Source organism: Grammomys surdaster, unplaced genomic scaffold, assembly GCF_004785775.1.
Source record: "Grammomys surdaster isolate TR1022 unplaced genomic scaffold, NIH_TR_1.0 364, whole genome shotgun sequence".
NCBI lineage: Eukaryota > Metazoa > Chordata > Mammalia > Rodentia > Muridae > Grammomys > Grammomys surdaster.
The window spans coordinates 3,200,697-3,324,260 of record NW_021604783.1 but is presented as its reverse complement, the minus strand read 5'-3'; the positions used below and the strand labels follow the sequence as shown (position 1 = coordinate 3,324,260).

The 123,564-nt window shown below is 47.7% G+C and overlaps 13 protein-coding genes and 5 non-coding genes across 24 annotated transcripts in view; 13 read left to right on the top strand and 5 right to left on the bottom strand.

The window, feature by feature from the left end:
• The first annotated feature begins 9,130 nt into the window (after positions 1 to 9,130).
• On the top strand, positions 9,131 to 17,923 carry LOC114631739 (tumor necrosis factor ligand superfamily member 12). Its single transcript, XM_028780126.1, has 7 exons — positions 9,131 to 9,630; positions 9,788 to 9,835; positions 10,402 to 10,477; positions 11,526 to 11,579; positions 11,654 to 11,689; positions 16,901 to 17,025; positions 17,187 to 17,923. Exons 1-7 carry the CDS (start codon positions 9,472 to 9,474, stop codon positions 17,436 to 17,438), a joined length of 750 nt encoding a protein of 249 aa, XP_028635959.1. The 5' UTR covers positions 9,131 to 9,471; the 3' UTR covers positions 17,439 to 17,923.
• A 457-nt stretch (positions 17,924 to 18,380) lies between these two features.
• Positions 18,381 to 21,175, top strand: Tnfsf13 (TNF superfamily member 13). 3 transcript variants are annotated; one of them, XM_028780128.1, is made up of 6 exons: positions 18,381 to 19,230; positions 19,500 to 19,578; positions 19,711 to 19,758; positions 19,911 to 20,026; positions 20,248 to 20,386; positions 20,882 to 21,175. In XM_028780128.1, the coding sequence occupies exons 1-6, from the start codon at positions 19,000 to 19,002 to the stop codon at positions 20,989 to 20,991; spliced, it is 723 nt and encodes a 240-aa protein (XP_028635961.1). In that variant the 5' UTR covers positions 18,381 to 18,999; the 3' UTR covers positions 20,992 to 21,175. The 3 variants fall into 3 exon arrangements, with proteins under 3 accessions (XP_028635961.1, XP_028635960.1, XP_028635962.1); XM_028780127.1 differs by having other exon boundaries at positions 19,908 to 20,026; XM_028780129.1 differs by lacking the exon at positions 19,711 to 19,758 and having other exon boundaries at positions 18,384 to 19,230.
• A 1,047-nt stretch (positions 21,176 to 22,222) lies between these two features.
• Senp3 (SUMO specific peptidase 3) lies at positions 22,223 to 31,444 on the top strand. 2 transcript variants are annotated; one of them, XM_028780045.1, is made up of 11 exons: positions 22,223 to 22,528; positions 23,319 to 24,032; positions 25,048 to 25,287; positions 25,377 to 25,488; positions 25,806 to 25,953; positions 26,061 to 26,108; positions 26,953 to 27,030; positions 29,935 to 30,072; positions 30,255 to 30,338; positions 30,443 to 30,493; positions 30,931 to 31,444. In XM_028780045.1, the coding sequence occupies exons 2-11, from the start codon at positions 23,330 to 23,332 to the stop codon at positions 31,039 to 31,041; spliced, it is 1,713 nt and encodes a 570-aa protein (XP_028635878.1). In that variant the 5' UTR covers positions 22,223 to 22,528; positions 23,319 to 23,329; the 3' UTR covers positions 31,042 to 31,444. The 2 variants fall into 2 exon arrangements, with proteins under 2 accessions (XP_028635878.1, XP_028635879.1); XM_028780046.1 differs by lacking the exon at positions 26,953 to 27,030 and having other exon boundaries at positions 22,347 to 22,528.
• A 720-nt stretch (positions 31,445 to 32,164) lies between these two features.
• On the top strand, positions 32,165 to 37,721 carry Eif4a1 (eukaryotic translation initiation factor 4A1). Its single transcript, XM_028780047.1, has 11 exons — positions 32,165 to 32,308; positions 33,595 to 33,643; positions 33,818 to 33,950; positions 34,311 to 34,450; positions 35,392 to 35,560; positions 35,874 to 35,983; positions 36,071 to 36,214; positions 36,290 to 36,427; positions 36,527 to 36,616; positions 36,857 to 36,936; positions 37,024 to 37,721. The coding sequence occupies exons 1-11, from the start codon at positions 32,286 to 32,288 to the stop codon at positions 37,166 to 37,168; spliced, it is 1,221 nt and encodes a 406-aa protein (XP_028635880.1). The 5' UTR covers positions 32,165 to 32,285; the 3' UTR covers positions 37,169 to 37,721.
• Positions 34,822 to 34,965, top strand: LOC114631806. The gene has a single exon (XR_003713008.1). It is a non-coding gene; the product is annotated as a small nucleolar RNA SNORA48 (small nucleolar RNA).
• Positions 35,647 to 35,787, top strand: LOC114631802. The gene has a single exon (XR_003713004.1). It is a non-coding gene; the product is annotated as a small nucleolar RNA SNORD10 (small nucleolar RNA).
• On the top strand, positions 36,659 to 36,799 carry LOC114631805. The gene has a single exon (XR_003713007.1). It is a non-coding gene; the product is annotated as a small nucleolar RNA SNORA67 (small nucleolar RNA).
• Positions 37,722 to 38,353: 632 nt separating the features above from the next.
• Positions 38,354 to 40,326, top strand: Cd68 (CD68 molecule). The gene is made up of 6 exons (XM_028780132.1): positions 38,354 to 38,500; positions 38,584 to 39,005; positions 39,151 to 39,270; positions 39,404 to 39,485; positions 39,594 to 39,764; positions 40,001 to 40,326. Exons 1-6 carry the CDS (start codon positions 38,458 to 38,460, stop codon positions 40,138 to 40,140), a joined length of 978 nt encoding a protein of 325 aa, XP_028635965.1. The 5' UTR covers positions 38,354 to 38,457; the 3' UTR covers positions 40,141 to 40,326.
• A 965-nt stretch (positions 40,327 to 41,291) lies between these two features.
• On the top strand, positions 41,292 to 46,556 carry Mpdu1 (mannose-P-dolichol utilization defect 1). Of its 3 annotated transcripts, XM_028780176.1 has the most exons (7): positions 41,617 to 41,780; positions 44,678 to 44,743; positions 44,850 to 44,982; positions 45,334 to 45,419; positions 45,514 to 45,632; positions 45,763 to 45,873; positions 45,978 to 46,556. In XM_028780176.1, the coding sequence occupies exons 1-7, from the start codon at positions 41,678 to 41,680 to the stop codon at positions 46,101 to 46,103; spliced, it is 744 nt and encodes a 247-aa protein (XP_028636009.1). In that variant the 5' UTR covers positions 41,617 to 41,677; the 3' UTR covers positions 46,104 to 46,556. The 3 variants fall into 3 exon arrangements, with proteins under 3 accessions (XP_028636011.1, XP_028636009.1, XP_028636010.1); XM_028780177.1 differs by lacking the exon at positions 41,617 to 41,780 and having other exon boundaries at positions 43,918 to 44,743; positions 45,298 to 45,419; XM_028780178.1 differs by lacking the exons at positions 45,334 to 45,419; positions 45,514 to 45,632 and having other exon boundaries at positions 41,292 to 41,780.
• Positions 46,541 to 48,776, bottom strand: Sox15 (SRY-box 15). The gene is made up of 2 exons (XM_028780179.1): positions 47,378 to 48,776; positions 46,541 to 46,816 (listed from the first exon to the last, which is right to left on the bottom strand). The coding sequence occupies exons 1-2, from the start codon at positions 47,899 to 47,901 to the stop codon at positions 46,648 to 46,650; spliced, it is 693 nt and encodes a 230-aa protein (XP_028636012.1). The 5' UTR covers positions 47,902 to 48,776; the 3' UTR covers positions 46,541 to 46,647.
• A 1,273-nt stretch (positions 48,777 to 50,049) lies between these two features.
• Positions 50,050 to 69,369, bottom strand: Fxr2 (FMR1 autosomal homolog 2). Its single transcript, XM_028780125.1, has 17 exons — positions 68,924 to 69,369; positions 62,292 to 62,344; positions 61,877 to 61,970; positions 60,756 to 60,827; positions 60,502 to 60,650; positions 59,726 to 59,819; positions 57,780 to 57,896; positions 53,727 to 53,897; positions 53,310 to 53,388; positions 52,880 to 52,989; positions 52,587 to 52,673; positions 52,072 to 52,300; positions 51,710 to 51,907; positions 51,424 to 51,624; positions 51,241 to 51,336; positions 51,018 to 51,118; positions 50,050 to 50,741 (listed from the first exon to the last, which is right to left on the bottom strand). The coding sequence occupies exons 1-17, from the start codon at positions 69,002 to 69,004 to the stop codon at positions 50,646 to 50,648; spliced, it is 2,028 nt and encodes a 675-aa protein (XP_028635958.1). The 5' UTR covers positions 69,005 to 69,369; the 3' UTR covers positions 50,050 to 50,645.
• A 9,196-nt stretch (positions 69,370 to 78,565) lies between these two features.
• On the bottom strand, positions 78,566 to 80,372 carry Sat2 (spermidine/spermine N1-acetyltransferase family member 2). Its single transcript, XM_028780152.1, has 6 exons — positions 80,080 to 80,372; positions 79,876 to 79,927; positions 79,627 to 79,710; positions 79,456 to 79,557; positions 79,265 to 79,305; positions 78,566 to 78,937 (listed from the first exon to the last, which is right to left on the bottom strand). Exons 1-6 carry the CDS (start codon positions 80,143 to 80,145, stop codon positions 78,770 to 78,772), a joined length of 513 nt encoding a protein of 170 aa, XP_028635985.1. The 5' UTR covers positions 80,146 to 80,372; the 3' UTR covers positions 78,566 to 78,769.
• Positions 80,373 to 83,063: 2,691 nt separating this feature from the next.
• Positions 83,064 to 86,298, top strand: Shbg (sex hormone binding globulin). The gene is made up of 8 exons (XM_028780186.1): positions 83,064 to 83,215; positions 83,372 to 83,463; positions 83,622 to 83,811; positions 84,093 to 84,254; positions 84,444 to 84,603; positions 84,729 to 84,865; positions 85,195 to 85,402; positions 85,995 to 86,298. The coding sequence occupies exons 1-8, from the start codon at positions 83,102 to 83,104 to the stop codon at positions 86,141 to 86,143; spliced, it is 1,212 nt and encodes a 403-aa protein (XP_028636019.1). The 5' UTR covers positions 83,064 to 83,101; the 3' UTR covers positions 86,144 to 86,298.
• Positions 86,299 to 88,063: 1,765 nt separating this feature from the next.
• Trnas-aga lies at positions 88,064 to 88,145 on the top strand. The gene has a single exon. It is a non-coding gene; the product is annotated as a tRNA-Ser (tRNA).
• Positions 88,146 to 95,698: 7,553 nt separating this feature from the next.
• Atp1b2 (ATPase Na+/K+ transporting subunit beta 2) lies at positions 95,699 to 101,959 on the top strand. Its single transcript, XM_028780120.1, has 7 exons — positions 95,699 to 96,406; positions 98,138 to 98,266; positions 98,565 to 98,669; positions 98,771 to 98,976; positions 99,184 to 99,240; positions 100,064 to 100,162; positions 100,275 to 101,959. Exons 1-7 carry the CDS (start codon positions 96,295 to 96,297, stop codon positions 100,437 to 100,439), a joined length of 873 nt encoding a protein of 290 aa, XP_028635953.1. The 5' UTR covers positions 95,699 to 96,294; the 3' UTR covers positions 100,440 to 101,959.
• A 1,808-nt stretch (positions 101,960 to 103,767) lies between these two features.
• LOC114631803 lies at positions 103,768 to 103,869 on the bottom strand. Its single transcript, XR_003713005.1, has one exon. It is a non-coding gene; the product is annotated as a U6 spliceosomal RNA (small nuclear RNA).
• Positions 103,870 to 109,045: 5,176 nt separating this feature from the next.
• On the bottom strand, positions 109,046 to 120,005 carry Tp53 (tumor protein p53). 2 transcript variants are annotated; one of them, XM_028780049.1, is made up of 10 exons: positions 119,888 to 120,005; positions 113,683 to 113,768; positions 113,393 to 113,414; positions 113,024 to 113,296; positions 111,967 to 112,150; positions 111,669 to 111,891; positions 111,207 to 111,343; positions 111,048 to 111,121; positions 110,151 to 110,257; positions 109,046 to 109,584 (listed from the first exon to the last, which is right to left on the bottom strand). In XM_028780049.1, exons 2-10 carry the CDS (start codon positions 113,766 to 113,768, stop codon positions 109,503 to 109,505), a joined length of 1,188 nt encoding a protein of 395 aa, XP_028635882.1. In that variant the 5' UTR covers positions 119,888 to 120,005; the 3' UTR covers positions 109,046 to 109,502. The 2 variants fall into 2 exon arrangements, with proteins under 2 accessions (XP_028635882.1, XP_028635883.1); XM_028780050.1 differs by having other exon boundaries at positions 109,466 to 109,679.
• A 1,116-nt stretch (positions 120,006 to 121,121) lies between these two features.
• Positions 121,122 to 123,564, top strand: part of Wrap53 (WD repeat containing antisense to TP53) — a 17,467-nt gene continuing 15,024 nt past the window's right edge. The window contains exons 1-3 of the mRNA XM_028780048.1: positions 121,122 to 121,741; positions 121,866 to 121,964; positions 122,666 to 122,777. Coding sequence (XP_028635881.1) covers positions 121,359 to 121,741; positions 121,866 to 121,964; positions 122,666 to 122,777 — 594 coding nt within the window. The 5' untranslated portion in view covers positions 121,122 to 121,358. The remainder of the gene's footprint in view (positions 121,742 to 121,865; positions 121,965 to 122,665; positions 122,778 to 123,564) is intronic.

Genomic DNA, 123,564 nt, shown 5'->3' with positions numbered 1-123,564 from the left:
AGAGAGAGAGAGAGAGAGAGAGAGAGAGAGAGAGAGAGAGAGAGAGAACATGTTGTATGTCGTATGTCAGTGGTAGAACACCTGCTTAGCATGAACCAGGTTGTTTCCATTTCCAGAAACCAAGACCCACCACAGATTGTGCCAGGTACAAGCTGGGCCAGGAGAGATGTGGACCTTAAGGTAAACAGTCTTAGCAGGCATAGGGCTGCATGAAGTCTGGGAGGCAGACCCCAGACAGCAAACTTGGCCCGGGCAATGATGATAAGGCCCCTTGGGGAAGCACTGAGGCAGCACTTGGTGGGTTGGACCAGATCAGAAGGGACATGAGTTTATTTCGGTGACTCTCAAAGGCCTTAAATCCTAAAACCTCACAGTGGCTATATGAGGATGCTAGACCCACCCAACCCACCGCTCATCTGTCTACATCAGATTTACAGGGTCGGGTGCAGTCATTTCATGGAGAGGAGGGGAGTGACTGGGATCTAGGGCTGGCTGTCACTGCCCAGCTTCCTGACAGACTGCATGTCACTGGATGTGGAAAAATACAACTCAAACTTCTAGAATGTCGGGTACAGAAAGCATATAGCTTTTTACCATTGTGAAGATAAGCACTCTAAATTACAGGGAACGCCTGTTTACTATTTGCATGTCCTATCTCTGTCTGCACACAGTCTAGAAGCAGGCATACATCCAGACACATTCAGTGCTTGGGTCATGGTTTCTAAATACCCTTCTCCCTGAAAGGAAGCAGAGTTCCTCAGAGAGATGGGTTCTGAATGGGATAGGGAGAGAAAAGAGGAATAAAGGGAGGGAGGGAGGGAGGGAGGGAGGGAGGGAGGGAAGGGATGGTAAGGGGATGCAGGTAGGCAAGTTGAAGAGAAGCAGACTTTGTGGTGAATGCTTGTAATCTCAGCATTTGGGAGGCTGAAACAAAGCCAGAAAACAGAGAAATGTCCTAGTAAACAAACTGGAACAATCTAAGTATTAAAATGGATAATGATTTAATACCTCATAATACATTTTAAAATACACTTGAATAATGAGTCTGTATCTACACTCAAAATTACTCCAGGGAGCAAACAGGAGCTTACAACTTGCTGCAGCCTGTCAATAGTAATTGGAGGCTGGTCAGAAATCAGCAACTGCTCAGGCAAGGAAGAAGCTGAAGGAAACTGAGGGCCCAGAAGGCGTGGCCTCAGTGGAGACCAAATGATGTGGTGGTTCCTACCCCTGGGACAGGACCAGCAGGCATGGGTCCACGAGGGTCTATGGCGGCTGTGAGTGTAGGGTTTGTTTGTATAATAATGTACCTGTGTCGGGCGCTCGAGACCTCGCCCTAAGATGGCTCCGGCTGCCCGAGAGCCATGGAGTGAACAAGCCCTTATTTGGCAAGTGGGGCTGCACCCTGAGTGAGGAGATCTCACGTGATCTGACGCGGGCCTATGGAGAGATGATACATGGTACATGCTGATTGGCCCTGAAAGAGATATAAGCCCTGGCCCGGTGGGGAACGGGGTCACTTGTGAAGATTCTGCCTGAGTAAACCGCTCTGAGAAGGAACCTGGGTGTCGTGTGTTTTGTTCTCGCGGGTCGGGAGAAGTGCGCGACATCCCTGGTTTGTATTCCTTCTCCAAGGAATGTCCTCCCTGTTAATAACTTCATGATAACATAATAATTAGTGACTGAAGAAGTCCAGGAGGCGAAGCACACGTGTGGCTAATGTCTCAGCAAAATGCTAAAGGCTAAGACTGTCAGGATGGCCGGGCGGTGGTGGCGCACGCCTTTAATCCCAGCACTTGGGAGGCAGAGGCAGGAGAATTTCTGAGTTCGAGGCCAGCCTGGTCTACAGAGTGAGTTCCAGGACAGCCAGGGCTACACAGAGAAACCCTGTCTCGAAAAACCAAAAAAAAAAAAAAAAAAAAGACTGTCAGGATGGCACTTAAGGCCATGGAAAGGAACTCTCAAAACAGGAGTTCAAAAATATATAACTTCTCAGCTATGGAAAATATAAAGACACAGTAGGAATTATGAGTGGCTTCAGGAATCTAAAGGGACAAAAGTAGATGCGCTGTGAGCCAACTGGTTAGAAAGATGCTAAGGAAGTTGGTTGATTGGTTGGTTGGTTGGTTTATGCTTACAAAGGCAGACAGGTTTTTTTAGTTCAAGGTTGGCCTTGGACAGAGCCAGGTCAGGCCCAGGTGAGGTAGAAATGGTAATTTTAGGACAGGGTCCCACCCAGCGAGCTCAGCATCTGAGATCTCTCTAATTCATTTGCAGTTGTTAAAAGGAAATGTGTACCTGCTGTCTCCTGAGAATTAAGGGGCTGGGTTACAGGATGCTGCTTCATAGGATAGTCAAAAGGAAACCTCGAGTAAATGACTGGATTGATAGGAAAAATAAAAGACTGGGCTTATGATCTGCAAGAGAAGAACTATTCAGTGAATGTTTTCCAATAGGAGGAAAGCCCCTCGGAGAACTGTCTGGAGCAGAATAGCGAGAGAGAGAGAGAGAGAGAGAGAGAGAGAGAGAGAGAGAGAGAGAGAGGGGTGTCCAGAGGTCGCCAGAGAGAACAGAACTTAGAAAAAGCACCTGGAAAGCTGTTTCCAGCAGAACATAGACCACTAGCTTAGACCCACGATTCGACACTCCTTCCTCAGAACCCCTCTCCTAGCTGAGGCTGGTCCTTGGCAGGAAACAACAGTTATAGAGTCTCTGAATGTCCTTCCACAAAATACTGATTCTTTATAAGATGGAAAGGTGACTTCAGGTCAGGGAGCCCAGCAGACACCTCCTTAGCCAGTCCGTTGGTTAACTTAGCAATACGCAATGAGCTAAACCTCAAGCCTCCTGACAGACACACTGAGAACACAACAGTGGTTCACAGCACCCTCTCAAACAACATGGCCTGAGGCTAACCGTGAGAAAACCAATTGGAAAGTGTTCTATAAGACAACAGGCTCTTGAGCCCGGTGGTGGTGGCGCACGCCTTTAATCCCAGCACTTGGGAGGCAGAGGCAAGCGGATTTCTGAGTTCGAGGCCAGCCTGGTCTACAGAGTGAGTTCCAGGACAGTCAGAACGACACAGAGAAACCCTGTCTCGAAAAACCAAAAAAAAAAAAAAAAGAGTGGGACTTTTGGGAACTGATTGGATTAGAACTGAAATCAGTTTAACAAAGTGCAGCTCTGTGACTGAATCCTCGAGCCTTTTAAAGAAAATAGAAAGAAGCTGGAGAGATGGCTCCATGGTTAAGAATGCTTGCTGCAGCCCAGCAAATGATGGCACACCCCTCTAATCCCAGCACTCAGGAGGCAGAGGCAGGCAGATCCCCGAGTTCAAGGTCAGCCTGAGTGAGTTCTACACAGAGAAACCCTGTTTCAAAAAACAATGCTTGCCGCTCTTACAGAGTGTCAGAGTTCCATTCCCAGCATCGACACCAGGAAATTCACAACTGCCTGGAACTCCAGCTCTTGGGCATCTGAAACCTTCTGGCATCTGAGGGTGGGTACCTCGGACACATGACAATGTGTACGCACATGCATACAAACATTCACACACAAAAATAATGAAATGAATCTTAAGGGCACGTGTGTGGACAGCTGGATCAGCAGTTAGGTGCACTTACTCTGCCTTGCTACAGGAAGGGTTTATAAAGGTGGACATCAGCGGTGGACATTACAGTTATCTACGCAATCCATAGCTGGGCAGGAAAATGGTTTTACTCCCCTCCCTTTCTCTTCCCTGCTGTACAGTAATGAAAAGACCAGGTCATCCCAGCCCCACAGCAATAAGAATAAGTGAGTTTATAAAAGATTTTTAAAAAGTGGTTGCATTCCTCACAGCAGGACCACCATTATTCCATTCTTACCTCACCTGCAGGCCTCTAGGCTCTCGAAGGCATTCCTGGGCAAAGGGCAAAGGCCCTTAAGGAATGCATGTTATCATTTAAGTTTTTTTAGCCATCACAGGGGAGTTATGTGTAAATTTTTTACACAGGTCTGAGCACTCTGGGGGAAGTGTCACTGGGACAGAGCAGGCAATCACATAGTGCCATCAGGTTAGGGCTGGTTGTCCCCACACGTGCACTGACCCTCCCTGCCATTGCCTACACTGTGGGCAGCAGGAAGGATCTCTCCAGATGTGACCCCCTTAGTCTTGCATCTCTCCATAACCATGAGACAGAATAGACCTCCTTAGGTAAGACCATCTGTGACACTGCGCTATTAGCAATAGAAAACCACTGGCTCAGAGGCCAGGGAAAGAGGCTTTTAAAAGGAGAATCCCACTGGGCGGTGGTGGCGCACGCCTTTAATCCCAGCACTTGGGAGGCAGAGGCAGGCAGATTTCTGAGTTCGAGGCCAGCCTGGTCTACAGAGTGAGTTCCAGGACAGCCAGGACTACACAGAGAAACCCTGTCTTGAAAAACCAAAAAAAAAAAAAAGGGAGAATCCCATGATGAGTGTTTAGGGACTCATCACAGGTAGATAGATGGTGGTAACGTTTGGGTGTGGACAAGCTAATAGGGGTGAGGAGAGAGCAGCACCTGGGACAGGGCCTTGTGTTGTTCCACAGAATGAGTGAAGGTCACACATTTGGACCAAAAGTACATGGTGGTGCAGGCCTCCCCAGAGTCTGTCCTAACTCATCCCAAACTGTCCTGGCTTTAGCAGTGATAATCCCTCAACCTGGATACCTCTTCACTTCCAGCAAGCTAGGATGATTACTGTGCGCCCCAGGCTGTGGCCAACAGTTAACATTCTTTAGTCACTGCCAGCCCCTGGGAAGGCAGAGTGCTCATGTTCATTTCACAGACTCTAGCTGGGCCTGGGAATAGACTGTTCAGGGAGATGTCACAATGACACACCGAATCACTATGTAAGACACATAAAGGCGACACGAAATTCCCTCTCTGAGTGTGAGGGATATTAACTTAACAAAGCCTAGAAAACGAAAATAGAAAAGCCCCTCTTTCTTCAGTATTGAGAGAGAAAACAAGGAAAAGGGGAGAGGCTGGCAGATTCCCTCTCAGTATTTTTCCTACACTTTCCCAAGTCATTTCCCATCAGCGTCCTAGAAGAATGCAAGTCAATTTTAGCTCTGGCGGCAAACCAAGAACAAAAAGGTTAAGTGTATTAAATTAATTTTTCAAGGCAACGTTATGGGATCTGCAGATGCTCTGGTGTCTCGGAGGGACCAATCCTTGTCTTTTTCCATTAGCAGGTGTGATGGAGGCCTGGCGGAGGTGGCGGCCACTTCCACTCCCCAGCAAAGATTCCTGCCGGATGAAGGTTTTCCTTTTCCTAAATTCACCTGACAGAACATAGCAGTGGAGGTTATGATGGGAAATGTTACCCTGCCCTTCCTATCTCACCTGCCACCTCCAGGAGACCCCTCCAACCTTGCTTTTGCCTCTTCTAGGCATTATTCCAGAAATCCTAATTTAATACAGTCCATACTTCTGTTGTAGACTTGGTGCTTTTGATGTTATTAAAGTATAAAATATCAGGTGTCTGGTCACTCTCTTCCTTTCCTCTTCACAGTAAAGATGCTATTTATAATAATTTTTCTTGCCGGGCGGTGGTGGCGCACGCCTTTAATCCCAGCACTTGGGAGGCAGAGGCAGGTGGATTTCTGAGTTCGAGGCCAGCCTGGTCTACAGAGTGAGTTCCAGGACAGCCAGGGCTACACAGAGAAACCCTGTCTCGAAAAACCAAAAAAAAAACAAAACAAAACAAAAAAAATAATAATAATTTTTCTTCTTTTTATTCTCTCCCAGCAGATCCAGGCATAGATCCAGGGACCCAGTAGGTCCAGGCACTTTTACGTAGACCAGGTGAATTCTCTACCATTGACCTATATTCCCAGCACAGGACTGGTGGTGTTTTTTGGTCTGTCTGAGACAGGCTTTCACTGTGCAGCCCAGCTAATCTCAAAGAATCCACTCTCTGGTTGGGATTATTTAATGATGAAAGTAACTGTCTACCATTTTGCTGCCATCAGTGTGACCCATCAGTGTGAGAGTGTCTGGTTTATAATTCCACCCCTCTCGGCTTCATATACAGTACTCAAGTGGGAGCATTGGAGAGGTTTGCTATGCTGACAACCAAGTCTCTGGATTTTTCTTAGGATGAGTCTAGGTATAAACTGACAACATGGGATAGCTAAGGGGAAGGGTATTATTATTATTATTATTTTCATTATTATAAATATGAAAGGGCGAACAGCCAGAGGCATCTGAAAGAGTCTAGAGGAGAGGGATAGACTGGACATCGCCAGCACATTGGACATGGCCAGGGCTGTCTATGAGAGAGGGGAGACTAGAGGGATAGAGAAGAGAATACCGTGAGAGGAACAGAAGCAGAGAGAGAAAGTGCATAACCAAGATAGCTGGGGAGAGGGAAGTCCATGAGCTGGAGGGAGTTTATGGTTTGGGGGGTCGGGGAGAAGAAGGGCTAACTTGGACTTTAAAATATGTAATGTGTACTTGAGATACCAGCATAAGCTTTGATATGCTGATGGGTGCCACAGGTCACCGTGTGCCTCCTCTGCCAGACATGAGGGAAATGACCTTCTGGTAGATGGGGACCTGCTCCACACATTCCTGAGGAATGCTGGCTTTTATCTAACCACCAGACATCCTCTTCAGTGCTCCAGGGCGAGCTCGTTTCTGGATAATTGGACTGCCTTTTGGGGTTTGGCGAACTGGAGTTTGCTTTGGACCCGACAGACCGAAAGTTACAGCCTTATATACAGACTTACATTACCGTAACCATGTTAACTAGGGCTTAGCTCTAGCAAACAATGGGCTAGTATTTTTCTTTCTTCTTTGTGTTGATAGGACTTTTCATTGCTGCTAAAGAAAACCTAGAAAACAACAGGAGGAGAGATGTATTTGAACTCACATCTCCGAAGTCCCAGTCCATGGTCCCTTTACGCTGCTCCTTTGCCCATGATGAACATCACGGTGGGGAGTCTCTGGCAGAGAAAAGTTCCTTCCCTCATGAGGTACTGGAAGCAGGGAAGGAAAAGAGAAGGCAAGGCACAACAGCAGTGACCTCCTGGCTCCTACAGGGCCTTCCTTTTAGAGCTCCATCACCTTCTGATAGCCTCTCCCAAGTTTCAGTGGAGAGCTGAGGAGATGAGTGCAGGGTGTTCTCCCAGAATCAGACTCCCGCCGGGCGGTGGTGGCGCACGCCTTTAATCCCAGCACTTGGGAGGCAGAGGCAGGCGGATTTCTGAGTTCGAGGCCAGCCTGGTCTACAGAGTGAGTTCCAGGACAGCCAGGGCTACACAGAATCAGGCTCCATTTCTTGCGCCCAATTGGTAGCTTATAAAGGGCTGTAACTCCAGTTCTGATGGATCTGGCCCCCCCTTCTGGCATCCATAGGTACTGCATGTATGTGGTGCACAGACATACATGCAGGCAAACACCCACACATATACAATTTTAAAAAGTTAAAGTTAAAGAAAATCAAAGTTTGAATCCATCAATCATCCATTGATATAATTAAGACCCTCAAGATCCAACCACTTCTCAAAAACCTACCTCTGCACATCTCACTGGGTACTGGTTTTTGGGAGATACTTTACGTCCAAGCCATAACTCTCCATACATCCAAACCCACGTGTCATTCTAAGAATATGGCAAATTTTTTTATACTTTATCAATTAAATACTATTGTCTTATTACAGCTTAATTATTTTCACCTCAGTCATGAATTTATTCTTTAATTCTACTGGGTTTTTTTTTCCTTTTTAGACATTTAACTTATATCATCTTCTATGATCTTATATGGTTTGTCCTTCTGAAACTCATGTTGGAATTTAATCGTCATTAGGAGATAGTGAAAGGCGGGTTGGGACCTGGTTGAGAGGTGACTAGGGCTCTGCCCTCAATAGTAGATTAATCAATCCACCCACGCAATGAATGAATTAGTGGGTTATCTTCAGAACGTGTTGGCTGTAAAGTCAGTTTGGCCACTCTCATGCTCCCTATCTGTCACCATGTGATGTCCTGTGCTACTTAGGACTTTGGCAACAGGAAGGCCATCACTGAGTGTGGCCCTTCAACCTTGGACCAGAACCATGAGTCAAAGCAAGGATAAGAAGGGGAGAGAGAGAGAGAGAGAGAGAGAGAGAGAGAGAGAGAGAGACAGAGAGAGAGAGATCCATCCTTGAATCTTATGTCTTTCTTCTTGTTTCTTCTTACCCCCTATCACTAGATAGGAGAGAAAGGACAGAGGGGAGAGAGAGAGAGATCTCTGAATCTAATTTCTTTCCTTTCTTCTTTGAGCACAATTACTAACAATCTGCAACCAACACCCCCTGAATGACTACCAACCACCAACCCTGCCTCGCTGGGCCATAGCATTTATATACCCTCTGAAAAGTTCCCAGAATTCCAAAAGTCACACCAAGGCAGAAACTATCTGCAGCTGGCAAAACCATGCCTCAGCTAGAGCACGAGGCAAACCATTGTCAGCTACTACGAAGCAGCCTCCTATCCCGACACCTGGGATTAAAACGAAAACATCTTTTTTTTTTTTTTTTTTTGGTTTTTCGAGACAGGGTTTCTCTGTATAGCCCTGGCTGTCCTAGAACTCACTCTGTAGACCAGGCTGGCCTCGAACTCAGAAATCCGCCTGCCTCTGCCTCCCAAGTGCTAGGATTAAAGGCGTGCGCCACCACTGCCCGGCACAAACTATCTTTTTAAAAAAATATTCTTTATTGCCAAGGTGGTGATCCATGCCTCCTGAGTGCATTAATCTCAGCACTCAGGATGTTGAGTCAGGTGGGTCTCTATGAGTTCGAGGCCAGCCTGGTCTACAAAGTGATTTCCAGGACAGCCAGGGATACACAAAGACCCAGTCTCAAAAAAAAGAAAAAAACAAAATCAAACAAAAACAAAGACAAAAAAAAACCCAAAACCCACGATGATCTGAAAAAATAACCTTTGCTGGGAAAGAGGTAGTTAGGTTGCCCAAACAAGTTAGGGAATTTTGGAAAAGGGAATTTCAACTCAGAAATGGCCTCCATCAGATTGGCCTGCAGGCAAGCCCTTTGGGGGCATTTTTATGATTAATGATTGCTGTGGGAGGGGCTCAACATACTGGGGCGGTGTTGAGTTCCTGAGGCCAGAGCCTGAGTCCCATCCCTGGCACACTGGCCTGGGTGGATGCCTGTCCACTTCTGCTTTCACTGGCCCTGAGAGGCCTTGCTCTGGAGTGCCATTGCGGTCGCCTGCTTGCACGCGCCCGGGCGCAGGACGCCTCTCACTTCTTGCACTGCACTCCGGGGAGGCTGGAGTTTAATCACACAAACAGTGTCCGGCTTCCTGTCCTCATCCGCCCCCCTCCGGCCCGCTTCTCTGGTCCCTCCCTCTCCCCTGGCCTGATCCGCCCACCAGCTCCCCCTCCCCATCCCTCGGGTCCCGGGATGGGGGGGCGGTGAGGCAGGCACAGCCCCCCGCCCCCATGGCCGCCCGTCGGAGCCAGAGGCGGAGGGGGCGCCGGCGGGAGCCGGGCACCGCCCTGCTGGCCCCGCTGGTGCTGAGCCTTGGCCTGGCGCTGGCCTGCCTTGGCCTCCTGCTGGTCGTGGTCAGCCTGGGGAGCTGGGCAACGCTGTCTGCCCAGGTGAGGCCCTCAGCATACCCCTTTCTGGGCATACTAGGAGCAGAAAGTGCAGAGAAGCAGATGGGGGCCGCGTGGGCAGAGGGCCAGGGGATCGGAGAAGGGGTGGAGGATGAGATGTCAAGGGAAGGACAGGGTGACGCTGCCTCCTTCCCAGCAGGAGCCTTCTCAGAAGGAGCTGACAGCAGAGGACCACCGGGAGCCCCCTGTGAGTAGGTGTGGATGCTGTGTACAGGATGCCAGCATGGAAAAGTATGCCTGGGCTGAGGCGGTGGCTGGCTGTGACACTCGTGTGTGAGGTGTGTGCATCGAGCTGTGTGTACAAGGAAGCCTTCAGAGTGTGCGGAGTGAACCAGCCCACGTGGGTATGTCGGTGTGTAAACAGGGTGATCTGGATGTAAGGGGGCAACTCTACCAAGGTGAGAGTTGTGCTACCCGAGTTAAAAGTGCTGATTGGCTGTGAGGACTCTGAGCCTGACACCAGAGACAAAGGCTATATGAATGATATGTATCACCTGTGCATACATGCTGTCTCTGCCCCACCTCCCCGAGATCCTGTAGGTGTTGTATGTCAGTAGGGCACAGGTTCTTGATTTGGGCTGTGGGCATTAAAGTCTGTCTGATCTCTGCAAGGGGATGAGGACCCAGCCTCACTCCCAGGTTTGGTCAACCCCTAGGATTTGTGACTGTTACTGGCTGATGGTTCTTCTGACAGGCCCTGTGGTTGTTTGTCTCTGAGAGGTCCTGTTTGAGCCCTGCCCTTAATTCCCCTAGGAACTGAATCCCCAGACAGAGGAAAGCCAAGATGTGGTACCTTTCTTGGAACAACTAATCCGGCCTCGAAGAAGTGGTGAGCATCCATCCCTATGTCCCAGTCTCAGTAACAAGGTTCATTGGTTCATATACTGCTTTGCTCTGCACGACAGTCTTATGAAGTGAGCAGAAGAAAAAAAAAAACTATTATTTTTGTACAGAAACTGAGGCAGGGAGCCTGAAGGAGACCTAGAATCAAACAGCTAAGCAGCTGAGAACGGGATCTAGGAATTTTAGCTCTACCTTCTAAAACTCATTTTGCCACATGGAGCTGAACCTATGAACCCTACTATGACCCCTCCTGTGACCAGGAGTTAAAAAGACTCCAGGAAGCCGGGTGGTGGTGGTGCACGCCTTTAATCCCAGCACTTGGGAGGCAGAGGCAGGTGGATTTCTGAGTTAGAGGCCAGCCTGGTCTACGAGTGAGTTCCAGGACAGCCAGGGCTACAGAGAGAAACCCTGTCTTGAAAAACCAAAAAAAAAAAAAAAAAAAAAAAGAAAAAAAAAAAAAAAAAAAAAAAAGAAAAAGACTCCAGGAGTCCTCCTAAGGATAAGGTGGGAAGTCTGAGGCCTGGGCTTCCCTAAACAGAGACTCCCATGAATCAGTGGTTCATTACTATATATTCAGGTTTGGATGGATGGAATTTCCCTGCTTGGTATGTGTGTCTGTCCCTGGGTATCTGTGTTTGTCTGTGTCTGTGTCTGTGTATCTGTGTGGTGGTGGAGCTAGATTTCAGAGCCTTGTGCGTGCTAGGCAAACACTCTACCACTAAGCTGCACCCCTAGCCCAGTGTGACTGTTAGTTACTAGCTACCTCCTGCTCTCAGGTGTACACCAGTGTGACTGTTAGTTACTAGCTACCTCCTGCTCTCAGGTGTACACCAGTGTGACTGTTAGTTACTAGCTACTTCCTGCTCTCAGATGTACACCAGTTTGGATGATAAATACGTTGTCACTGTTGATGGAGGAGGGTGAGGCTGGAGGTGTGACGCCCAGCAGTCTGGATGACTTCCAGGGCCCTTGAGCAGGGTGAGGCTGGGGGCTAGCTCTTGGGTCCTGCTGATAAATCCTTGCTTTATTTTTAGCTTCTAAAGGTCGGAAGGCACGGCCTCGCCGAGCTATTGCAGCCCATTATGAGGGTAGGTAGCCCACTGTGAAGGGAGGGATGGCTGGAGATGGGCAGGTCTCACGAACCCTTTCCTGTGTCTCACAGTTCATCCGAGGCCAGGACAGGATGGAGCACAGGCAGGTGAGTTCCACCCGACCTCAGCTTTCCCTGGACCTATCATAGCATCTCCCACCCCAGAAAAGGATCCCCCAAGCCTCTCCCTCCCTGAATCCATGCTAGGAACCCCAGAAGCCAGTTTAGGAAAGTCCTCTAAGTTCTGTGATCCTGGCATGGGATCCTAGGAAGACCCCTGTCCTCTGCTGAATCCAAGCCCCTCCCCAAACAAGTGGCCCCCATCTTCCTCCACCAATCCTCGGGCTTTTCCAGGAAACACCTGTGGTCCTGTTTTCTCTGTGTTCCTTGATTTTTCCTACTGCATGATCATTATTCCTCCAAATGTTTCTAGTCTCTGCCCATCTCTGTCTGCCCACCTTGACACCATGACCTTAGGACCTCAGACTCAGCTCTGCCCCTTCCCCATCCTCGATCACCCTGCTAATGCCCCCCTTGTCTGTTGTCTGCTGCCCAGTCCCCCATTCCATTGCTTCTCTGTTTAGCTTCAGTCTCTCTATGCTATGGCCTCAACCTCACTTCCTGGCACTTGTGGTGCTGACACTCCTGTGCCCTAGTGTGCCTCTTCTGGACTTTGTACTCGCTGTTCTGTCACCTGGAACATCTGTCCACTGTGAAGGCCTAGAGGCAGGACGCACGGGTGGCTTGGACTAGGGCATTAGTCGTAGAGAGAGGGAGATTGGAGATTCAACGTGCGGCTTAGAAATGCAGCGGTCGCCAGTGGGTTAGATGGGAAGAGTAAGGGAAACAGAGGGTTAATAAATACCATAGACCTCATTTTCTGTTTTTGAGGTGGGGCCTTGCCATTCTGCCCAGGCTGTTCTAAAACTCCTGGGCTTAAGTGATCCTCCTGCCTCAGCCTCCTTAGCGGCTGGAACTCCAGGTTGATGTCTTCATATCTGGCTTGAATATCTGAGAAAGATAATGCCATTTTCTAAGACTGGATTACCCAGGAGGAAAGGAGGTGTAAGGAGATTACTTAACTTGGAGGTGTTTAATAATGAACAAGTGGGGAGTTGGTAAAGTGAATTCCATCCACGGGTGGCAAGGCTGGCCCAGGCTAGGTGAGAAATGGTCGTGGGGTTGTTATTTAAAGCCACAGGATGAGATGAGACACCAGGGGAGAGAGAGACGCCCCAAGAATGAAGCTGGGCAGAAGGGGAAGCCAGCTGAGATGGGGGGAAAGGAAGAATCTCAGGCAGGGTGGTGCCCTGAGCTCTCAGAAGACAGTTTCAGGCAGCTGAGAGGTCACATGACACAAAGACAGAGCTGTGACTACTGGTTTAGTGACATAAGACCAAGTGATGACCTTAATGGGCGGCTTCAGGATTGTGGTTAGGATAGAAGTGTAGCCTGAGCGCAGAAAGCATGAGAAAGGGAATGAGAGACAGTGGCAAGAATGAGAGAAGTGGGTGGTAAAGAGAGATATAAGCCAAAGAAAACCTTGGTCCTTACCGAAACTGTATTCATCCTGGGGCCTTTGGGGTAAGCAATGGGATTAGCCAGTAGGCATTAAAATTGATCAGATCTCTACAAATGCCATAGCAGGATGTCCTCAATAACCCACACTTAATAAGTGAGGGATATTCAGCTTGCTCAAGGTCATGGCAGACCTAAGTGGTGGATGTGGGATTCAAAGCCAGCTAGGACATGCTTAGATGCTGAACACGAGTCTTCATGAGAGGCTCACTTGGGGCAAGGATAAGGCTACCCATAGGCCAGTCCCCGAGAAGGGGGAAGGGAGGACAAGGACACCCTTCCATCATGAAGACACCAAAGGAACATGAGAAGTGGTGCTTGTAGGTTTTGTGGGAGATGGGGAAATCCCTGGCCTGAGGATGGCTAGGTCCCCATGGGGACTAGGGACATGGCATCAGCAGCTCTGAGGAGAGATGCTATGCTATCAAGACCAGCCCTTAGAGGGCAAGTGAGATGCCAAGCAGCATTAGATACCCTTTGAAGGTTTGTGGTGCTGAGTGACCTAGGAACTGTTCACACTCCCAAGTATATCATGTCCTTTGGGCACAGCTAGCCTAGCCCTAAGCCAGTCTGCACCCAGTATGCCTTCTCCTTTTTCTTCCCTCCCTGTTCGGTAAGGCCAGGCTAGCTCTCTTCACCTTGGGAGAGATTGCTTATTTGGGGATCATTATTGAGGCATTATTTGGAAGCTGATGATTTCCCAAGCATCAGTTCACTGACTCAACATACATGCAATCAGGAGCCTGCTATTTACCAGGGACCAGACCATGGTGAGTCACACTCACATACCTTGGCATAAGGATTCACCACAGAGGAACAGCAGTCTGTAAACATGCAATTACAGTGCTAGATGACAAGAATGAGGTTAAGGTAGCCCAAGATGCATGGCACCATACAGGAAGACAATTTTACAGGGGAGTCAGGGACTCATTCCCCCTGGTAGTAGTATTTAGGCCTTAGTAGGCCTCAAAGCTCAATTGTGTGGTAGAGACAGGCTCAGGAACCATGCAAGGCCATGCTTTTCCAAGAGTCTGATGAGGCTGAAGGTTAAGAGTTTCAGTGAGACGGAGGTGGGAAAGTGCTCTATCGATGTGGGGTATCTGATCTCTTGATACTGTGACCTGATGATGTCCATAGCACCCATGGGGCCCCCGAGGGCTGCAGGTTGGACGTGTAAGAGAAAAGAGAGTAGGGTAGAAAACTACAGCAGACAGATGGCAAGTCACAAAGAGAAAAAGGGGATTGTCCTTCAATGACCCATCCATCAAAGGAATGCAAAGGGCAGGGCTGTTCAGGAGCGGGAACAGTAGGAAACTATTATCATTGAGCAAATTTGCTATTGGTATAGGAGAGACTGGTGTTTCTGTGAGCCATGCATGGTGTGTGGATACTGGAGCGAGTCTTCACCCTTCTGGCTGAAGGGGTCAGGTCAGTTTGGGTAAAGGGAGGCTGGCCTTAAAGGACACATGGCTGTGCTAACTCAGATGGGAATAGAAATGCCCAGAAAGAATCACTCCTCTCCTCCCAGTGAACATGGGGGTGGGTAATGTAGAGATAGGGGAAGGGGAGACAAACCTAGGACCAAGTGCAAGCTAGACAAATGCTCTACCACCGAGCCACACCCTAATCCAAAGAGTTACTGTTTACTTGAGAAAGCTAGGCAGGGTGGTGCATAGTGTGATTCTAGCACTTTGAAGGCTGAGGCAGGAGGTACTGTAACTACCAGGCAGCCAGGGCTACAGAGTGAGACCCTGTCTTCAACCAAACAATAACAAAGGACAAGAACAGAGCTGGGGATGGCAGAGGAGGGTGACTGACTGTCGGGCCTGCAACCCAGGAAGCCTACGGACCCAAAGGATGAGAAGTGTCAGGTGACTCCTCACTAGTGGATTGTAGGCCTCACTTAGGTGAGGCCCAGTTCCAAGTGCTGGGATACAGTCGGGGTGAGTCAGCTGCCCGCCCTTGCCCTTTGCTGACTGCCGGGGAACACGAAGGGAAGTCAGAGATGGGTATGGCCAGTCTGTTTGCTTGTCTTATTTTGCTTTGTTTTGAGACAATGTCTTAGTATGTAACCATGGGCTGGCTTTGAACTCAGGAACTTTTTCTCAGACTCCCAAATGATCAGATTATAGACCTGTTTCATCACACCCGCAGCTCTCGAAGGAGAAACTAGAAGTCATTGTCAGAAGAGAAGAGATCTCAGGAGTGGGGTGGGTGTGGAGGAAGACCATTATAAAGAAGAGAAGAGACTGCAGGGGTGGGGTGGGCGTGAAGGTAGACCATTATAAAGTCCTGTAGGGAGAAAGGGCTTGGAGCATGGTTGGACACAGGAAGAAGGCCAAGATGGTGGTAGGAGTGCAGGGATGTGGTCGGGTGAGTCGGTGAGCTTGCAGAGTTGATAGCCTTGGAGCAGGGTCTGGGAAGTCATGGACTCAAGAGTTCCATGCCTACTACTTCTTTTGAAAGTTTTTTTCTGTCTTCCTCCTCTTCTTCTTCTTCCCCTCCTCTTCCTCCTCCTCCTCCTCTTTTTCCTTCTTCTTTGTTTCGAGACAGGGTGTCTCTGTGTAACTCTGGCTGTCTTAGAACTCACTCTGTAGACCAGGCTGGCCTCGAACTCAAAGATCCACCTGCTTCTGCTTCCCAAGTGCTGGGATTAAAGGCGTATGTCACCATGCCTGGCTCTCTTTCTGGTTTTCAACTGCACTAGTTCTAGGGATTTCTATTTGTTTGTTTTGTGGTGACAGACTTTAGAGTCCTAGGCATGCTAGGTAAGCACTTTTCCACTGAGCTATATCCGCAGCCCTTTGCATGGCATAGCTTTTGGTAACAGCTCTATTAAGATAGATTTCACAGTCCATGTAGTCTGTCCACCTGTTTAATCCCATGCTCTTAGTCTGCTGTGACTAAAGTACACCCTAAGGTGCAAACCGTTAATCACCACAAGCCATGGCTCACACCTGTAATCCCAGCATTAGGAGGCAGAGGCAGGTGCAGGCCAGTCTCTGTGAGTTAAGAGACCAGCTTGGTCAATATAGTGGACAACCAGGACAGCTAGGACTACATAGAGAGATTCTATCACAAACAAACAAAACCCCATGAGGCCAAGCCTGGTAAAGTGGCACACACCCATTATCTCACACTTGGAAGGCAACATGAGGGACCCAAGTTCACCCTCAACTGCATAGCAAGTTCAAGGACAGCCTAAGTTCCCTTTGGGGTTACTTTATTTTTTTTGTTAGTTTTGTGACAGGGTTTCTCTGTGTATCCCTGGCTGTTCTGGAACTTGCTCTATAGAGCCCCTTGCCTCTGTCTCCCAAGTGCTACGATTAAAGGTGTGTGCCACCAATGCTGGGCAAATTCTTCTCGTTTGTTATAGGAAGTTTTAAATCCATAACCCATGAATCTGTGGCCTGTCGCCCATTTTAGTTGACTCAAATAATGCGTGCGTGTATGTGTGTGTGTGTGTTCAGGACATAAACCATGAAGTAATCCCAGCTCTTCTGCTGGTAGCACCACTCTTTAATCTCCCCAGAAGCAATCACCAGTGAAACTTCCTGGAAACAAATGTTAGATCTCATCACACAATACCTTATTATCACTCCTTGCACCATAAGGGCATGGCTCCACCGATACTCTGGGCTAGTTGTACGTCACACATATATATAAACGTAATGGATCCCGGGGAGTGTGGGAGAGTCTTGTAAAGGGGCTTCTACTTTTCCCTAAACATCCCCCATTCAGGTGTGGATGGGACAGTGAGTGGCTGGGAAGAGACCAAAATCAACAGCTCCAGCCCTCTGCGCTATGACCGCCAGATCGGGGAATTTACAGTCATCAGGGCTGGGCTCTACTACCTGTACTGTCAGGTAAGCCCTGCCTGGCTCCATGGCCAGAGCAATGGCTAAGGGGAGAAGGGTTTGGCAAGGAATGGGTGGGAGAGGGAGAATCTGGGTTTCGTGAAGGAAGATTCCTGGATTTTGATGGGGATGGGCAGAGGTCTGGATTTTCTTGTCTCTCTCTGCTCCAGGTGCACTTTGATGAGGGAAAGGCCGTCTACCTGAAGCTGGACTTGCTGGTGAATGGTGTGCTGGCCCTGCGCTGCCTGGAAGAATTCTCAGCCACAGCAGCAAGCTCTCCTGGGCCCCAGCTCCGTCTGTGCCAGGTGTCTGGGCTGTTGCCGCTACGGCCAGGGTCTTCCCTTCGGATCCGTACCCTCCCCTGGGCTCATCTTAAGGCTGCCCCCTTCCTTACCTATTTTGGACTCTTTCAAGTTCACTGAGGGGTCCTGCTTTCCCAGATTCCTTAAACTTTACCGGAGCAGCTCCCAGAGCACCATGACACCCCCCCACCCCCCATCCCCAACTGCTCCTTGCTCCAGTCCTGTCCTCCCCTCAAAGGCAGCCAGGGCTTGTTCACATGTCTTCCCTTCCACAGACGTATTCCTGTTCTTCTTGAACATCCCATCCCACTACAACTATCCACCTCACTAGCTCCCAAAGCCCCCACTCATCCCTGACTCTCCCGGCCCCAACCCCAGGACCCTGTGTTTACTGACTATGTGCATTAGGGACTGAGATGGGCTGGACCTGGTGGCAGGAAGCCAAAGAACCTGGGACTAGGCCAGAAGTTCCCAAATGTGAGGGGAAAGGGCTGGAGACAAGCTCCTCCCTGGATCCCTGTGGATTTTGAAAAGATACTATTTTTATTATTATTGTGACAAAATGTTAAATGGATATTAAAGAGAATAAATCATGATTTCTCTTCTTTGGGGCTCAGAGTAACTGACGGTTGTGGGAAGGGAATTTAGGCTTTGGGGAACATGGACCTGCATGCCTCCAAGCTGCAGTTTTGAAATCACAAAGATACCAGAAAAAAACATGCAACCAACCAACAACACAAACCACCTGGTCCCCTGTTCAAGGTACTACAGAAGCAGCCTCATTTTCCTAGCAGGGACTTCCTCTTGCAGGGGAATCCCTGGCTGGGAGGAGCAGGGCCCTTCCTCTTGGCGGCCTCAGGACATTCAATAGTTGAGCAGGTGCTGGCACAGGCCTGGCTAGGAGAAGGGATGGGAGCTAACCTGGAAAGGGGCTCAGAGCCATAAGAAGGACTCCAGCGGGCCAGCTACATGGGTGTGGGGAGTGCTGCACCGACTGAGGGGCTCGGGGCTTTTGTCTTTTCTCTTTGTCCAGAGAACCTTATGTAAGAACTCTTCTTGGGAAACAGGAAGTCCAGCTTGCCAAGTTCAGCACAGGGAGTAGTGCAGGCCTGGTTCCAACACACCCGGCCCAGCCTTAACCCCAGCACCCTGCCAGTTTCTTATCCCTGGTTCTCCTCCCTGCTGGCCCCTAAACCCCTTTTTTTCATCTCCAGTCACCCCTAACAAACCTCCTCAAAGATCTCATTCATGCCTGAGTCAGAGTCTACCACACTCACCTTCTAAACCTCCTGCGGCCCAGCTTATGCCCATTCCCTGCTCCTGGCACCATGCCCCATAACCAACCGACCTTCCCTCCTCCAACTTAGGGGCCGCCCCCAGGCTCCTGAATGCTGGCCGCTCCTTCTGGGTGTCACGGCTGCCCTGTCCTTCCTAGATAATGGCACAAAATTCTCCTGAGGCTAGGGGGCAAGGGGTGTCAGAGTGACACTAGCTCTACCCTGGGGACCAGGGGTACTAACTGTACCCTAGCTTGATTTCTTCCTATTCTTAAGTTCCTTTTTATTTTTCCCTTGCGTAACTCGCTCTTCCCTTCTGTGCCTTTGCCTGTATTCCCACCCTCCCGGCTACCTCCTGGCCACCTCACTTCTGAGACCACAGCTGTTGGCAGGGTCCCTAGCTCATGCCAGCCTCATCTCCAGGCAACATGGGGGGCTCCGTCAGAGAGCCAGCCCTTTCTGTTGCTCTTTGGTTGAGTTGGGGGGCGGTTCTGGGGGCTGTGACTTGTGCTGTAGCACTACTGATCCAACAAACAGAGCTGCAAAGCCTAAGGCGTGAGGTGAGTCGGCTGCAGCGGAGTGGAGGACATTCCCAGAAGCGGGGAGAGTCTCCATGGCAGAGCCTCTGGGAACAGGTGAGTTAAGGGAGACGGGAATCTAGGGGTCAAGGATGAATGGCAGAGGGGTCTCAGAGCCTCTCAATCTGCAAAATTGTAAGTGAGTGCTAGAGGTGGCCCTAGATTTGGAGGTCAAGGAAACAGCCATCCCAGGAAAATAAACTGTTAAAGATTAATGCCCAGACCAGGGGCCTATGACAGGTACACACATTTCAGCTATTCCTGGCGTTGAGGGCCCAGAAGAAGGTTGTCTGAGACCCTTAACTCTGGCCCTCTTTCATGAGCAGAATCCTGATGTCCTGGAAGCCTGGAAGGATGGGGTGAAGTCTCGGAGAAGGAGAACAGTACTCACCCAGAAGCACAAGAGTGAGTGAGCCCTGGGGTTTCGGCAGGGTTGGAGGTGAGCCAGGAGCATGAGGAATGCCGACCAGAGCTGAGGTGAGGGTGGAGGATGGACTCCGGGGGCAGGTCAACACTGCTATTTCCTCCTTTCCTTAGAGAAGCACTCGGTACTGCATCTTGTTCCAATTAACATTACCTCCAAGGGTAAGCACTATTTTAAATAACGGCACTGTGGGAGGGGCACCAACCAGGAACTGTGGGGCTGGGGCCAAGAGAACCCTAGAAATGCAAAGGGAGAGAGCTCCTGTATCTGAATGTAAGGACATGCTGACCTGCACACTCCTCACCTCTAGCAGACTCTGACGTGACAGAGGTGATGTGGCAACCAGCTCTTAGGCGTGGGAGAGGCCTGGAGGCCCAAGAAGACATTGTCCGAGTCCAGGACACTGGAATTTATCTGCTATATAGCCAGGTAACCCCAGACAAGCCCTGAGCCCATCATGTGGACATGGAGACTGGCTTGTCACTCTTCTATGTACCCTGTCTGTAATGAGGGCTTCCCTGATCCCCCTGCTCATACCAAACTTAGAAGCCCCCTTCCTTATTGCCTGGCTCCACTGCCAGTGCTCCCAAGGCCTCCAAGGATGGAACCATGCCATCCTGGTTTTCTTCAACGTCTCCCTCCTCTGACAGGTCCTGTTTCATGATGTGACTTTCACGATGGGTCAGGTGGTGTCTCGGGAAGGCCGAGGGAGAAGGGAGACTCTATTCCGATGTATCAGAAGTATGCCTTCTGACCCTGACCGTGCCTACGATAGCTGCTACAGTGCAGGTGAGAACTGTGGGGTCAGGAGAGGGTTGATCTGAGGGGGCAGGGCTGACTTGGTGTGGGGAGTCAGACTAGAGAGTTGGGAACTTGGATGTAGAGGCAAATCTGAAGACTGAAGGACAAGATGCCTCGGTCCTTACAGGGACAAAAGGCACAAACCTATGAACAACTATAATCCCGAATATGAAGCTGAAGCGGGAGGTTTGCCTAAAGTCCAAGGTCAGCCTAGGCTACAGAGTGAGGCTGCCTCAAAAATTAAAAAGCAAAGCCAGTGAGATGGCTCAATTAGGAAAGGTACTTCCCCCTCCCTCACATCATACCACCTGAGTATGATTCGGAGAACCTGCAAAGCAGGGGAAGGAACTGATTTTCCTAAGTTGTCTTCTGATCTCCACACATGCACATGTTCTCTAACAAAAAACTGGAAACATAAAATCAAAATGGAGGAGGGGCTGGAGTAGGCAGAATGAAGCATCTGAAATGTTTTTTCCCCCTCAGGTGTCTTTCATTTACATCAAGGGGATATTATCACTGTCAAAATTCCACGGGCAAACGCAAAACTTAGCCTTTCTCCGCATGGAACATTCCTGGGGTTTGTGAAACTATGATTGTGCTATGGGGGGGGGGGAGGGGGAGTACCATTCCAAGATCTGGCTAGACAAAGGACAAGCCCAGCTCTCCTTGGTTTTCACGACTTGACCATGGTTCCCCCCTTTGCCTTTCCCGCTCACACTCTCTGGGCTTTGACTCCATAGATATTAAAAAAGTAGAATATTTTGTGTTTCTCTTCCACACAGCCCCAAATTCTTTTGTTGTGTGTGTTAAGGGGGTTTTGCGCACTGTGCCAAGCCTTGTCCACTGGATTGCATCCAGAACAGCACCGCCATCTAGCGGCAGGTTGAGGAAAGAATACAGTCTCTGCTAGGGAAAACCTATCCCTCGGCCACAACTCTTCAAGTGCCCTCTGCTTCAATTTACAAGAAGCCCAGTTTTCACTATTGCGTCCAAATTCTTTACTATCTAGAAAAAAATGTATTTTAGGTGGATCGATATGCATACCATTCATGCTCCCCATTCCCCTAGTAAACTTCCGAGCTGGGCATTGTGCTCCACGCCTTCAAATCCCAGTACTCGGGAGGTAGATCTCGATGAGTTCGAGGCCAACTTGGTCTAAATAGTGAGTACCAGGCCATCGAGGGGTTACACAGGTTGAGACTCTGTCTCAAACAAACAAACAAACAAACACTCTCCAAGGTTAGACTGGTATTCCGGAAGTTTGTATGTACTGGACGCCCTGGCACACTGGTCGTGTTTCACTCTTTATTTATTCAAGCCCTAAAATCTTTTTGTTTGTTTGTTTTTTTCGAGACAGTGTTTCTCTGTGTAGCCCTGGCTGTCCTGGAACTCACTATGTAGAGCAGGCTGGCCTCGAACTCAGAAATCCACCTGCCTCTGCCTCCCAAGTGCTGGGATTAAAGGCGTGCGCCACCACTGCCCGGCTCAAGACCTAAAATCTTAAAAAAAAACAAAAACCAACCAACCAAACAAAAAATGTCCCGCCTGGATTTCCCTAAGCGCCTAGTCTCAGTCCAGTCTCTGGCCATGCGCTGGGAAGCCCACTAGATCACCCAAAGCTCAGGCCACGGAAGAACAGGCAGTACCGTAAGGCTGCGACGTAGAGCGTGAGGCTGGACGCGACACGCAGGCGTAAAAGAGCGAACAGTGGGACTGCCACACGCGGCAAGCCAGGCGGTTGTGCGCAGGCTCGGCTCAGCGTCGAGCTCGAGGGCGGGACCGGCCGGTGGCCTGGACGCTCTGAGGTAGGCGGGACTGAGCTCTAGCCGGCGCCGCTCGCCGGGTGTGACGCACTAATTGTGCGCCGCCATCGGCGGTGGGCCTGGGGCTCGCGGGAGGGGAAGGAGGAGGAGGGGTGGTGGCGGTGTGGAGGTGGAGGTAGAGGTGGAGGCTAAAGCCGCGCTAGAGGCGGCCGCAGTGGGGCGGCACGAGCATTGGCCTCGTGAATTGAGACGGCTCCGCCTGAGGACAGCAGGAGTGGCGGGGTCGCCGCCGTCCGAAAGATGAGCCGGAAAGCCTGAGGCGGAGACAGCCGCCTTGGGGCCCGTGTGCCCGGCTTCCCCGCTCCTGGTGAGGACGCCCCTTCCCCTCCCCCCGCCCTTGTGGCCTCTTCCATTTCTGGTCTTCGCTCGCACCTAACTGGGCCCAAGAGGCCCTTTAAAGGACTTAAGACCGTTGTGTGCCGAGTCGCCCGAGCTTTCAAACTATATTGGGGCTGGGAAGCATTCAGGTCTCCCAGGAGAAGACTGGAGAGGGGCCGGTCTGCCTGGCCCCCACGGCTCCGTTCTGTCCCATCTCCTTAATTCGGTCGCTAAGCACCGATTCGGTTCGCTTCCAGTTTTCTTCAACATCTTCCTCTCTTATCACTCTTTCCTGAGCCATAACCTTCGCACCACACTCCCCCACACCTGAGGCGTGTGTGTCCCCTACCCCCATATTATTCCAGGGTGAAAGGGAACTTCTCACCCGGGTCCAAAGTTTTTCTGATGAAAGTTGTCTTCCCAGGTACCCGTATCCGGATTCCTGTGGTGAGCCATCTCTCTTAGCAAAGTAGCCCTCAGACTTGTCCTAAGGACACCCATAGTAGCATACTGGGTTTCACCCAAAGAGCTTAAAAATAAAATACCTAAGGCCTACCAGTTAGTCATTTTCTTTTGGTTCTCTATACCTGGACAAGGGATGAAATGATGGCAGACTCAGTTCCTTCTGGACGAGGTTGGCTGGGAAAAGCTGAAGTTAGGAGTTTTTAGATTTTTCTTTACTTGTATCTGAAAGCAGAAGGAAAATGCTGAAGAAAGTTCCAATCTTGGAGGAAAGAGTAGGATGTTCTCAGTTTGATAATCAAACTTTTATTTTACAGAGCACTGAAAGATGAAACAGACTATACAGGAGACCGGGTCTTGGGGGCCTGAGCCTCCGGGACCCGGCACCACTTACTCAAATCCCAGGCGAGAGCGTCTTCGTTGGCCCCTACCCCCTAAGCCCCGGCTCAAGTCCGGTGGTGGCTTTGGGCCAGATCCTGGGTCTGGGACCACAGTGCCAACTAGACGTCTCCCTGCCCCTCGGCCATCTTTTGATGCCTCAGCTAGTGAAGAAGAGGAGGAGGAGGAGGAGGAGGAGGAAGATGAGGAGGAAGTAGCAGCTTGGAGACTACCCCCTAGATGGGGCCAACTGGGGGCCTCCCAGCGTACTCGAGCTCTCCGACCCACTCATAGAAAAACCTGCTCACAGCGCCGGCGCCGAGCCATGAGAGCCTTCCAGATGCTGCTCTACTCGAAAAGCACCTCGCTGACATTCCACTGGAAGCTTTGGGGGCGCCACCGAGGCCGGCGGCGGAACCTCGCACACCCCAAGAACCATCTCTCACCCCAGGAAGGAGGTGCAACGCCACAGGTGCCATCACCCTGCTGTCGTTTTGACTCCCCCCGGGGGCTACCCCCACCCCGGCTGGGTCTGCTAGGTGCTCTCATGGCAGAGGATGGGATGAGAGGGTCTCCACCAGTGCCCTCTGGGCCCCCCGTGGAGGAAGATGGACTAAGGTGGACCCCAAAGTCTCCTCTGGACCCTGACTCGGGTAAGGTGGGAAATGGGAAGGGTGATGAGCCTGAAGCACCAGGAATTTGTTGTCATGGTGAGCCTAGGAAAAGTGGAGCGAAGCTTCTGTGAAATGACCTAAGCCTTAATTTTAAAGGCCCTTGTGAAAAAAAAAAAAAGAAAAAGAAAAAAAAAATAGCTGGGCAGTGGTGGCGCACGCCTTTAATCCCAGCACTTGGGAGGCAGAGGCAGGCAGATTTCTGAGTTCGAGGCCAGCCTGGTCTACAGAGTGAGTTCCAAGACAGCCAGGGCTATACAGAGAAACCCTGTCTCAAAAAAAAAAAAGAAAAGAGAAAGGCCCTTGTAGGCACACACCTGTAATGATTTTAGAGGCTAAGACAGGAGACCAGTGAATCAAGGCCCCACCTGGGCTGCAAAGAAAGCTCCTATCCTGTGGGAGTTGGGCACTCTGATTTTGAGCAGGACTGATGCCTGGGACACAGTGCTGGGAACAAATCCTTACGTAGCTGGTCTTTAGTACAGATGACAAAGGGAGCTGTGGTGTAGGGAAATCAGTGCTGTCCACTCCAAGGCTTTCTTCCTGTCGGGATAAGGCCTGGATATACACATCTCCACAGGGCTCTCACGGCTGATGGACATACCATTTGTAGATTTTAACATTTTTATTTAGGATATTTCCTCTTTGGAGAACTCAAGCTAAGTAACAACATCCTTACTATTACTGAACCGTATGTACTATGCACTGTTAGATGTTAAGCATATATTGGCAGCAGATACTTCTGAAGTCTCCAAATCCTAGTCTTTTGCTTTCCTCCTGCCTATGAAGATGATCTACTCCTTAAATAAATAAATAAATAAATAAATAAATAAATAAACTCTTTGGACATCCAAAGAGTGGGGGGGTTGTGTCTGTATTCCATAAGGTTTCTATTGCTAGATTCTGCTTCAGTCTGTTCTGTGGTCTTATCATTTGTATGCATCTGTTCTTTTCCTTGGCCAGTTTCTCATTCTTGTCATATTTCTGTGCTTTATAGGGCTCCTCTCATGTACTCTGCCCAATGGTTTTGGGGGACTGTCTGGTCCTGAAGGGGAGCGCAACCTGGCACCCCCTGATGCCAGCATACTCATCAGCAATGTGTGCAGCATTGGAGACCATGTGGCTCAGGAACTTTTTCAGAGCTCTGACTTGGGCACTACAGAAGAGGCAGATCGGCCTGGGGAGAAAGCTGGCCAGCATAGCCCCCTGCGGGAGGAACATGTGACCTGTGTGCAGAGTAAGCCTTTAAAGGACTTAGTTTTCTTTTGGCCAGCTCCTAGATCAGAGTCCAAAGGCCCCACCTTACTCTCTCCTACCTCTATTTAGGCATCTTAGATGAATTCCTTCAAACTTACGGTAGCCTCATCCCCCTCAGCACTGACGAAGTTGTAGAGAAGTTGGAGGACATTTTCCAGCAGGAGTTCTCTACACCCTCCAGGTGAGGTCCCCGCTGAAGGAGGAAGTACCCTCTGATGGGGATGCGGAGAGAATGTTGATTCTCCTTTAGTGATGAAGTAAGAGCTACAGCTGCAGCACAGAAAGCCGTGGGAGGATCTTTATGTAGGACACTGTGAGACACTGAGAAGCTTGTCCCTGAGCATTCCCGTGCCTCTTTCTGTGGAGTAGGAGACCATCAAAACCACCTGTGAAAAAGAAAAGTTCGTTTATGTTGTTATTCTAGATACAGTAGTGGGTATTTCTGTCTGCTCCAGCCCCATTAGCTCTTGCATGATTCCAAAACCTTGGCCTATGCAGGAAGAGTCTGGTACTACAGCTGATCCAGTCTTACCAACGGATGCCAGGCAACGCCATGGTAAGGGGTTTCCGGGTATCCTATAAGCGACATGTGCTCACCATGGATGACTTGGGTACCTTATATGGACAGAACTGGCTCAATGACCAGGTAAGAGGATGATAAAAGGGCTTGAAAAGGCCTTTGGAGAGTGGATGTGTAGGGGATCCGTTTACCTATGCCACATCCTCCAGGGCAGATTGCCTTTTTTTCCCCAGGTGATGAACATGTATGGCGACCTGGTCATGGACACAGTCCCTGAAAAGGTAGGTCCAAGCAGATATTTTTTTTGGGGGGTAGGGGGAGATAAGGTCTTTCTGTGTAGCCCTGGTTTTCCTGACCCAACACTAAACAGATTTTTAGTCCCCAGAACTTTTGCAATCCTGAGCAGTTTTTTTTTTTAATATTTATTTTATGTATATGAGTACACTGTAGCTGTCTTCAGACACACAAGAGAGGGGCATCAGATCCTATTACAGATGGTTGTGAGCCCACCATATGGTTGCTGGGAATTGAACTCAGGACCTCTGGAAGAGCAGTCAGTGCTCTTAACCACTGAGACATCTCTCCAGCCCTCTGAGCAGTTTTTCCCCCTTTCCTTTTTTTTTTTTTTTAATTTTTTTTATTTATTTTATTTATGAGTACACTGTAGCTGTCTTCAGACACACCAGAAGAGGCCATCCAATCTCATTATGGATGGTTGTGAGCCACCATGTGGTTGCTGGGATTTTGAACTCAGGACCTCTGGAAGAGCAGTCAGTGCTCTTAACCGCTGAGCCATCTCTCCAGCCCTCCTTTTTTTTTCTTAATCATCCATTCTCATCTCTTCTATTTTATATAACCTAGGGTCTGTGGTTTGGAGGGGGAGATAGTAAGGGCTAATCTATTAATTTTAAATCTTTAAGCCAATCTGTAGTGTTTTCCTGTTTAGTTAAATTCAAACAGGAACTTATCTGTAAAAGGTTAAAAGGAGTATGGTGGTAGTCTTTGGAACCATTTCACTTGAGCTATATGAAATGGCGTGTGGATTGGGGAAGGTGGAAGGGCAACTCTGTGGGAAACTCTGAAGTCTCTTTAATTCTATTCAGCTTTTTTGTGTCTTTGGCACAGGTGCATTTCTTCAACAGTTTCTTCTATGATAAGCTCCGTACCAAGGGTTATGATGGGGTAAAGAGGTGGACCAAAAATGTGAGTTATGAATTTACAACTACTTGTATAGCACCTTGTATCTTTAAAAAAAAAAAGAGTTTTGCTTTCTATGAGTCCTTTCCCCAACCCTGGTCACCATCCTACAAAACATTAAAGGTGTTGTGTTCCAGGCATGGCTGTAGAAACTGAGGCTATAGTATTTAATCAGGAGACTTCTTTCTGTGATGGAATGAGGGTAAATTTCAGCTAGTCCTAGAGTGCTGTGAATCTCCTATAACATGTGATAGCATGGGAATGGGTACTTTGGGTTAGGTGTAGGTCTTTCATCTGTAGTAAGGCCTTCCACATCCGCGTGACAGGAGTCATCCTGTGCAGTCTAGGAAACAGGGCTTAAAGCAGAAGGAACATCAAATACTTCAGACCCAGAGAGGAAAAGAATATTCTTTGACACAGTGACTAAGGTAGTTGAATGACAGGAAATTAGAGGAAATCATGTGAGGTATGTGAGGTGGTTTGAAAGGGATAGAGGTGGTTCCGTGTACGGTTTTCTCGTGTGGATGTGAGCGCATGTGTGGATGTGGAGGTTAGAAGTCAACTTGTAAGAGTCAGGTTTTTCCTTCTGTTGGGTTTGAAAGCCCAAACTCAGGGAGTCAGGCTTGGTGGAAGCACCTTAACCCTACTAGACTAGCAATGCTTCATGTGATGTCCCCATTCAGTGACAGAATAAAAGGAGAAAGTCCAAGTGAAGTACCTGGGCTGGAGTGCCGAGAGGAGAGAGAGAGAGAGAGAGAGAGAGAGAGAGAGAGAGAGAGAGAGAGAAGGTTCATTTAAGGCAGAACTAGTAGACATTTCTGGCAGGTCTCATGTGGGATGAAGAGATCAGTGGAGGATTATAACTGGGTTTTGGGCTTAAGTGATGGTAAAAATTGGGTCAGGAGCAGATGTCAAGAATTTCCATAGGAAAGGCCATGAAATTTCAACAATGACAAAAGACATGTCTTTCTCCTGTTACCTAGCACTGCCTTTCCATGCCCCCACCCCCAACTCCCAGAGAGTAGCCCTATGTTGCTCACCCTTGGACTACAACCTCAGCCTAAGTGTCAGGATTTAACTCAGAGTTACTCAGAGACCTGTTGAGTCTTGTTTCTTCCAGTAGAAGCAAGAGTGAAATACAGTTTAAAAAAAAAAAATGGGGCTGGAGTGATGGCTCAGTGGTTAAGAGCACTGACTGCTCTTCCAGAGGTCCTGAGTTCAGTTCACAGCAACTGCATGGTGGCTTACAACCATCTGTAATGGGATCCAATGCCCTCTTCTGTTGTGTCTGAAGAAAGCCAGAGTGTACTCATATACATAAAAAAATAAATTAAACAACAACAACAACAAAAACCCCTTAGCCTTCTATATATCTGAGATAAATGTAAAGGTGCATGTTACCAAACCCAGTGAGTTAAGTTTGATCCCTGGACTCACATGGTGGAAGGAGAGAATCAGCTTTGTTCTCTGACCTCCACACATGTAACCCTGGCACCTGTACTCACCTCCCTCCTCCCAATAATAAAAATGTAATAAAAATTTTTTTCAGTCTTTGCTGTTGCTTCCTTATGTGACCTTGAGCAATTACTTCCCAATTTGTAGTTTCCTCATATCTTGAGTGGCACAAGAACTTGGTGGACAAGAACAATAAATGAACATTTCTTTCGGGCCATGTGTTCTATGTGGATAGTGAGTAGTTTACTCCCTATTATGAATGAACGCAGGTGCTTTTGCTTTCTCCCTCTTACAGATAAGGAGAGGTTTAGACGGTTAAGTAGCTTGCTCATGGTCATAGACTAGTACATGTAGAAGCTGAGTTTCAACCCTGTCAGTGTGACACCAAAATCATGCGCCTGTTTTTTGTTTGTTTTAAATTATTATATGTATATAGGTGTTTTGCCTGAGTGACCATCTCAGCACCACATGTATACAGGGCCATAGAGGCCAGAAATCGGCATCAGAGTCCTGAAACTCAAGTTACAGATGGTTGTGAGCCACCATATGTGTGCTGGGAATTGAACTTAGTTCTCAGGAAGAACAGCCAGTGCTCTTAACCTATTAGCCATTTCTTCAGCTCCAGGGTCTGGGTACTTACCTAGACTTTTTCCTTTAATGTACCTGGTAGCAGACAGGGTCGCATGTAGTAGAGGCTGGCCCTGAACTCCTAATTCTACCTCCCAAGTGATGAATTAGAAGGCATATGTGTATTCTGATACATCTTATTTCTGTCCTTCTTCACCATCAAATAATCTCAACATCAGTCAGGCTGAGAAGCAGGAGGATCTCTTGTGAGTTTGAAGCCAGCCTGGTCTACATAGTTCAAAACAACCAGTGCTTTGCAAAGAGACCCTGTCTCAAAAAAACTAAAACTGAAATAACATCTGGGCTAGGGAGATATCTCAACTTATATACAGCATACAAGGACTGGAGTTTGATTCCCCACCTAAAAAGCCAGGCCAGAGGCAGTTGTAGTGCCAATGCTACGGAAGTGGAGGTAAGTGGACTCCTTGGAGTTGGTGGCCAGCCCACCAAGGTTACCTGCTGAGTCCTAGGTCAGGGAAGGACACTGTCTGAAGAGTAAGTTATCTTCTGGCCTTTATATCCGTGGAACACACAACACATACACACAGACAGAATATAAACAACAGGGTAGGGACGTGATTCATAAGTAGAGTGCTTGCTTAGCACGCAGTGGACCCTGACTTGTATCCCAAGCACTTCCCCTCCCAACCCCCCCCCCCCCCAAATTAAAACCTCCCAAAAGTATCAGCATCTGAGGCTGAGCCTTGCCTCACAATCTATGATGTGCATTTTGTAACTCTTTTGCTTGTTCCATATTTTCTCTTTAGAATTCTCATGGCAATCAGTAGGATTTTATGTTGTATCTAACTTCCAGCACTCTGTTTTCAGGTGGACATCTTCAATAAGGAACTACTGCTAATCCCCATCCATCTGGAGGTGCACTGGTCCCTTATCTCAGTTGATGTAAGGCGACGTACCATCACCTATTTTGACTCACAGCGAACTCTAAACCGCCGCTGCCCTAAGGTTTGAGGAGGTTGTGGGGAAACAAGTAGTAAAAATGTAGGGAGATCAGGTAGCCAGCCATTTCCAGGAAGAAGTATAAGCTTGACGTTCGAGGAGTGCGTGGGTCTGATGTTTTCCCACAGTATACTCTGTTGCACTGGTAAGTGATTAAGGTATTGCTTTCTCTTTCCTTGCCCACATAGCATATTGCCAAGTACCTACAGGCAGAGGCAGTCAAAAAAGATCGACTGGACTTCCACCAGGGCTGGAAAGGTTACTTCAAAATGGTGAGTTTCCAGAGAGAAATGGAATAATTTGATAGGAGGCAGCAACTGAATTCATAACCTCTGGGAGTATCCAAGTGAACAGATTCTTGCTTTGTATTCCCTAGAATGTGGCCAGGCAGAATAATGACAGTGACTGTGGTGCCTTTGTGTTGCAGGTAAGCAAATAAGGTCTTCTTAGCTCTCACGTCAGTAGCTTAGGGGTTGTTGGTGGCTCTTGCTTCAGTTGGTTCAGCCAGATTGCACAGCAGGGAGTACCTTTATGTGTGAGAGCACAGAAACCCTGGTTTCATTTGTCTTCTTCAGGCCTGCCTTTCCCCATCCTCAGTTGGGGCTGGTTCTCTGGCTTTGGTCCTGATATAGAGGCTTCCCAACATCCTTCTCCCAACTAAATATATTCTCCCATTTAAACACCAGATATATTATGTAGGCTTGTTGAAGCCCCAGGCTTAGACTCTAATGCCAGTCTGTATGAGAAACAGTTTTTTCCTGAAAAATTATTAAGACGTATTTTGTGTGGAATGTGTAGCACAGGTCCTGACTTAGGAGGGATGCTCAGTAAATCCTTCTCATGGCCTGCTTTGTTAACACCCAGTACTGCAAGCACCTGGCCCTGTCTCAGCCGTTCAGCTTCACCCAGCAGGACATGCCCAAACTCCGTCGTCAGATCTACAAGGAACTGTGTCACTGCAAACTCACTGTGTGAGCCTCATACCCCAGACCCTTAGCCCATCAATGGGAAGGGGAACAAGGGAGAACCTTCCCAAGAAACTCCAGTTCCTTTTTGTTTCTCTACCCAATTCCTTTTGGATTTTCATATTTAAATGTTTGATTTCTGTATTTTGTTTTCTTTGCGAGTATGGTGATTTCTGATGGGAAGGGAATGGCCACATAAAAGCCCCTTTCTCCCATTCTAGGGGAATGTTGCCTTGTGACCTAGGTGGAGCATCCATTCCTCCTTCCATGTTCAGAGGGCAGGAAAACTGTGGGGGTGGTGGGCGTGCAAAGGGATTACTGCCTGCCAGATCTTCAAACTTTTTTTTATATATATAAATATATATAAAAATGCCATGGTCCTGCTCTGGTCAATAAAGGATCCTTTGAAGATATGCAAGTGGTGGTCTTCCTTGAGGGGCCTTAAAATAGTGGATGTGCTTTATCTCAGGCTTCTTCCAGCTAATGCTGTTAGCTATCCCCTTTTCAGGTCTTGAAATCTTAGAAACCAGCTTTCTATATATGCCAATCCCGGGGGAGCATATGGCAGTAAGAATATGAATTAAGACTGAAGAATAAGGGAGCCTAGGACAAACTAGGAACAGACAGTGATGGAGTGGGCCAAGATCCCTGACAGCTTATCCCCCTATCCCCTTTAGCCCAATAATGGGGTCCATCCTTTTAATTCTCCAGTCGGGGAAACTTACTATACAATGAGATATCGCTACTGTTTGTCATTCCTGCTAAACAGAACACACCAATCTTTCTTGAACAGAAGAATAAATAAAACTTGTTTCCTGTAAAGGAAACCTGGGTAAAGCAAAGTGGCAGTCCAGACTGCCCGGAAGTCCCCGGAGGCTAAGGCCTCACCCCCGTCACTTGATAGGACCTTCTGAACCACATGACTAAGGCACGATCGCCTCCGCACGTGTAAAGGTGCTGGGTTCCAAGATGGCTGCCCCGCCGCGAGGCCCGACTTAACTATGTCACTTCCGCACCAGCGAGAAAGGCGGGCCCTTCAGCCAATGAGGCTGCAGGGCGGGGCTCGGCCATGATAGGCTTTCAAACTACCCAATAGGGCGTCCGAACTAAAGCGCCTACAAAGTAACGTCACCTCGAGTTGCAGAGCGCCGGCGGGCGGGGCAGAGGCGGCCAAGCCAATGCGATGGCTGGGGCGGGGTCGGACGCTCTATAAGTTGTCGATAGGCGGGCACTCCGCCCTAGATTCTAAGGATCATGTCTGCGAGTCAGGATTCTCGGTAAGAAAGGCATTTGCAAGAGGTTATGACTACTTACCCCTCAGCTCCCTTCCGAAGGTCCCGCCGGGGGGGGGGTGCGGGGGGAACTTGAGAGGCCCATCGCACCAAACCTACCAGGTTGCGGGAGAATCGAGCCGGGAGGAGCGGTCCGGGGACGGGGGTGGGGGGATCCCATGGCCGACGCTGACACCAGTGTGGATATGGGAAAGGACGGCCTGGGTAGGGTGGAGGGCGCGAGGTTCGTCACGAGGCCTCGGCCTGTGGGGGTGCCGTACGCGAAGTTCGGGTAGTGAAAGGCAAGATGAGGTCGCGACATAACGTGGGAAAACGAAGAGGCGGCTGCGGGGCCCGGAGCCGGCTGCTCTGGTTGCCTCCCTATGTCGGGCAGGGCGTGCGCGCGAGGGTTCCGGAGAATTCTGGCGGTACCACTCGCGACAAGCAGGGGTGCCTGGGTCTTCAGCGAGTCCCTTCGTCGCGCTTGGAATGTGGGTCGGGGAAGAAGAAACCGGCCGTTCAGGGTGCTGGTTTTCTTGACGGCCAGGACAGAGCCTAACCCGGAGGAGCGGCCGCGTGAGGCACCAGGAGCCCACCCGGCGCCGGGCGGGCGGGTCCATTTTGCCGCACAAGCCGGGCAATTGGCAAACTGCGGATGGGCAGGTCCACTTTCCTTCGGGGGTGAGCGGCCTGAGGTATGGGAGGGCGACGCCATTTCTCCACGGGGGCGGGCGGGTTGCGGATTGTTCCACGGCTGGGGAGACGCCGCCGAGTGGCGGAGCGAATGAGCACATGGCCGCTTGAGAGGTTCCCCTCCCCCAGTCTGCTTCGCTTGTCTGTTGTGCAATCTCCCCCTTTGCTAGCGCGGCTGGGGCTCATTGTGCGCGAGGCCGCCACCGCCCGCGGCCTCCCACATCCGGGTACTGTGGAGGGGGGCCGGCCGGAGGGAGTGGGGGAGGGCGCGGGCGGCATGACGTGGGGGGAAGGGGACGGCCCACCCACGGAACTTGGAGGTGGAAGGCGGGACTTCCGGTGGCCTTGGTCTTCCGAATGGAGGTGCACGCGCTTTGATCCGACAGGCCCAGAACATGTGGGCCTGGCAGCAAAGGCCGCATCTTGGCGTCGTGTGTGTGTGAATGAACTCCTTTACAGCCCCTTGATCTCAAAGGAGGGTCACTCTAAAGTGCCTCTTGATGGCCCTTTGGGAATAAATGGGAGTTGGATCGGGAATGGGCTGGTGCTTCCATGCTCTAATCAAGGTATGGAACAAAACTAGTGCTTTGAATCAACAGATCCAGAGACAATGGCCCTGATGGGATGGAGCCGGAAGGCGTCATCGAGGTAAGACTAGAATCTGAGGTCGCCATTTTATTATGTCAGAACCGGCACTTCCTTATGGTGACAGTGGTTTTAGATGTCTAGAATGATAGAACAGACCGACCTATAGGGTGGGGTGACTGCAGCTTTAGTGTAAACACGTTACTAAGTTCCTAAGGGTTTTTTTGTAACCTGCAGAGTAACTGGAATGAGATTGTGGATAGCTTCGATGACATGAATCTCTCAGAATCCCTCCTCCGTGGTATTTATGCCTATGGTTTTGAGAAGCCCTCTGCCATCCAGCAGCGAGCTATTCTTCCTTGTATCAAGGGTAAGACTCTTGTACTCGGGCTAGATTTAGGCTGTCCCAACCTGAATAAAGTGGTATAGAGTTGATGGTGGGCATAGAAACCAGGAGGGAACAAATTATCTTTCCTAGCTTCTTGGTTCTTAGTTAGTACATAGGTCATACATTGGATGCAGGGCTCTTTCTACTTCATAAGCTTTGTTTTTATGGCTTTGCCTCTAAGCAGCTGTGTAGTGAGTTCATAATGTTGTGGCAAAAGTTTGAGTCCTACCATTTTGTTTACAACCTTGTTCGGCCGTTACTGGTGTCATGAAGTAGGGTCTCAACTGTTCTTTGAGCCCAGAATGCAGGCCTTGTACACATCTAATTCTTGTTTGGTTGTAGGTTATGATGTGATTGCTCAAGCCCAGTCTGGGACTGGGAAGACAGCTACATTTGCCATATCAATTCTGCAGCAGATTGAATTAGATCTAAAGGCCACTCAGGCTTTGGTTCTGGCACCCACTCGTGAATTGGCTCAACAGGTAAGATTGGCATGCTTCCTATTCTGTAGGCCTGGTTTAAGAGTGAGAGAAGAGTCTGCCAGTGGTGATACAGGCAGGTGGAGCACTGCAAGTTCAAGGCTGGCCTGGTCTACAAAGCTAGTTCCAGGACAGCCAATACTGTGGAAAAAGTTTGTCTTACGACAACTAGAAGGTCAGATACATTCTCTAATGCCACTGGGTCTTCTTGTGACAGTTAAGATTTGTTGGACTAATTACTAACAACTTACCTACCAACAAAAAATACTTTTTTTTTTTTGTTTTTTTTTTGAGTCAAATAGGAAGGGGGAAGAGTCAATTTGAGTCAAATTGGCAGTCTTGGCTGGGCAGGCTTAGCTGTTTTATGACACACATACCCCTGGCAATGGGCAAAGAGGCACCTTGTTGGTGGTGTTGCTCTTATATCAGTCAGGGGCAGAGCAGATGGCAGCCCTTTGTTCATCCTAGCTTGATGCCTGGCTTGGTGGCCAAAGCTGTTTCATGCCTAGGGCACATGAAGCCCTGATACTACTGTTAGTATTAGTCAAGCCTAGTGATTACTGTGAAGCAAGCATCTGGGCACCAATGTAAGCAAGAGGTTCTATTAGATTGACATTTTAGATCCCCGTGGATCTGTCATTATTTTGGGGGATTTTGTTTGCATATGGGCTGGATGTTGGCTCAGTAGTGGAAGACTAAGTCTTGATTCTGTGGCAGGGATGGAATAAATAATCACACGTGGGTATAGGGCTATGTCTATAATCCTAGCCTTTGGAATGTGGTAGGTAGTAGGGTGGAGAATGAGTTCTTAGCTTTTGTAGAACTGGCCTGGTTTTTACAAAGTGGACTCATTTCTCAGTGTAATAATTCCTGTCTCTTAAGGAAAAGACTAAACTAACTCAATGGTACTGCCCAAGTTAATGTAGACATCCTTCTGCATTTAGATACAAAAGGTGGTTATGGCATTAGGAGACTACATGGGTGCGTCTTGTCATGCCTGTATTGGGGGCACCAACGTGCGTGCTGAGGTGCAGAAGCTGCAAATGGAAGCTCCCCATATCATCGTGGGCACCCCTGGCCGGGTGTTCGATATGCTTAACCGGAGATACCTGTGTGAGTACCACATAACAGTTGCTGGGCACTTTCCGACATTTCATTCCCTCCTTGGATGTGAGTTATCCTTTAGTTTTGATTGCGTTGCTCTGTGATGAACCCCATGCGTGTCATCTGAGCCTAACTTCCCTGTTACCTTAGCCCAGGTAGTGTTCTACTTACCAGGGCTTTTGTCTGGCCTATCAGGGAAGCCGTGGGCAAAGGATCAGTCCTTGTATTCTGAGAGCAGACTGGCTGCCCTTTCCCTGCCCTCTTATCAAGAGACTTCAATGTATTTGTCTGATTACTATGTGTTGTTTTTTCTGCCTTCTAGCCCCCAAATACATCAAGATGTTCGTACTGGATGAAGCAGATGAGATGTTAAGCCGTGGGTTTAAGGATCAGATCTATGATATATTCCAAAAGCTCAACAGTAACACACAGGTCAGTGTTGACAGGGACACAGTGGCATGGCTGGGTTGTGATTTGAGGAATGTACAGCACCCACATTGCTGGTCCATTTTTCTCTAGGTAGTTTTGTTGTCTGCTACAATGCCTTCTGATGTCCTTGAGGTGACCAAGAAGTTCATGAGAGACCCTATTCGGATTCTTGTCAAGAAGGAAGAGTTGACCCTGGAGGGTATCCGCCAATTCTACATCAATGTGGAACGAGAGGTAGGGCCCAGTGCAGGGGGCGGACCTGGTAGTGAGTTGTTGGTTATGACCTGACTGATATTTCTGGATCTCCAGGAGTGGAAGCTTGACACATTGTGTGACTTGTATGAAACACTGACCATCACCCAGGCAGTAATCTTCATCAATACCAGAAGGAAGGTGGACTGGCTCACTGAGAAGATGCATGCCCGGGATTTCACTGTTTCCGCCATGGTGAGTTTTTTCAGTCTGTTAATAGCTATACAGCTATGCATGTGTGTGTCTGTGTGTTAGGAGCCTTGTGCCAGCTGCTCCTCTGTGCCTCTTTTCCAGCATGGAGATATGGACCAAAAGGAACGAGATGTAATCATGAGGGAGTTCCGATCTGGCTCTAGCAGAGTATTAATTACCACTGACCTGTTGGTAAGTAGATATGGTCTTTTAGGGAAAGAAAGGGAAAAGTTAGTCCAAGGTGATTCCCTCTCCAAAGGGCTGACTGTGCCCTTTTCAGGAACGTAGCAACTTGGAAGAAAGCCAGGCATGTCCAAGGTCTCTGGTGAACAAGGAATATTTGTTTCCTTTGCCTTCCTTTGGCTGCCTACATGTATGACTACTTAATTAGGATAGATAGTATCCTCTGATGGCTGTTCTTTCTTGACTTAGGCCAGAGGCATTGACGTGCAGCAGGTCTCCTTAGTCATCAATTACGACCTTCCCACCAACAGGGAAAACTACATCCACAGGTAAGTGTAGGTCTGACAAACCAAACACCCCCTGTGCTGAAACCCTAGTGATCCTCTCCCAGTTCACTATCCTTTTACTTCCCTCAGAATCGGTCGAGGTGGTCGATTTGGCCGGAAAGGTGTGGCTATTAACATGGTGACCGAAGAAGACAAGAGGACTCTTCGAGACATTGAGACTTTCTACAACACCTCCATTGAAGAGATGCCCCTCAACGTTGCTGACCTCATTTGAGGGGCTGTACTGCTGCCTGGCCCTAGCCCGGGGTTCAGTCCTGGGGGTGGGCTAAGGAGCAGCTGGAGGGGGGAGGGAAGGGAGCCAAGGGATGGACATCTTGTTTTTGTTTTGTTTTTTTTTTTTTGTTTTGTTTCAGTTTTTTTTTTCTCTCTCTCTCTCTCTTTGAATAAATGTCACTTTTTGAGGCAAAAAGGAGGAACCGTGAACATTTTAGACACCCTTTTCTTTGGGGTAGGCTCTGCCCCAGGCGCCGTCTCCTTCCCCCCTAAACACTAATGCATTTCCCTAACTTAGTCACCTGTTCCTAAAGGCTTTCCTTACTCCCAGCCAAATCTCCAAAAGTGAGTCTCTAGGGGCTAAAACATGGCTGGCCTCATTTGCTGGACCAAATCTACAGGGAAAACCCCTGAATGAGGTTGTCCAGGGAATTGTCCCCAGGTGAGGGGAGCAGGGGAGAGAAAATGGTAGCCATTTTTACATTGTTTTGTATAGTATTTATTGATTCAGGAAACAAACACAAAATTCTGAATAAAATTACTTGGAAACTGCCTGTTTGGGCTTCTTGTTTCTTCCCTCTCCTGCTACTAGTGGGATCAGCTGCCCCTGCACTAGTTCATTACTACTGAATTTGCCATGTTGCTTCTTGAAATACCAGATGACCCACATTACTGAAATTTGCTATTGATGGCATATAATGAGCCTCAGTGTGTTAGACACAAGTGTCACATGCCTCCAGCTTTGAGAAGGCAGTAATGGGTTTAAGGGGTCAGCTGGTTATTTAGGCCTAACCCAGATGTGGGTGCTAATTGTCTGCCCTGTGGCTGCAAGGAGAGATGCTTTTCTGTAGCTCTTTCTGTTCTGGAATTTTATATAGGCAAGGCTGGCCTCAGATCTGCCTACTGCCTCCAGTGCTGGGGTTTAAGTACATGGGTGGGGTTGGATTTCTTAACCAGTGAGGAAAGAGCTTCCCATTGCTTCTCATTGCTTGGTAAACTCCCAAGTAGGGCAAGTTTTGCTTAGGTAAGTTCCTTGTGAGTCAACTGCCTCATTCTCACGTGGTAACTAAGACTGCTGCCCACTGAAAAGGCCACTGCCAATCACAGCCTAATTGTGAAAACCAGTGACTTGAGAGGGTGGCTAGAGCTGAGGTGTCTGAGTCAGATTTGGGGTGGGATTATTTTAGTTGAGGGAAGTAAGACTTCTTTCATTTCCCCTTCCAAGAGAAGGCAGAGGGGATTGTGTTGAAGTAACTGGTATAGCCTAGCTGGACTGTGAGCAGCTCTACCATGAGGCTCCCTGTGTGTCTGATCTTGTTGGGACTGCTTATAGGTAAGGAGAAATGGGAGGTGGGAGTGTGGGAGCTCCTGGGCAGGTACCTGGACCTGGGATGCCAACCAGTTTCTTACTGAAAGCCCAAGGAACAGGGAAAGACTGTCCTCACAAAAAGGCCGCTACTCTCCTGCCATCCTTCACGGTGACACCTACAACCACAGAAAGCACAGCAAGCCCTACGACCAGCCACAGGTCCACCACTACCAGTCACGGAAATGTCACGGTTCATACCAGCTCCGGACCCACACCTGTCACTTATCACCCTGCCACCACCACCAGTCATGGGAATGCCACTGTTTCTCCCACCACAAATGGCACTACTAGTCCAGGATTCTCCACTGTTGGCCCTCACCCTGGACCACTTCCACCCTCGCCAAGTCCTAGTCCAAGCTCCAAGGGGGCTCTTGGAAAATACACATGGACCAACGGTTCCTGGCCTTGTGTTCAGCTCCAAGCCCAAATTCAAATTCGAATCCTGTACCCAACCCAGGGTGGAAGAAAGGTAAAGCTAAGGTAGTGGGGCTTAAAGAGGGCAAGAGGCAAGTCCTGGGCTGATTCAGAAGGAAGGAGGAAGAGCAGAGGAGGGGGGGATAAACTGGATGGCCCATCCATGTGATTTCAGACCAACTATTCTTTCACTTCTGCAGGCCTGGGGCATCTCTGTATTGAATCCTAACAAAACCAAGGTGCAGGGGGGCTGTGGCGGTGCCCACCCCCAGCTGCCTCTATCATTTCCTTATGGACAGCTTACCTTTGGATTCAAACAGGTATATAGCTTGAATGTGCCTTCATTCTTCACTCTTTGATATCCCGTTCCTACACCCCCTAAGCCTCCTTCCTTGCTCTGTGAACATGGATGCTTCTGTCCTTGATGCCTTGAGTCTTTCTGTTCACCTCAAGGCCCTACAGAGTCAGAACCAGAGTACAGTCTACCTCTACTACATGGCAGTGGAATACAATGTGTCCTTCCCACAGGCAACACGTGAGTAATCTCATTACCACACTAAAAGTCTAGGCTGGGAGTACTGGGGTGGTGTTGGGGACTTAGGAGTCAGGACTGGATTTGACTCTTAATTACTAATTACTTCAGAGTGGACATTCTCCGCGCAGAATTCATCTCTTCGAGAGCTCCAAGCTCCCCTGGGCCAAAGCTTCTGTTGCAGAAATACAAGCATCGTTCTTTCTCCAGCTGTCCACCTTGACCTGCTCTACCTGAGGCTACAGGCTGCTCAGCTGCCAGACAAGGAACACTTCGGGCCGTGTAAGCCCTACCTACCTCTTCCTTCTTTTTCGTCTCCCACTGCACTGGAAACCTTTCCCAGAACTCTTTCTAAACCTCAGTCTCCTCTACAAAACTGCCTATTTCCCCTTTCTTTACTGCTCTAAAATGGGGTTGAACTCCTCAACCTTTCTTCACCCCCTGACTCTTGCGTCCCCCTCCCACCGTTAGCCCATCCACCACCGCAGCAATTCTCAATGGCCCCATTATTCTGCCAGGTTTCTCTTGCACCAGTGACCAATCCCTCTTGCTGCCTCTCATCATTGGTCTGGTCCTCCTTGGCCTCCTCACCCTGGTGCTCATTGCCTTCTGCATTACCCGGCGACGACAATCACAATCAACCTATCAGCCCCTTTGAGCATCTGCTCCAATCCACTATGTCAGCCACCAAGAAGCACCCTTGTTTATTCAACATGCAACTGACTCATCAGCGTTATCTTCCTTCTCTGTCTCTAAGAACAAAATAAAGAGATTTTATTATAGATGTAGGGAGTTAATAAACATGAATGGTACCCACTCCCTCATGAAGAGTACAAAAACTTAATGAAATCTTTGCTCTTGGCTTCCTTTGTCCTGCCAGGATTAAAAGCCACGAGTTTCTTGTCATATGCCTTCCTGTGCCTTCCCATGGTTGAGTCAGCAAGAGACAGCTGGCAAGAAGAGACAAAAATACCAGAGAGTGACCAAATGTCTTCACGGGTTTATCCCTCAAGGCCCTGCAGCTGCTGGTGAAGCTGCCAAAACTCCTTCCTCCCTCTGGGGCTGCCTATTCCCTTAACATAATGCATCATTCCATCTTGATACCCTGTTGCTGACCCTCGTGCGCAGTTAGAGGTACAACACAACCAAAATATGAGTAGGTGACTGTATTATTTTGAAAGTGGCTACTGAACAATGAGATTCCATGTCCATTGTAGCCAGGGCTAGTTCACTGAGGAGCCCACTGGTGCAGCAGGTGCTCTTCTATTAAGGTTGTGCTACTAGGAACAGCTTCAGGCCTTGCAAGGGATGCGCTTGATCCCTGAGTACCAGGAGGGGATGGTGCCACTTACAATCTGCCCCTGTCCAGATTCTAAGAAAGGGATTTTCAGATGGCCATCCACTGTGCCAAAATCAAGTATAAATTCTACTGTTTATAGTAGGGCATGGAACAACGGGTGGGAGCCAAAGATGGGTGCCCTTCCAATTAAACAGTCCCATGAGGTTACAGAAATCCTTGGACGAGACCTCCACACAGCAGAGGTACATCTGACAATATACCTTGCCCAGCAACTACCAACCCCACTTCCCCCAAAGAACAAGGAACGGAGAAACAGTTTAGGAGTGCCCTACAGTATGAACCAAGATGTCTCGCCCCTCTTCTGCTTCACTATCACCCCCTTCACATCTGGACAGAGGAAGAAGCAGGGGACTAGGAAGAAGGCCCAGGTCAGAATGGCCCATTTCCACCTCTATTTCTCCTGGAGAAACCAAGAGGAAAAGGTAAGAGAGCTGCAGCGCCTCCACTAACGCCATTTTGAAGACTCGAACTCTTCCTTTCCAACTTCAAACAATATAAAGTTGGCAGAGAAAAGACAAGATGGCGCATATGCAGGAGGGACAGAGAAAGGGGAGGAATAAACCTTGCTTTCAGAAGGGAGAACGTAAACAAAAGTGCGGAAGTTCTAACTGCGCAGGCGTAAAACTCGACACGCTTTAAAATTCGAACGTCAAGGCGCGTAGAAAACCCAGTTTGTGAAGGAGAGACGTCTCCCCTTCCAGAGGGCTAGCAAGCTTTTAGGAAAGGAAAGCGCCGCCTTGGCCTCGGGGAGAACGAGGCGGAGTGTACTCGGCGCGCATGCGCGGCGCAGGTCAATGGCCGGGTTATCCGGCCTGGCGGAAGCTATCTTTCCAACATGGCGGGCGAGGCCGACGGACCGTTCAAAGGGGTGCTGGTGCCAAGTCTTTTACCTGAGAAATGCTACGATCAACTCTTTGTCCAATGGGACTTGCTTCATGGTGAGTTTTATTCAGCCTTCAAAGTCTAGCTCAAGCAGCCTTGGACCGTAAGTTGGCGTGACAATACCGATTAATGTTTCACGCGAAGCCGGGCCGAAGGCGCTTCTGAAGAGGGCGGAAGTGTTTTGGGCCCTGCATAGGAAAAGTGCCATATTTGGGCATGTAGGGGTGTCGCCCGAAAAAAATAGTTAAATTTGTGTTTTTCAATCTGGGAAGTTCTTACCCCACCCTCATCCCTTTCTGGGCCCCACCCTCATCCCTTTCTGGGCTGGGAATCAAACTCAAGGACTGCTAACCAAGCTCTATACCCAGGCTGAAAAACTCTTTTTTTTTTTTTTTTTTTTTTTTAATAAAACAAAATTAAAATCCCAGCCAGGCATATAGACCTCTTTTCATCCCAAGCACTCAACTCACAGAGGTCCACGAATTTTTTTTTGTTTGTTTGTTTGTTTGTTTTTCGAGACAGGGTTCTCTGTATAGCCGGGGCTGTCCTGGAACTCACTCTGTAGACCAGGCTGGCCTTCAACTCAGAAATCCGCCTGCGTCTGCCTCCCAAGTGCTGGGATTAAAGGCGTGCTCTACCACTGCCCGGCTCTCTCTTTTTTTTTTTTTTAACCTCTTTCCAGTACCAACTTCTGGAATTTACTATGTGGCACAGACTGCCCTTGAACTGGCAGCAGTTCTCCTGCCTCAGTCACCAGAGTGCTGGGAGTATAGCACTTTTTCCTTTCCTTTCTTTTTCTTTACAAGGCAAGTTCATGGCCAAGGGTTACATTAGATATCAAAGACTTTGGTAAGCCTTTTCCAAGTCTCTGTTCTAACTGCATTTTGACTTAGAATAGTCAAGACTCCCTGCTGGGCCAAATGCCCACCAGGTCAAAGATTCAGTGCTAGAGAACTTGCCAGGACCAGGGTTTAGGTTTCGTAACCTCCATCGCTGCGATCTATTCAAACTCAGCCCTTGACCCAAGGGTTTGAAAAAAAAAAAAAGGAGAAGAGAAATTGCCAGGAACAGTGTCCCACACCTTTAATCCCAGCATTTCGGATTGCCAGTTCACAGAGGCAGGAGGATCTCTTGAGTTCAAGGACAGCCTAGTCTACAGGGTGAGTTCCAGGACCGTCAGGGCTACACAGAGAAGCCTTATCTGGAAAAAAACAAGATAAGCAAATGATAGAGGTAGTGGAGGAAGAGGGAGGGACAAAAGTCCTGGAAGAGTGGGGATGACCCAGAAGGTTCAGGAATGTGTGATGTGGGGATTGTCTTTGGAAGGAGGAGCATTTAAAGTGGGCCATCCATTACTGAGAAGAAAGAGAAAAGAGTCAGGGAACTCCTAAGCAGTGCCCACATAACTGAAAAGCAAAGGCAGGCAGACCTGGGAGGCTGCGTGCTTATTTGGGGCTGGAGGGGTGGCTTGCGAGGCTGGTGACCTGAGTTCAGTTCCTGGAACCTACAAAAAGGCACGAATGGAGAACTGGCTCCACAAAGTTGTCTCTGACCTCCACACGTGTACCTATGTGCTCACATACAAAATATATTTTTATGTAGATTTTTATTTGTATTTTTAAAATTTTGTGTGTACATGTATACCTACACATGAATGCACGAGCCTGAAGATGCTAGAGGCATAAGATGCCACCGGAGCTAGAGTTACAGGCAGTTGTGAGCCACCTGGCATGGATGCTAAAAGTTGAATTGAAATCTTCTCTGCAAGAGCAAAGACGTGCCGGGTGGTGGTAGCGCATGCCTTTAATCCCAGTACTTGGGAGGCAGAGGCAGGCGAATTTCTGAGTTCGAGGCCAGCCTGGTCTACAGAGTGAGTTCCAGGACAGCCAGAACTACACAGAGAAACCCTGTCTCGAAAAAAAAAAAAAAAGGCGTGCACCACCACCACCCGGCTCTACTAATTTTTTTTAAAGATTTTTGTTTTATGTACATTTCTGTTTTGCCTAAATGTATGTGTGAGAAAGTCAGATGCCCTAGAAATGGAGCTAGAACTGTGAACTCCATGTGGGAGTCGAACCCAGGTCCTCTGGGAGAACAGTCAGTACTCCTAATCACTGAGCTATCTCTCTAGCCTCATTCATTCATTTAGTTTCTCTGTATAGCCCTGGCTGTCCTGAACTTGTAGACCAGGCTGTCTTTGAACTCATAGAGATTTGCCTGCCCTTCTCTCCCTAGTGCTAGGATTAAATGTGTATACCACCTGACAATAGTTTTTAAATATTTGAGATGGGGTCTATGTAATTCTGGTTTGCCTTGAACTCAGAGATTAAATGAGATTAAAGGCCGGTACTATACAACATGCATTCCTAATGACTTTTTTAAAAAGTCATACTTTCTTAGTACATTTTATTAGGGGAGCCATGCATGGAAGGAAGTTCTGGAGTTGTCTCTGTCTATCCTATCATGTGGATCCTGAGTTAAAGAGGGATAAAAGTTAGCTTTTCAGTTACACAGGCATTGCTCAAGAATTCTCCTGACCCTACACTCTACTCAGGGACTGGATGGCCCACTTACAATGGTCCTCCTTCCAAAGACAAATGCCCACACCATACATTTCCGAGCCTTCTTAGTTATTCTGACCCTTCTTCAGGGGACAACCATACTCTTTCATTAGCTGTCTTGTCAGCCCTAAAAAAATAGTTTAGACATGTATCTATAGGAAATAGAAGGGGGTGGGCAGAAAAGCAGTCACAAAGAAGCTGTTTTGACAGCACACCTAGTCTGAATATAAGATGTTTGTAGCAAGAAGGATGTCTGCCCCATCATCCCCCAGAGACTCACTCGTGTGGTGGTCGTGCTAAGGGTGAGGAGAGAGGGGAACATCTCCCAAGAGCACTTCCAACCCTCACCTGGGCTCCAGAGGCCTCTTTGCTTCCTTTTTCTCTCTCCTCAGTTCCCTGCCTCAAGATTCTCCTCAGCAAAGGCCTTGGGCTGGGCATCGTGGCCGGGTCACTTCTTGGTATGTACAGTTCCTTCTGTCAGAGTAAAGGGAAGGGTGTTGAAAGGCTGATGCCTAGGGCTGGGGATAGTATGCTTTTTCCTCAGCCATGCTGCTTTTTCCACAGTAAAGCTGCCCCAGATATTTAAACTCTTGGGAGCCAAGAGTGCAGAAGGACTGAGTCTCCAGTCAGTAATGCTGGAGCTGGTGGCACTGACTGGAACTGTGGTCTACAGCATCACCAACAACTTCCCCTTCAGGTGAGGGTCCATTCTTCACCCTCAAAGCCAAATCCCCACAATTCTTTTAAACTATTTATTTGAGGTGGGAGGGGTCACAGAACAACTTGTACGAGTTGGTTCTCTCCTTCCAGTGTGTGGGTCCTGGGGCTGGAACTTAAGTAATCAGGCTTGGAGGCAAATATCTTTACCCGCTGAGGTATTTCTCCAGCTCCAGTGCACACAAGGAGCATTCTCTGAGTGAGCCAGGCATGGTGGGGGTGGGAGGCTGGAAAGCATAGTAGCCAGGAGAACTGGGCCTGATGGGCGATGGAGGCTTTCCCTGCCTTTTTCCAGGCCTGCCTTTTTCCCTCCCAACTCTTGACTCTGCAGCTCTTGGGGTGAAGCACTGTTCCTGACACTCCAGACAGTTACCATCTGCTTCCTGGTCATGCACTACAGAGGAGAGAGCGTGAAAGGTGCTGGGGATTTGCTGGAGAGCAGGGATTGTCTTGGGAACCATGTTGGAGGCTCAGGAGGCTCAAGGCGGCTCCTTGTCTTTCTGACCCCCAGGAATCGCTTTCCTTGCCTGCTACGCCATGGTCCTGCTGGCGCTGCTCTCCCCACTCACGCCTCTGGCTGTAGTCACCCTGCTCCAGGCCTTTAATGTTCCTGCTGTGGTGGTGGGGAAGGTGGGTACTCAGAAGCAAAGGGACATGTGTGCAGTAGTGTAGAGGGAGGAACAAGGATGGAGGGCTAGTCTGGGGGTGTGAGGAATAGTGACAGGTCAAGGAGAAGGTTAAGTATCAATTTCTCTCCTAGTTGCTCCAGGCAGCCACTAACTACCACAACGGGCACACAGGCCAGCTTTCAGCCATTACAGTCTTTATGCTCTTTGGGGGCTCCCTGGCCCGAATCTTCACTTCTGTTCAGGTGAGTGCCCCTTCTGCCCTCTAGAGGGCACCAGAACCTCATTCTCAGCTGAGTGGTAAGCTGCCTGCCTTAGAACCTTTCTGGATCTGTGCTGTCTTTAACAGGAAACTGGAGACCCCCTCATGGCTGGAATCTTCGTGGTCTCTTCTCTCTGCAATGGCCTCATTGCTGCCCAGGTCCTCTTCTACTGGAATACAAAGGCTCCCCACAAACAGAAAAAGGAGCAATAGAGCTAAACTAGCTTCTAGAATAATTCCATTTCTACTCATCTGCTGGTGCAATTTAATCATCCTCCATTCCTCTAACTGCAGCCTCCTGAGCCAGGGCTGTGGGAATAGCAAAGCTGCATTCCCTCACTCCAGTGGGCTGGGATCCCTCCTCTTAAGCAGCGGTCTTCTTACTGGAGATGATTCTGCCCTGTCCATTTATTTGGACCAAGGACAGAGCCTGGACCAATGTGGTTGGAAGTTAGTGGCTGCTTCCCTCTGCTGCTCTAGTGGGATGATTTATTGGACCCCAGTTCTAGAGGTGGGGGAGGGGAGGAGTGACTCAGATAAGGGCCTCAGGGTTGGGTGGGGAGGTTCCTGCTGTGGCAGGTCCTGGCGGAAGGGTGTGTGGAGAAGGCACTGGTTGCTGCGGTAGGGAGAAAATAAAAGAGACAATAAAAGACTCAGAAACATTGTGTTTACTGTGGTCTTGTGCATTCTGGTTCGCTTGGAAGATTTTTAGGGCTCTGGCTGGGTCTGTGGAGTTGGCCCTGGATGTCCCTGCCAGTTAAAGGTGGGTTACTGGCATGGGGGCACCAGCAAGGGAAGTAGTATATGGAGTGGCAGAGTCTGGGGCTAGGTAGGGGGGGAAAGAGGTTATTAGCTCCCCCTGGAGCCTAGAATCACTCTGAGGGAAGGTACACGGTGAGGGAGCCTCCGGTCTGCAGTGGGAAGAGCTGTAAAGAAAAACATGGGGTTTGGAGGTTACTATTCTTGGTTGAAGTGATTGGGCAGTGTCCCCAACTCGGTAGGGGACTGGTCTGACCAGTTTGCAGCAGACAGGGTTAGAGCTTGCTATTCAGCTAGCCTTGCTGGGTACAGCAGGCATGGAATGAGACCCTAGGGTGGCTTAGAGAGCAAGATAGTTCTGTTGGGGCACGCTCAGCAGCCGGCTTGCGTGCTGCACGCCTGTTTGCCTCTTGGGGCAGCAGGCCAGGAAGGAGCTACAGGATGGGCTTGGCCTCTCCTTGCCCCCAGGGCTGGGAGAGGAAGCTGGGTCACACAAGGGCCAGCAGCAAGGGGGAAACCGCCATCTGAAAGGTAGAACATATTAGTTGAGGTGGATCGGCCCCTATACTGAACTCTCTGGGCCCAACCTCAGCCTGGTGTGGCTTCTTGGGTGGATTTGGGTTCAACTTTAGCACTCTGGCCTCTGCTCCCACTCAGCTTTCAGCAAGGGGGTTGTGGGGGGTGGGGGGAAGCAGGGAACAGACAGACAGACACAGTTGGGGACTCACGTGTAACTACCAGGCAGGTACGCTGTCGAATAGTTGGGGGGTTGGTAACCAAACCCTCTGCTCCCTTGGGTTGTTGTGTACCCTGGCCCCCAGTGTGGGCCGCCACATGCCAGGCCACCTCCTTGGCTGAAGGGGACAGACCCGGTGCCTGAGTTTTTGCTCTTACGCCGGGGTCGGTACTTGTAGTCGGGATAGTCGCGGAGGTGGCGGGCACGAAGACGCTTAGCCTCCTCCACGAAGGGTCGTTTCTCTTCATCGCCCAGCAGCTTCCATTGAGCACCCAAGCGCTTGGAGATCTCAGAGTTGTGCATCTTGGGGTTCTGCTGCGCCATCTGGCGGCGCTGAACAGAGCTCCACACCATGAAGGCGTTCATGGGTCGCTTCACCTTCTCCAGCGGAAGCCCCCCAGACGCTCCAGGGCTCCCGCCAACCTCCTGCTCCTGAGGGCCTAAGGGCAAAGAGGCTGTGGAAGACGGAGAATCCAAGCTCCAAGTCTCTGCTTGAGAGGAGCCGGGCAGCGCCATGGGTTGGAGGTAGAGCCTCTTGGAAAGGGCGTCTTGAATGCCTTTCTCCCAGAGTGAAGATTGGATTCTGAATATTTGGGTACTTAAGTATCTTCCAGAGCGATTAAATCCAAACTTTGCTCCCAGCAATCAATTGTCACCTCTGGGAAGCTGAATGCAGAATCCTCCTTGTCTGGCACCCCTTACCGGAGAGGTATTCTCTGAAATCTACCAGTCGCTCTTTCTACCCTCTGCTTCGGTGGGACAGGAGTCTTTCGTGGGGTCTGCAACTCTGACTCTGTACAGATCTTGCTCTCCACAAAGTCCCCACAGCTGCCAGGAGCTCACCCAGGTGCGACGGAGGACCTTTCCCACCTGTACTCAGCCTCTAAAGAGCCTGACTCCTCCCCCAGTCCCTCCCAGCGGCTGTGCGGTTCTCTCCACCCTGCTTCTTTCAGCAAACCCAGGTGTCCTGTTCTTCTCAGCCCCTACACCTCCCCTGGGGCACCACACCCCCCAGTACTCCACCCAAGGCCTGGTTGTCAGGCCTAACGGCCACAGTGGTTACAACTGTCTCAGTTCTCAAGCACCAGTAATTTAAAGCAACTTCCTTCCCTAGATGGGCACCAAAGACCCTCAGTGTCAACCTAAGAGGGAGAATTTCCGAAGATCTCATCCCCTACTCAGTACCTTTTCCGGTGCCTGTAGCTCCTTAAACCTCTTCTGACCTGCCCCAGGGGAAAGAAATTCAAAGGTCATTTTTGTTTTCTTAGTCATTCCAGCAGGTACCCAGGCAGAAGAAAACATTCAAGCCACTTCCAGTCCTGAGGTTCCCCATTGCCACTCAGTTATGGCAGGTTTCATCTTTAAACCCAAACCACAGACCTCCATGCCTCTGGACCTGCAGATACACTTTTTAAAAATCTTCATATATTTTAAAAGGTTATGGGTAGGTGGGGCACAAGTGTTACCACTTTGTGTACAGAGGTAGGACAACTTTCAGAAATCTATTCTCTCCTTCCCAGGTCAAGGTAAAGAGGCAGTGGCTATCTTGGTGACTGATTACAGAGAATACAGCTAACCTGAGTTTTCTTTTCTTTCCTTTTTTTATTTTTCGAGACAGGGTTTCTCTGTGTAGTCCTGGCTGTCCTGGAACTCACTCTGTAGACCAGGCTGGCCTCGAACCCAGAAATCCATCTGCCTCTGCCTCCCAAGTGTGGGGATTAAAGGCGTACGCCTAACATGAGTTTTCTTTAACCCCTTGATACTTTAAGTGCAATTATTTGAGACAGGGAGTGCAACATATAGCCCTGTTTGCCCTGCAACTCCTTGTGTAGACTAGGTTGGCCTTGATCAAGATCCATCTGCCTCTGCCTGAGTCCCTTATTTTTTTCCTTTTAAATATAAGACAGGGTTTTTCACTTTTAAGCCCCGTCTGTCCCTGAACTCACTCTGTAGATCAGGCTGCCCTTGAACTCGAGAGATCCACCTGCCTTTAGGACTCCCGAGTGAATGCAGGGATTAAAGGCGTGTGCCCACCACCTCATTCCTTAAGAATCCCATTTTAAGGTTATAGCTTCTCAAAGAAAGCATTCAACATACCCTAAGGCTGGCCTTCACCCCTCAATGCACCTAGCTAGCTCTGGAGTTTCCCAATTTGGATAGACACTACCTCTTTACCCTTGAGGCCCCCAAAAGCTGAGGTCACTGATATGGATTCTGGAGCTAGAGCAACACCAGGCCAGAAATACAATCTGACCCTTCTGAGTTCTAGAGGCCATGGTGAGGAAACCCTATTTTCCCCTCTGCTGAAGGCCCAGCCTGTGCCCCAGGCCCCAGATAATCGGATTAAATAGCCTGCTCAGACTCTCAGCTCCTAGCAGGAACAGCTCCAGCTCCAAGGAGCCTATCCTCCTGTGACTCAGGGCTCAGGAGTGGCCCAATCTTATCATCAACCAAGGGAGGGAAGAAACAGCAAGGTCTGAAGCACAGTCCTCTCTGGCCATGGAGAAGAGAATCAAGGATGCAGCAATTCCCAGAATATCATCTTCCTGACACAGAATGAAGAGCCAATAATAAAGGAGACAGAACAAGAGCTAGGGACCAGTGCAGGTCAGCCCTAGAGATTTCAGCCCAGACTGGTGGAAAAGGCAACATAGGAAACACAAGGCCATTTGGATTTTTTTATTCTCTTTTTAAATACTGTACAGTGAAAAATAAATACGCCTTCTCATCCACCAGACAAGGTATTTCCCAACTCCCTGGGAGACCTTGTCACCCCCTTCATACACACCCCTGGTTCTATTCCAAAACCTTCCCCATGCCTCCCACCCACAAATGCCCTCACTATCCCCGTCTTCCACAGTGATGAGGCCCCAGAAATGGGGGGTACAGGATGGGAGGAGGGATAGCAGGGGAGCCCCCCTGAACTGTCAAATCTGGGTGGGTCAAGGAGCACCCCCACCAACAGGCGGAGAATGGGGGTGTTCAGAGGTCGGGGCATTAGAGGATAAAGGCACATCCAGTCTGATAGGGAAGGGGAGGCTCCCCTCACCCTGGGGGTAGGGTGGACAAGAGGGAGGGGGGTATGACCCTGTTACACACCCCTCCACTAGCTCCTGGAGGTTGGGGGGGGACCCAAGCTGCTGTGCCACCCCCCTCCCCCATAGATAAGAGCAGCTCCAGCGCAGGTCAGTTGGACCCATGAGGGCCATGGTGGTGGGCAGCAAGCGAGATGGAGAGAGGAGGGATGTGGACTGGAGGTTTTATGAAACTCCATTCACCAAACTACCCAACTCCAAGGGGGCAGAGAGCTCCCCATTCTCTGAGGGGCCCTTGGGAAGCTTGCTGACAGAGTCACCCTATAGAAGAAGCAGGAGGAAAACAAAAAGAAAGCAGTTCATAAGTATACAAGATGTAGGCATTGCATCTCACTACAGACACACCTGGAGACCAGTTCCCTAATCTCCCTGTGCTCAAGTCACCATTAGCCTTGTCTCCTGTTTGTGCCTGCTCTGCTCTACCCTCAGCTTAACCTGAACTCTGCCAAATACAGTCAATTCAACATAGCAAAGTTTTCTGTGTATCTGCCCCAAACAAACAAACAAAGTGGGCTAAGCTTTATCTTGATTGTCTACCTTCTGTCCTGAAAGAGAATCCTCTGTGGGTTTCATGCGTTCCAGAGGTGGCCGCTGGCGGCTCTGAGACTCTGCCCGTGAGATGTAGTCAGCCACAGTCACTAGGAAAGACACAGGAACTCAGGGACCCCATGGATCCCACCGAATCCAACCCTGGTTTTCCCAGCAAACGAGGCATCTCATTTTAGCTCTAGGAAGGTTCCAATCCTGTATCTCAGCTGACCTGGTTGGCGGTCTCCACTGATGGACCCATCAGTCCGGTTACCGCGATTACGGCGGCGGCGGCTGCGATTACGTCTCTGGGGTCTTGATTCCTCTTCTGTGGAGTAAAGAAAAGTCATACACTCACCCTCTCATTGTTCATTCCTTCTCACACCTCTAAGAATTCTCCAAGCTCGCCCCTCACCCAGGCCATTCTCTGTCATGTTAGGACCATCAGACTCCAGGCCTCCATCCATGACAGTCCTATCCTCATCAGTACGACGGCGGCGGGACCGGCGACGACGGGCACTTGCTGGAGGAGGTTCACCAGGCTCTGAATCAATTGGAGGCTCTGGTTCAGATGTGTCCAATAGGCTGTAAGGATTGCTGTCTGGATCCTTTAGCACTGGTGAAAAAAAGGAAGTGGCTGGGGAGTCAGGTGGCCACTATTTTCTCATTTAAGCCTGCATACATGACCCCAGCTCTCTCACCTGAGCTAATAGATGACGAGCTGTATCTTGAGGTAGGCCGGGGAACAGGTGGGGGTCCCCTTCCCCGGCCCCCAATTGGCCGTCTCCTGCTTTCTTCTCCACGGCTTGGGGGATCTCTGTCACCAGGTCCTGCTCGATTAGACTCCTCTCTCTTTTCTGACTCTGTCTCAGAAGCTGTGGAGGGGTCTGAGCTGGGGCCTGAAGAACACACAAAGGTTTATTCAAGACACTGGCGCTTGCCTTAGGAGTTCAAACACCACATCCAAACTAGAATTCCTCCTGTCACTCCCAAGGACCCAAGCCAGTTGCGTCACTGCTTTCCTCAGGTCCACCCACCTCCACTGCCCACACAGCTGTCTCACCATAGGCAGGACCACCAGTCCTCCGGCCCCGGCCCCGGGCCCCATAGCTGCCCCCATAGGTTCTGGTCGTGTGCAGGGAAGAGGAAGAGCTCTCGTCTGTGGTATAGCCCGCCTTGTCACTGCCACCACCACTGCCACCCCGTCCACTCCCAGGAGGACGGAAGCCCAGCCCGATCTGCCGAAGCTGTTCATCAATTTGCAGTCTCTCCAAGCGAAGCTGTTCAACCTCCTGGTTGGAAAGATGGACGACAACCCAGGAGAATTAAGAGTAGATAGTCCCCTTCCTCCACCCATATCATGGTCCTGTGCTAGTAAGCTTTCAAGACTTAGGCTTAGGAAGACAAAGGCTTAAAAACAACATTTTGGAATACAGTCCAGAGCCGAAATATCCATCAATGGTCCTGGTTCTACAAAAAGACAAACCAGGCACGACAGTCCCAAAGATTATATACTAGCAGTCCATGCCCTCCTTGCTACCCTAGTTTGTCCTTCTCCCAGGCTTCTGATATGGGTACCTGCAGGTAGGAGAGGTGATACTCTAGCAGTGCCTGGGCATTGCTGATATTCTCTCGGGTGCCAACAAATATGAAGGGAACCATTCCCTGGAGAAAAGACCAACAGGAAGATTAGAAGTCAGGTGTGATGGCACTCATGATCTTAGCTCTCGGGAAACAGAGACAGGAACAGCACAACTTAAAGCCTGAAATGTTAAGCCCACCCTCAAAGAGACAGGATCATAGCATACAAGGGCAAACAAAAGGTTCTGTGCTCTGCCCTCCACAAGTCGCCAGCCCCCAGAAAGCAGTACCTCCTCCCTGGGGTTCTTCTTGTCATTATCACCTTCCACACGAACCCTCACCACACCAGACTTATCCACAATCTCCTGAATCACTTTCCCGTTCTTTCCAATCACTTTGCCTAAATGGATATAGAAAGAATTAGGCTTTTAATTTCTGTTGTTATCATTAAGAAAATAAAATTAAAACTCTTCTATAGACTGTTATTTACATATATTGCACATTTCTCCTGCTTCTAGGAATCTCAAACTTTCCACGAGACAAAAATGCTATATATAATCCCTACAGGTTTATTACCCCCTTTCTTATTTGCATGTCAGACTGTTTATTCTGTCCTTATGTCCAGAGTGGCATCAATTCTACTTAGGTGGCCAAAACTGTATTCAAAACTCTACCACCAGGGCTCTAACTTTAATCCTTTATACACACACTCAAACTCACCAACCAAGTTCCTGGGCACTTGTACAGAGTCCTCAGAAAATTCAAGGTAGCTTCGAGCCTGTCTGCATGCTTCTGGCGTCTATAAAAAGAAAGTAAAATAGAATCTGGATCTCTCTGCCATTCTCTGACTTTGGAGAAATAACTTGTCACCAAAGTCAGGCAGGAAGGTCACCATATTTGCTTTCCACCTCAGCCTCAATCCCCTCTGTTACCCAAAGGACCCCAATGGTCAATCTTTTTTTTTTTTTTTTTGGTTTTTCGAGACAGGGTTTCTCTGTATAGCCCGGGCTGTCCTGGAACTCACTCTGTAGACCAGGCTGGCCTCGAACTCAGAAATCCGCCTGCCTCTGCCTCCCGAGTGCTGGGATTAAAGGCGTGCGCCACCACCGCCCGGCTTTGGTCCAATCTTTTACTGACCTCCCCATAGATTCGGAAAGTGCAGGTTTCTTCGCCCAACTCAATAGCAGTCACTCCTGGCACTTTTCGAGCCTGCTGGATGTTGGCACCATGCGTTCCAATTGCCAGACCCATCAGATCCTCTCGAACTGTAAACTCCTCTTGGAATGCTGCTGCCAACTGCTTACTTGTCTGAAAGAAAAAGGCACTGTCAGATCCTGGTGGTGAAATCTCAGAACACATGTTCCAGATGCCTAATCCTTTGTTTAGTTTAAACGTGTGGAGGGAAAAAAATGTGTGAAGAAAACCATAACCACCAGTCTGCTTAGCCACTAACACCTCCATGGAGACCTCAGGCACCTTTAAATACCAGGGCTTATGGACAGTGGGGAATGTAATGAGGGCAGTTTGAGCTAAAAGCCACCAAAGCTCTAGACTTGGCTCCAACACTAACTGGTTGAATTATCCTTAACAAGACAGACAGACACTGTCTGGTTTATCATCTAACAAGTCCTTACAGCTGGCCTACTTAATCTCAAATGAGTAAAAATGGTATTCCTCTCTTGAGCCCTTCCCACTATCAGGAGTTCTCTTTTCATTAATAAATCCATGTTTATTCTGCTTAAAAAATAAAAGAAAAAAAAAAAAAGACTAGCAAGAGGGTTAGACAAGGCTGACATCAAAGTGGTTATGTGCATGCATGTTTTCCTGAATGAGTGTTCATGAGAGCTGCATGTTCCAGGCTCAACAGAGGGACACTAGCCTAGGAAGCAACAGATTCTGTGTTCCATCCTGTGCCCAGAGGGGTGGGGGAAACGACTTGTGGAATGGAAGTGTAGTTCAGCAGATAAGAGTGCTTGCTCAGTATGCAGGAAGCTCTGGGTTAAACCTTCAGCAATACAAAAAACAGATGTAGTGGCCACATCTGCAATTCCAACACCAGGACGATGGAGGAAGGCAATAAGATCAAAAATTAAATGTCACTTTTAGCTACATAAAAAAAACTTGAGTTTTGCCTGGCAGTGGTGACACACATCTTTAACCCTAGCGCTTGGGAGGCAGAGGCAGGATTTCTGAGTTCAAGGCCAGCCTGGTCTACAGAGTAAGTTCCAGTACAGCCAGGGCTATACAGAGAAACCCTGTCTCAAAAAAAACAAAAACAAAAAAACAAAACAAACAAACAAAAACCTCAACAACAACAAAACTTAAAACCAAAACCAGCCGGGCATTTGGTGGCACATGCCTTTGAATCCAGGCAGTTGGATTGGAGTTTCAGGACAGCCAAGAAATCCTGTCTCCAACCCAACCCAAAACACCCCTACTCAAAAAAAAAAAAAAAAAACCCTGATGAAAACAAACAAGCAGACAAAACTCAGCCAGGCAAAATGGTCCATGCCTGCTATCCTAGCATTTGAGAAGTGGGCAACCTCTTTGAGTCTGAGGCTATCCTGGTGTGGTTTGTATATGCTTGGCCCAGGGAGTGGCACTAGTAGAAGGTGTGGCTCTGTTGGAGTAGTTGTGTCACTGTAAGCATAGGCTTTAATACCCTTGTCCTAGGAGCCTTTAGATGAAGATGTAGAACTCTCAGCTCCTCCTGCACCATGCCTGCCTGGATACTGCCATGTTCCCACCTTGATAATGGACTGAACCTCTGAACCTGTAACCCAGCCCCAATTAAATGTTGTCCTTATAAGTTGCCTTGGTCAGCAGTAAAATTCTAAGACAGAAGTTAGTGTCAGGGACTTCGATATTGCTGTGATAGGTCTAACCATGCTTTTCTTAGGAAGAGTGTAGATTTGGAAAGCGGAATGCTTTAAATAGGGCTTAATGGGCTATCCTAGTAAGAATATGGAACTTTTGTTACTGAGAGTGATTTAAATTTTGCTGACGTGTCCCAAGAGGTTTCAGTGGAGAATATCCATATGTGGCCTAGAGACTGGTTTTGTGGTATTTTGGTAAAGAATGTAGCTACTTTTTGCCTTTGTCTGAAAAGTCTGAGGCTAAGGTGAAAAGACTCAGATTAACTGCACTGACAAACGAAGTCTCAAAAATGCCCGTCACAGACTTTGTTCTCCGGTTAACTCTCATGAAGAGCATTTTAAACAACAAACTGAGAAAAGAAAAAAATATAAAATATATGGTTCAAGTACTAAAGGGGCACCAGGAAGCAAAATTGAGCTGAATTCTGTGTTCTTGGATATAAAATTAAATTAAGGGAGTGATGACCTCCAGGCAAGATCCCACCCAGCTAAAGGTCAAGGCATGATGGTACAAGCCTTTAATCTCAGGAGATGAGTCCAACATCAATTTACAGAATGAGTTCCAGGACAGCCCCGCTAGGCAGTGAAGTAGTTAGAAAACAGAAAGCTGGCAATGATGTAACGGCGGCGTGAGGTGGCCATGTTCTAGCCCCAGCAAACAGCAGACCTTAGGCAGCTTCGTCCACACATCTTGGCTTTGTAGTCAAGAGAAGCAGACTACTGGGACAACTGATGCTGGTTAGCTGGAGCTAAGAAATTAGCGGTGATTAAGAAGAGAGCAGCACCATTGAGGTGAAATCTTCTAGAGAGTGTTTTCTGAGAGCACAAAGAAGCTGTGTTCTAGAGATAGCCAAGGTTGTACCTGATGCTGCAGCTGTACTTTGTAATGTGTAACAGTCACCCAGGTGGTACTGGTTTTGAAGGCATGAAGGGGTCATGGAGAACAGCTGGGGCTTGGCACTGTGAGAGGCCTTGGAAGGCCACTGGTGAAGGTGAAGCCTCGGTTGCAGCTGACAGCCCAGGACAGAAGGGGTCATGGCACCATGAAGAGAGGCTACCAGTGAAGCCTAGTTGCAGTGGAAGACACCAGTGTATTGGAGATGCCAGTACCATGGGATGACCACCAAGAGCAGCAGTGGAGTGGTGTCAAACACAGCCTAGAGTGCTACAGAGGGAAGAGCTAGAGAGAAGTGACCTAAGCCCTTTGGAGGAACCCAGAAGATCAAGTGTCCATCCCAGACTATGAAACAAGATGTGAAGTTTAAGTTGCCTTAGAGACCCCAAGATGTTTGAGATGCCAGAACCATGGGCTATCTGCTGAGGAAAGGTGCTAACAGGGAGTGGAAATAGCCCAGGAGACAGGACGTTTGTTGCAGTCAACAAAGATGAAAAAGGAGTTGGAGATCTGAAGACTGCTTTGACATCAGACATGGAGATGCAGAGTCTGGAGTTTGCCCAGTTGGTTTCCTGTCTTGCTTAAACCAAGTTAAGCAAGTGATTGGATGACTCTCAGAAGAGACTTTGAACATTACTGAGACTGCTATAGACTATGGGGACTCTGGAGGTTGGACTAAATGTATTTTTTATTATGCAATATGTAAGTATGGCCCCCAAAGCCTCATGTGTTTGAACAAGCCTATGGGGCCAGGGAGTGGAATCTGATGGTTTGTATATGCTTGGTCCAAGGAGTGGCACTATTAGGAAGTGTAGCCTTGGTTGGAGTAGGTGTGTCATGGGCTTTAATACCCTAGGGCTAGCTGCTTGGAAACCAGTCTACCACTAGCAAGCCCGATGATAGACATATAGAACTCTAGCTCCTCCTGCCTGAATGCTGCCATGTTCCTGCCTTGATGATAATGGACTGTCCCTCTGAACCTGTAAGCCAGCCCCAATTAAATGTCCTTATAAGACTTGGTCATGGTGTCTATTCACAGCAGTGAAACCCTGAGAATTCCAGGCCAGGAAACCAGTGAGACCCTGTTTCAAAACAACATTGCTGGGCAGTGGTGGCACATGCCACTAATCCCAGCACTCCAGGGTCAGAGACATGTAGATTTCTTGTGAGTTCTAGGACACCCAGGGCTATACAAAGAACCCAGGCTCAAAAATAAAAACAAACAAAACAAAAAACCCACAAGAGGAACAAAACCAAACCTTTTAAATCCATGCCAAACCACAGTATAATACTGTCCTCTGAAGATTATGAGACAAAATAGCCACCCAGGACTAATGACTTGTATAGCCTTTGTCTATGTGTTTCAGAAACAAAAGAAAATGAGAAAGGAAAGGACATTATTATTCAGCCAAAACTTACCTCTAGGTGCTTAGTAGCTTCTTCATTGCGGGACATGAGCAGCAATTTGGTTCGAAGGCTTCGGAAATGCATATCACCCAGCAAAGATGCCCTCTTCACAGGGGCTTCTGTGGTTGACTGGGAAATGAACAAGAAGTATAAAAGCAAAATACATGGGCTAGAGAGAAGTGGCTCAGAGGTTAAGAGAATAGACTGCTTTCTGCCAGAGGAGCTAGGTACAATTCCCAGCACCTAAATGGCAGTTCACACTTGTCTGTAATTCCAGTTCCAAGAGATCTGACACCCTCACACGGACACACATGCAGGCAAATCAGCAATACACATAAAATGAAATTAAAAGAAAAAAAAGAAAAAAGAAAAATACACACCAGGGAAGCATTAGAGACTTGGCATCAGAATGCCAGTCCCTGAAAAAGGGCAGGTATCAAGAAATGAAGTTGGCTTTTTGTTTTTCAAGACAGGGTTTCTCTGTGTAGCTGTGGCTGTCCTGGAACTCACTCTGTAGACCAGGCTGGCCTTGAACTCACAGAGATCCGCCTGCCTCTGCCTGCTTCCTGAGTGTTGGGATTAAAGGCGTGCGCCATCACCACCTGGCAAGAAATGAAGTTTAAAATAAGGTGGTAGCATGAGCTGGAGAGATGGCTCAAAGGTTAAGAGCACTGACTGCTCTTCCAGAGCTTCTGAGTTCAATTCCCAGCAACCACATGGTGGCTCATAACCATCTATGAGAACTGGTGACCTCTTCTGACCTGCAGGGTACATGCAGGCAGAATGCTGTATACATTTCTAAAAGAAAAAAAAAGAAAAAAAAAAAAAAAGAGGTGGTAGCACATGCCTATCTCAAAACTAGGGAAGATAAAGCAGGAAAGCTGTCACTAAGTCAAGGGCACCTTCAGTTTACAGTGAATACCAGGCCAGCCAAGGATAAACAATAAGAACTTGTCTCAAAGAAAACAAAAGAAATGTGGTAGGCTACATGAAAACTATTGTCAGTCACGTAGCAACTGAATAGCTAAATACTGACAGGAGTCATTTGACAATAAAGAGCAAATACAAGAAGAGAGTTATACAATGTTTGCTTTTTTCATCTTTAAACATTTATAGCAGGCAGAGGGGTAGGGTAGTGTATGCCTTTAATCTCAGCACTTGGGAGAGACAGGCAAGTGGATCTTGTGAGTTTGAGGCTAGTCTGGTTTACATAGTGAGTTCCAGGACAGCCAGAGCTACACAGTGAGATCCTGTCTCAAAAAAAACAAAATAACAACAAAAAAACAAAAACAACAAAAAAGATTTATGTATGTATGTATGTATGTATGTATGTATGCATGCATGCATGCATGCATGCACAGCTCTGTGTGTGTGTGTGACTATGTTATGTGCACATAGGTACAAAGACCAGAAGAGGGTATCAGGTGCCCTGGAACTAGAGTTAAAGGTGGTTGTAAGACACATGGAGAAGGCAGGGACAGGAATCCCCCAGAGCTGGCTGGCTACCCAAAGTTGGCTAGCTCTGGGTTAGGTGAAGATAAGCTGCCCTGTAAAGTGTATATGATTAAGAGATGCCTGACACCAACACTTAAGGGTTTCCAACTCAGATGTGCACCTATATATATATACGCAAATATGTATATACACACAGATGCAAATATATCCAAGGGCTGGGGTACAACAGCTAGATGGCAGGGTACTTCTCTAGAGCACATAGGTGTGTGAAAATCATGGTTTAATTCTAGCATAGAAAAAAGGGGAATAAATTAAAGTCATATATAAGGAAAATTAAGGAAAGGCAAGGCTACCAGGTCCCATAAGTGTCAGAAGAACTAAAGCAAGCATGGACACACAGTCCAGCACGAGCAAAGCCACATACCCACTTTCCCAAAAGTTTAAATAGGAAAAAGGAAAGACTGTTGGCAAGGCTTATGTTAAATTCAAGCATGAAAACTCACCAGGATAAAGAGCTCACTGTTTGTGATGTTGAGAAAGATACAGTTGGCTCCCAGTGCTTTCTTGAACTCTTTATGCACATTTTCATTGGAGCAGCTGCAGAAAAAAGTAACATTCTCAGGACAGGGGGCATAAGAAGCTCAGGAACAAAAAGCAGAGAGGAGAAAACAAGAGAGGTAGAACCCCTGTTTAAAAAAAAAAAAAACAAAAAACAACAAAAAAAAAAACCAAGGCTTAAGAAAAGCAATTTTTAGCCAGGCAGTGGTGGCGCACACCTTTAATCCCAGCACTTGGGAGGCAGAGGCAGAGGCAGGTGGATTTCTGAGTTCGAGGCCAGCTTGGTCTACTGAGTGAGTTCCAGGACAGCCAGGGCTGCACAGAGAAACCCTGTCTCGAAAAACCAAAATTAAAAAAAAAAAAAAAAGAAAGAAAAAGAAAATCATTTTTTAAAATAAGGACAGCAAGGCACAGTGGGCCACAGCTTTAGTCCCAGCACAGGCAGGTGATCTCTGTGACTGCAAGGCCATTCTGGTTTACACAGTTTTAGGCCAACCAGAGCAGTGTAGTGAGGCTATCTCAAAACAAAACTAAGACAGACAGACAGAAAGACAGAGAGATAAAGATGAAAAATGGAAGAGCTACGGGCATATCATGCAAAAAGGTCCTCACAGGGCCAGGGTATGAACAGAGCAAAGTGAAGAGTGGGAGACCTGGGAGAAATGAGGACAGAGGCTGGCACTGTAGACAGCCTCCAGTTCCCAACCTCTCCAACACTCACGCCTCTCTAAGATCCTCAGGCACAGCCATGGTAACCTTGAAGAAGCTGCCTTTGGTTGCAAGGGGATTGGGATTAACTGGCCGAAGTCGTTCCAGAGTGACAATCTCATTGTAGGTAGCATCACAGGCAGCATACTCAATGACATAGAACTGGCAGAAAAGAAAAGAATGTGTATGACCTGAGCATCCACCTGCTACCTTTTCATGAACAAAAGAACAGTTTCAGGAACTCCCCAAAGGGCTTCAGTCACTCACATCTCCCTTCATCATCCGCACCCGAGCCAGCCACCAACCACAAGGTTCCTGTTCATTGGCTCTCGAATAGACCTGAAAAAGTTAGAAATAAAGAGAAATGGCATTGAAGACTATCCAAAAACATCAAAAATTGGAGAAAGCATCCAGATACCCAGAAAGCATTCCTAAACTCACAAAAAGGAAACAAGGAGATACTAATGAGGTCACTGAGTTTTATTTAGTTCACTTTTTTTGCCCAGAGGACAAGAGCTCTCTATGCCCAGCAACCTGAGTTCAAGTCCCAGAGCTCACAGCAATCATGACCACCACTCGTGAGCTGTAGCACTCTCATGCCCTTCGAACATACACACATACACACAAAGTAATTCACACTGAGGAAAAAGAGCTGGAGGTCTTGGGCTGGAGAGATGGCTCAGTGGTTAAGAGCACTGACTGCTCTTCCAGGGGTCCTGCTGAGTTCAATTCCCAGCAACCACATGATGGCTCACAACCATCTGTAATGGGATCTGATGCCCTCTTCTGGTGTGTGTGAATTCATCAACATAGTACAAGAGAGAGAGAGAGAGAAAGAGAGAGAGAGAGAGAGAGAGGGAAGAATGGAGGGAGGGAGGGAGGGGAGGGAGAAAGAAGGAAAGGGAGAGGGGGTAGAGGGAAAAGAGAGAGAGAGAGAGATGGAGGTCTCACTACACTGAACTAGAATGATCACAAACTCTTGGGCCTAAGTGATTCCCCTCCCTCCGCCTTCCAAGTATTTGGGTTGGGGATTTCAGTGGTAGAATGTTTGCCTCACATGCCCAAAGCCCAAGGCCAGGGTTTCAATCCCCAGGAATGTCTGTCTATCCCTCTCTCTTTCTCTCTCTCTTTCTCACACATGCACAAATATATTGGAACTGGAGGAGTTAAACTTTAAGTGGACTTATCACAAATGAAGAAGCAGATCCTTTTAAACTTGGAACCCTCAGGTCATAGCCACATAGCAAGCCACTGCTGCATTTTACTTCACTAACTACATGGTTAGATATGGTGGCTCAGAAAAGGAAAGAACAAAATCATAAAGCAAAAAAACCAAGACTCCTAATAAAGCAAACGAACACTGGAAAGGTGGACCTCACAGTCCTTACCTCTACTTCATCTCCTTCTGTGATCTCTTTATTGTAGTCAGCTGGAGGTGGTAGTCGGACATCCCCAAAGGGAATCTGTCTCTCACTCTGCCAGCTACAAGAAAACAGTGACATGAAGCTGTTCACATTGTCTACTTCTTCACAAAGGGCTTGCTCCCTTAGCTAGACCACTTTTATTCTTCCCAGTAATAAAGAGTCAAAGCACCAGACCCTGTTCCATAGTGGCCTTTTATCCCTTGCTACCAACTATTAAGTGACCAAAACTTGCGCCAAGCTATCTGTTCTTCCTTTCTTGGACTTCCCATCCAAACCCTCAGCTCTCGCCCACCTACTGCAGGCCTCATATAGGACTCAGCAGCCCACTTATTACCCTCCTTCTAGGGCCGCGTGAGCTTGACTATTCCCAGGGTCTTACTTGTTTTCAAAGAAGATAGTGACAGAGTCTTCATGGACATCCTTCACAAAGCCCTAGAAAAAAATTTCAAAATATAAAAAACATAAATGAAAATACATTTTACTACTACCTTAGCCATGAGGAAAGAAATATCAGAAACCTTTGAAATTAAGAGTTTTTTTTAGCCGGCCAGGCAGTGGTGGCGCACGCCTTTAATCCCAGCACTTGGGAGGCAGAGGCAGGTGGATTTCTGAGTTCAAGGCCAGTCTGGTCTACAGTGTGAGTTCCAGGACAGCCAGGACTATACAGAGAAACCCTGTCTCGGGGGAAAAAAAAAAAAGTTTTAGCTGGACATGTGAGCAGACTGAACATAGCCAGAAAAACTGTGATGGAAAAGAATATAAACAATGAGAAAGGAAATAATACTGACAGAATCTAGAAAGAACATGGAATAGGCACAAAGTAAAACCTGCACTATAACAGCCCAGGGGCTGGTGGTGTACTCAGGGCCCATTACCTCCCTACCTGTCTTCTCCCAAAGAGCTAAGCAGCTTGCCAGAGTTCAATTAAAAAACTAGGGACTTTCAGCAAGGCCAAGGATATCCCACAAGACAGTGAAAGACTGCACTAGAACACCTAGAAGATATCAGGACTGTCAACAGAGAGAAGGGTCTGAACCCTAGAGACCTGGCAGACTTAGTACCCAGAGGCCTAAGTCCTTGGAGAATAAATAGAACACACTGGAGAAGTTCAAAATAATACATACATATATATATATGTATATATATATATACATATATATATATATATATACACACACACACACACACACACATATATATATATACATACATATATATATCCCTACAATTTAAAAGATGTCATAGTTCTGAATGGACAAAAATAACAACTGAATCTGAAAATAAAATATGTAAAGCCTCCAATCTTGAGATCATAATAGGAATCATTAAATAGCTAGTTTCTCTTTCCTAAGAAGGCCTAAACTGTATATTCAACCTACAGTCTCAGTTGTTCTTTCTAGTTTTGACAAAGTCCAATTCATTATTATTATTATTTTACAAAATAGGCTCTGGTTTTATGGTAAGAAACTTCTGACATCCAAAGCCACAAGTTTTCTCCTACGTCGTCTAGAAATTTTGTTAGTGGTTTTTAAATATTCATTCATTCATTTGCGCAGCGGTGTTTTGCCTGCATGCATGTGTTTGAAGGTGTCAGATCTTGGAGTTACAGACAATTATGAGCTGTCATGTGGGTACTGGAAATTGAACCTGGGTTCTCTGAAAGGGCAGTCAAGGCTGAGCCATCTCTTTAACCCCTTTCTGTGTTTTAAACTACACATTGTATATGTGTATGTAAACATATGCATGCTTTTCTGACAACATGTGTGTGGATGCCAGAGAACAACCTATCGAAGTAGGCTCTCTTCCACCATGTGGGTCTTGGGATCAAACTCAGGTCCACAGGCTTGATAGATATCTTTACCTATTGAACCACCTCCCTGACTCAAGATTTTTATTTTACATTTAGATATGTAACAGATTTTCTTTTAGAGATAGTAGCCCAGGTTGGTCTCAAACTCACAGGAAGCAGAGCCTTTAACTTCTGGTTTTCCTGTTTCTATCTTCCACATATTGTTGTGATCACAGGTATGCACCACTACACCCTGTTTATTTGGTGCTGACAGTGTTTCATGCATGCTTTATCAACTGGCACTACATACCCTCAGTCCCAAAGTTGCTTTTGCTTAGTAAACATTAGTTTGTACTTCCTGGTTTTTTGTTTTGTTTTTTCGAGACAGGGTTTCTCTGTGCAGCCCTGGCTGTCCTGGAACTCACTCTGTAGACCAGGCTGGCCTCGAACTCAGAAATCCACCTGCCTCTGCCTCCCAAGTGCTGGAATTAAAGGCGTACATCACCACCGCCTGGCCCCTGGTTTTTTTTGTTTTTTTTTTTTTGTTTGTTTGTTTGTTTGTTTGTTTTTGATAAAAGTTGAAACAGTTGGGCTAGAGATGGCTCAGTGGTTAAGAGCACATCTGCTCTTCCAGAGATCCTCAGTTCAATTCCCAGCAACCACATGTTGGCTCACAACCATCTGTAATGAGACCTGATACCCTCTTTTGGTGTGTCTGAAGACAGAGACAGTGTACCCACATACATAAAATAAATAAAACTTTAAAAAAAAAAAAAAAAGTTGAGACAGTTTAGAGAGTTCTTAGCCCCAGGATTTGAGAAGTAGGGTCAAGTGAATCTTTTTAAATTCAAGACCAGCCTGGTCTATATCACAAGTTCAGGCTACCCAGAAATATATATTGAGACAGTGTCTCATGGATGGATGGATGGAAACAATAGGTGACAGATAGACAGATAGATAGAAAGAATGAATAGTTGCCAGGTGGTAGTGTCCCATATCTTTAATCCCAACACTCAGAAGCAGAGGCAGGCAGATCTCTAACCAAGCCAGCCTGGTCTACAGAGTGAGTTCCAGGACAGCCAGGGCTACAGAGAAACCCTATCCTGAAAAAAACTATATAGATTAGATAGATAGATAGATAGATAGATAGATAGATAGATAGATAGAGAGGGGGGGGGGTTTGGCTGGAATATATATATCAGTGTCGTGTGTGCTTACCAAGTATTAAGCCCTAATTCAATCCTCAACATCAAAAACAAAGACCAACCCTGAGCACAGTAACTAGGATAGCGGCCGAGGCTAGGAGAAAACATACCAATAATGTTCTGGAGAATACAGCTCCCACCTCACAGAGCTAGTCAATCACCACTTACTATTCTTTCCTTATAATGAGAAAATCTAAATCTGAATTTTGCTTCAGATACAACCTGTTTTGGCTGTTTGGTGGGAGCCTGAGGCATGAGATCTGAGAATTGGAGGTCAGCTTAGGCTACATGCTAAGTTACAGACCATCTTGAGTTATCAAAGTTAAAAATCCTGTCTCCATATGGGAAGAAATGTTTTTAAAGATGAAAGGGAGGAAGGGAAAGGGGAAGGAAGAAAGAAGTAAGAGAATGGTGGAGGGATGCCTGGCTGAGGATGTACTTCAGTGGAAGGGTACTTGCCTCGCATGTGGAAGGCTAAGATGAGAGACCTCAAGTTCAAGGTTAGCCTGATCAACAGAGCAAGCTCCAGGCTACACAATAAGACCCCATCTTAGCAGGGTGGTGGTGGCCCACCCCTTCCAAGGCCAGCCTAGCCTACTGAGTAAGTTCCAGGGCTACACAGAGGAAATCCTGTCTCAAGAAAAACCAAAAAGCCAATCAACCAAACAAACAAGCAAGAAACAAAAACAAAAAACCACAATACCCAGACAAGGTACACAGAATATATGACTGACTACAGCAGAAAGTGAATACATGTTTCATGTTGAAAAAGTACAACTTAAAGAATGAAAGTAATGCCAGGTGAGATAGCACAGACCTATAAAATTCTAGTCAGTGGGAGGAAGAGCTAGGAGAATCCTAAGTTCCAGCTTGAACTACAACGAGACTGCCTCCCAAAACACACAAACAAAAAAGAATTAAAAACACACTATGAAGTTGGGGTTAGTGGTGTGCACCTGTAACCCCAGCACTTGGGAAATGAAGCCAGTGAAACTAGGAGTTCGAGGTCGTCCCCAGCTAAAAGGCCAAGCCACCTGACACTCACCTTAAAACAAAACACATTGAGTTCTGACAGAAAAGCAGAGTTTGATAGGATAATTTTCTAAAATAGCATAGATCTCAGATTTGGTATCTATCGGCCCTGGAAAAATCAAAGTAAAACACAGTTTTGGGAGAGGAGAAAGGGATCTCCCCAAACTTAAAAGATCTAAAAGACAGGTCACTCCCTTACTCACACTGAAGTTTGCTGAGTCATGAATATTAATCAGCAAGATTTGAATAGGTAAGTATCTACTTTACACTGAGTTTAAAAAAGTTTAGTCCAATTTTAGAGAATTGTCTTAACTCAGTCATGGAGCAGAAAGTGCTAAAGTGGCCAGAATACAAAATCTACATTCATTATTTGGCGTTTATTAACTCTATACTATCAAAGAATCCTGCCCATGCTTCACTCAAATCTATCACTGCTATGGCCCACAGAATAAAAGGACAAAAGTCAAGAGAGACTTTCTGTTGGATATCCATATGTGTAACAGAAAGCATGTCCTTCTCAGCCATTCCCTACAGTGAATTTGAACTGAGCACTAATCTGTCCCAGCTGTGCATGGCTCCCAGGCTTCCCTAAACCAAAAGCAAATATCTAATCTTGATCTCACACTCAATTGAAGAAATCACTTTTCAAACTAGGAGTGGTTGTGGATGCTTTTAATCCCAACACTCAACAAAGGCAGACTATCCCAGTGAGTCCAGGGCTGCCAAAGCTACATAGAGAAATCCTGTCCTCAGAAACCAAACAAGTGAAAAAATACATCACTTTTCTTGGAATTTAACATTTTGGGGTGAGGACACAGATGAGGCTAACATATCAAGGAAAATAGAACTAACATATTGCCGGGCTGTGGTAGCGCACGCCTTTAATCCCAGCACTTGGGAGGCAGAGGCAGGCGAATTTCTGACTTCAAGGCCAGCCTGGTCTACAGAGTGAGTTCCAGGACAGCCAGGGCTGCACAGAGAAACCCGTCTCGAAAAACCACAAAAAAAAAAAAAAAAAAAAAAAAAAAAAGACAGAGAACTAACATCTTATAAAGTACTTTTTGGTTTTTTTAGACTGGATTCCATTCCCCACAATAGTTTTGAACTTCCAACAATCCTACTTCAGCCTTCCAAATACTAGGATTAGAGTGTACACCACCATACCCAGCCTAAGGAGACTGTTTTAACAAAGGTAATACAAATGTGGGGAAAAGGATATTAAAACATTAATGTGTCCTATCAGAACCCAAAAGGAATTAGACTTTTGCTAAAGAAACAGAAATGTTACAAAAACAGTGTTCTAGTCAGAAGAAAAAGTACTAAGAGTTAGGAAAGTGACAGGGGGTCAGAGTCAGCTAGGAGCCTTCTTCAGCTATAAACAGAGTAGGTGGATATCAATAAGGATACACAGGAATATAGAAACCAAGATAAGAAGACTCAAGACTTAATTGAGAGGCTACATTAAAGCTAGGAGATGTGCACCCATAGGCACTGGGTAAAGAACTGGGTCAAAAAGGAAAAAAAATGCCACCACATTTATAGTGGGTAACTTATCAGTTGAAGAGGGGGTAGGAACCATCCACAGTGGTAGGGCAAACTCAAGTCCATTTTCAGCTACAAAAAGATACAATTTCATAGTAGAGTCAGAGAAAGTTATTTCCAAGGGCATGAGAAAGTAGAAAGTTCTACTAGGGTAGGGAGATGGACAACCTGAGGAAACCTGAAGGAAAAGGGGATCTCCTCATCTATCTAATGCTATGAAAATTCCTCTTCCTCTCCAGAATGAAAAGAGTACAAGAGGAACCAAACGTTCCTGGGACAATTCCACCCATAAAAGTCAAAAGAGGTTCAGAACCCCATCGATCAGATAAAGAAAATACCTGGGGGGGGGAGGGGTTGAGAAGAGTCAGTCTGAATCTAAATTAGGGGTGAAGGGGATCCAGAATGGACTCAGGACAGATACAGAAGATGGGGTAGATGATGGATAGAAAGGAGGAAAAACAAAAGTTCTGGTCTGTCATGGTGGCTCAATCTGTAATGCCAGAAACTGTAATGCTAGTCTGAGAAGGAGTACAGAAGAGTTCGAGTTCAGCCAGGGGATCTTGTCCCAACCACAACCCTCAAAAATGTTCACCGGAATCAAATCTTAGGCAAAGAAAAAGCAATTCTGATATTTTTCTTTCCAGAAAGACTGTCAACAAGCAGAAATCTGTTGGAATAAGAACAGAAGCTTGTTGAGATGGCCTTTTAAGAGATAGGGAAGCTTAAACTTACCAAGAAGATATAGGAATGACCTAAATATATCTAGAGGCACAGAGCTAAACATGAATCCATCCCTAGATAGCTGGTTTTGGAATAAAGGTGTGGTGGGGTGACAGACTTGTCCAACAAATCCACTTTTTGGCTGGCTGGCTGTTAATACCTGAGGCCAAAGACGCTAAATACACAAATGGGTTTTGACCATTTCTTGTCAGACTGGGAACAGGAATGTAAGATGAAAGTTGACCAAATAGTCTAGAGCCAGTAGGCAGAAGCCTCCCTGAAGACCGAAGACCTAATATGGGACAGTGGACCTTCCCAAGGGGGTCATGTAGAAAAAGAAAGAGACTCCTCCATGTGCTTGGGCTGTAGGGGAGATGTGATTAAAAAGCTGAAGTATCTCCTACACTAAAAAACAAGAAAAGTCGATTAGAAGCCAGGAAAAGGGGTTTCTCCAGAGGGACCAGGAACTCCCATCCACGCACAGTAATGACCTGATGTTCATGCTTTCAGCTGAGGATAAAAGCAGGTGTAATAGCGGGCTCAAAAATAAAAGCACGAGGGTTAACTCCCACGGTCTCCCCGGGAGGGTTTCGAGTGGGAACGTGGGTCGAAGGTTCTAAGGGTCAGAACTAAGCTCCAGAAACTCGATCCCGCTCCACTCTTCCCTGCCTCGGCTGGGGGAGGGGGCTAAGGAGGGTGTCCCGGGTCGACGCGCCGTCTCACCTTGTAGAAGGCCCCGTTGGAACCCCGCACCTCGACGGGCAGTCCCGGCTCCACATCCCCCCCAGAGGCCAGGCCGCCCATGGCGCCGCCACCACCTCCGACTGCCCCAGCAGCAGCTGAAACAGAGCCCTGAGTGCGGGCCGGGCCGGGCCCCCGGCGTCTCCCTGGAGGAGGAGCCGGAGGGGGAGCCGCGGGGGGCGGGAGCCGGGCCGGCCCCACGGCGGCCCTGCTACAGCCGACGAGCAGGGGGCCGGGGCCGGGCCGCTCCCCGTCCGCCGCCGCCGCCGCTGCCTTGGTCTCCGCCACCGTGAGGGAAACGGCCGCCGCCGCCGCCGCCTTCGTCACCTCAGCTTCCGCCCGCCGGCGTCCCCGCTGCTGCCTCAGTCCCGGGACCCGCTGCTGGCGCTGCCGCTCCACGGCCTCCACCTCCCCCTGCCGCCGCCGCCTACTGCGCAGGCGCACAGGGCACCCGCCCGCCGCGCGCGGAGCCGGAGGGCCAAGGCGCAGGCGTCTAGGCTAGCGCCCCAGCTCCCGCTCGCCAGCGCGTCAGGGCTTCCACATTCTCTTGCACTCTCTCACGCCCCCTCCTGGTCGCCTCTCTGCGCTTGCGCAGAAAGAGATGAACGCTCTATCTGTACCATTCCAACCTTCCACTGTCCCTGTCCCTTCCTTTCCCCGCCCCACAACACTGGAAGCAAACCAATCAAGGGAAGAGAGGGACCGCGCTCGCGCCATCGGATTGGACTTCCGCTTCCACAAAGTGGAATTGACACAAAGTGGAATGGAGCCTGGTCAATTTAGGGACGGGCATGCGCCGGAATGACTGCTTGGTCACTTTCACCACCTTTGTCTTTCTTGGTGCGCACACTCCAAAAGGAGGGGGGGGAGGGGGGCGGGGAAACCGAAAGGCAAAAACTGCCCAGTGCGCAGGCGCTGGGCTTTGGCGTCCAGGCGCATGTGTTGACTCTCTGCATCCACAGGAGAATCAAGAGTCACGGTTCTTGGCTTGAGTAGGGTTTTTTGTTTTTTGTTTTTTGTTTTTTTGTTTTTTTTTAAGTTTTGTGAGACAGGGTCTCTTGTGTCCTAGACTGACCATGAATTCACTATATAGTGGAGGAATAGCCTTGAATTCCCAATCCTCCAACCTCCACCTCCCAAGAGCAAAAATTACAGGCATGTCATTGCCATGCTTGCCCTAAGTTGATTCTAATATTCTAGTAAATTCAATGCCGTATGAAAAACAAAATGGCACATAACCTGATACATAAATGCGGAGGAGATTCAAAACAGAAAAAAAAGTCATGGAGTAACTTAAATCACACACTCACAACCTGGCCTAGAAAGTTGGCTCAACTACCAAGCTTAACAACTGGAGTTGTGTTCCTAGACCCACAATATGGAAGAAGATATCCCCCACCTCCTGCAAGTTGTCTACTGACCATCACACATATGACATAACTCATGGTCACCCACACATATAATAGCATAAAATACATGACAGTAAAAATAAGGGGTGTGAGATGGAGAGATGACTCAGTGGTTAAGAGCACTGACTACTCTTCCAGTGGTACTGAGTTCAAGTCCCAGCAACCACATGGTGGCTCACAACCATCTGTCATGGGGCCTGATGTCTGAAAACAGCAACAATGTACTCATATACATAAATAAATATTTTAAAAAATAAAATCGGACCTCGACCAGGGGATCAGGGATCAGCGTTCAAGCTACAAGTTGCGTCATTGGTGGATTCGAGATTAGAGCTGCAGCCACAATGATTGAAGCGGTTTACAACTAGGAAAGGAAGTCCACGTTTGTACAACACCAATGACACCATCAGAAACTTGAAAAAAATTGATAGTGGCCCCAACTGGCACTCATTGGAATAAGATCACTCTTAAAAAGTGGTACAGGGGCCGGGCAGTGGTGGCACACGCCTTTAATCCCAGCACTTGGGAGGCAGAGGCAAGCAGATTTCTGAGTTCGAGGCCAGCCTGGTCTACAGAGTGAGTTCCAGGACAGGGCTACACAGAGAAACCCTGTCTCGAACCCCCCCCCAAAAAAAAAAAAAGTGGTACAGGATTTTAAGGACCATGTGTCTCTGGGAGACGATGAAATCCACAATGGGAACCTGGAGCTCAGTTACCCAGAGAGAGGAATTCCTCCTCCTTGCCCGCCCCACCGGCCTCTTCCACCCTCATTTGACACTGGTATAGGTGCTCATTTCTAACAATTCACACGAATAAAAATGTTGATGCTGAAAAAAAAAAAAAGACAACCCAGTCCTGAGGTTTTGTTTTGTGTCTTTTGAGGTGTTTTAAAAACATTGGATGGGCTGGAACTCAATATGTAGGCCAAGCTGGCCGAAAACTCACAAAGAATCCTCACCTGCCTCTGCCTCCGCAGTGCTAGGATTAAAGTCAGGCACCACAGGCCTGGCAAATAATGCTGGCTTAAATTATTTTAAAATTTGCCTGGCACGATGGTGCATGCTTTTGATCCCGGCACTTGGGAGGCAGTGACAGGCAAATCTCTATGAATTTGAGGACAGCTTGGTCTACATAGTGAGTTCCAAGACAGCTAGGACTATATAGAAAGACTCTGGATGGATAGATAGATAGATGCTAGATAGATAGATAAATTTGGTATGCTAAGACATCTTATTAGCAGTAGGCAGAGGCTGGTGGATCTCTGTGAGCTTATGACTATCCTGGTCTACTTGTGAGTTTCAGGTCAGCCATGGATACATAGTGATAGCGGCTCAAAAACAACAAAAAAAATATTTTTAAAGCCTGGGAGATGTCTCAGTAGGTAGAGGTAGTCACTGTCAACCTGAGTTTAATCTCTAGGCCCCACATAGTTGGAAGTTAAGTAATTCCCACACATTTTCCTCTGACCTCCACACATGAGCAGGTATACATGGCCACAGAAAATAAATAACAAATAGTAAAATTTAACCATCTATAATTCCAGTTTTAAGAGACTGGACATTCCTTCTGGCCTCTGTGGGCATCAGGCACACATGTAGTGCACATACCTACATGCAGCCAAACACTTGTGTACATAAAAGCTAAAAAGAAGAAGCCAGATGGCTCTGTGGTTAAGAGCACTGCCTGCTCTTCCAGAGGTTCTGAGTTCAATTCTCAGCAACCACATGGTGGCTCATAACTATTGATAGTGTGATCTTGTGCCCTCTTCTGGCATTCAGGCGTATGTGCAGATAGGGCACTCATACATTAAATAAATAAGTAAACCTTTAAAAAGAAAAAAAAGCCTCACTATTAGGAGCTGGCAAGATAGCTCAGCAAGTAAGGATGTTTATTTGCAAGACTGGTAACATCCACAGTGTTCTGTGGAGGAGAAAAATGGAATCCTGGAAGATATCCTCTGACTTCAACCATGCTATGGAAAGGTTATTTCTACACACATACATACAAAAATAAATATATGTTTTCTAGTATGTTCTATTAAGCCAAGTAGCGGTGGTACATGACTTTGGTCCCACCACTTGGGAAGCAGAGGCAGGCAGATCTCTGAGTTTGAGGATAGCCTGGTCTACAGAGTGAGTTCCAAGACAGTCAGGGCTAACCAGAAAAACCCTGTCTTGAAAAACCAAAAGAAAAAAAAAGACAAAAAAGAAAAAAGAAAAAGATAAGAAAAAACGAAAAGAAAAAAATGTCCTATAAGCATAGTAGATATCCTCTGTAATTCTAACATTTGAGAGGCAGAGAAAAAAGAATTGCAAATTCCAAGGCAGCCTGAGAGACCTAGCAAGACTACTAAATTTTAGAAATAATATGCTCTGTCAGAGGGCAGATTGCCTTTGTTATTAGTAGTATTAGTATTAGTATAATTATTAAGTGAAATTGAGGCCAGTCTGTGCAACTTAATGAGATCTTACCTCGAAACTAAAAGCCACGTGTGTGTCTAGCTTAGTAGTAGTGCGCTTGCCACAGCAGATGCAAGACCCTAGGTTCAATCACAAAAAGACAAATATTACATGTTTTCTCTCAAATACAGAATTTATGCTTAAATATGTATGTATACACGTAATGAAAGTGGAAGCAGGGCCCAGCGGTGGTGGCACACACCTTTAATCCCAGCACTTGGGAGGCAGAGGCAGGCGGATTTCTGAGTTCGAGAGTTCGAGGCTAGCCTGGTCTACAGAGTGAGTTCCAGGACAGCCAGGACTACACAGAGAAACCCTGTCTCAAAAACACTTGAAAAAGAAAAAAAAAAGAAAGTGGAAGCAGGCTATTAGGGAAGGCGGTCCTAATGGGAGGAGGATGAGGTAATGCTGTGAAATACAATACAGAATTTTTTCTCATAGAATCTAGATTCAACAGCACATATACATATGTGGTCATATATAAAACATGAAAATGAAAGAGTGATTCCTTGAGGAGACAAGCACCAGAGTAGGAAAGAAATAGGTGAAGGCTGTGGACGGGTATACTATGGGCAAGGTACAGTGACTCATGTATTTGATATGTTAATTAAAACAAAAAATCCAAAACAGGCTTGAGAACTTTCACAAAGCTAAATATGGGAAGTTTCCTGGATGGTGGTCCACCTGGACTGGGCAAGATGCCCCAGCTTAGTGCTCCTATTCCTTCATCTGTAACCTTTGCAGTAACATCCTTAATAATAAACTGTAAACTTGTTTGCTAATTCTGTAGGCCATCCTAGCAGAGTCACTGGATCCAAACAGAGGCTATGGTAACCTGATTTACAACTGGTTGGTCAGAAGCATTGCTAAAACAACCTGGGACTTGACTTTGGCACCTGAACTCAATGAAACAGGCTGAACCCACCATAACCTGTGGGATCTGGGATCTGCACCCTCTCCAGACAAATGATGTAGAAACAGTTGAGTTCAATGATTTCCCACTAGTGTTAGCTGTGCTTGGTCTTTGTGTGTGCGCAGGTGTGTGTTTGGGTATTCATGTACTTGCAGGGGTATGGAAGTTAGAAGTCAAGGCTGAAGGTCTTCCCCAAACATTTTTCATTTTTTTTAAGTTTTATTATATTTCTTTGTTGGAGCAGACATACCATTGCACAACTATCAAGAACTATCAACAGGAGATGCAACTCAGGCCCTCAGAAAGGATCATCTCAACGCCTCACTATCTTATGTATGTGTTTGGTTGATTTGATTTCCTTTTGGTTTTGAGTCATGGTCTCTCTACATAGCCCTATCTATCCTGGAACTCACAGAGATCCACTGGCCTCTACTTATGGAGTGCCTGAATCAAAAACATGCTTGACCACCCTTGGTACTACCATTTTTTTTTTTTTTGAGAAAGGGCCTCTCAGTGAACCTCGATCTCACCCATTCCATGACTCCCTGTCCCCACCTCCCCAGCACTGAGATTTCAAGTGCACACTGCAGTACCAGTCTTTTATGGGAGTATCACAGATTCAAATGTAGGTCTTCATACTTCCCAGGCAAAGATTTTACTGACTGAAGCATCTTCTCTGCTCCTGCTATAATTGTTAAGGTCACAACAGTGTTCGGTTGATGGAGGTGATTGAAGGTACAGGAAAAACTGAATTTGAATCTTCTTTAATAGAGCCAGAAGTAAATATTCTCTCGGCTGAGTTGTATCTTTAAAAATAATCAGGGCTGCCGGGCGGTGGTGGCGCACGCCTTTAATCCTAACACTTGGGAGGCAGAGGCAGGTGATTTCTGAGTTCCAGGACAGCCTGGTCTACAGAGTGAGTTCCAGGACAGCCAGGGCTACACAGAAAAACCCTGTCTCGAAAAACCAAAAACCAAAAACCAAAAACAAAAACAAAAAATAAAACAAAAAAAAAAAATCAGGGCTGGAGAGACGGCTCAGTGATTAAGAGCAGGTCCTGAGTTTAATTCCCAGCAACCACATGGTAGCCTACAACCACAGCAATGAGATCTGATGCCCTCTTCTGGTGTGTCTGAGGACAGTGACAGTATGCTGACATACATAAAAAAATAAAATTAAAAAAAAAAAATAGCCAGAGGGCTGGAGAGATGGCTCAGTGGTTAAGAGCACTGACTGTTCCTCCAGAGGTCCTGAGTTCAATTCCCAGCAACCACATGGTGGCTCACAACCATCTGTAATGGGATCCGATGCCCTCTTCTGGTGTGTCTGAAGACAGCGACAGTGTACTCATATAAATAATAAATAAATACATCTTTAAAAAAAATTCAGAAACTGTTGGGGAGATGGCTGTGGTTAAGAGCACTGCCTGCTCTTCCAGAGGTTCTGAGTTCAATTCCCAGCAACCACATGGTGACTCATAATCGGCTGTACTGGGATCTGATGCCCTTTTCTGGCATGCAGGTATACATGCAGAAGGAGCACTCATATACATTAAGTAAATAAATAAATATTTTTATTTATTTTTATTTTTTAAAGTTTTCTTTATTTATATGTAAGTACACTGTAGCTGTCTTCGGACACCCCATAAGAGGGCATCAGATCTCATTATGAGATGGCTGTGAGCCACCATGTGGTTGCTGGGATTTGAACTCATGACCTCTAGAAGAGCAGTCAGTGCTCTTAACCGCTAAGCCATCTCACTAGCCCTAAATAAATATTTTTAAAATTAGATGATTTTTTAAATATTGAGTATTGAATCCAGAGGAGTGTATCTGCTACAGAATCCTGGAACTGGGAAGATATGATTTAATGGTCTTTTAAAATTTTTACTTATTTATTTATTTTTATGTGTTTTGCCTGCAGGTCTATGTCTGTGTGAGGGTGCCAGATCCCCTGGAACTGGAGTTAAAAATAGTTATGAGCTCCATGTGGGCACTGGGACTTGAACCTGGGTCCTCTGGAAGAACAGCCAGTGCTCTTAAGCACTGAATCTCTTTCTAGTCCCTTGGTTTCTATTTATTAAGACAGAGTTACAGTGGCTCCAGAGATGGCTCAGTGGTTAAGAGCACCATCTGCTCTTCCAGAGGTTCTGAGTTCAATTCTCAGCAACCACATGGTGGCTCACAGCCATCTATAATGGGATTTGGTGCCCTCTTTTGGTAACTAGGTGTATATGCAGGGAAAATTGTGTGTAGACTCGATAAATGAGTAAATCTTTGAAAAGAAAAAAAAAAAAAGAGTTGCTTCTGTAACTCAGGCTCACCTAGAACTTATTGTGGAGCCCAGCCTGGCCATCAAATCATCCTCCTACCTCATCTTTCTAAGTTTTGGGATCACCATGTCTGCCTTGAGATTGTGGAATTTCTGTTGTTGACATTATTTTTAATGTATTTATTTAACTTAATGGATGCCTTGCCTGATCATATGCACATGCCCATGTGTGGGCCTGAGGCCCAGGTATGGATGTTGGATTCCCCAGGAACTGGAGCTGTATGTGATTTTATACCATGTGGGTCCAGAAAATCAAAACCTTATCCTGCAGAAGAGCACAAACTGTTTTCAGCTGCTGAGCCATTTCACCAGCCCTTTACATTGAAATCAAACCCAGGACTTATCAAAGACTAGGGAGGTGCTATTCCTGGCCCCAACTAAACAGTTTTTGTTTTGTTTGTTTTTGATGAAAATTTATTTATTTGTGTATTTTATGAATATACATCCTTTGTCTCCATTTGTGCCTGCACACCAGAAGAGGGTTATAGACATGTGTGAGCTGACCTGTAGGTGCTGGGAATTGAACTCAAGACCTCTGGAAGAGGTCAAGACCTCTAAACTTCTGAGCCATCTCTCCAGCCTCATAATGCATTGTCCTTCCTTTCCTCCTCCTTTTCCTTCCTCTTCTTTTTCTTTTTTCTCTCCCCCCTCCCCCCAGACAAGGTTTCTCTGTATAGCCCTGGCTGTCCTGGAACTTGCAATGTTGACCAGGCTAGCCTCACACTCAGGGATCTGCCTGCCTCTGCCTCCCAAGTGCTGGGATTAAAGGCCTGTGCCACCATACCTGACTTTAAAAATCTTTTTTATTTTGAGACAGGATTTCGCCAAATCTTTAAGAATTCTCAAATTGGGCTGGAGAGATGGCTCGACAGTTAAGAGCACTGACTGCTCTTCCAGAGGACCACAGTTCAATTCCCAGCACCCACAAGACAGCTCACAACCATCTATACCTCCAAGATCTGACACCCTTACACAGACAGACAGACATGCAGGTAAAATACCAACGTACATAAAAGAAAAATAAATTATTTTTTTTTAAAAATTAAAAAATACAAAAGGAAACAAGGGCTGGGGATGTAGCTCAGTTGTTAGATAGTATGCCCTCCTAGCAGGCATGAGCCTATCCCTAAGGCCTCCATGAAGTGGGCATGGTGGGAGTGAATACCTGCTATCTCGGCACTCCAGCAGAGCATCAGAAGTTCAAGGTTGTTCTTGGCTACACAGGGAGTTGGAGGCCAGTCTGGGCTAGAGACTGTCTCAAAACAACAAGACAAAAGAGGACTGAGGTGGTGGCACACACTTTGAATCCCACACTCTCAAGGAGTAGTAAATCTGAGTTCTAGGCCAGTCTGATGGTCTACACAGTGAGTTTCAGACCAGCCAGAGCTACATAGTGTAGACCCTGTCTTAAAAGAAGATAGGAAGAGGGCGCTGGAGAGATGGCTCAGTGGTTAAGAGCACTGACTGCTCTTCCAGAGGTCCTGAGTTTAATTGCCATCAACCACATGGTGGTTCACAACCATTTGTAATGGGATCTGATGCCCTCTTCTGGTGTGTCTGAAGAAAGCAAGAGTACTCATACATAAAACAAACAAATCTCTTACAAAGAAAAAAAAAAGAAAGAAAGAAAAGAAAAAAGAAGGAAAATATCCTGTTTAATGTTTCCAGTGTTTTAAAGATTTTGGTTTCGCCGGGCAGTGTTGGCGCACGCCTTTAATCCCAGCACTTGGGAGGCAGAGGCAGGTGGATTTCTGAGTTCCAGGACAGCCAGGGCTACACAGAGAAACCCTGTCTCGAAAAACCAAAAGAAAAAAAAAAAGATTTTTGTTTCGTTTAATTTTACTTTATTGTAGTCTATGTCAAATTAGTAATAAGGAGATTAAAAAGAATTTTTTTTTTAATGAAACAGGTCTCACTTTTCCTGGTGGGCCCCAACCTGAGCTCAAGATTTTCATACCCCCGTCAGCTCCCCAGTACCGTGCCATCACACCTACCTAGCAGAGTTTGATTAGTTAAGGGGAGGCACTTGCTCCTTCTCAGTGTCCCTTGAAATGCTGACAGAAACTCGAGGTTTGTGGCCTTTAGTGCATCAGTCCTAAAATATCTTTGGGTTCCAAAGATGACTGACAAGCTTGATATACCATTGTCTATACCCTCTTGTTCTTCTTTCTATATAGCAGACTACAGGTAAGACTAGGGTGCCTAGAGTCCTTGGGGCCCACCAATACTCCTGCCTCTTTGGCTATCCCGGCCTATTGCATGAGATACCAACTACCTTTGACTGCTAGAAGCATGAGCACATCCACTTCCATGTTCTCTCTCTCTCTCTCTCTCTCTCTCTCTCTCTCTCTCCCTCTCTCTCTTCTCTCTCTCTCTCTCTCCCCTCTCCCCTAGCTCCTCCTCCTCTCCTTACTCCTCCTCTTCTTCTCACTCCACCCACCTTAGCTCCTCTTACACCAGCCCTCATCAGAGCAATATTCAAACAGAAGGTTTTCAAAATGGCTGCGCAGCATATCATCTGCCCATTAGGGCAAAGTATTTTATTTGTGGTTCCTAACAAGGCTTCTCTCCCCTTACTTCCACTCTCCCTATATTTCAGAAATCTGCACCCTGGGAAGCCTCTGGGTGTGTGTCTGTCTGGGGCAGTGCCTGTGGATATGGTCTTAGGAAAGCTTGATATGGTGATCCCAAAGAAGCAGGAGAGAGAGGGGATAAGTCAGCATCTTGCCAATTCTCTCATTGCCTCTCCTTCGAATCGAAAGGAGAGCCAGCCTTCTGCTTCGGTCAGGTCTTTAGCCCCTAGAGACTTGTACAAGTTCACAGCCTTCTTGTTCCAATCCAGAACTGCCAGACGGAGCTGGGAGCACCCCTTATGGAGGGCAACCTGTAGGAGAAGACATATACTTACTGCCCAGGGCTCAGAAGAGAATGGCTGGGCAGTGGTGGTGGCTCACACTTTTAATTCCTGCAGAGGCAGGCAGACCTCTGAGTTCGAGACCAGTTTGGTCTACAGAGCAAGTTCCAGGACAATCAGGACTACACAGAGAAACCCTGTCTTGAACAACAAACAACAAAAAGAAGATGAGTCTTTCTCATCCCTTATACAACCTTGACACTCACATTTGTCTGTTTGTTTGTTTGTTTGTTTGGCTGACTGGCTGGCTTTTGTGTGGGGTGGTGACTAGTTTATAAACCCCACCCCTTTACTCACCTCAGCCACCTTTTGGATTATTTTGGTACCAATCCCGTGACCTATAGTGGAGAAAGGGACAGGAGGGACTGTTATTTGAGTTGAAAGGGTATCAAAGGAAACCATAGGCTGAGATTGAGGGGAGGGAATGGGTCTGAGGACTATTCCGTGGGTCTGTGGGCACTCTGTCCACCCTTAGCCCTAGCCAGTACCCCGATATTGCGGCATCACATAGATGTCTTCCAGATAAATGTTTCGTCCTGTCCATGTGCTGTAGATGAAGTAGTAGACCCCATAGCCCACGACAAGGGACTCTGAAAATGAGAGAGAAGGGTAAGGCTTCTGAGAGAAAAGACATGGAGGATGCCCAGAAGCTTCCTTACCTTGTGGCTCCCCAGGTGCTGGAATAATCTCTGCCACCAAACAGTGAAATAAAGGGTTTTCTCCAAAGCCATCTGCTCTCAGAGCTGTAGAGATTGGAGGTATGAGAGAAAAGGCGGGGTGTGGGGGGAAGGATGGCGAACTGGATTAAAGCCCAGTCCAGTAGTTACAATCCTAGGAATCCAGTCTTCTACCCCCTCAACCTCCACACCCCTGTCTCAATCAGGACCCAGGTGCACAGCCCCACCCACCTTCTTCATTGATCTTCACCTGATGGGTCAGTTTCTCGAACTCTGCCAGTTCCTACAACGGGGGTATCAAGACAACATTAAGGAAGGAAAGCCCTGATGCTCTGAGAACAGGGTCCAAAGGTACACCTTCATTTCTGACTCCCCTAACCCCTGCGAAGCTCCTCCCAGCGCCCCTGGCACTGATTTCCAACCCGCAGTCTTCACCCGGATCATCCTCATAATGTCTCCACAATCGCTCTCCCTGGCCTCTCGGATTCTCGTGGAAGCCATCCCGAGCCTCACTGTCAAAAATCAAAGATCAAGGACAACTCCCGCGTCAGCAGAACCGCGAAAGGGCCTGCAGCTCAGGTCTCAAAGGGCTGGGAGCGAGAAGCAGAAGAAATGCTAGAAGCTCCCAGACAGGATTCTGGCAGCAACCAGTCTCAGCCCGGAGGATTAGCCGGCCTGGTGGTCTCTTCTACCAGAAAAGGCCTTAAATTGTGCGCCCTCCAGGCCTCCCTCCAGCCAATCAGCTTGCAGGCCATTCCCCACCCCCGGATCCCGCCTTGCCCCCGCAGGTCCAGTGACTGGGCTCCGCGCCCGGACTACTTAAGCTTCCTGTTCCAGCATGTGTCCTACGTACCCCAGGCTCGAGAGTCCTCTCTTACGCTGCTTTAGTTAATGTATGCTCCAGTTGGCTGCTTTAGTTTTTACTCTTAGCTAACCATTGGGGCATCCCAGACCCTAAGGGAACCCATGACCCACAGCCTTTCCTGTAACTGTCTTTGGTAGTGGACACCTTGTGTGCTGCCTCTGGCAGCTCTCCCTCCCTCCCTCCTTCTTTGATTCTGGGCATTGAATCCAGTATCTCTGGTTTTTGGTTTTTTTTTTTTTTTTTCGAGACAGGGTTTCTCTGTATAGCCCGGGCTGTCCTGGAACTCACTCTGTAGACCAGGCTGGTCTCGAAGTCAGAAATCCGCCTGCCTCTGCCTCCCGAGTGCTGGGATTAAAGGCGTGCGCCACCACCGCCCGGCGAATCCAGTATCTCTGAACACGCTGGGAAAGCCCTACACTCACACTCTGCTTCCTGTAGCAGTTTTGTGGCTCATACTGTTGTCCTCAAAGGAACAGTCGTGTTTTAACGTTTCCACGTTAGGTCCTGTAATGAATCCTTGTAATTAACAGCAACAGCAGGTCCCTCATTCTTTTTTTTTCCTCCTTTATTTCTGATAGGGTCTTCAGGGAGTGGAAAATTTTCCTGGCTAGGCTCGGCTCAAATTTGCTGTGTAGCCAAGGGTGACCTAGAACTCCTGATTTTCCTGCCTCTACCTCACAAGTGCTGGGATTATATATGTCACCGTATCTGACATAGCCTCAAACCTTTGATGTTCTGGGCTCATTACCCCTTTTTCTCCAGTAGCAACTGGGACTACAGTCTTGTGCCACCACATCTGCCTCTTTTTTTGTTTTTTTTTTTTGTTTGTTTGTTTGTTTTTCGAGACAGGGTTTCTCTGTGTAGTCCTGGCTGTCCTGGAACTCACTTTGTAGACCAGGCTGGCCTCGAACTCAGAAATCCGCCTGCCTCTGCCTCCCAAGTGCTGGGATTAAAGGCGTGCGCCACCACTGCCCGGCTGCCTCTTTTTTTTTAAATTTTAATTTAATTTAATTTATTTATTTATTTGAGAGAGGGCTATGTAGTCTTGGTTGGCCTAGAAATGGCTGTATAGAACTGGCTGGTCTCTATCACACAGAGCTCCACCTGCCTTTGCCTCGCAAGTGCTGAGAGTAAAGGAGACTAAATGTGAATTTGGTTCTTAGCACCCAGATCAAGAAGAGGCTCGCAAACAAAACACCTGTAAATCCAGCTCCAGAGGATCCAGCCTCTCTTCTGGCCTCCTCTGGCAACTGCAGCCTCATCCCATAGATATATATACACATAATTTAAAATTCATTATCGCTGGCCTGGAACTCCCAATGTAGACCAGGCAGACTCACAGAGATCCACCTGCCTCTGCCCTCCCAAGTGATGGGATTAAACCAGTGTACAACTATGCTCAGCTAGAAATATTTGTTGCTTTTTTTCATTATTTTAGTGCGTGCACACACACCCACCTGTGTGTCTGTGTCTGCTCATGTATGTATGTATATGTGTGCGTATGCATGTGTGTAATGTGCCAGTGTACACATGTGCACATGTGTGTATGTGGTGGTCAGAAACAATTCTCAAGGGGGGATGGAGAGATGGATCAGCGGTTAAGAGCACTGACTGCTCTTCCAAGAAGTCCTGAGTTCAATTCCCAGCAACCACATGATGGCTCACAACTATCTGTAGTGGGAATCTGATGCCCCCTTCTGGTGTGTCTGAGGAAAGCAACAGTGTACTCATATACATTAAATAAATAAATAAATCTTAGAGAAGAAAAAAAAAAACAGTTCTCAGGAGACATTTTCCTCCATCTGTCGTGTGGATCCTGTGGAATGGACTCAGGTCATCAGGCTTGGTAGCAGGTGCTTTTACCCACTGGGTCATCTACATTTCCACCATCTTTTAGAATAGTCTTTCTGTGTGGTCCAGACTAGCCTTGAACTCATGATTTTACTGCCTCAATCTTCTCAGTGCTTGGGTTGTAGGCAGATTTCTTTTTAGTATCCATTAAACACACAGAGAAACAATAGTGTCTTGTGAGAGCAACCTCACAGGTCTGGGAGGACTACGGGAGGCATTCACTTTGGATCCCGGGCATTCTGCCTACATTGTTTCAACCTCACTCCCAGCAGCTCCACAGAAGAAGGATTATGTTCCTCATTTACCCGACAAGGTCACTGAAGCACAAAGGTGAAGCATGTCTCCCTAGGTCAGTCAGCAAGATATCTGGATTCCACACCTCAGTGTTAGCCTTGACAGGATGCTAGTTAAGCAGGGAGGACTGTTTCCAGATCTCAAGTGAACCTAGGCAGCCTCCCCTCGTGGGAGGAGGGCTTGGAGGAGCCACACCAGATAATAGTGGAGGAGGAGAAGAGACGTTCTCTATAGATCTCTTGGCTGCAGGGGATAGTAGTGGAGGGACTCTGTCCCTCACCTCATTTGCCTTCAGAGGGGCCGCACAGGCAGGGTCAGTGTCCCTATCTCCTGCCCCCCTTCTTCCCCCGGATCAACCTTTAACCCTCCACCACCCATGTGCGAGGCTACCTACCCCCACTGGTTCTCCTCAGATAGTCTGAGCCACTGGGTGGACGGCTGCTAACTATGGAGAAGAGAGACTCTGGGGCCTCCTTGCATTGGCGACTGCTTCTGCTATTGTTACTACTGACGACGCCTACCCACCAGGGACGGGCCCTGAGACACATTGATCCTACCCAGGTGCAAAAACGGGATAGGATTCTCAGCGTCTCTGTATTTAAATGAGCTTTATTTTAGCTCTGTCTTTCCCCTTTCTCTCCTCCTCTGACTCTGTAACTAACTGTACCTTTCTGTCTCTGAAATGTCTTTGGTCAGCTTTTTTCTTTTTCCTGACAGAGTGCTCAGGACCCTCCTGCTAAGTACCTCAGCAATGGCCTAGGACAAGAGCCTGTCGCTGTTATGACCATTGACCTCACCAAAATCAGCAAGTATGGGAGCCACTTGGCCTCTTCACCCAGTCCTCTGACCTCCCGTCCTCATCTGCTCTCTCCCTTCCCCTAACTGTCTTTCCCCCCCGAGTTCTTCTTCCCCCAACCCTGAAGCCCCACATATCCCATATACAGTCTTCCTTTCTGTGTCCCCCCAGACCCTATTCCTCCTTTGAGTTTCGAACCTGGGATCCAGAGGGAGTGATTTTTTATGGGGATACCAACACTGAAGATGATTGGTTCATGCTGGGACTTCGAGATGGCCAGCTTGAAATCCAGCTGCACAATCTCTGGGCTCGGCTTACAGTAGGCTTTGGTCCTCGGCTGAATGACGGGAGATGGCACCCGGTAAGAGAACTCTGCCACCGTGGGTAGGGGTCACCTTCATGTGATCTGAGGAAGAACAGGAGCATCCCTTCAACATGATCCTCTGTCTCACTGACACACAATCTCTGTGAAGTAGTTATTCTTCCTGTTTCATTAGATGGGAATCCCAAGGCTGAGTCAGTACGGAGGCAACACGTCTGAGTGAGCCAAGCATGTGTCTTAAGAGCATCTTCTTTCAGCTGTACAGCTGCCCCTGAGACGGCTCAGGACCCTCTCATTCTGCTTCTGACCACCTCCTGCAGGTGGAGCTGAAGATGGCCGGGGATTCCCTGCTGCTGTGGGTGGATAGAAAGGAGCTGCTATGCCTGAGACAAATCTCTGCATCCCTGGCTGACCACGCCCAGACCAGCATGAGGATTGCACTAGGGGGGCTCCTCCTCCCCACTTCCAAACTTCGGTTACCGGTAACTGTATCCCAGGGCTAAGCTATGGAAATCTAAATTCAGGTTTTAGGGAGAAGTAGGTTGAGCAAAAGCTACATAGGGAAGAACTAAATACTTTTGTTTCTAAGGAAATTTGCTACAGTTTGGGGTTCAGATGCCCTAATGCCACCAGCCAATAATTTCCCTCCCTTCCACTCCCACTCACTTCAGCTCGATCCTGCCCTGGACGGCTGCATACGTCGAGATATCTGGCTGGGCCACCAGGCCCAGGTCTCAACTTCTGCCCATACTAGCCTTGGAAACTGTGATGTGGACCTGCAACCTGGACTGTTCTTCCCTCCAGGGACCCATGCAGAATTCAGTCTCCAAGGTAGACTTTGAATCTCTTTCTCCTCCATGGCCAGCTCTGCCTCCTGCTGTCTGTCTCTAACAGCATGCTCATCTCTCCATAAAACCCAAGTTGTAAGGCCTGAGGAGGATTGTCTCTCCCCCTAGACATTCCCCAGCCTCATGCAGACCCCTGGACCTTTTCTCTGGAGCTAGGATTTAAGCTGGTGGATGGTTCAGGACGACTCCTTGCTCTTGGGACAGGAACAAATTCTTCTTGGCTTACCCTTCACCTCCGAGACCAAGTAAAGGGATAGGGCGGGATTCTGGGTATATGTAGTGGATTATGGGGAAATGAGGCAAGGGAGGCTTTTAATCATAGGCTTCAGGAGGCATTCTGATCAGTGTGGACGGCCTAGGACATATCTTGTAGTTGTCCACAAAATGCAAACAGCTTTTTACCTAGAATGCATGTTTATTTGGGGCTGGAGATTGTTTCATAGAAGGTCAAACCAGGAAGCTGCATGGGAGTATAGATCAGAGGCCGAATTAAAGTAGCTAGAGGGACTACAAGGTTTAGCTGTGGCTCATTCTTTCTGGTCTTAATGCCTGTCTCTGCCCCCACCCACTGCAGAACTTGGTTCTGTCTTCTGAAGCAGAACCTAAACTAGTTTTACCCTTGGACGTGGGACTCTCTCTTCAGCTGAAGCTGGATCTATTCAAAGTGGCCTTGAGCCAAGGACCAAAGATGGAAGTCCTTTCTATGTCTCTTTTGAGACTTCCCTCCCTCTGGAGACTCTGGTCCCACCCTCAGGGACATCTCTCCCTAGGGGCTTTACCAGGTAAGAGAAGGCCATATAAGTATGTTAGCTGAAGAAGAGAGAACACATTCTGAAGGAAGAAACTGCTGGGAGGAGAGAGGGATGGCTCGTGGGGCATTGCTCAAGTACAGAGTGTAAACCTATCATTCATGAGGGTTGTGTGTGGTTTTAAAACTAGAAAATTAAGGCTGGACAGTGGTGGCGCACGCCTTTAATCCCAGCACTTGGGAGGCAGAGGCAGGCAGATTTCTGAGTTCGAGGCCAGCCTGGTCTACAGAGTGAGTTCCAGGACAGCCAGGGCTACACAGAGAAACCCTGTCTCAAAAAACCTAAAAAAAAATAAGAAAAAGAAAATTAAAGTGGAATACAAAGGGGGCTCAGGGGAGCCAGGCATCATGGGTGTGTGTGTGTGGTATATACAATTTACAATCAACACTAGAGAGCAGGCAGGAGGAATGCGTGTACAAGGCTAGGCTAGCCTGGGCTACATAGCAAAACTCTAAAAAAAAAAAACTTTAAAAGGGTAAGAAAGTGACTGTGGAAATTCTGAGTATGAAGCTGGAGCTCTGGGGTCTGAGCCACCGTGATGTTTTGCACCATCCTTCTCCTCTAGGAGAGGACTCTTCTGCTTCCTTTTGCCTGAGTGACCTTTGGGTACAAGGACAGAGACTGAATATAGACCAGGCCCTGAGCAGAAGCCAGGACGTCTGGACTCACAGCTGCCCTCAGAGTCCTAGCAATGATACCCAGACCTCCCGCTAGCCCCTTTTGAGAAGCAGGCATGGTGGTGCACATCTTTAAACCCAGGAGAGGTGAAGTTGGGAGAATCAGGACCTCAAGGTTATCCTTGGCTACATGTTTGAGGTCAGCCTGGGCTACGTGAAACCCTGTCTTTAAAAATAAAAAAGAACTTTGGATGCAACTGACTCATTTATTCAACAAATATTTACTGTACTCTGGCAGTGGATCAGGCAATGAGGCAAGCAGTGAGATATATTGAAGAACAAAACAACCATGCTACCTTTGGATGCTCATGGACCCATAGGAGAGGTGGGTTTGCTTCAGGGGGCAACAAATAGAAGGATAAGTGGAAGATACATGTGTTGCAAAAGTGCACTTCAAAAGTTGTGCACGTGCAGAGACAATGAGCTATGACATAGTCGGGAAGGCAAAGAGTTTTCCTGAGGATGTGGCACCTTAGGCTGAGCCCCAGGAACAGGAACCACGGACACGCACACACACACACCACTTTCTGGAAGCCAGGAGCCTGCCCTCTTCTCCAACACCTACATTCTGAGGCTCCAGGTTCCCATCTCTCAAGTCAGTATAGAAATGTGTCTGGCCGGGCAGTGGTGGCACACGCCTTTAATCCCAGCACTTGGGAGGCAGAGGCAGGCGGATTTCTGAGTTCGAGGCCAGCCTGGTCTACAGAGTGAGTTCCAGGACAGCCAGGGCTACACAGAGAAACCCTGTCTCAAAAACAAAAACAAAAACAAAAAAAAGAAAATAGAAATGTGTCTGGGTCATTCTTGTCTTTGGCATGGCCTCTGCTGTCCAGGGAAGGGGCAGCAGGGGGCGTAAGAGTGTCACACAGAGATGGGGCAAGAGTTCTGGGAAAGACCGGGAAGGAATGAAAAAAAGCTCGGAGTGCGAAGCTTTCCTTGCCTGTGGGAGGTCCTGGGTTCGGTCCCCATCAGCGGCCAAAACAGGAGAGAAAGACAGGGCAGAGGGGTCAAAACAGCAACTCTCCTAGTTTCGTCTTTGTTGCTGTCCCAGAGGCGTTTGTATTTTTCCATTAAACAAACAAACAAAAAAAGTTTGTACTGGTTCCAACTGGAAAGAAAAGGCAGATTCAGAAAATGTTCTGCCATCAAAGAGTTTAGGGAGGGATTGGGGCTGTTGCTCCACGGTTGACTGCCAGCGGGGAACCCAGGATCGGACTTGTAACACCGCGTAAAGTGGGCGTGGTGCGAGTAGTTGGAAAAGGACTTGCGGAAGTTCGCAGTTATCCTCTAGAAGGAGGCCTGCCTGTACTGGAATCGACTTGCTGGGTCAGTTCGGGTTTTTGTTTTGTTTTTGTTTTTTGTGGTGCTGTTGATGGAGTCAGAATGTGTGCATGCTACCCCACCACTCTACCACTACAAGGACATCTGTAACATCTGTAGCCGGAGAGCCTGTCTAAAAATCAAAAGAGAATGTGGTGGCCCTCACTCTCCAAGGGAACCTTAATGCCCAAGCCTCAGGCTCCATGTCTCAGCTTTTTTTTTTTTTTTTTTTTTTTTTTTTTTTTTTTTCAGATTCATTGTGCCCTAGCTGCCAAGGCGTCCTTAGGCTCCAGCCCTCTGTGTCTCTCAGTCTAACTATGCTGCCTTTGCTGCCCTGGAACTTGTTATGTAGACCACACTGATCTCACATGAAGTCACAAAAGTTCTCCTGACTGCCACAGGAGTGAGTGAACCACTATGCCCTTCCTTACTCAAGAAATTGGAAACAAGCCGGGCAGTGGTGGCACACACCTTTAATCCCAGCACTTGGGAGGCAGAGGCAGGCAGATTTCTGAGGCCAGCCTGGTCTACAGAGTGAGTTCCAGGACAGCCAGGGCTATACAGAGAAACCCTGTCTTGAAAAACAAAAAACAAACAAACAAACAAACAAACAAAAAGAAAAACCGAAAAAATACCAGTAGTCGTGGCCGAGTGGTTAAGGCAATGGACTAGAAATCCACTGGGTTCTCCCCACACAGGTTCAAATCCTGCCGACTACGGGCAATGGGAATGCTTGCCGGGCAGTGGTGGCGCACGCCTTTAATCCCAGCACTTGGGAGGCAGAGGCAGGTGGATTTCTGAGTTCGAGAGTTCGAGGCTAGCCTGGTCTACAGAGTGGACAGCCAGGGTTACACAGAGAAACCTTGTCTCGAAAAACCAAAACCAAAACGAAAAAAAAACTTGAAAAGAACTTGGAAACCAGTCCTGATGAGAATCTCCAATATCTTTCCTCTCTTTTTCCTTTTTTTTTTTTTTGAGAAGAATAGAAGGTTTACTTTAAATTTATTTACTTATTTTTGTTGTGTTGTCTGTCCCACCTCCCACCCCACACCCCTGGCTGTCCTGAAACTCACTGTGTAAAACAGGCTGCCCTCTGATTCACAAAGATCCACCTGCCTCTGTTTCCCGAGTGCTGGGATCTGAGTCATGCTCTCTCCCTCTGCTCCCATCTCCCCAACCTCTTTTTGAGAAAGGATCTCGAGTATTCCAGGCTGGCTTCAAACTTGATATGTAGTCAAAGGAGACCTTGAATTGCCTCCCACTCACCCCCGCTCCTTCTGCCTCTTTTTTTTTAAATTTATTTATTGTATGTAAATACACTGTAGCTGTGTTCAGACACCCCATAAGAGGGCATCAGATCTCATTACAGATGGTTGTGAGCCACCATGTGGTTGATGGGATTTGAACTCATGACCTCCGGAAGACCAGTCAGTGCACTTAACCACTGAGCCATCTCACCAGCCCCCTCCTTCTGCCTCTTGAGTGCTGTAATTACAGGTGTGGATTAACAAGTTAGTTTCATGGGATACCCAGGGTTTCACACACAGTAGGCAAGCACTCAACCAACCACCAAACTACATCCTTAGCCCCAGCCACCCATGGGTTTGAACCCATGGGATCTCACTCCCTGGACCTACTATTCGCTTCTACAGAAATCAGCCAGGCTGTCCAGACTGAGGAAGTCTTAGCAAAGCCCCTGCAGTGGGAGGCACAGAGCACATGCCCAGCCTTGCTTCCCCCAATTTTGTTCCTGTAGACTCTCTTCCACCCAGTCAGCACTGTTTGCAGAAGAATCTTCAGCGTGTCTAGGGAATTCTGATCCCTGGTTTGTGTTCAGGGTCAACTTTGGCCACTTGGGGCATGCTCCTTCAACTGTTAAAGACTGTATATCTACCACTGTTCTGGTTTCTGGACACTGAGGCCACACTGGTGAACAGACACTGAGGCCCTCTGGTGAACAGACACTGAGGCCCTCTGGTGAATAGACACTGAGACCACACTGGTGAAATGGACACATTCACAGTCCTTGCTGGTGTGGATCTCACAGAATGGTGGGACAGGAACAGTTAACCCATATAGGAAACAAATAATTCTAACCAATAGTAGGTGGCTCATGCCTGAAATCTCAGTCTTTGGAAGGCTAAGGCAAAAGGGTTAAGGCAAGAATAGCCTGGATTACAGAGACCCTGCCTAAAAACTCAAAACAAACCAAAGAATACTTAGGTATTGGTAACTCAGTCTGTAATCCCAGCACTTGGGTTTAGGGAGGTTGGTTCAGAAGGAGCAAAGACTTTAAGAGTCATTCTTGGGCGGGTGGTGGTGCACGCCTTTAATCCCAGCACTTGGGAGGCAGAGGCAGGCGGATTTCTGAGTTTGAGGCCAGCCTGGTCTACAGAGTGAGTTCCAGGACAGCCAGGGCTACACAGAGAAACTCTGTCTCGAAAAACAAAAAAAAACAAAACAAAAAAACAAAAACAAAACAAAAAACCAAACAACTCCCCTAAAATGGGCCATTTCAAACGGTAAACCACAAAGGGAGCAAAAGCCAGGACTAGAGGGAGGGAGGAAAGACTGTAGTGGGAGGGGCATCAACCGGGTGATCAGGAAAGGTCAGTGAGGTAATGTCACTAGAGTGGAGACCTGAACAATGAGAAGTCACCAGGCAGAAGTCTCAGGCGTTCACAAGCAGAGAGTGATGAATCCACGTGAACATCCATCAAGGAGGGCTGTGTTCTGGGTGGTTGGTAACTTCCTGACTCTGTGCTCAGACTGTTTTAGGGGCTGCTTTCCCTGCTCTGCCTCTTTGGTGCTCTCCAGGACACAATGCCTTCAACCTTTCTTCTACAGTCTGCCCTAGATTCCAGGATTCCTGACCACAGTCCAAAGCTGTCTACACTCTTTCATTAAGGCTGACTTTGCTTTGACACAGACTTTGCCAAGCCCCCACCAAGGGCATCTACTGTGCCTGTTCAACATCCCTTGTCTTCTCCAACACCCACCCCCTTCCAAAAGAAAAGTTTCCAGATTTGGCAGCACACCCTGAAGCCCTTAAGGCCTGGCCTACGACACTGATTCCACCGTACCACCCTATCCACTGCCTCTCTCCCCTCTCCCTCCCTCCACCCCCCTGCCCTCTGTCCTCTCTGTCTCTCTCTTCTCTCTGTCTCTCTCTTTCAGCTAACATTTATTAGCTGCTGACAGGATGCCAAGTGCTGTGTTAGGTCATCCATAGAGATTCTAAGGATGAAGAAGGCCTAATAATGTCCTTGTAGCCCCTGGGTGTTGAGAGAGATACATTTGTAAAAGCTATTTAAAACAAAGAAACAAAAAACACAACTTTTTTTTTTTTTTTTGAGACAGTGTTTCTTGTTACCCAAACTGGCTTCCAATTCTGTTTTGCTTTTTGTTTTTCGAGACAGGGTTTCTCTTTATAGCCCTGGCTGTCCTCGAACTTAACTCTGTAGACCAGGCTGGCCTCGAACTCAGAAATCCTCCTGCCTCTGCCTCCCAAATGCTGGGATTAAAGGCGTGTGCCACCACTGCCAGGCTGGCTTCCAATTCTGTGCAACTGAAGATGACCTGTGGATGCCTGATGTTCCTGTGTCCACCCTTTGAGCACTAGGACTACAAGTGTGCACCGCCATAGCAGATGATTTATACAGTGCCAGGGCACTATACCTACTGGGCAAATACTCTACCAACTGAATTACATTTCTAGGCTGCAATATGCTTTCTTTATGTTTCTGCTCCTTCCCCCTCCCTCCAGGCAGGGTTTTACCATATAGTTCTGGCTGGCCTGAACTCACTATATAGATCACTTCTGTGCCCCACTTTTATCTAGGACCATGGGTCTGCTGAGAGTGCTCTAACATGGAGATGCATTCCCAGCCCCTAATAGGAAGAGCTAAAGGGGAAAAACAAACTCTGGACCTGGTGGCATACACCTTTAATCCCACCCTGGTCTACAAATCGAGTTCCAGGACAGTCAGGACTACACAGAGAAACTCTGTCAGGACAAACCAAAGTAAAGGAAGGGAGGGAGGGAGGAAGGCAGAGAGGGAGGGAGGGAGGAAGGAAGGAAGGAAGGAAGGGAAACAGAATCCCACAAATCACTGACATCTCTGGGACACTGGGGAACCTAGATACTAATTTCCTGACAGGGATGAGCTATTAGATGCGCGAAGTTGAACAAATGACTGGAACTCTCAGTCCCCACCATTATTTTTAGACTGGGTTTAATTCTGTAACTCTGGCTGTCCCAGAACTCACTAGATAGACCAGGCTGGTACTGAACTTACAGACATCAGCTTTCCTCTGTCTCTGGGGGTGCTCTAAAGATTTGATACAACCATTTAGGCAAAAACGTCTACTATAGTGCTTGGCACACGAAAAGTGCTCAAGATGAGAGTTCGATTGTTTTTTTGTTTGTTTGTTTTGTTTTTAATTTAAGTCCCGTTTGGTTTTTGATGAGTAAATATGAAGCTGCTAAGTCTAGAGAACAAGGGGAGGGAGGGGATGTCATGGGGTTGAGCCTTGGGCAGGAGATGGGAAGAAGGTAGGTTGGAGGAGGCTCCTTGGGTCATGTGATGAAAGGCCTGGTGTGTCCTGCTGAGAGTCTGGGCTCCATCTGGTCAGTGCAGAACGGTTCTGTTTTATCTAACTGTTTTGTTTTGTTTTAGTTGAGATAAAATACAAGCAACTAAAAATCACCATTCTAACCATTATCAAAAGTGTCATTTGAGTAGCATAAAGGACATTTACACATTACATAAACACCACCACTATCCAGCCACAGAATTTTTTTTTTTTTCAGTGCTAAGGAGCAGCCTTAGTACCTCATGCATGCAAGGGAAGTGCTCTCCCAGTGAGCGGCACCAGAAGGTTCCTTTCAGCTTGCAAAGACTGAGCTTTCCTAGTCTTTGTCTTTGCAAAATTCCACCTTGTTTAACTCATTCATCTAAATCCTGGACTCAGGGCTGGATGGCTCAGCAGGTACCAAGCTGCTACCAAGCATGGCTGACTGAGTTTCATTCCTAGGGCTTACATAAAATGTGTGGTGAGAACTGACACGTTGTATTCTGACTTCTACATACACACACACACACTACACACACACACTACACATACACACACACTATATACTACATATACACACACTACACACACACACACACTATACACTACATATACACACACTACACACACACACACTATACACTACATACACACACACTACACACATACACACACATACTACACACACACTACACACACACTCGTTACACACACACACTACACACACATACATATCCTGGAATTAGGAGGACACAAGGGAGCATAGCTAGACCTTTGATTATGGACAGTCTCTGCTTCTGGGACAGCCGTCTATCTCCTTCTTCCTCTCTGGAGATCCTGGACGGAGGCAGGTTCCAAAAGAAGAGTTTTTTCTCCTCTTGCTCCCCTTTTGCTTGGGATTGAAGCCAGGGCTCTGTACATAGAGGAAAGCATCATACCTATAAGCTACAGCCCCAGCCTGAAGGTTTGTCCCTAGGTCTATTACAGGCTCTTCTGGATCTCCCCTTTCTCACCTTGTCTCCCTCTGAGGACGGGTCACACATGATACAGAACTCCTTCCTCCCTCCCATCCACTCCCTCCTTACCTACAGAAGACATAAGAACGGGAACAACAGGCATCCTACTTGGTGACCTATCTCTAGTGCCCAGAAGGTATTTACCCTCTCTTTTCTAAGAAAGTGAGCCTGGTGCCCAGGGTAGAACCTGAGACAAGAAGCTGAAGGCCACCATAGGCTGTATTTGCCCTGGTGTGTGTGTGTGTGTGTGTGTGTGTCCATTTTAGTGTTCTTCTTCTTTCACTGGAGAGATCAAGCTGCTTTCCTGGGATTTCTTACAGAAGAAGCCCTTCCATGTTTAAGCTGAATTCAGTAACCAGCATTATCTCGTTTAGATAAAGGCCGACTCTCAAAAAGCATAGAGTCTAGGGTGGGGAAGATAGCTCACTGGTAGAGTATCTGCCAATTATATTTAGGGCCCTGGGTTTTGGGCCTCAGCACTGGGATGGGGGAGGGGAAGTTTACAATGTAATGACAGAGACAGAGCATACAAGTAAGTTCATGATCCATGTGCTCACGAGAAAAACTCAGGCGGCAGCCTTGGCCCCTTGCTTTGCCTTATCCCTGTTGTTTACTCGTCCTACCTCTGAAATAGGTTTTTTAACTCATTCTCATATCTCCCATCTTCCACCTTGATATCCCTATTCAAGTCAGTTGCCTCTCTTACCTAGAATACTTACATGCTCTAATGTGTCCAAATTGGCCTTGTTTCTTGTGGCCGTGCAAGTTGCATGCATGTACACACACACACATACACACACACACACATGTATATGGAATTATGTGCCATAAGGGTAATATATCTAACATTGTATTTATTTTTTGAAAATCTTTTGAACATATACAATGTATTTCGGGGGCTGGAGAGATGGCTCAGTGGTTAAGAGCACTGACTGCACTTCCAGAGGTCCTGAGTTCAAATCCCAGCAACCACATGGTGGCTCACAACCATCTATAATGAGATCTGATGCCCTCTTCTGGTGTGTCTGAAGACAGCTACAGTGTATTCATATATAATAAATAAATAAATCTTTACAATGTATTTCAATAATATCTTCTCACATTCTTCTCCAATTCCCCCAGGATGACACCCACCCTCACACACACACACACACACACACACACACACACACACACACACGCATTGGCTTTATTTTTGCAACGAGATTTCTCTATTAGGCCAGGCTGGCTTCAAGTGTTATCCTCACACCTTCAGTTTGAGTTACCAGCATGGATTAAGGTATCTGGCTCTTCTTTCTCCTCCTCTTCTTTCTCCTTCCCCTTCTTCTTCCCTCCTCCTCCTCTTTCTCTTCCTCCTCTTCTTTTTCTTCCTCTCCCTCTTCTTCTTTTTCTGAGTTAGGGTCTAGTTATGCTGTCCCAACTGACTTTCAACTCCTGACCTCAATCAATCCAGATCTGGTCACCATGCCTGGTACATTCATTGAATTTAATTATGCATTTCACAGTTTAAAATGCTAGAATTACTTCCATGATACGTGGAGTAAAATTAAAATTACAATCAGACATAGTCATGCACACCTGTAATTTCAGCAGAGGAAGGCAACCCTGGAGCTGGATATGATGGTACACACCTGCAATCCCAGTATTCAGGAGTCGAAGCAGGAGAACTAGGAATTCAAATAATCCTTGGTTACTTCAGACCAGTGTTCCAGACCAGCCTGGGATAAATAAGATCCTGTCTCAAGAAATGAAAAACAAAAAACAAAACAAACAAACAAACAAAACACACTACTATCACCACCAAGAATAATAAAATATGGCATATTTTTATAAATCCGGAATTTGGGAGGCAGAGGCAGGAGCATCCCTTCAAGGCCAGCCTTGTGTACAGAACCCACACGGTAGAAGAAGAGAATCAATTTCTATAAATATGGGCCATGGTGCTCCTGCCACAGAAAGAAGTAAAGATAATGGCCCCAGTCTAAGGGCTTCCTCAGAGCAGCAGCCAATGTTCCAGCAAAGATAGACCTGTCGGTGGGGGCTGGGAGGCAGGACATATGCAGACCTGGCTGTAGAACTAGGATTAGGGACGCAGGGAAATTCTGGAGCCTCAGACAAGTTTGGGAAGGTGGCAGAGTCCCTGATCATGGAGAACAGGTAGGTTGGACAAAGGAACCTAGAAGGAACCGAGAAGAACGGCGTCCTGTGGTGGCTTCTATCCTTCTCTGTGTTCTAGTTTTTAGGCTCTTTCTTGGTGTCTGGCGCTTGCTTTTCTTTATTCCTCTCACATTCTACCCTCTGTTCCGGAGGCTTTCGAAGTAACTCTTAGTCTCTTTTTAAATTCCCTGCCCCGAGCCCCCCACTTTTGAGTGCGTATCAGCTTGTCTTTAGGTTTGAGCCTCCAGGGGGTGATTTTTTTTTTCAACTCTACCCAGACTCACCCTCTGTCTTCTTTTCCCACCTAGTTTCAGTACTGTACCTGGGATCTGGGGTAACGAAAAGCCGACTAGGACCAAAAGACGCACCAGGGGGCGGGTCCAATCCCCCTCTGTATTTGCATATGTATGAGGTCTCCTGGGCGAGCAACGAAGAGGCGGGGTTCCTGGGGGGGTGGGTGGGAAGGGGGCGGACACCCTCAGAGTCACAGAGTATAAAGACTGTGCGCTGGGACCGCGCTCCCCGCACTGCTGAGGAGCGGAGCCTCCGATTGGGGGGCCCCTATCCTTGCCTATTCCCCCCCCCCGCCCGACTGCTCGTCCCCGCCCCAGCTCCCACTGGCTGGGCCAACTGTGGTGTGGCTGTCGCCGTTTGTCGGAGGAGCCTTAATCGGCCACCTGCCGCGTTCCACAGCCTCTTTGCATCTCGGATTTCGGGGCGGCTCCCTCCCCCATCTTTCCCTGCTTCTTTGCACCCCGCTTTTTCTGCATTTCGCTCGAATTTTGGAGCCGTCTGGTTTTGCACCCCTTTTTGTTTTGCTTCTAGGCGGTGTGTGGGGTGAAGGTGCCTTGGTATTCCTTCCCCTGGTTATCTTTCCCTGTTTTGACAGCCCCCTTTCTATCGCAGTCGGGGGGCCTAGCTTCGGCGCACCTCCGCCGCACTGCCAGCAGACCACAGCGCGTGGCTGTGCACCCCGGAATTTGCAGCAGCTGCATATCTGATTGGAGTCTCCCTCGCCTCGCTCCCGCGCGCATTCGGTGCGTGGAGGGCTTCAGCGCGCGACGCCCGGGCTTCTCCGCAGCCCCTAGCAGCGCGCCGGGACTCGCCCCGTGCCTCCAAGATGGTCATCCAGAAAGAGAAGAAGAGCTGCGGGCAGGTGGTTGAGGAGTGGAAGGAGTTCGTGTGGAACCCGCGGACGCACCAGTTCATGGGGCGCACCGGGACTAGCTGGGGTACGCGGGGATGGCGCCGGAAAGGTGGTAGCTGACCGCTCGGCGACGCCTTTGGGGCGCAGGGTCCCGCGGGCGTCGCCCCAGCTCTCCTGCCGGGTCCCTGGCGTCCAGCCCCCACTGTCGGGCTTTGGATCGGGAGGGGCCCGAATCAGCGGTCTAATCTCTCTGACTGGCCTCTGCGGAGGCGGAGAAAGTAGGTCACTGCCGCCTGCCCGCCCCCCGCGGAGCCCCCTCGGGCGGGGGGTCGCGGGCTCTGCGCGCGTGTCCGTGCCACGGCGCTCCCGCTCCGGCTCAGGCCCTGCGGTTGCACACGGTCATCATCCCTCTCCCCGAAGAGTGCCCTAACTCTCCCCCTGGCTCTCACTAGCTAGCCAACCTCGTTTATTTTTAGCTCTCACCCACCCCCTTGGACCCTGGGAACATTCATGAGGAGGCGGATCTGGCAGGGGGGCTTGGGGGGGCGTTCTTAACAGCGGAAGTTGTTTGTCTGTCTTCCACCATTGGCCGTTTGGAGCCCTCTGTGGCTGCTTCGTGGGTGGGGGGCTGCCAGGACAGATGATACTTTTCTAGGCTTGACATTTTCAGATGTCAGAGGTGGAGGGAGAAATGGTCACAGTGCTGAGATGGGTACATCCTCCGGCAGGGTGTTTACATGGGACTCAGATGCCTTGGAGGAACTCTCTACCCTTACCTCAGGGGTGTGCAAGGACTTTTATGTAGTCAGGGGCTGCTGATGGGTACCCTGTGAGGTAAGGATGACATTCTTGCAAAAGACAATGCCAAGCTAGAGAATTGAAGCACAAGGAATTCTGTGTGACATAATTTACAATATACTCACATTGATTGGACACAGTCTTCATCAGACCACCCACCTGAGGCTTGGGGGACCATGAAAGGAGGTCAGTGCAGACCATGTCCTCAAGGAGTAAAAGACTCTGTGGGGTGTGAAGGATCAATGGATGAATGCTTGAGATACTCAGGAGCCTTCACAGAGGAACTGCGTCTTCTTAGGAGGAAAGACTGATAGTTCAGGGTGATTGGAACAGCATGTCCTCCTCACACGAGGCCTAGGAGAGGAGTCAGGAGGATGATGTCCAGGGAAGGCTTCTAGGCTTCTGTCTTTTCCATGACTTTGGCCAAGATCTTGTGTGAGTTAAAGGTGGAGGTGACTGCTGGGCCGTTAGCCCCTCATTTCAGGAGCTGATTCCTCAGGAGAGAAAGAGATAGACAGATAGACAGACAGACAGATATTGATACTGGAGTCCTGGGAGTCTAGGCTCTGAGGTGGTAAGAATTTGGCTGGGAATGGTGTCCAGAACCAGGTTACAGATTCCTGTGCTAAGACAGCTCTGTTCCAATACAGCAGGAACAGATGCTGTGCCTTTTCAGGACCATGCATGGCTGAGAAGTTGGAAATGTATTAGATGCAAAATGACAGTGGCCTATTCTTGGAACTGTCACAACAACTACAGTTTAGGTCTCTTGTGGCCTCCAAAAGGTCGGACTTCACCGTGCCCCAGGAGGAGTCTGGGAGTCAGTGCTGGAGCTGGGCCTTGCCTGTTTCCAGCTTGTTTCCTTTAGCTCCCAGGGGAAGGCCCTAAGATATCCTGTTGCTCCTTGGCCTATCCCAATACACAGCTTGAGAGGAAGAAGGATGAGTGAGGTTGATGGGTTGGGTGAGCTTTTATAAGGGAGATGTAGAAGCTGCTGACTCTAGTTCCTCTCCCCTAGCCTTCATCCTCCTCTTCTACCTCGTCTTCTACGGCTTCCTTACCGCCATGTTCACCCTCACCATGTGGGTAATGCTGCAGACTGTCTCTGACCATACCCCCAAGTACCAGGACCGACTGGCCACACCAGGTGAGAGAAGAGCCTCCCTTTACCAGTCACTAGAACTGCTGTGTCTTTAAGCCCTCACAAGGAATTTACAGTTCTTTTCAGGAGTTTGATAAGGAGTTCTTGAACTTGGTCCTTCCTTCCCATGCCCTGCAGCCGGGAGTCATGTGTGGCAGCTGCCACAGGAGATTGCCCTCCCAGGAGGGCAATTTCAGATCTTTGCCCCCACCTGACCCTGGTGATCTTCATATCTATCTTCTTCCCTTGATGTGTTCCCTTCATCTTATATGTGACCCCCAGTCTTCACTCATGTTGGCTCTAGGCTTGATGATTCGACCCAAGACTGAGAACCTTGATGTCATTGTCAACATTAGTGACACCGAAAGCTGGGATCAGCATGTTCAGAAGCTCAACAAGTTCTTGGAACGTGAGTGTGGGGCTAGTCCAGGACCTTGGGGGAAGGAATCCTGGACCCCAGAAGTGAAACCTCAGGCCTCTGACCTTCTCTGTCTCCCTCCCACTGCCTAGCTTACAACGACTCCATCCAAGCTCAAAAGAATGACGTCTGCCGTCCTGGGCGATATTATGAACAACCAGATAACGGGGTTCTGAACTATCCAAAACGTGCCTGCCAGTTCAACCGGACCCAGCTGGGCAATTGTTCTGGCATTGGGGACCCTACCCACTATGGTTACAGCACCGGGCAGCCCTGCGTCTTCATCAAAATGAACCGGGTACCCATGACATTGGTCCTCAGGGAGGATTGAGGAGGGAGCTGGGCCACCATCTGTTAACTAATGTGTCCTTTCATTGGGGTTAATGGGCATTAAAGAGATTTTTGGTAGTTTATTCTAAGAGGTGGAGCTATTGGAAGCTAAGCTCTGGAGCTGAAAGGCTCGACACCAAGATGTGGTAACTTCTTCTAAATCCACCCTCTCTAGGTCATCAACTTCTATGCAGGGGCAAACCAGAGCATGAACGTCACCTGTGCTGGGAAGGTGAGTGTGTGGGTCCTCCCTACCTGCCCACTTGGTTATGCTTCCTGGTTTCTGAGTGCTTCACCCATACCTCCCTGTCTTTTTGTGCTTTCAGAGGCCCCAACACTATAGTGACAAGGGGGTAAGACTGGGCTTCTGTGCAGTTTTAGTTCTAAGAGGCTTTTTAGCCCTTTTGCTTCTCTCTAGGATAATACAGAGAGCCTGCTCTCCTGGAGATAGACCCATCCCCTCCTGCACCAGAGCTTTGGCCTCTGGTTCCTTCCCTGTCGACCTCTTACGACTCAGTTATCTGTGTTTCTTCCACTCTCCCATAATGCCTTGATTTTCAGTTCCCTTTAGAAGTCTGCTATCTGCTGATTCGTTAGCATCATTTGCTACAAGTAGCTGTCCTTGGAACCCTGTACCCGACTCTGTCCTCTCTAGAAACTCTGCCCTCCCTCCCCCAGCAGTTTCCCTCTTCCTTCCTACTGAGCCTTGACTGTTTATCTGTTCTTTCTTGGCTCTGCTCCAGAGACCGATTCCCAAGGATGGGGTAAGAACTTGGGGTTGATGGTGGAGTAGAAGGTCCCCACAGTGTTGTCAGTACACTTAGAAGATCTAGTCTGATGGCAGACCCCTCTCTGGAGGCATGCAGATACGAACATGTGTGCATGCGCGCACACACAAACACACACACAGCTACTGAGCAGATGCACAGCTCAAAGAAAACAAATTTGACAGGGATAATTTGGGATGAAGGAGGTACGAGGGAAGTCTTGTGAGCTCTTCCAGGTGCCTGCTGTTCCTCATATCCTCTCCCCTTAACCTTCTTGCACCCCCACAGAGAGATGAAGATGCTGAGAATCTTGGCCACTTCGTCATGTTCCCTGCCAATGGCAACATTGACCTGATGTACTTTCCCTACTATGGCAAAAAGTTCCATGTAAGTCCCACCGAGGAATGTCCTTGATGGTGGCTCCTGAATGACAAAATGAGGTTCTCGGGAAAGAGCCCAAGGTACCAGAGGCTTGAGTCTTTTTCTTCTTCTGGCCTAGGTAAACTATACACAGCCCTTGGTGGCTGTGAAGTTCCTGAATGTGACCCCCAACGTGGAGGTGAACGTAGAATGCCGCATCAACGCTGTCAATATTGCCACAGATGATGAGCGGGACAAGTTCGCTGGCCGTGTGGCCTTCAAACTCCGAATCAACAAAACCTGAGGCTCCCCACCCCCACTCACCCACACTTTCCTGTGGATGCTTCTGGAATGTCCTTGACCCTGCCTGGTCCCTCCCTCACCCACCCCAAAGGTATTTTTTATAACAGAGCTATGACTTGTCTGATCCTCACACCCTTTCCCCAGCTTCTTTACCCCGCCTGAGGTCCACACAATTTCCAACATCTTCCAGCCTTAGCTGAGCCAGAGACAGAGAGGAGTCAGGAGTTTTCTAACTCGGGAGTTGGAGTTGTGACTCAGCGACAGAGGACTTGCCTAGCATGCACAAGGGCCTCTGCACTGTTGGAATTGTCTAGTTTTGAGTTTATGAATGAGATGTCCTTACAACTCCTGTTTCAATTTCTACTCACATCCTCTGAGAGTTCTAGAAAATGGTCCCATCTACCCCGACTCTACCCCCACATACCCCTCTCCCGTTTCAGCCGTTTGCTTCCCAGGGGTGAAAACTGTTTTCCCTCCCTTCTCAACGGTGTAGCCACTTTTCTCTTGTCTCTTCACACTTCTGTCACCATAACAGTATCTTGGTGGCTTTGACTTGGTGGTTCCTCCAGCAGTTCTGTCCTCTCCTCTCCCTTACCCCTCCCTCTGAAAAACTGCCATTTGTAGCTGAGTACAAGTTGGTTCTGTGGCCTTTTCCGTCCTTCCTAGTACATCCTGCTTCTCCTCCAATTGTGACTCCAAAGGAGGACTGGAAGAGAAGTCTTTAATTCTTCTAGAAAATTCTCTAGTAGGCTTAGACTTTTAACTTCGTCCTGGTCCCTCCTGTCATCCAAACAGCTCCTACTCAGGCGGGCTTGACCTGCTCTGAATATCCACTTTGTTTTTAACTGATGGTTCCCTTCCCCCACTGGCTTTCCCAGAATATCTTTCAAGTTCTCCTTCCCAGGGAGCTCTGGGGGAGGGGCCGCTGTCTTGGCTCTATCCCCAGTGGCCACCTTGGAAACGTCAGCTGGCTGGGGGGACTCCCTGAGCTCAGATCTACCCACCCCCATCCTCTTTCTGGCTACTCCTTGCAAGTTGCTAACTGGTCACTAAGGTCTTCTCTTTCTGCATACCAGCCTGACAGCTTCAGACACCCGCCTCCAGCTCAGCTCTGAATTTCTTGGCCCCGCCTCCTTTAAACTCTTTTGCCTTTAAACAAACAAACAAAGAAACAAACAACCCCTATAATGTCCCTAGAATGTTAAGAAAGAGCACCCTGCTCCGAGTTTTGGTCCATCACAGCAGCCTCTTCCTCTGGCCTCTCTGCTTCTTCTTACCCTTCCTAACCTCCCTCCTCTTCACTGCAGCCCCCACGTCTCACCCTCAAGTAAATCCTTCCCCCTTTCCTCCAACTGGATCTGTGTCTCTTCCACTTTGGGTATCCAGGTCTTCCTGCCCCTTCATCTTCCCGGTGGTCTCCTTCTGCAGTTATTTAATGCCTGTGTCAGATCTACTGTAAAAAGAGGATAAAGTACAATAAAATGAGAGTGAATATATATATAAATGTATATCATACACAGAGCCCTGTGTGTGCTTGTCTTTTCCTGAGAAGTTGGAAGAACTCTGAAGAACGATTGAAGGGTGAATTTGGGTGGTACTGGGTTACCCACTCCTTGAGCATGTTCTTTCATTTTGACCTCTGCTCTCCAGTGGCCAAGCATCAATTCCCTTCCCTTCCAGCGACGTTAAGCTGATGCACACTGCACTGAGGTTTACAAAGTACCTCTGTGGATTTTAGGCACCATGAGTACGTACTTAAGAAAGCAGCAGAGTCTGTGGCACAAGTTTAACAGACACAAAAGAAGCAGTCACACAAGGTAGACCTGTGCTTCAAGAAGGGAGAGTATGTTGGTGATAGTGGTCTATTGTCAGGGGCTGGAGGGTGGAGCGCAGGGGAGTTCTCTTAGAGGAGAAGCCACCTGAGCTGGGACTTCAGTTTCGGAGACCAGATTTTGTAAATGCTTTGAGACAGATTTGTTGACTAGATGAAGCTGATTTCAACAACTGTAAGGATTCTAATTTTTTTCATTTGTATTTGAAACTTGTGGTATTTCTCCTGCTTCAGCCTTCGGAGTGCAAGTGTGAATCACCATACCCATCCAGAATCCTAATCCATATAGGGAAGGAATGTATTCATAGTTAATAATAATTCTCCTCCCAGGCCTTGAGTGTTACAGTTTGTTTTGGCTGTCACAATGTTGTGTATGCATATAGTACCCGTTATCATTCTAAGCAAATCCTAAGTCCAATTCACTGTCAAAGCCAGCTGACCTGGAACTCCGGATCCTCTGAGCTATGCTTCCTGAATACTAGGATTGCAGGTGTGTGCCGGTTCCTAACTTCAATTTTTATTTTTAAAAAATTAATTAAATGATGTATATGCATGTCTGTCTGTGTGTGGGTGTGTGTTTGTGGGTTTGTGTACGTGGGTGCACTGTCTGAGGAGGCCAGAGGTTTGGATCCCCTGGAGCTGGAGTTACAGGCACTTGTGAGCCTTCTTACAGGGGGGGTCCTGGGCAACAAGCACAGGTGTGCATTCTTAACCTTGAGTCATCTCCCCAGACCTGGTCTAACTTTAATTTTTAGAGTATGCTTTCTGATATCTGACGATGGCATACAGAGTTCCCTATCCCCTTACCCTTTTCAGTTTTCAGTGTTGGAAACTGAACCCAAGACATTTTACGTGATAGTATGTCATACTAAGAGCTATGTGCCTGACTCACTCTCTCCTTAAATCACTACTGGCTACTTAACTGCCTATAACTGTTTTTGGTTGGAAGTGCAGCTTAATGGCAGAGAACAAATGTAGCCTGTGTGAAGCCCTGAGTTCAACTCCAGGGCCACCTCTCCCATCCCAAAAGGCAGAAAGAAGCCTGGGAATGTAGCTCATCCTGAAAGTGCTTGCCTAGCATACATGAGCAGGATTAATTTCCAAGACCACATAAGACTGGGTATGGTGATGGTGCACGCTTGTGATCCCAGTTACTCCAGGAAGTTGATGCTGACTGGAACCACTAGACATTCAAGGTCATTATCCCCTTCAATGGGAATTTGACATAAGCTTGAGCTATTGCCTCTGTCTAAAAATAAATAAATAAATAAAAGCCTCTTGCCTCCTTTTTGAAACAAGGATGCAAGTAGCCTAGGCTAGTCTTCAATTTGCTACCATCTTCCTGCATTGCCATTGCCATTCTATTACCAGTCTATTACTGCTTTAATTAAAATACAATTTTTTAAGGAGTGGCATTTGCAATGTCATCAGATACTTTTCAGCACCTGTTGATATGATCATATCATTTTTCCTCTATGTTGTTACCATTATGAATTATGCTAATAGATCTTTTTTCACGAATTTGCGTGTCATCCTTGCGCAGGGCCATGCTAATCTCTGTATTGTTCCAATTTAGCATATGTGCTGCCGAAGCGAGCACTATGCTGATAGATCTTATATTACTAAACAAACCCTGGCTCTGGAATAAACTGGTTAGAACATAGAATTTCTTAAGTTCGGCAATGAATGCATTGTGACAATATTTGGGACATCTTGCATCAATGTCTTTGCAATCAGTAATTATAAATTATTGCCAGGCGGTGGTGGCGCACGCCTTTAATCCCAACACTTGGGAGGCAGAGGCAGGTGGATTTCTGAGTTCGAGGCCAGCCTGGTCTACAGAGTGAGTTCCAGGACAGCCAGGGCTACACAGAGAAACCCTGTCTCGAAAAACCAAAAAAAAAAAAAAAAAACAACAACAAACAAACAAAAAAAAACTTCCTAGTTTTTTAATTTTGTTTTTTGGGTTTTTTTTTGTTTTATTTGTTTGTTTGTTTGTTTGTTTGTTTGTTTTTTCGAGACAGGGTTTCTCTGTATAGTCCTGGCACCACCGCCCGGCAATTATTTTGGTATTTTAAAAACAAAATCTCGTAACCCAGACCTATCTTGTATTTCTTATCTTCCTATCTCTACTTCCTCAGTGCTGGGGTTACAGAGTATGTCACCATGCTGGGTACCTCCTTTATTTGGTGATGGGTATTAAACCTAGAGCTTCATGAGTATTAGGCAAATGCTCTACCAACTGAGCCTCATGGCTAGTTTTGTTGTTTCTTTCTTTTCTTCCTCCCTACTTGCCTCTGTCTCTCTCTCTTTCTCTCTTTCTCTCTTTCTCTCTTTCCCTCTTTCTTTCTCCCTCTCTTTCTTTCTTTCTTTCTTCCTTTCTTCCTTCCTTTCTTTCTTTCTTTCTTTCTTTCTTTCTTTCTTTCTTTCTTTCTTTCTTTCTCTCTTTCTTTCTTGTTTTTTGTTTTATTGAGACAGGGTTTCTCTATGTAGCCCTTGATGTTCTGAAACTCAGGTTTGCCTGCCTCTGCCTCCTGGGTGCTGGAATTAAAGTCGTACGCCACTACCACTAGGACCGGCTTCCTTTTTTTGACTCTGGATGGAAAGAAAAGTCTCTAACATGGTATGTGCATACTCTGCTGAGCTACACTTTTAACCCTTAGTGTAATGATTATTATTATTAATGATAGGGTCCCACTCCACAGCCTTAGCTGGCCTGGCACTTGCTGTGTAGACCAGACTGGCATCTGACTTACATAGATCCTCCTGCCTCTGCCTCCTGAGTGATTGCTGGCACTAAACGCACATGATAGCATGCCAGACCCTTATAATTTTAAATACATTCAGAGATTTCACTCTTTTCCTATGGCCCAGAATAAACAGTGGGTCACTCGATTATTTATATTTGTCCTTTCAGACAAGCTGAAGTTGTTTGTTTATTGAGAGCTCAAGTTGTTGAGGTGAAATCTCATGATGTTGGCCAAGCTACCTGGCATTTCTCCTCTTCTGCCTCAGCCATCCTCAGCTAAGGTTTGTCTGAGACTGGTCCTACTGTTTAGCCTTGGCTTGTTTAAGTAGTCTATGGCTATGTAGACTAGTCTGGCCTTGAACTCACAGATACTCCTGCCTCTGCTTCCTGATCACTGGGATTAAAGGCGTGGGCCACCACACCCAGATATTTTAGTTTTTGACCCTTTTTTGGGGGGAGGGATTGAAGCCAAGTCCTTCAGGATGACATGCTTTAACATCGAGTTACACTTCTAACTCCTAGGTTTCCTCCTTCCCTCCATCCTTCTTTCATGATGATACTGTTTCATTATCTTGCCTAAACTGACTTGAAATTTCGGAGCTCAAGTGATTCTCCTGCCTCAGTTGCTGGGCAGCTGGATGGACTTCCAGGATGGGTTACTTCACCAAATCTTCCTTCTCCTTTCTTTTCTTTCCCTTCTCCCTCTCCTCCCACTCCTCTTTTCCTCTCCCCCCTTTCTCTTTGGTGATAGTCCTGGGGATGGGCCTGGGCTTTGCACACGTTGAGTCTCTGCTGAGCTCAGCCCTCAGCCCTGAGCTTTTCAAGGTGGACAAACTTTTTTTTTTTTTTTTTGTTTTTTTGTTTTTTTGTTTTTCCAGATCTTTTTTTTTTGGTTTTGTTTTTATTTTTCGAGACAGGGTTTCTCTGTGTAGTTCTGGCTGTCCTGGAACTCACTCTGTAGACCAAGCTGGCCTTGAGCTCAGAAATCCGCCTGTCTCTGCCTCCCAAGTGCTGGGATTAAAGGCGTGCGCCACCACTGCCCAGCTGGACATACGTTTTAAAGTTCCTGATTTTTAAAATCCTGATTAAAGTTTTAGGTTTTTCCTTTCAATCAAATGTCAGTAATTTATAGCTTTAATGTTAGGATGAGTATGGGTCCCTTGAAGATTTAGTTATTTGTTTTATTTTTGTGTGTCTGGGTGCATGTATATGTATCATGTGTGCATGTGTACTGTGTGTATATGTGTACCATGTATGTGCAGGTACCTCTGGAGGTGAGACAAAGTTGAGACTCTTGGCGATATATATTTGTGAGCCACTTGACATGGGTGCTGGGATCAGAACCCTGGTCCTTTGGAAGAGAAGCATGTGCTCTTCATCATTGAGCCACTTCTCTAGTCCCTAGATATTTTCTCTCTCTTAAATAATGACAGCACTCAGGGCTATTTATTTTCCTGAATACCTGGAACTCACTATGTAGACCAGGTGAATGAGCCTGGAACTCACAGAGATCTGCCTGCCTTTGCCTCCTGATCCTATGGTTTTTGTTTGTTTGCTTGAGATAGGGTTTGTATGTGTTTGTCCTGGAACTTGTGCTATAGACCAGGCTGGTCTCAAATTTAGAGATCCAATATGCTTCTTAAATTATTTTCTAAATTAAAAATATACATACTGGGAGTCATGAAACTTGTTTATTATAATCTCAGCATTTTGGAGGTAGAAGCAGAAGGATCAGGAGTTAGAGCTAGTCTGTGTTGCAAGAGACTCCATCATCTCAAAAATTAACAAAACAAAACAAAACAGCAGTAACAACAAAATCTTGAAACCATAACAAAGCCATGATAGGGGTTGATTTTTCCATTTGTTTGTTTGGTGTTTTTTTTTTTTTTAAATCTCTTTATTTTTATTTTTTGTATATGAGTACACCATTGCTCTCTTCAGACACACCAGAAGAGGGCACCAGACCCCATTACAGATGGTTGTGAGCCACCATGTGGTTGCTGGGAATTGAACTCAGGACCTCTGGAAGAGCAGTCAGTGCTCTTGACCACTGAGCCATCTTTCCAGCCCTTAAATTTTTTTTTTTTTTTTTGAGACAGTGTTTCTCTGTGTAGCCCTGGCTGTACTGGAACTCACTCTGTAGACCAGGCTGGCCTCTGCCTCCTTCTGAGTCCCAGGTGTCAGGATTAAAGGTGTGCCTCATCATCATATAGAGTTGGGGTGGGGGTTAATTCCTGGTACTTAAGCATTCCTTGGTCCCAGGTCACCATTTCTCCAAAAATGAAAAATAAAGAATATATTGACCTAAAATGTAAAAGTAGGTTAGCGTTACAAGGAGATTGGAGATTGGGAGATTTGATTTTAGACCTCTGTAGAATAAGGCCTGGGTTATTTACCTCCTGGGCAGAGGTCATACCAGACACAGGGTCCCTGTGAATATCAAGTACTTTATGGATTGAAGCCCAGTTGATGAAAATAGCCTGGATGTGGAACCTGGGAGGTTGGTGATGGGTGTGAGGGTTACACAGAGGAGCTGGCTGGAAAAGCAAAACCTCAGTATTCTTTGTGTTTTGATATCAGCTCTCAAAGAAGGGATTCGAGGATCCAAAACGGATCTGCTTTTTGAAGACTTGAGGTGGTAGGACGGAAGTAAGGACAAAATATAGGGAAATGGGGAAGGTAAGGACGTGTGGTGGCCCTTTGTCTGACCCTCCTTCCACTTGGACTGCTAAATAAAGATGAGACCAATGTTGAGGGTAGCCTAGGCTACTTAGTTAGCAAGGTACTGTCTGAAAATAAAAAAATAAGGGAGTTGGGTAGTGGAGATTTTGTTAAGTAGTACTCTGTCTTAACGTTTGCCATACAGGCACAAATGGTGAGTGTACAGACAGCTTTTAATTTGGCGAGCATTTTAGCCCCTCCTCCCTTTTTGAGATAAGAGGCTCAAATTTGTGGCCTTGAACACAGTTCTTTGGATTTAGTTCTATCTCAGTAAAGTTGTGGAACAAAAAACAAGGGAAAAGTGTAGTGGGCTTGATCGGCCTCATACATTCCCGCCAAATTAAGTTAAAAAGGTAGACCCCAGTTTGCTGTGAGAACATTTGGTACTCAAAAGTATAAAAGGTGGTCTTAAGGCTAAGGGGCCTTACAACGTAATTTAGGATCCTTGGCAAGGCAAAGGACTCTCACTGGCTCTTTAATCCTGGGACAGGCAGAGGACAGTGGCCCCAAAGTCCCTCTGGACCTCAGTACCCCTCTCTCTATTACCAAGAGACATGGCCAAGCCATGTGCTCACTGACTGCTCTCCCTACTGGCACTGGCTCAGCAGGCTATGGGGAGAGCTTGGCCTAGTGTGGCTCTCTGGGAGCCAGCAGCACTGAGGAAGGGGGTGGGTAAGAGGGTGTTGGGCTCCCCAACTCTGATTCTCCTCCCTACTCCAAGAAGCCCTTTCAAAGGATTTCCTGGCAAAGTGCAAAGCTTCGATTCATTCACTAGCCTGGCATGAGGCCCGGGATATGGGGATGCTGGGAAGGCCCCAGACCTCACCTTAGCTGCTCCCAGTTTCCTGGGACCCTGGCTGGCAAGCCTCCCACTTGTCTCTTCATCCAGGGACAGCCACCCCTTCCCTGTGGAACCCAGGCATCCTGATCCTTTCTTGTGGAGCAGATGGCCACTCCAGAGGCTCAGGTTTGCTAAATCAGACATTTAAATCCGTTAATCCTTGGTGAGAGGCTCCCCGGGAGGACAGCAGGAGCCCAACCCTCGAAGTAGGGGTGGGTGAGGACTGTGCCAGTCCTGGCGGGGAGGAGGGACAGTTGGTTCCCAAGTTATGAATGGAGTCACCCTGCTCCCTTGTTGTCATGCAGTCCACAGACTGACCCAGTCCCCGGCTTTGTTCGTCTTCTGGAACCCAAGTTCCCCACCCCTGACTCCAACACTGCCTGGACTCAGGTGGGTGCCTCCTAAATTCATCCCTGCACCTGGGGGCCCAGGCAGCTTATGCTGATATCAACCTCTCAAAAACCATACAAGTGATAACAAAATTTTATTGTAAAATAATAAATTGATATATAAAAAGGGGTTTAAAAAAAAAGGGGGGAGACAGGGTGGGGGACTGATAAATGCAGACAGGCTTTGCAGAGTGGAAGGAAAATGGGCCCTGGAGGATGAGGACCCTATGAGGGCCCAAGATAGAATCTTACAGGGCATGGGGTAGGGTGAAATTTCATTTCAGGTGCCAGGGTCCAACAACTGGCTGGATAGGATTTCGCTGGGCCAGCAGAGACCTGGCAACTACCAACCCATTCCCCAACCTGGGCCAGGAACCAGTACTCAAGAGGGGGCTGAGCCCTAGCTACAAGGTAAAAAAAAAAAAAAAAAAAAAAAAAAAGGCAGTGGAAGCTCTCATAATAAGCCCTAAAGTCATAAAATGGCAAGAAAGGAGAGGGGGAGGTTGGTGATGGGGGACAGGATGCAGAGGCTGTCAGTCTGAGTCAGGCCCCACTTTCTTGATCATTGGTTTTTTATGGCGGGAAGTAGACTGGCCCTTCTTGGTCTTCAGGTAGCTATAGGAAGACAGAAAAGGGGAGGATGAGGTGATGTGGGCTAGCAGTTTGGGCTTTCCTTCTTGATCAATGCTTGGAAGGCTCTAGGCTGGAGGCTGAAAAAAAGGGAATTTAAGATGGCTTCTACTATGGGTAGGTATATTCACAGAACACGCTGGAGTACTTCTGAGAACCAGTTTATCCTCCCTTTCATCGCCGTCACCACGGACACCATTATCACAACCATCACCACCACCACCACCACCGCCATGACCACCATGAGACAGGGTCTTGCTTTGTAGCTAGCCCTTACTGGCCTGAAGTTTTATATAGCTTGTGAAGGCTTCAAACCTCCCCAAACCCTCCTGACTCTCTGCCTTCCTTACTGCTGAGATTATAGGAGCATGACATCATACTTTGTCCCTCATCCCACTTTATAGAGCCTGAAATGCTGAGTACTAAGGCCTCAAAGGGCCGAGTAACCCACCCATCCAGCAGAGTGGGGTTACTGTCTTTTACCACAAAGGCTGAGCTGGAGGGAGGTCAGGGTAGAGCCCCACAGCCGGCTGCTGGCCCAGGTTGCTCACCTGGAGTGAGCCCTGCTGTCTCCCGACTCCTCTGCAGCACGGGCGTCCTTTAATTCTAAGGCCTCATTCAGCTCCCGGAACATCTCGAAGCGTGAGCGCCCGCGGATCTGTAGCAAGTGAAGCGGGACAGAAGTGCTGGAGAGTCACACAACCACTTTCATGCTTTTAACAACTTCCTTTCTGAAAGCTGGTCCCCAACTTTAGCTGGCTCAAGGTACAGTTTTTTTCTTGTGTGTGGGGGATGTCTTTATGACGGTGTGAAACAGGCATTCAGTAGAACATGTAAAACAAACTTGGGTCTTTTCAGTTAGAGGGAGCAGAGCAGGATGCTCAAAATGGGGACAGACACTTAACAGGGAAATCCTGAGACATGCACAGTGTTGCAGAGCTGTAAGGTCCAGTGAGTCAGGTGGATTAAACACACCGAATCTGGGGCCTTATGCAAGCTTGGCAAGTATTCTGAAACTGAGTTACATCCTTAAACCTGAATGTCTTTTCTTGTTGGCTTTGAGCTACCCTCCTCAGTTCTGTAATTACAGGCACCTGCCAACCAGGCCAGCCTCTAAATACATTTTTGACATACGGTATTTTCAACCTATGACGAGTTTCCTAGAACATGTTCCCAGCCCAAGCAGATGAGCACCTGTGTTTTGATATAAGTTGGTGTTCTCAAGTTAGTTACAACTGAGAGTCACTGCCTGAGGAGCCACAGCCTCAGAGCCTGTGCCCTGAGGCTAATGTCATAGCTAGAGATGAAGCCACTGAAAAAGATCCAGCATTTTGTGTACTAGACCTAGAATTTTAGTCTGATAAGAATACTACTTTATACATGCAAGAGACAGAGGCAACAATGGATACATCTTGTCTCTGAGATGCCGACTCTCCCAACCTTGGTACCTTAAGGGTGAAATATTCTCCATCAAGTGGTTTTTTCTTTTGCTGGGGAGAGGAGCTTGTACTGGTGGGCAGTGCTGTGGAAGGAGAAACCAAGAGGTGACTTTGGGGTAAAGTTGAACAGCCACAGCCTCCCCCACCTTCTTTGTCCTGCCTGCTTACCTCTCTTAGCACTCCCTGGGGGCAGCTCCGGGCAATGTTCTTCCTTTTTGCGGAAATTTTCTTCCTCTGTACGACGGTCTCTCCCAGGGCAGGCACAAACGCGAACCTCAAAGCTGTCCCGTCCCAGAAGGTTCCCACTACCCGGGACGAGAAGAGGAACAGCACAAGGCAGTAAGAGAGCTGGGCCAAATTCGGACTGTTTTATAAACCAGGCCCCAGCTGTTCCCAACCCCTCTTGTCATATCTGGAGCCGAAGCTCCAATTACACGGACCCTCCAAAAGAAGTCACAGATAAGAGAAATCCCTAAGCTGGAGAGGGAACAGAGAAGGAGACTTCAGTTAGTAGACAGGGTAGGATCTAAAGAGGGTTGGGCATGTGGTAGGGGGTAGAGCTCATGGAACAGAAACAGGCAGAGGCTGGGGAGGAAACATGCTAGCCTGACCTAGCCCATAGCTTCCTACCTGGAGTCTTCCAGTGTGATGATGGTAAGGATAGGCCGGCGGTTCATGCCCCCCATGCAGGAGCTATTACACATGTACTTGTAGTGGATGGTGGTATAGTCAGAGCCAACCTCGGGTGGTTCATATGGTACCACCACGCTGTGGCGAAAAGTCTGCCTGTCGTCCAGATACTCAGCATACAAGTTTCCTTCCACCCGGATAAGATGCTGGGGAGGAGCCAAGCCTAGGAGCAAGGATAAGTCAGAGGCTGGGAGACCCCAGGCAACCAGTTCTACCCCACAGGCGGTGTCTGGCTCACCGTCACCATCAGAGCAACGTTCATGGTGGGGGCAGCGTCTGACGACCTCTGTCATGTGTTGTGACTTCTTGTAGATGGCCATGGCACGAACTCGGCTACCAGCTGGAGGCGTGGCGCTGACCCACAGCTGCACAGGGCATGTCTTTGCCAGCTGGCAGAACAGCTTATTGAGTGGAGGGGAGTACTGTAAGAGAGAGAATCGAAGGTACAAGTGTCAAGGTGGGGAACTAATGAAAAATATCATCCAAGCACCTATTGGATGCCAGTGCCGTGGCTGAGGGCAGCTAGTAATGATAGGACTGGGGTCTACACACCAGGTGGTTTGTTTTCCTCTCTGTTTTTTTTTTTTTTGTTTGTTTGTTTTTTTTGAGACAGGGTTTCTCTGTGTAGCCCTGGCTGTCCTGGAACTCACTCTGTAGACCAGGCTGGCCTCGAACTCTCGAACTCAGAAATCCACCTGCCTCTGCCTCCCAAGTGCTGGGATTAAAGTGCGCCACCACTGCCCGGCCCTCTCTGGCTTTTTGAGACAGTTTCTCTATGTAGCCCTGGCTGTCCTCAACCTCACCAAGATGGCCGCCACACCTGGCTTCTCTTTTTCTTCTTTTGAGAGGGCATCTCACTGTGTAGTCAAGGATAACCTTGAACTTTTCTTCCTCCTGCTTTGGCCTCCCCAGTGCTGGAGCTACAGGTGTGTGTCACCCCACTGGGCTCTGTTTTTGTTTGTGGTGAGAAGGGGCCTTGCTTTGATGCTCAGGCTGGCCTTAAGCAATCCTGCCTGCCTCAACGTCTCTAGCAGCTGGGCCTACAGTGCATGCCTCTGTGTCTGGCTTCAGAAGATTATTTTCAAAAGCCAAGAAAGGAATGTGAGGGAAGAAAGTTCCATGTCCCCTGGAGAGATGCAGAGAATAGGAGAGGAAGGATAAAAGGCTAAAAAGGGCTCAGGGTGAAATAAAACTCTGAGGCATAGTCCACAGGCTAAAGAGGAACCCCCAAATCTAGACAGAGAAAAAGAGGCATTGAAAGGTCACACAAAAAGCAACTCCTCAGGCCCACTGACCGTGCACATAACAGACTTGGCTGTCCCTGACTGCAGGAAGCCCAGGCGGAAGCCATAGTTGCCCTGGTAAGTTTTTTGAGAAGGGACGGAAGATGACAGGGGCCACTGAGTGGCTGGTGCAGGGGCCACTGGTGCAGGGGCCTCAGTTACAGGGTCCTGTGTTGGAGGAGCTGCTGCCATTTGGAGGGCTTCATCTGGGTCTTCTAACAACTCTGCGACATTCTGGGACAGGAACAGATCCTCCATGGGGTTAGGTGACAACACCGCAGCAGACTGTGGAAGGGTCAAAGTAGAACCTCAGGACGGTGTTCTCAGTCCACCAACCCACCAGCCCACCAAAGCCCAAGTCCCTTTCTGCCCCGACCTTACCAGAATATCTTCTTGAGGAAGTCTGGAAAACAAGAACAGAGAGTTAGTTCCCCTGATTTTCTTCCATTTTTTGGAGACAGAATCTCACTTATCCCAGGCTGGCCTCAAAGTTGCTACGTAGTCAAGGATGATTTCAAACTACTGAGACCCTTGCCTCTACCTCCCAAGTGCAGGGATCACAGGCACCCAACACCATGCCATGTTTTAACTATTGTTTTTGTTTCTCACAGACAAGGAGAGGATACAGGTATGGTGAGATGGTACCTTAGAGGCCCCATAAGATCACTCACATGGATTTCCATAAGCCTGAAAACGTCTCCTGACTCAGAGGGAGCTCGATGCTGATATCCGACTGGGAATCCTCCATGGCAGTCATCTGTAAAGAGAATACCTGGTGTACTGTATGGATGCATAACTCGTCAATTAAAAAAAAACTATGGCCTATGGGAAAGGGTAGAATAAAAAGAAGATGGGACATTCGGTGGGGAGATTAAATCCTGGGAACACGGAGGACAGAAGCAGGGGGCTGAGCTGAGGTAACCAACCACGTGGTAGAACTTAGGTTAAAATAATAGGGATATTAAGTTATGAGCAAGTTAGAGAACAAACCAAAGCTACGGCCAAGGTGTTTGCAAATACAGTTTGAGTTTCAGAGTCGTTATTTCGGGAAACTTATGTGCGGCTGGGAAAGCTTGAGGTTACAAGTATCCAAGAAGTTGGCCATGCTCCTTTGAGAAGTCAGGACCCGAGACAGCTGTGAGGGACACCATTTCCAGAGAAGCAAGGATGGGCAGCTCTTCTGTCTTTTATTCTGGCTGCTCAAGCCTGGCTTCCTATCGGCTTCTCGAACCACAGGCTGCTTTAAGGAACAGATAACCAGAGAGCTACTTCCCACCCCCGCAAGCCCGCCCACATCTGCACCCTACATCTCTCCTCCCTTCCCTCTGGGGAGGGCCACCTCCCCCACCCCCTTATCCACCATCTCACACACAGATGTTTAGTCACAGCCAGCCAATCTCCAGCAAGCCATGCCATCACAGTCTTCACAGTAGTTAAGCTGTATGACACTGTGATACTCTCTCTCACTATTAGTCATGTAGCTGTCACCTCCCTTATTTAAACATGTACTTATTTATTGTGCCTTATTTAAAGGTGCCAAGAGCGTGGAGGTCAGAGGACAACTTGCATGAGTTGGTTCTCCCTTTCTGATAAGTGGGTTCTGGGGACTGAATTCTGGCCAGCCCCCTAGGACATCATGTTTCTTTTCTAACAACAAAGACAAACGTTCCAGGATACTTACTGTTAATACTGACTATAACCTTAACATTTACTTTCACTTATAAGTAGATTAATCGCTTTCTCATTTATTTAAGAGGTTGAGAACTCTTCCCATATGGGCTACTTCATCTGTCTTGACGGTCACATCTGCCACCTGACAGGTGACCTGCCAAGAAGACACACAGGGCAAGTGAGATTTATTAAAGATGGCCACCCAGTCTAGTGCATCACAGGCTCTTATGCACAGTTCTCTTGCAATCAGTGAAGGCCGATCTTAGCTGAAGAAAGTGAAGGACCGGATATTATAGCCCTTTCAATCTGAGGTGGCTGGCTACGGAAAGGGGTGAAGGAGGTCCAGAGCCTCTTCAGATTAATAATTAAAACTACAGCATTTAACTATCATATGTCCTGTAAATATCACATCTACTGTACCTATCTGAAAGGATTACCTTGTGGCCTTTTCATTTGAGATTTGTCCTTGATGCAGAGCTCATTTGTGAAGCCCTGGGTTCAGTCCCCCTCCCCCAACGGTCCACATACATGTAAGAGCTCAGCAATGTTGACATGAACACCTCATTTGTTCTGAGCTAATAGTGCTCCTGTGGCACTAACCACTGCCCATTCCTGCCAGTTCATGCTGCCAAGGAACTCTGTTCAGTGAACATAGCATGTGTGTGTGCATGTGCAGTACTGTTAAGTAGGTTTTCAGTGTTTCCTTAAAAAGAACAGTTGCCACTATGGAACTTCTCACAGTATCTCGGGAGGCTGGATGTTTAAGAAAACGCTGGTTGGGACTCAGGAGGGGTTTGAACACAACTGCAGCAGGCCTGCTGTTTTCAGGGGCTCATCTCATTCGATCCTGAGAAAGCTAGGCAGGTAGGCAGGCAGCAACTGACAGGTAAGGGAATGAAATCATTTACCCAGGACCCAGGATCTCGAGGTAAAACAGCTGGAAGGGTTCAAGGCTTGTCAATGGCAACCCTCAACCAACCCCCAAACCAAATGGAACAAGCACTCCTACTACCAAAAGATGGGAACCAGAGAAGCCAGACGCCACACCCTACGCTGAATAAAATGATCCTAATGTTATATAGAATTTAGTGAGCCGGGCGGTGGTGGCGCATGCCTTTAATCCCAGCACTTGGGAGGCAGAGGCAGGCAGATTTCTGAGTTCGAGGCCAGCCTGGTCTACAGAGTGAGTTCCAGGACAGCCAGGGCTACACAGAGAAACCCTGTCTCAAAAAAACCCAAAACAAACAAACAAACAAAACAACCAAACCAATCCAAACAAAATCTTTGGGGGCTGACAGTGTAGCTCAGTGGCAGGGTCCTTATGTGTTATGTCTAAGGCTCTGGGTTCAACACCCAGCATTGGAAAAAAGGTGGATGGGGTGGGGGCCAATGACCGGAATGGATGTACTGCTGGTTCTAAAAGTAACAAGACAGTGTCTGGTATAACTTAAATTCAGCATGCGTCTCACTCAGTGAAACATCTAGGTGCACTTCCTACACCAGTTGGCATGCACAGCAGGAGCCTTGCACAGAAACCGCTCCTGTCAGCCTTACTCTGGATGTGAAGCAAGAAAAATCACAGCACCACGACACACTGGTGGGAAATAGACAAAACTAAGTTTTGAAAAATGTTTCAGAAACACATTGGATGAAGAATACAATTTGCAGAAAGACTCAAAATAGTTTATATAAATCAGAAAATATATGGGTCTGTGACCAGAACAGGCACTTGGTACCAAGACTGATCACTCCAAAACTAATTTCTAGTAAGTCGTCAACTGACCTCTTACGTGTATGCTAACGAGTATGCATGAGCAACACACACACACACACACACACACACACACACACACACACTCACAATGTGATAAAAGATGACCACTATTTTTTATTTAGTTTTATTTTATATTCTGAGACAGTCTCCTCACTCTGTAGCTTGGCTATAAGGCAATTCTTCGGTTGTAGCTTCCTGAGTGTTGGATTTGCAGGTATGAGCCAGCACATCTAGTTTAGGACTGTTTGTTTACTGCTTATGTAACTAAAACATGGATTCAAGAGGAAATGTTAAGTGCTTATTTGGCAAATTTTGAAATAGCCTTGTAACCCTCTTTTGCACCAAGATGAAGACAGTTGGTTCATTCTATCAGCCAAAGACAAAAATCAAACAAACAAAATGTTAAGATTTGTGCACACTGTTAGCTTCCTTCCTAAAAGCTCACCAGTTTAGGTCTCAAATCGACACCAAGTTAGTAACTAAGCAATCAACACCAAGTTAGTAACTAAGGAATCAAATTTACTTCTGTCCCTTCTGCCGTCACTCTCTAAGGAAGCATCACTTTTGCACCTTGGAAAATATCACTTTTGGGACTTATTCCCTGCTCTGCCCCCTTTCTTGAGACAGGGTTTCACTATCCATTCCAGGCTGGCCTCAAATTCATTACTGTCTTAACCACTGTAGTGGTGGGATCCCAGGTACTCAGTTTGCTGTGAGGCTTGTTCCAAATCTAAGAAGCCAGACAACAGTGGCTTTGATCCCAGCACATAGGAGGCAGAGACAGTTGGAGCTCTTCAAGGCCAGCTTGGTCTACAGAGGGGAGTCCCAGGATAGCCAACCATGGCTACAGAGAGAAAGCCTACCTCAGGCAAACAAATTATGACCAGAATAGAAATAAAAGGATTGGGAGAAAGGATGGAGGGTTCAGTCAACTGCCCTTTCTCCGTCTATGGAAGCATCCCCAGGATGTTAATGCTGAGAATCACACAGATTTCTGTTTGATTCCAATACAGCAATCCATGGACAAATCAAATTTGGTCAAGCTGGCTTTAGCCTTTGTTTTTGTGGTTCCAGGATTTAAACCAAGGGTATCACGTTTGCCAGGTAAAATACTCTACCATAAGCTGTATCTCCAGCTGTTTGTTTTTCTGAGACAAGGTCTTGCTACAGTAGCCCAAGTTGGTTTTTGACTCATTGACTCTTGCCTCAGCATCCTGGAGTTTTAGCACTAGAGGCACGTACCACCAGGACTTCCTCATTCACCCTTTCAGGAGAAAAGCTTGCTTGCTCTGATTTCCTAATGTATGCTAACTTACACACTTTTTTTGTAGACAGTCTCATTTATCCCAAGTTGGCCTACAAATACAGAGGGAAGGATGACCTTGAACTTATATTCCTACTATTCAAGATTTTTTTTGAAGATAGGGTCTCCCTAGACCTTGAACTCCCTGTATGTATCAGACACTGTGGTCTGGAACTTGAGATTGTTCCTGCTTCAGGAATTTCTAGTGCTACAAAACTGTCAGGTAATCTTGTGTCTGTGTAAATATTAACATACGTGACATTTTTTTTTTGAGATAGGTTCTTCATTGTGTATCCTTGGCAGGCCTGAAACTCAGATATTGATCCACCTCTGCCTCCCTAGTGCTGGGATTAAAGGCCTGCAGCACCCAGTCAAGACCGGCTTCTTTTTTGTCAACACTATATCTACATTTGCAAACAGGGACCGGGCCTAGAAACACCTCCTTTTAACTTCAGATTGGGATCTTTTCACATTCAAAAGAAGAGTCCTAAACCAACTCAGTCAAGAGATTGCAAGAGCAGGTCGGCTATTTACATAAGAAGGCATCCCCTGACCTCGGTGATTGTCCTGTCTAACCTTCACAGCTGGGGTTCCTTTGGCGTACGAAACTCGGGGTGATTTGTATTCTACTCTAATACACTCGAGTAAACCTAGTCTTCCTTTCAGTTTTACACCTGAAGCTACGCAATAAATAAATAAATAAATAAATAAATAAATAGAACAAAATAAAAATTCAGTCACCTATTGTTCCCTTATTCTTTACACCAAAACTACTAAGTCTTCAGAGGGACAAAAAAAATTATTTCCCGTTTCAAGCGCTGTGTGGAAATAGTATTTTTACAGAAAAAAAGAAGAAGAAGAAGGAGAAGAAGGAGAAGAAGAAGGAGAAGAAGAAGAAGGAGAAGAAGAAGAAGAAGAAGAAGAAGAAGAAGAAGAAGAAGAAGAAGAAAAGGCACGCAAGAAGTTTGGTGCGCGATAAGAAACTAATAAAATGACCTGCCCTAAAAACTGAAGTGGCGGGGACAGGCAATACCCGGGCCCAGACAGAGTTCTGCCACCTCCCGCTGGGAAGAATCGTTCCGTACGGGCAGGCTGCACTTAGGACCTCCGGGCGCCCTGGCCAAGGCCCGCCCCTTCCGCTTTCAGAACGTGCTGAATGCGTTAAGCAAGGGAATGGCTCACCCCAAAACCGGATACTCGGTAATTTGCTTTTCCGGCACGAAGAAACGACCTATCGGCGCACTCTTTTAAATAAACACCTCCTCCTTTGGAAAAGCAATAACCAAGTAATCCAGAAAAATAAGATGTCGAGGATAGCAGTTTTCTTCCTCAAACAACAGAACCAGCCTAGAATACATTTCTCCCCTCTTTGCTACTCCCCCGTCGCCGGGTGAACAGTGATCTGCTCCGAAAAAAGAAACCGGAAATGCTCCTGCAATCGGCAGAAACGTAAATGTGGAGCCAAACAATAACAGGGCCGGCGGGCCTTTCAGAACAAGAGGTTGGGTCGGGCCCCGAGGGCAAACACTTCAGGCTAGCACCGCTAGTGCTTCAGGCTTTCCTTGGATTTTCTTCATCTAGCAGGGTCGAGAAGCGGCTGGAAAAAAAAAGAAATCACTCCAGGGACAAAGGTCCGGAAGTTGCAGGACCTTAGCAGCTACGGCTTCCCGGATCATCCCGATTTCATCAAGGAATGGAGCCCGAGGTTTCATTAGGATGCTATGGGGTCTTAAGTCTTACGCTATGAATCTCGAAAAATTTCAAGTGATAGTGTTTTGTGCATGTTATTTCAGGAGCTTCCATTTCCCAGCAGCGGGTAGATAAGGGTGTATAGGATAGCGGAGAGAAAACCCCTTAGGCCATCTCAGGGGTCCCCAAATGCTCTATCTACTTTGCAGGTGCATGACTGTGAGGCTAGTTGGTCCTAACATCATCACCTATACTCACTTCAGCATCTGACATACTTCCCCGTTCATCCCGCCCGCCAAGCTTCCATTCCGCCCATCTCAACCGCGCTGAGTCCCCCCACTGTCCCACCCCCAAACCCCCGATTCTTTCTAGTTTTATGTATGCAAACCGAGAGAGCCAGTGACCAGAGAGGACTCATCACGCTCAGTCAATTACTTACCCAGTCTTCGGGGGAGCGTGACACCCTGCCGGGAAGTAAGATGCGGGCCTAGATCCCAGGTGCCCCCTAAGTATAGTCGCTACCTACAACCAGAATCGTCCCAATCAACTGAAGCTTCAGAACTTTAGCCTGTGTGAGCACGTGGGAGGGGAAAGTCCCTATCCCAGCAACCCCCGCGAGACTCCTGGCAGAAAGCTGGATAATCGCCATAACAAGTAAGGGCAAGTCATTCGGTGGGTTGAGGGCAAGAAATGGAGGCGGGGACTTGGGAGAGTCAGGATTCTCCCTGAGATGTTGCCATCAACACGAACGGTTTGTGAAAAATCGTCTAAGATAGAGCTGTAAGGAGAAAATTGGTGGAGACTCCTGCCACTGTGTCGAGTATAAAGAGTGGAAAGAGTTAAGCTTTTATAGTCTGTTTTAAGTGGACCAGTGCGTTGAGCACTGTGCTCTTTCCTATCTAGCTAGATAGACAAAGTCATCTTTTTGGCTTTTTGAAACTGAGTCTTTGTAGCCAGGCTGGCCTGGAATTCACCGCAGTCTTCCTGCTTTAGGCCTCTCAAATACAGGCATGAACCAACATCAGCAGCTATTTTTTTCCCCCTCATCAGCTAAAATGTCACTTTAGAAAGGCTTTTCCTAATATGTCAATCTAATCTGTTGTCCGAGATACTTTTTATCACACCACCTTGTTTAATTTCCTGTACAGTCCTTATCACTATCTGTAAAGATCGTTTTCACAGCCTTCAATTGCACAGCAACGAAAACTTTATGGACAATGAGAACTCGTAAACTATTTTATTCATTGCTATTTTTTTTCCCAATGCCTCGTACAGTGCTGGGTAGGAAGTAAGAGTTTGAAAATAGATGTCGAATGAATAATGGGAGGGAGGGGGAGGGAGGGAGAGAGAAAGAAGGGAGGGAGGTGAGGAGAAAGGAAACCTTATTTCGAGGTTGCGGGATTCAAAACAAGATATTCAAGGGGGGCAAAAACTAGCAAATAAGCGCCCTCTGCAGGCCAGGGAGGATAGGTACTTTAAGAATTACCCCCAGGGGACGGTAGGGGGAGCGCGTGTGGTTTTCACCATTCCAATTTAGACTACAACTCCCAGAAACCTTTAGGAAATCTCTAGCGCTTGAGGGTTGGGCAAAGTCTTTCCTTCCCGCCTTATCGCTCAGAATCGGAGGAGGATGCGGGGAGCCTATCGGAAGGTGGCCCGACTCCCGCGAGAGCAAGAAGCACTGGCGGCGCCTAGCGACCCTAGGCGCTTCGCTTTGGACGTTCGTTTCCCCGTGTTAGCTTTAGGTCGCGGGTCTCGGCTTACTCTTTCCGGAAGAGGAAAGCGGACTCAGGGCTGTGCAGTTCTGCATCCAGATCCCTGGGAACGGTAATGCGGTCTTGCCTCGGCACCTGGTAGGCTGCTCATCGAGGCTTGCCCAGCCTCTGCCTTCCGCGAGCTTACTCTACAGAATGAAGACGTCGGAGGAGCGACTCCTAGCTCCGGATAGCCACCCTTCTGACCTGGCCCCAGCTCCAGTCCCCCAAGGTTTCCCCGCGGACAAAAATACGGACTCTGAGCAGGTGTCTCCGCCCTGCGGTGGAGATGATCAACCCCAGGTAGCCACAGATCCCGTGGCTGGGTCGGTTGTGTCCCAGGAGCTTCAACAAGGGGACTCAACTCCTCTGGAAGTAGAATTTAATACTTCCAGTGAGTTGAGTCTTCGAATCGAGGAGCAAGAAATTTCTGAAAATGCGAACCTTCCCGTAGAAGAAACGAATCGACCTGAGTCGGAGTCAGGAGAAGCCACGGAAGGTGTGTCTGAGGAACCCGCTGCGGTGGATGAGGGGGACATGTAAGTGACTTTGGAATCTGAGGAGCCTGGACCTGTGAAAATGACAGCCATCAGTCCTCAGCTCCATTCCACTCCCATTTTCCTCTGACGACCCACGTTTGTTGATTCTCCATCTCCTTTCCAGCTTTTGGAGCTACAACTTCTCACAGGTACCCCGATACCTCAGTGGTTCCTGGTCCGAGTTCAGCACCCGCTCCGAGAACTTCTTGAAAGGTTGTAAGTGGTAAGTACCACGGGCAAGGAGATGGCCACCTTCGGGATTTTCATCTTAAAACCCATCCATACTTGGCCCCTCGTGGTGAGATGACAGTCTTGGAATCTCAGCATTTGGGAATTGAGGCCTTCTTGTCCATAGAGTGAGACAATGTCTTAAAACAGTAACAAAGTCGGGCGCATGCCTTTAATCTCAGCACTCTGGAGGAAGAAAGAGGCAGATCTCTTAGTTCGAGGGTAGCCTGGCCTATGGATCCAGTTCTAGGACAGCCAGGGCTACTTAGAGAAACTGACTGGAGGCAAAGCAAAGCAAAACAAAAGATAAAAAACCAACCCCAGGGTTTCTAGAGGCTGACAAGGAGCAATAGAAAACTGGTGAGTACCGAGGTTAAGGTTTTCCCCTCCCTTCCCCTGTGGATCCTTACTGCCATTTCTAGTATTGTGGATTTACCCCCAGGCTGTCCCGCAGGCTAGCCCTTTTTAGCTTTATTTTGAGATAGGTATTGTCAAGTTGCCCAGACTGGCCTGGAGCTTGTCCTCTGCCTCAGCCTCTCTAGTAGCTGGGGTTACAGATGTATGCCACCATTCTCTGCACGAGCTTGTTTCCCTAGAGCTGATGTCTTCTCAAGGACGCAAAGGCTAGCCATAGCCCTAGTGCTACAACTGGAAATCGCAGTTCTGTCTGGATTTCTAATTTTCCTGTATTTTTAGGGCCCCTGACGGTTCCTGTATCTTGACCAATAGTGCTGATAATGTCCTACGGATTTACAACCTGCCCCCAGAACTGTACAGTGAACAAGAGCAGGTGGATTATGCTGAAATGGTAAGGATAGGGGCTGCCTCTGCACCTTTGTCTGCTGCTGCTCGTTAGAGCCCTTCCTGCAAATGAAGTCGGTGTGTCCGTGGGTCACCTGTTCACAGACAGGATTTTCCTTCACCACAGGTTTTCACATACATCATTTTCTGCCTTGAATTATGGAGTCGTTTGAAAGACTAGTCAGGAACCTGTGTTTTCTGTGACAATGTGTGTTTCTAGGTGTTTATTGAATGATGTCCAGTTGGCGTTGGGGATGTAGCTCTGAGTGCTTGCCTAGAATTACACACAGAACCCATGTTTGAGCCCCCACACTGCGTACACTCGGTGTGCTCTCCAGAGGTGGAGAAGAGGGATGAATTCAAGGTCATCCTCAACTGCATAGCAGGCTCTAGACTCCTGTGTTTGGGTTGGGCTGTATAGGAGTGAACCATAGCTGAAGAGCTGGTTGTATTTTTTTGGGTAGTGTGCAGATGCGTATCAGTAACTAAGATCGTTGCACGTTACAACAAATGCCCTAAAAGTCCCAGGCAGGAGTTCACTTCAGCCTTCGATGAGCAGTGTTGTGAGACTCCAGTATCTGTCTGTTCTCTCCCTCCTCCTTTCCTTTAATCCCTGCACTTGGGAGGCAGAGGTGGGTGGATCTCTGGGAGTTTGAGGCTAGCCTGGTCTACTGAGGGAGCTCCAGGACAGCTAGGGCCATATGGAAAAACCCTGTCTTGAAAAAACCAAACCAGACAAACCAAGATTTATTTTTCCTTTTTAAGGATGTGTGTGGGTATATGCTTCAGAGCTG

Bases quoted from the DNA above. Each gene is read 5' to 3' on its own strand.
- Fxr2 (XM_028780125.1), bottom strand. From the start codon at position 69,004: ATGGGCGGCCTGGCCTCTGGGGGGGATGTGGAGCCGGGACTGCCCGTC. The intron at 53,898-57,779 runs GTAAGTTTTGGC...TTTTTCTTTCAG, and splicing joins AAGCTACTAAGCACCTAGAG to ACAAGTAAGCAGTTGGCAGC. The intron at 51,625-51,709 runs GTGAGAGAGCTG...TTTTTTCACCAG, and splicing joins CTCGTCATCTATTAGCTCAG to TGCTAAAGGATCCAGACAGC.
- Sox15 (XM_028780179.1), bottom strand. From the start codon at position 47,901: ATGGCGCTGCCCGGCTCCTCTCAAGCAGAGACTTGGAGCTTGGATTCT. The intron at 46,817-47,377 runs GTGAGTCCCCAA...TTTTCTTTACAG, and splicing joins TACCTGCCTGGTAGTTACAC to CTCTTCCCACTGCAGACCGG.
- Mpdu1 (XM_028780178.1), top strand. From the start codon at position 41,678: ATGGCGGGCGAGGCCGACGGACCGTTCAAAGGGGTGCTGGTGCCAAGT. The intron at 44,983-45,762 runs GTGAGGGTCCAT...TTTCTCTCCTAG, and splicing joins ACCAACAACTTCCCCTTCAG to TTGCTCCAGGCAGCCACTAA. The intron at 45,874-45,977 runs GTGAGTGCCCCT...TGTCTTTAACAG, and splicing joins GAATCTTCACTTCTGTTCAG to GAAACTGGAGACCCCCTCAT.
- Shbg (XM_028780186.1), top strand. From the start codon at position 83,102: ATGGAGAAGAGAGACTCTGGGGCCTCCTTGCATTGGCGACTGCTTCTG. The intron at 84,866-85,194 runs GTAAAGGGATAG...CACCCACTGCAG, and splicing joins CCCTTCACCTCCGAGACCAA to AACTTGGTTCTGTCTTCTGA. The intron at 85,403-85,994 runs GTAAGAGAAGGC...CTTCTCCTCTAG, and splicing joins CTCCCTAGGGGCTTTACCAG to GAGAGGACTCTTCTGCTTCC.
- Tnfsf13 (XM_028780127.1), top strand. From the start codon at position 19,000: ATGCCAGCCTCATCTCCAGGCAACATGGGGGGCTCCGTCAGAGAGCCA. The intron at 19,231-19,499 runs GTGAGTTAAGGG...TTTCATGAGCAG, and splicing joins GGCAGAGCCTCTGGGAACAG to AATCCTGATGTCCTGGAAGC. The intron at 20,387-20,881 runs GTGAGAACTGTG...TTTCCCCCTCAG, and splicing joins CGATAGCTGCTACAGTGCAG to GTGTCTTTCATTTACATCAA.
- Senp3 (XM_028780045.1), top strand. From the start codon at position 23,330: ATGAAACAGACTATACAGGAGACCGGGTCTTGGGGGCCTGAGCCTCCG. The intron at 24,033-25,047 runs GTAAGGTGGGAA...TGTGCTTTATAG, and splicing joins TCCTCTGGACCCTGACTCGG to GGCTCCTCTCATGTACTCTG. The intron at 30,073-30,254 runs GTTTGAGGAGGT...TTGCCCACATAG, and splicing joins TAAACCGCCGCTGCCCTAAG to CATATTGCCAAGTACCTACA.
- Cd68 (XM_028780132.1), top strand. From the start codon at position 38,458: ATGAGGCTCCCTGTGTGTCTGATCTTGTTGGGACTGCTTATAG. The intron at 38,501-38,583 runs GTAAGGAGAAAT...TCTTACTGAAAG, and splicing joins CTTGTTGGGACTGCTTATAG to CCCAAGGAACAGGGAAAGAC. The intron at 39,486-39,593 runs GTGAGTAATCTC...TAATTACTTCAG, and splicing joins GTCCTTCCCACAGGCAACAC to AGTGGACATTCTCCGCGCAG.
- Eif4a1 (XM_028780047.1), top strand. From the start codon at position 32,286: ATGTCTGCGAGTCAGGATTCTCG. The intron at 35,984-36,070 runs GTCAGTGTTGAC...ATTTTTCTCTAG, and splicing joins AGCTCAACAGTAACACACAG to GTAGTTTTGTTGTCTGCTAC. The intron at 36,215-36,289 runs GTAGGGCCCAGT...CTGGATCTCCAG, and splicing joins ACATCAATGTGGAACGAGAG to GAGTGGAAGCTTGACACATT.
- Tp53 (XM_028780049.1), bottom strand. From the start codon at position 113,768: ATGACTGCCATGGAGGATTCCCAGTCGGATATCAGCATCGAGCTCCCT. The intron at 111,892-111,966 runs GTGAGCCAGACA...CCTTGCTCCTAG, and splicing joins ACGTTGCTCTGATGGTGACG to GCTTGGCTCCTCCCCAGCAT. The intron at 111,344-111,668 runs GTAGGAAGCTAT...CGTCCCGGGTAG, and splicing joins ATCACACTGGAAGACTCCAG to TGGGAACCTTCTGGGACGGG.
- Atp1b2 (XM_028780120.1), top strand. From the start codon at position 96,295: ATGGTCATCCAGAAAGAGAAGAAGAGCTGCGGGCAGGTGGTTGAGGAG. The intron at 96,407-98,137 runs GTACGCGGGGAT...CCTCTCCCCTAG, and splicing joins GCGCACCGGGACTAGCTGGG to CCTTCATCCTCCTCTTCTAC. The intron at 100,163-100,274 runs GTAAGTCCCACC...CTTCTGGCCTAG, and splicing joins ACTATGGCAAAAAGTTCCAT to GTAAACTATACACAGCCCTT.
- Sat2 (XM_028780152.1), bottom strand. From the start codon at position 80,145: ATGGCTTCCACGAGAATCCGAGAGGCCAGGGAGAGCGATTGTGGAGAC. The intron at 79,711-79,875 runs GTGGGTGGGGCT...CAATCTCTACAG, and splicing joins GGTGAAGATCAATGAAGAAG to CTCTGAGAGCAGATGGCTTT. The intron at 79,558-79,626 runs GTAAGGAAGCTT...TCTCATTTTCAG, and splicing joins AGCACCTGGGGAGCCACAAG to AGTCCCTTGTCGTGGGCTAT.
- LOC114631739 (XM_028780126.1), top strand. From the start codon at position 9,472: ATGGCCGCCCGTCGGAGCCAGAGGCGGAGGGGGCGCCGGCGGGAGCCG. The intron at 9,631-9,787 runs GTGAGGCCCTCA...CCTTCCCAGCAG, and splicing joins GGGCAACGCTGTCTGCCCAG to GAGCCTTCTCAGAAGGAGCT. The intron at 9,836-10,401 runs GTGAGTAGGTGT...TAATTCCCCTAG, and splicing joins AGGACCACCGGGAGCCCCCT to GAACTGAATCCCCAGACAGA.